The 144,179-nt window shown below is 47.5% G+C and overlaps 2 protein-coding genes across 2 annotated transcripts; one reads left to right on the forward strand and one right to left on the reverse strand.

The window, feature by feature from the left end:
* Positions 1-3,316: 3,316 nt before the first annotated feature.
* Positions 3,317-71,041, forward strand: LOC142791900 (uncharacterized). The gene is made up of 11 exons (XM_075885576.1): positions 3,317-3,329; positions 9,079-9,317; positions 29,659-29,815; positions 31,983-33,115; positions 34,097-34,504; positions 45,418-45,495; positions 60,604-60,684; positions 62,084-62,152; positions 63,204-63,350; positions 66,046-66,135; positions 70,176-71,041. The coding sequence occupies exons 1-11, from the start codon at positions 3,317-3,319 to the stop codon at positions 70,314-70,316; spliced, it is 2,556 nt and encodes an 851-aa protein (XP_075741691.1). The 3' UTR covers positions 70,317-71,041.
* Positions 71,042-71,944: 903 nt separating this feature from the next.
* LOC142791899 (uncharacterized) lies at positions 71,945-114,894 on the reverse strand. Its single transcript, XM_075885575.1, has 10 exons — positions 114,749-114,894; positions 104,870-104,916; positions 101,735-101,776; positions 101,584-101,622; positions 93,175-93,271; positions 86,566-86,699; positions 79,078-79,125; positions 77,116-77,151; positions 72,837-72,999; positions 71,945-72,098 (listed from the first exon to the last, which is right to left on the reverse strand). The coding sequence occupies exons 1-10, from the start codon at positions 114,816-114,818 to the stop codon at positions 72,046-72,048; spliced, it is 729 nt and encodes a 242-aa protein (XP_075741690.1). The 5' UTR covers positions 114,819-114,894; the 3' UTR covers positions 71,945-72,045.
* Positions 114,895-144,179: the final 29,285 nt, after the last annotated feature.

The raw sequence follows: 144,179 nt of genomic DNA on the forward strand, positions 1-144,179 counted from the left end.
TTTCCATACGCCGGGCACCGCTCGGGGGCATGTACCTTGTTACAATTTTGACACCGAGTTCCATTCGCAAACTTCGTGCGGTGTGTGCGGCGTGTAAAGTCAACGTGCTGGCTTTCATTTGACCATGCTGCGCTCTGAATGGCAGCAAGCTCAGCGGCTTTGCAAATTTCTTCTGCTTTCTGCAAGTTTAAGTCTTTGTCACTCAGCAACTTTTCTCGAAGTTTCGCATTATTTGTCCCAAACACCACTTGATCCCTGATCATGGACTCTTCAAGCATCGCGTAGGCATAGACCTATTTACATTCGCTGGAGAAGACTACGTAGTTGTGTTTGATGCCCATTCGAACTTTCCTGACGTCGAGAAACTCAGAGGTACCACGGCGGCGGAAGTAATCGACAAGATATCTGCTATCTTCTCGCGATACGGCATTCCCAACCAAGTTTGTACCGACAACGGGCCTCAATTTGCATCGCGAGAGTTCGCGTCCTTCGTGCGCCGATATGACTTCGAGCATATCACCTCGAGTCCAGAGTTCCCACGGTCGGTCGGGCGTTGGCTGTAGCAGGAGGGGTTCACTCGGTTGACTGTATGCGTACTTTCGACATACGCTGCACGTTCGCGCTCGTTGCTCAATGTCACTGCTCAAAAGGCGCCAGATTCAAGGGAAAACCTTGCCCAGTGATACGGGTTGAACGAGGCCTCTGGTCCTCGTAAGAGGGCGTGGGTTCGAATCCCACTTCTGACACCATGTAACGTTTAACTCAGAGACAAGACGACGATGAACACTTGGCTGGGCCTCGCCATGACGAAAAGACCCCTGGCCGTTTATTTGCTGGGCTTAAGTAGCCGCGCTCACAGCGGGGAAGGGGGAAAGAAAGCAAAGGAATGAAAGTAAAGCGCACGAAACGGTGGAGAGGAGGAGGAGACAATATCGCCTAGGGCGAATGCTGATAGCAGATAGTCTGGTCTGTTACACCTTCTTCCTCTTTTAACCACTACCATCACCACCAAGTTGGTGAAGGCGAATGTCTGACGGCAATGGTACCATCTGTCGGCGCAATAAATGCATTCGCATTTACTCACGATTTTTTTCGGGGATGGGAGGGCACTTTTTTGTGTACTGTGGCGTGAGTTATCAACGATGAAATGTCGCATGCACCAAGAAAACTGTTTTCATGCATATATCGTAACAGTGCTCTTTTAATTATTAACGATGCCAAACACAGAGGTTAACAGCCCAATATGGCGGCACCCGAACCCACTCGTAAAATAGCGGCGAAATGCGTGAACTTTTTTCCCACGCTGTCACATGGGCCAACCAAAAATAGTCTTTAAACCACCCAGAGCTTGGAATTTAGTTTGAGTTGTGCACGAGTCTACAACGAACACCTTGGCGCGGGAACTTTCAAAAGTGGTGCCGTAATAGCGAAGCTACGTGCGTTCGACGATTCGCTCGGAGGATTTCAAGCTGGACGGTTGTGCCCTCGCGATCTCCGACTTCAGCGTAGCTCCCGCCGACTGGTTCGCCCTCCGCGGTCTCCTGATGCCGTGCAGCTCTCGCATTGTGGCACCCCGCCCTTGGACTGCTTCGACCGGATCCCCACTTTCCTATCTCCTTCTTTTTTCCTCTCGTTGGCTGGCGGCTTCTTCTCCGTCTATTTTCCTTCTATTCTTTTTATCCCTCCTTCCTTCTCCCTATATCTTTTATTCCCCATATCCCATTCCTCTGCTGACCTGTTGAGGTGTCCTCGTAAGGAGAGACAGTTACGGGTCGGCACCTTCCTTTTCTTTTCTTCTGATATAACCACCTATATTTCTAGGCGCCCCCCCCCCCTTCCTTTGCTCGCTCTCTCCTTTCTCTTTCCTCTCTTCGCTCAAGTCTATTATCCCCCATTCCCCTTCCCATGTGAACCACTGCTGAGGTGTCGCACTTAGCTGCAGACAGTTGCGGGGTTCACTTTTCTTTTCTTTTCCAATTTTAAGAAGAACCACTTCCCCCCCCCCCCCCCCCGTGCGTTCGATGATAAAAAAGAGGCCATCGCTCGTTTCGTTCTTTCCTTCGCTATGCTCCATCCATCGGCTCGTTCCTTGCCGAGTGCCCGTTCTCACCATGCGAGGAGGAAGAGCAGCAAGCGTGCGTGTCTGCGAGCAGACAAGCAGGTTCTTTTTAGGAGCGAAGCTCCCTGCTCCCCGCCGTTGCCGTCTGAACTCCCTGCGCCGAACGAAACAACAGGTGCGCGCTTTCGGCGCAGCGGGAACGCGGCGGCAGATGGCGCACGCTGCGCCGCTCGCGCCGCAGGCTCGCTCCCTCAGTCGTTCCCGCCATCGAGCGCAGCACACGCTCTCCCCACCCGCTTGCCACTCTACCAACTTCATGAGAGCTAGCACCGTAGTCGCTCGCGTCCCACTTCTGAGTTCGCTCATCGGTTGTATTCGTACGCGAAACTGCTTGTTTTTCTTTATGAGACGAGCTGACGAGAACGTTGATGTCATGGCGAACGCAGGTGATTACCCAAAGGCTCCGAGGAGAAGAGATTGTTTATTGGAATTTGTAGGGCGACCACGGCTTGTCACGCTGTCACGTTTGGCACTATTGGTCGCTACTGCATTCTGAACTCGATGCGCGGAAATGCTAAAATATTGTAGGTGGCTGGGAAGCTCTTAAGTGCACTTTGAGGGAGTGCATTTCACCACTGGTGCTACGCTGTCGCACGGGAAAGCTTAATGACGCTCGCTGCAAGGAGCACTGGTTGGCGTGTGCGTTCGCCGTACTTCGGGAACGACGAGATGTCTAGCCCTGGTATCAGGCGCTAGAAATAAATACATTCTCACAAGAAGCTGGAATTTATAATACTTTTTTTTCCGGATTGAGGCATATATTCATGCATTAAGACGTAGTATACCACTAAAGCTACTTTGCTGTTCTCGCTCTCAGGCAGTTTACAGCAACGGCTTGCAGTATTCCTCTTTACTTTTGCTACACACGTCGTCGGAAGCAAAAGAAAAGAGCAATGCTGCAATAATGAAGCACATAGTGTTATGGGGATATGATGGGTAGAGAGCGCTTTGAGGTCTGTGGAAAGGTGAAGTGGTTCCAGGGCTTACATTTGGGAACTCAGCTGTGTGTATGAAGTCGCAGGTGCAATTAGGAATGGATGTAATTCAAAGTGCTGTGGGACTTCTCGCTCTGGGTGCTCACGGGGACACGACGAATGAGGCAGTAGAGGTGGATTTAGGATGGGCAGGCTTTGAAGCAAGGTAAGCTCAGAGCAAAATGAGGTTTGAAGAGAGGCTTAGGAAAATGAGGGGGACTACATGGGCAGGGAAGGTGTGCAGGTATAGGAATAGCGTGCGCACAAAGTGGAGGAAAAGAACAAGGGGGCTCACCAGTAAATATACGACTGGCAGTGTGGGCGGTAGGGCAACAAAAGGCATCAAGCGGAAAGTCGGAGTGGCGGAGGGGATTTATTGTATGACAGAGATGGAAAATAGGCCGGCTCCCAGTAACTACGAAAAGGGCAAGAACGAAATAAAGCGGGAGAGGTTTTGTGATAATTCGAGTAGAAGCGCTTTACTGTTAGAAGCGAGGTCGGGTTGCCTTAGAATGCGTAGTCATAAAGCGAGATTCGATAAAGAAGAGGAACAATGTGCATGCTGTGGGGGAGCTAAGAAAATGACGGAACACGTTCTGATCGAATGCGGCGATATCCACCCTTGTATAAGTGTGGGTACACGCCTACATGAGGCTTTGGGTTTCAGGGACAAACACGGAAAGCTGGAACACGTCCGCGGTGGAATCAAGTAAGAGACTGTTATACTCGTGTCACACGGGCGTTTCGAATGCCATTGAACCGATAGTCCATTGACGCAACTGACAAGAACGCGCTACCACACGGGTAATTTCGAAGGCCATCCAGTCAACGGAACCCCCCGCTCTTCCGTTGAAACGTCAAAAGCTATTGAGCGACGGAAGCGGAAACAACGCAAACGTACACTCTCGTTCCCAGCAACGGGCTGGCTCACCGTGCTCGTTATCGCCCCATGTTATCACCTGTCTGTTTCCACCGCCATATTGCGCGCAGCATTCTGAAGCTGTGCCCTGCTTTTTATGTGTGTGCGCCTATGTGAAACAGTGAGTTCTGGGACGTGTTTTTTTTCGGCCGATGTAGTTACTGCTTTTGTACGTTTTGGGCAAAATCAATGACGCGTCGCTGCCAAAAAAAAAAAAAAACACTCTAGCGCCATGCCAACTGTGGGGTGAGCAAAAAACAGCGTTTCTCATGTATACTTGTGGGAGGACCGCCTGTCTAAGTGATTCTTAAAAGAGAGAAAAGAAGATAAAAGTGAGCCCCGTAACTCTCTGCTTCATGTGCGACACCAAAATAGTAGCTCACAAGGGATGGGGGTAAGGAGGGATCAAAAGGATAGGATTAAAAGGTATAGAGATAGAGATAGAAGGAATGAGAGAGCGGGGTGCAGGGAGAGCGACACCCAGAAGCAAGGAGAAAATAGGAAAGATGGACATGGTCGCAGAAGTCCGAGGACGGGGCACCACTTAGCGAGAGCTGTTGTCGGCCTCAGGAGATGGCGTAGCGTGAGCCAGTCGGCCAGAGCTGTGCTGTCGTCGGAGATCGCGGGGCACAATCGGTTGGCACAAAATCCATCGAGCGAGTCTAAAGAACCGCCTGAGTACGCGGAACGCTCTTTTGAAAAATGGGCAGATCCCACGTACAGTGGGAATCAATGATATGCGAAGCACGAATGAGAAATGTTGACATGCCACTTTAAAATCAGCACAAGGTTACGAAGTGGAGGTAAACGATGCCGTAAATGACTTCCGTGCCATGATTATCATGTTTGGATGTGTTGTTTACCTTCCTCATCTATTCGCGTCATGTGATACCAAATGTAGTATATGCGGAGCTAGCGAAACTACCGTGAGCTTGCTATGAGCGTAGTATGTTGTCATGTTCTTACATGACTTGCGGGTCAGGATTATAGTGTTTGCACAAGTCATATATTTCGTCATCCATTGACGTCACGTAACAGCAAATTGGGTATACGTAAAGCTAGGAAAACAACGGCTACGAGCACATCATGATGAGCCCAATATACTCCAATGTAGCGTTGACGCACGCGCACGCTAGGCAAAGCGACGCTACGTTAGCAAAACGCGAGCACACTATAGTTTGACGCCAGGCGCGAGTAGCGTCCGTCGGCGCAGCCCAACGGTAACCGGCGCGAAACGCGACATGCTGCATTTCGCGCCGATGCGTTACCCAGACAACACTGCGTCTCTCTCTTTTCGTGACGGAGGGATGCCGGATGCGCTGAAACGCACATGCATCAAAGCAACGCAGCGCGGCGCACGCCTGCGAGTACATGGCAGGACCGGCGCCTGGCGTGGCGACGCCGGCGAGCACGCGCACCGCGTCACGTAGAAATGTATTGGCGCCTTGACTGTGGCATGTAGTGATGTTCTCACGTGATACGCATCTCATAATTATCATGTTTGCACCAGTCGCATACCTTCGCCATCCATTGGCGTCGCGTAATACCGAGTTTGTTACATGTGTGAAGCTAGCGAAACGGCCGCGAGTGCATCATCAGTGTGTTATGTAATCAAGTTGTTACATGACACGCATGTCGTGATTATTATGTTTTAATGTGTCATTTACCGATCTCGTCCGTTCGCGCCGCGTGATACCGAGTTTGGTACATGTGAAGCTAGCAAAACGTCTGCGAGTGCATCATGAGCGCAGCATGTAGTCATGTTGTTACATGACACGCATCTCATGTTTATTACGTTTGCACCAGTATCATACCTTCGTCATCCATTCACGTCTCGTAATACCAAATTTGGTATAAGTGAAGCTAGCGAAACGGCCGCCAGCGCATCATGAGCGTGGCATGTAGTCACGTTGTTACTTGACACGCATCTCATGATTATCGTGTTTGCACCATTGACATACCTTTGTCATCCATTCACGTACATTGATACCAAATTTGTTATATGTGACGCTAGTGAAACGGCTGCGAGCGCATCATGAGCGTGCCATGTAGTCATGTTGTTACATGACACGCATGCCATGATTTTCTTGTAAGGGTCTGTTGCTTGTGTTCGCCATGCAATCATGCTATACCATACCAGTTTTGCAGCATGCCATGTGAACGAAACCACCACAAGAGCTGCAGGAGCGTGAAATAAATTATGACATTCATGACATACATGCCATAATGTTCATGTTAAGACTAGTTAAATATGTTATTTATACAGTCATGTTATGCCATAGCGAGTTTGGTATTGATACCACTGCCGAAACGGTCAGGAGAGCTAAACGTCGTAAGCGGCTATACAGATAGATAGATAGATAGATGATGGATGATTGATATGTGGGGTTTAACGTCCCAAAACCACCATATGATTATGAGAGATGCCGTAGTGGAGGGCTCCAGAAATTTTGACCACCTGGGGTTCTTTAACATGCACCTAAATCTGAGCACACGGGCCTGCAACATTTCCGCCTCCATCGAAAATGCAGCTGCCGCAGCCGGGATTTGAACCCGCGACCTGCGGGTCAGCAGCTGAGTACCTTAGCCACTAGACCACTGCGGCGGGGCATAGATAGATAGATAGATAGATAGATAGATAGATAGATAGATAGATAGATAGATAGATAGATACGCTCAAAGTCACCGAAATTCACTAAAGAATGCTTCGCATTAAAAACTTCTTGCCAAACAGTGGCACGCTCTCCACGAACCAACTCGTCTAGCGAGAGAAAGACCACCTTTCTCCGTCTACGCAGCACTCGGTAACCACGTCCGTGGTCGCCATAAATTTGTTTAGGAGCAGCAGCTTTTCTTCAATGGCGTGGGCGTCCCTTCATCGCTTCAGTGCCTGCATCGAGTTGCGTGATAGCACCCATGTAAAAAAAAAAAAAACAGATCCAGCGTCCAGTGGGAATCGCTGATATGCAAACCACGAATGAGAAGGGTTGATAAGTCACTGTAAAATCAGCACAACGTTACGAGGCAGAGGTAAATTATGCGGTGCATGACTTCCATATCATGATTATCATGTTTGCACGTATTAGTTACCTTTGCGTCTATTCGCGTCACCTGATACCAAATTTACTATTAGTGGAGCCAGCGAAATGGCCTAGAGCGTGCTGTGAACGTAGCATGTAGTCCAGCTTTACATGACACGCATGCCATAATTATCATGCTTGGACGTGTCATTTACATTCTTCGTCCATTCAATTGATTGATTGATATGTGGGGTTTAACGTCCCAAACCCACAATATGATTATGAGAGACGCCGTAGTGGAGGGCTCCGGAAATTGAGACCACCTGGGGTTCTTTAACGTGCACCCAAATGTGAGCACACGGGCCTACAACATTTCCGCCTCCATCGGAAATGCAGTGGCCGCAGCCGGGATTTGAACCCGCGACCTGCGGGTCAGCAGGCGAGTACCTTAGCCACTAGGCCACCGCGGCGGGGCTCGTCGTCCATTCAAGTCACTTAGTACAATATTTGGTACATGTGAAGCTAGCGAAACGGCGCTGAGTGCATCATGAAGGGCCCAATATAGTCCTACGTAACGTTGGCGCGCGCAAGCTGGGCGCAGCGACGCCACGCAAGCAGAACGCGAGCACTCAAATAGTCTGACGCAAGGCGTGACCAGCGTTCGTCGGCGCGGCCCGGCGGCAACCGGCGCGAAATGCAACATGCTGCATTTCGCGCCGACGACGCTACTCAGGCAGCATAGCGTCTGCTTCTCTTCGTGACGGAGGGACGCGCGCTCTAACGCGCAGGCGTCAAAGCAACCCAGCGCGGCGCCTGGCTTGGCATCGCCTGGCTTGGCATCGTTGCGTGACGCAACAAAACGAACGCCGGCCTGCACACGCGCCGGGTCACGTCGAAGTGTGTTGTACCCTTGAGTGTGGCATGTTGTCATGTTCTTACGTGGCACACATCTCATGATTATCATGTTTGCACCGGTCACATAGCATCGTCATTCATTCGTCCCATAATACTGAATTTGGTACATGTCAAGATAGCAAAACGGCCACGAGCGCATCACGAGCGTGGCATGTAATCATGCTCTTACGTGACACGCATGTCATGGTTTTCATGTTAGAGTGTGTCGCTTGTGTTCACCATGCAGTCATGTCAGACCATACAAGTTTTGCAACATGCCATGTGAACGAAACAACCACAAGGGCAGGAAGACCATGAAATGTAAATCATGATATTCGTGACATATACTTCAACATTGTCATGTTATGACAAGTCATTTATGCTCGTCATACAGTCATGTTATGCCATAAAAATTTTGGTATCGATACTGTTATCGAAACGGCATAGATAGATAGATAGATAGATAGATAGATAGATAGATAGATAGATAGATAGATACGCTGAAAGTCACCGAAGTTCGCCAAGAAATGCTTCGCATTTAAAACCATTCCAACCTTCTCATTTCGAACTTCTGCTCCGTGATTGCTCATGACGGCAGAAGCTTACAAAGCAAGTCACTGCGGCCTCCGCAAAGTGTAAACACACACCGCACTGCACAAACACAACCACAAAACGGCAGCCCCACTTGCTTATTTGGTGACAGCAGTGCCGCGGTTTCACTGCTCAACAACCTAAACACCAAACATACATTAGGTATGTACAAACATTTTATTGAAATGCTTATACAAAAATAACAGACGCATGCACGCTTTCAGATGCATTTATATGATTTTATTCACGAAAAGATGAAAACGAAACCAAAGATTTGCATCGCTACCAACCAATTTCAGCAAAAACACCTTAACCACTCAACGGCCTTTGAAAACTGCCGTGTAACAGCTCGAAAACTCGATCGAGTTGATGGAGCTGGGGAATTTCGACGGCCGTCGACTCGATGGCCAGTCAAAAGTATTCGTGTGACACCAGTATTTACCTTCGTTGGTTTCTACGTTGACATGTCCCTTCCATACGTTGCTTCACCCGATTTCCTCCTTTCCATTACATCCATTCATTCAATCAATTTTTCTCTTTTTCTCCTTCTCACGCCGACAGCCAACCAGTGCAGCTGCTCCAGCAGTCGCACGGGCCTCTTCAGCCTACATACCGGCGGCTGGCTGCTCTCCGGCGCCGTTCTCTTCTTCCTGCTCACCTTCACTGTGCCCATGTTGGTCTCCTCCGCCTCCATGGTGCTGGGCATCGCCATCGAGCGCTTTGTGTGCCACCCGTTGGAGAGTCCCACGGCACCAGAGTGCCGCCATGTGCTTGCCTTCGCCCACGACACCCTGATACCGGTGAGGTTTGGCCCATAAGCCACCCAGAAGTCGAAATATAGTTGTCATTTTGCGGGGAAGATGTGCGAGAGTCTACAACGAACACGCAGTTACGAGGATATGTCTCCAAACGGCGCCGCAAGTAACAGCGGATTTGCGTGCGCTGGACGATCTAAAATTGGCCCTTGCTCGTTTCACTCTTGCCTTAGTTCGACTCCTTGACGAGGAGTGTCGAAAGACACAGAGGGATTGTTTCTTGGGACAGTGTGTAGGGATTGTTACTTACAAATTGCGGGGCGCCTGCGGCACGTAACACTGCCGTGTTTGGCATTGTTGATATTGACGACTTACAAAACTCAATGCGTTGGTTTACTTCAAATGTCGAAAATTATTGGATGTTGTTTTGGACTTATTTAGTGTTCTCATGAAACAGTTTCGACACATTCTGAAATTGCGCAAGAAAAAATGATACGCCGGCAACAGTGCAACATGACATAACCGTATTATTTGAACACGGTGACCAAAGAACTGAAGGTATGCGAAGCTTTTCTTTTTTTTTTTCACCGCAACGTTAAGAGATAACTGCATAAGCGACCCCTTAATTATGTTTTTCAATGCCAGTGCAAGCGCGCGCTCCTCAATGGGAGCCGCCGGTCCGTTTTAATTCAAGGAGTGACATGGGAGCGCTGCTTCCGTTACACGTGCGTCCAAGTGAAGTGAAGTGAAATGAACTTCATTTGGTCATGAAGAACTGGTCAGACACCCCCCCCATAAGAGAGGTCCGCCACAGTTGCTGGCCGTGTCCACGCCGGGTCTGGAAGACCGTGGCCCTCCGCTCGTTCGCAGGCCGCCTCTACTGCCGAGTATTGAACTGAGAGTTCGGGGCTTTTAAGAGCCCTCTACCAGTCTTCTTCTGTGCTGAATTTTGCGCCATGTATCACCGGGCACTGCCAGAGCATGTAAGCGAGTGTGCAGTTATGTGCCTCACAACTAGGGCATCCTGGAGTTATGGCATCAGCAAAGTGGCTGAAGGTGCTACGAGATGGGAATGAACCTGCCTGTAGCATCCGAAGAACCGACGACTGCGGCCGAGTGAGCTTAGAATGCGAAAGCAGGTACCTCCACCTAGACAACTGATAATGGGACGTTACTTCGTTAAAGGTGACAAGTGGATTTTTAAAGTCATCCGCGAACCCACCTCCGTACCCTCCCGGACAGCCGCGGCACGTGATTTCTCGCGCATGTTTATGGGCGATTTCGTCGGCGTTGGGAAGAGTCGGATGCACCTCTGAGCCCATGTGGGCCGGAAACCAGGTGATTGTGTGGTAGCCTACTACACCCCTGGAATTTAAAATAGCGGTAACCTTCCTAGAGATTACCCCCGAGGCAAAGGCCCGGGTGGCAGCCCTGGAGTCAGTAAATATCTCTGGACGCGAAGGGTCCGTCTTCGCCAAGACTATCGCTACCTGCTCTGCTACGGAGGCAGACGCTTTCCTCACGGGTGCTGAGTTGATGACGCGACCGCGGTGATCAACGACCACAGCTGCAAAACAATCTGAGCGGCCATACTGCGCCACATCGACGAAAGCTACACTGCGCGTGGACATAGCCACGAAATCAAGGAGAGATTTGGCCCCTGCCTTTCGCTGGCCAACATTGTACTGTGGATGAACGTTACGCGGGGAGGGTGCCACCTCGTACGTGCCCCTCATTGTTTGTGATAAGATCTTCTGTTCCTCCCCTGCCGTATGATGATATACCAGCGACTGTAGGAGACGCTGCCCAGCTTACGTGGAGGATAGTCGCGCAACCTAAAGTACTGTTTGTGCCTCGGTCACCTCCGTGATAGTGTTGTGCATGCCCAGACTCACGAGCCTGTCCGTGCTGGTGCTCATAGGGAGGCCTAGTACCCTTTTGATGCTTTTATGTAATAAAGTGTCGAGTTTATTCTCCTCGCGTTTAGACCAATTTAGTGAGGATGCCACGTAATTAATGTGGCTCATGAGGAATTCATGGAGGAGCCGAAGGAGATTGCTCTCTCCCAGCCCTCCCCTGCGGCTTGAAACCGTCAGTATTAGTCTGAGCATGTTCTCCGTTTTGGAGGTGATGTGAGCCAAAACCTGCGAACTTCTGCCGTCGGATTCAAGAAGGAACCCTAGCACCCGAATACAATTGGTTCTTGTAATCGACTGCCCAACCCGTGTGGATATAGTAATCTGCACCTGATCAAGCAGTGACTCGTTCCTTCCTGCGGGTCGAATTGGTCGATATAGAAGCAACTCCTGCTCATCCCGAAACCTGGAAAACCGCTGAGCATCGATAACTTAAGGCCCATATCACTCACATCTTGCGTTGAAAAGTAGCTGATCATGCAATACTCAAGCGTATCACGGACCACATTGAGAGCAATGGGCTCTTTCGACACAACATTATTGGCTTCCGCAGGGCACTGCCCACACAGGACGCCATGTTGATGTTAAGAGAACACATATGTTACGGCCTCCTCCACTGGCGCAAAGCCATATTAGCCCTGGACCTCACCAAGGCCTTTGACACCGTAAAACATGAACACATACTGGGTGAAATATCGCACATGAACCTAGGCGAGAAATTCTACAACTACATTAAAGGCTTTCTGGCGAACCTAACCGCCACCATACGCATAGGAGAGCAATGCGGCGAACCTGAACGACTCGGAAATATCGGCACCCCACAAGGGTCAGTGCTCTCGCCATTGATCTTTAATGTGGCGATGCACAGGTTGTCGGAGAAGCTCGCTCAAATCCCATCCGTGCACCATGCCATATACGCGGATGATATTACCATATGGGTCCCATGTGGCCACTCATATTGCCACGTTCCATTTCCCAAGTTTTTGTTATCGTCCGAAAACACCGCACGATTCTCAGCGCAAACTGCGCCTGCAGTTTTCTAGAAGGTTCCGGACTGTAGTAGATCATTTCGATAAGATCACGCCCACTGTGCGAACGGTACAGATTGTTCTGGAAACTACGCCACCGCCACCGATAACGCTAGAACATTCGACGGCAAGAGTATAAATGCCGACGCGCTTCGCCGCTTGTCAGTTGTTGATCGAAGGTCGACGCTCCGTTCGCCGCTATCAGTCCGAGACTGCTATCTGTGCGAGACTGCTGCTGTAATTGGACTTTCAGTTTACCGGGCACAGGTTCGCCCAAATAAACAGTTAAATCCTAACACGAAGTCTCCTGTCTTCGGCCACGTCACGACCCCGTGACATCTGGTGGAGGTGCTGGGTACACGGCTTGACGGGGGCGTCCGGTACATGAACGAAGCAGCACCTCCACCAGATGTCACGGGGTCGTGACGTGGCCGAAGACAGGAGACTTCGTGTTAGGATTTAACTGTTCAACAGATGCTGAAGGCAGTCAGCATCTGTTGGTCACCCGAAATATTTGCGTCGCAAGAGGAATTGCAGAGCTGCGGGGAGGCGAAGCAACGGTTTTGCTCACGAATTTCAGCAATGAGTACAAACATGTGAACAAAGGAACAACGGTCGCATACATCGAAGAAATTGTCGAAGCCACCAGTGCTTTCGCCCTCGCCGATTCTGCGGAACCTGCTCAGAGGAACCAAGCCCCTCCCATAGCTTTCGACGTCAATCCCAGACTTCCGAACGATAAGCAAGAACAGCTCAATGCCGTGCTCCTGCAATACGAAGATTGCTTTTCGTCGTCATCGAAAATTCGGCAGACCCCAATCACGAAACATCGCATCATAACCGAAGAAAATGCCAGACCACTTCGTCAGAGTCCGTACAGGGTTTCGACGCGAGAACGTGAGGCCATGAAGAGACAAGTTGATGAAATGCTGCGGGATGACATTATCCAGCCGTCCAAGAGTCCATGGGCATCCCCCGTGGTGTTAGTGAAGAAAAAGGATGGGACCCTACGTTTCTGCGTCGATTATCGCCGCCTGAACAAAATCACAAGAAAGGACGTGTATCCCCTCCCACGAATAGACGACGCACTTGATCGGCTCCATAACGCCAAGTACTTTTCGTCAATGGACCTTAAGACTGGCTATTGGCAAATCGAAGTCGACGAAAGAGACCGAGAGAAGACGGCGTTCATAACACCGGACGGCCTCTCCGAGTTTAAGGTGATGCCCTTCGGCCTTTGCTCAGCGCCTGCAACGTTTCAACGCGTTATGGATACAGTACTGGCAGGATTGAAGTGGCAGACTTGCCTTGTGTACTTGGACGACGTCGTCGTGTTTTCCTCGAGTTTCGACGAGCATCTTCGGCGCCTTGAAGCTGTACTTCAAGCCATCAAGACTTCCGGACTCACACTGAAGCCAGAAAAGTGCAGATTTGCGTATGAGGAGCTCTTGTTTCTGGGGCACGTTATCAGCAAGTCTGGAGTTCGTCCCGATCCACGGAAAACAGCCGCCATCGCCGACTTTCCGCCGCCCACTGACAAGAAAGCCGTGCGCCGATTTCTGGGCCTGTGTGCCTATTATAGGCGGTTCGTGAAAAACTTCGCCCGCATCGCCGATCCTCTCACTAACCTTACCAAGGCCGACGTGGAGTTTAAGTGGGAAACGCCGCAGGAACACGCTTTCCAGGAGCTTAAACATCGCCTCCAGACGCCTCCGTTACTTGCCCATTTCGACGAATTTGCCGAGACAGAAATACATACTGACGCAAGCAGCGTAGGTCTTGGCGCCGTTCTTGTGCAGAGGGCTGACGGACTTGAAAGGGTTATTAGTTACGCCAGCCGATCGCTATCCAAAGCAGAAGCAAATTATTCCACAACAGAAAAGGAGTGCCTCGCCATCATCTGGGCTACGTCGAAATTTCGCCCCTACCTCTACGGCAGGCCCTTCAAAGTTGTGAGCGACCACCACGCATTGTGTTGGCTAGCCACCTTGAAGGACCCCTCAGGTCGCCTCGCACGATGGAGCCTGAGACTTCAAGAATATGACATTACTGTCATTTACAAGTCCGGCAAAAAACACTCCGACGCCGACTGTCTCTCTCGTGCGCCTGTCGACCAACCGCTACCCGACGACCCGGATGACGACTACTTCTTAGGAACGATAACTACCGACGACTTCGCTGAACGACAGAGGGCCGACCCGGAACTTAAGGCCCTAATAGAATACCTCGAAGGCAGGACCGCCGAAGTCCCGAAGATATTCAAGCGCACACTCGCGTCGTTCTTTCTACGAAACGGTCTTCTACAAAAGAAAAACTTTTCACCGCTTCGAGCTAAGTACCTTCTTGTGGTGCCTTCAGCTCTGCGACCAGAACTCCTGCAGGCCCTTCACGACGATCCGACGGCAGGGCACCTCGGTGTTTCTCGCACGCTCGCGAGGGGACAAGAAAGGTACTACTGGCCACGTCTTACCACCGACGTCACTCGTTATGTGAGAACATGCCGGGACTGTCAGCGACGCAAGACACCGCCGACAAAGCCAGCGGGACTTCTGCAGCCAATTGATCCACCTTGCCGACCTTTCCAGCAGATTGGTATGGACCTACTTGGGCCGTTCCCGACGTCGGCTTTCGGAAACAAGTGGATCGTGGTAGCTACCGACTACCTCACCCGCTACGCCGAGACAAAAGCCCTGCCAAAAGGCAGTGCATCCGAAGTAGCTAAATTCTTCGTCGAAAATATCGTCCTACGTCATGGCGCCCCAGAGGTCCTTATCACCGACAGAGGAACGGCATTCACTGCCGACTTAACTCAAGCAATCTTGGCATACAGCCAAACAAACCACCGCCGGACGACAGCGTACCACCCACAGACCAACGGCCTCACCGAGCGGCTTAACAAGACGATCGCCGACATGCTGTCAATGTACGTCGATGTCGAACACAAGACGTGGGACGCCATTCTTCCGTATGTGACCTTCGCATACAACACGGCGGTGCAGGAGACGACGCAGATATCGCCATACAAATTGGTCTACGGAAGGAGCCCGGCAACGACGCTCGATGCCATGTTACCCAACGTCACCGACGAAGAAAACCTCGATGTGAGCGAGTACCTTCAACGCGCCGAAGAAGCCCGACAACTTGCGCGTCTCCGTATCAAGAATCAACAGACGACCGACAGCCACCGTTACAACCTTCGACGACGCTTCGTGGAATACCAGCCCGGTGAACGTGTTTGGGTGTGGACGCCGATACGCCGACGTGGACTAAGTGAAAAGCTTCTGCGACGGTACTTCGGACCGTACAGGGTGGTTCGACGGCTCGGCCCACTTGATTACGAGGTTGTCCCCGACGGCATCACGAACTCTCAACGACGCCGATCGCGACCTGAAGTCGTCCATGTCGCGCGCCTCAAGCCGTTTCATGCGCGTTAACAAACTGAACTAGTGTTTTTTTTTGTATTATTGTTGTATCGTAATTTATTCATTGTACTTTCTTGCATTATTATTGTACTTTCATCTTTAGTTAAAGCATCGGGACGATGCCTTTTTTTCAGAGGGGGGCAATGCCACGTTCCATTTCCCAAGTTTTTGTTATCGTCCGAAAACACCGCACGATTCTCAGCGCAAACTGCGCCTGCAGTTTTCTAGAAGGTTCCGTACTGTAGTAGATCATTTCGATAAGATCACGCCCACTGTGCGAACGGTACAGATTGTTCTGGAAGCTACGCCACCGCCACCGATAACGCTAGAACATTCGACGGCAAGAGTATAAATGCCGACGCGCTTCGCCGCTTGTCAGTTGTTGATCGAAGGTCGACGCTCCGTTCGCCGCTATCAGTCCGAGACTGCTATCTGTGCGAGACTGCTGCTGTAATTGGACTTTCAGTTTACCGGGCACAGGTTCGCCCAAATAAACAGTTAAATCCTAACACGAAGTCTCCTGTCTTCGGCCACGTCACGACCCCGTGACAATATGGTGCCTTAGAAGGAATCCTTCAACAAGTATTGACTACAACTGAAGAATTTCTTAAGCCAACTGGACTCGCACAGCCCCCCACTAAATCTACTCTAACGCTCTTTCATCCTCGACGAAATTCGGGTGAAGAGGAGCAGCAAGTAGTGCTCAAAGCTGAGAACAACCAAACGATACCGCAAGACGGTCAAAGTACTAGGGCTAACGTTAAGCGCCAAGGAGGGCCACAGCAAAGAAGCACTTAAGCACCTTGAAAAAAGCCCGAACAATTTTTCAAGAGGCATTGCTAGAATCGCCAACAAGAGAGCAGGCCTCCTAGAAGACAACATCATGAAGGCGTATGACTCCTTTCTCGTAAGTCACGTAGCATACGCGTTCCCGTTTCTGAAACTTACGAAGGCTGAAATCAAAAAGGTCGACTCCATGCTCCGCAAGGGACTGAAAACGGCACTCGGCTTGCCCAATAGCACGAGCAACGAGAAACTCGAGCAACTTCGTCTGCACAACACAGCCGAAGAAATTTTTGAGGCTCAGAGAGTGGCACAGATCACACGCCTGTCATTGACGCAGGCAGGCCATCTCATCCTACGAGACGCAGGCATTTGCCCAATTTTTCAACCAGAGAAAAGAACACAACTTGATAATGACGTGAGGAAATACATTAGGGTTGAGCCAATCCCCCGAAATGTTCACCCTACGTTCAACAAAGGGTGAAGGAAGGACAGAGTGAGGGCGCTCATAAACAAGGCAAAAAAAAAAAACACAACACGCACGCGCTATTCGTAGAAGCCGCCCGCTACTATGGCAGGGAGGCGTTTGCCATTAGCGGTCGCTGATATAGACGGAAACCTCATAAACGCGCGAACCGTCCAAACAAGCCATGTCCACGAAGCAGAGGAACTGGCGATCGCGCTAGCCTTGCAAAGCTGCCAAGCCTACTCCACAATATACACAGACTCTAAGACGGCGGCACGAACGTTCGTGGCTGACCTAGTAGCTAGAAGCACTGGAAAACTCACCGTCAACGCAATAAGAGAGTACGAGAGCAAAGAAACCCTTGCTAAAGAAGAGAAAGCTCAAATCTACGTATCCTGGTTCCCAGCCCACATGGGACAGTTACCGAGACTCGACCACTGCAATCCCAACGAAGAGGTCAACCGCCTGGCGCGTGAGCTCACACGCCGCGCCGCGGACAACGACCCCTCGATGAGTGAGCGGTACGAGAATCTCTGCAGCCAGGACAAAGCACTCACATACCACGAGATCACTTCACATTACCGGGGACAAAGACGTGCCTTCCCAGCACCGCACTCAAAACTTAACAAAGCATAAGCTCTAACTCTCAGAAGATTGCGAACACGTACGTACATAACACAATCCACCTTACACAGAATCGGCCCCGACACACCACCCACATGCGCCCTTTGCAACCATCCTTATTGCAATTTCGAATGCATGCTCTGGATGTGCCCTGCCCATAGCGCAGCACAACTGAATACCCAAGAGGCTTGGCAGGAAGCCCTCAAGAGCAATCAATACGAGCTGCAACTACAGGCGGTCCAAAGGGCCCGGGACATCGCTACAAGCCTTCGGCTGCCAGCGCCATCCTGGGCGGAGCCTCCAGGCTGAATTAAGGGTCGGAATGGCCCTTTCTCAGCCTCCTCAGGATATGTTCAAATAAAGTCAATCTCTCTCTCTAGAAGCAACTCCGATTTAGAGGCGAATAGCTGAAGCCCTGTGACCCCGCAGAAAACGTTCTGTGATTGACAAAGTAGATTGTAGCGCCTCCTCCACTTTAGCTTTCGAACCACCCATGCATCAGACTGTATTGTCATCGGCATAAAAGACACGGTTGGTATTGGCTACAGTGGAGAGGCGCTCCGAGAGGCCTTTCATGGCTATGTTGAAAAAAAGGGGGGAAATTACCACTTCCTCCGGCATCCCCCTTGCACCAGGGTGAAGGCCTCCGATTTTAACTCGCCAATCTTTATGGTGGCTTTGCGGTCCCTGAGGAAGGCATGAACATAGGCGTGGAACTTGGGACCTAATCCCATGCGCTCTACCTCTTCCAGTATAAACTGATGTGAAATCGTATCGAAGGCCTTGGCGAGATCAAGAGCCAATATTCCTCGAGCATCTCAGGCATTGAGCGCGTGAAGCAGCTCTTCGATCTCAAGGTTCGTAAAGGGCGAGTCGATTTCTTCGAGCAGCCTTCCCTGGTAGACCGGGTAATCCAAGTCCCCGGACGGGCCAAACGGAAGGTATCGCTCTGCCAATTCCTTGAGTAAAGTGGTGTCAGTGACTTGACTGCTCCTCTGTGCTTGAACTAAGTGGTCGATTGCCAGCCTCTGATTACTTTTGGAGTTCGTCTGATCGAGTAGTACCTTCAAGAGGTTCCATTTACCTCCGGTGCACATCTGCCAATCTACTTTTGAGCAAACCTCGTTCCACTGCTGCCTAGAAAGCTCCTGACATTATTCTTCTATATCTTTATTGAGGAGAGCTATGCGTTAGCGGAGCCTCCTATTTAGCTTTTTTGTGCGCCATCTCTCAACCAGCGATTTTTTAGCCTCCAATATATGCGCAAGACACGAGTCCATCGTATCCACCTTTAGGTCAAAATAGACAGTCTTGGCGGTGAGCAGCTCATCTTCAACGAGTCACGAAAAGAGTTCCTCTAACGTGGCATATTCGGTCTGATCAGCTTTGCGGCGCTTTCTGAACTCGTCGCAGTCCATCACCCTGTACTCTTTAGGTTGAGCCGCCCGGGTTTCCTGTGTGACTGCGAGGATGAACTGATCACTTCCCAGGCTTTCCTGCAAGTTAACCCACTGAACTTTTCCCGCATTTCTGATGAATGCGAGATCCGGAGCGATGTCTCTTGAAACGAAATTGCCCAACCAGGCTGGGAACTGAGGGTCTGTGACCAGCTCCAAGGAACAGTTCGTCATTGTTTTAACAAGTTCTTTCCCTTTCACAGTGGCCTTTGGATAATCCCAGGCTGGGTGGGGTGCGTTTAAGTCACCGATAGCTACGGGCGGTGACTTGCCTGCAAGGGTAGCCGCCTTCGTGACCACCGAGGAAAACGCCTGCTTGTAATTTCGAGGGCTGCTGTAAACATTCAGTAAGAATATGCGGCCTTCAAGCCAATTATTCGGAATAATTTCAACCAGCTGAGCCTCCAAAGTAGCGTTGTTGAGCGCAACCGTGTGCTCTAAAAAGGCACATTTGTTCGAAACCAAGACAGCAAGACCACGTTGACCCTCCCCCCTAAGCGATATAGATCAATTGCCGGGCAAGGCAACCGCCGCGTCAATAGTTTCTTGTAAAGCAATCACATGCGGTTGAACCACCAATGAAGCAATGTACTGCTAGAGGGAGGCCTTACGCTTCCTGAACCCCACGCAGTTCCACTGCCAAATGACGAACTCAGTTGCGTTGGGAGCCATGGCTGCTGCTACTGGTTTGCCGACTTAACGGCACGTCCGGCACGACGGGTGGCGGCGGCGGCGGTGAAAGGACGTTCGCCTAATCAGCTCTTTTTGCTTACCCAGACTACCTGAAAACGGTTGCCGTGGCTACGGAATCACATCTTGACGTCACTGAGCCTGCGGAAGTGTTTACGTGTTTCCGGCGTCGACATCGTACCTGGACACACGGGTGGCGGCGGCGGCGGTGAAAGGACGTTCGCCTAATCAGCTCTTTTTGCTTACCCAGGTTGGTGTCCTGCATTTCGGCGGCCGGTGCTTTAGGGTTCCTGCCTTGTTGGAATCGTTGCGCTGGAGCCATTTATCAAAGTGGCGCTCCTTTACAACGTTCAAATTTCCTCCATTTATTAGACTACCTGAAAACGGTTGCCGTGGCTACGGAATCACATCTTGACGTCACTGAGCCTGCGGAAGTGTTTACGTGTTTCCGGCGTCGACATCGTACCTGGACACACGGGTGGCGGCGGCGGCGGTGAAAGGACGTTCGCCTAATCAGCTCTTTTTGCTTACCCAGGTTGGTAAATTCGCTTATTTCTCAATACCGCCTTACCGCCACCGCCGTTACCACCGTGTTTCAGTGCTTTGCTGAGTTCTCTGTGCATAATGTGCCTTTTTCCTAATTGAATGCTCCCGAATTGAGTGCGAACTGAGTGCTACTGTGAATGCCTGGACAACGTACCATGACAAGCACGTGCCAGTCTTGTGATGAGCCCCTCCCCTGTGATGGGCGTGTCCTGAAGTGCAACGAATGTGAGTCCTCTTACCATGTTGGCAGTTGTTCTGGCTGGTCGGAGACGACATTTAAGACTAAAGGAGAGAGCGGTCGCAGGGCATGGCGATGTGCTGCTTGCCGTTCATCTAAAGCGAAAAGTGGGGAGAAAACTAGCATGGACTCTGAGTTAACCATTTGCCTGGCAGATATAACTAGGAGGCTTGATGCTTTAGCAGGGCTGCCGGCTCAGGTTGGTGAGATTAAGGTCTCAATCCAGCTGTTGTCACAAAAGTACGATGACATCTTGAACTGTCAAGCTAAGCAGGAAAAGGACATTAGTAGCTTAAACAGACGCGTTGGGAAATTAGAGGCGGACTGCACCTCAAGTGATATTCAACAACTGAAAGCTACGGTGAATGATCTCGAGTTTCGTAGTCGGAGACTAAACATAGAAGTTCACGGCATCCGGGTTACGCCAGACGAGAATTTGCTGTGTAAGTTGAATGATGTGGCCAAGATTGCTAACCTGCCAGAGCTGACTGGGAATGACATCGCCGCTATCCACAGACTTCCGGCAAAGCCAAACAAAACACCCGGAATTATAGTTCGATTTGCCCAGCAATCAATTCGTGATAAGTGGCTAGGAAGGCGGAAAGCCCTAAGAGATGCTTCGAATGTTTCGATCACTGAAAACATGACCCAGCAAAACAGAGAGCTGCTGCGCAACGCAAAAGACTGGGCACAGAACAATGGCTATCGTTTTTCATGGCACTGCAACGGCAAGATTCTCGTTAGGAAAAGAGAGGGTGATAGCGCGGTTGTCATTCGTCGTTTGGGTGACCTTGATAAGCTGTGATACTGTTACCCCGCATTGCATTGTTTACTTCCTGATATTCTTTTGATACTCGTCTTAACATGTTTCCCTTAACCGCACCTATAGACCTTATTAATCTTAAAAACTTGTATGACACTTGTTGTGAAAAAAGCCTCAGTTGCGTTCATTTCAACCTTAGATCGGGAAGGAATAAACAGGATGAGCTCGAATATTTTTTTAGTGAAGCACAAGTAAATTTTGACGTTGTGATGTTTTCGGAAACGTGGTTTGCTTCGGAAGATGATGTATTTACGTTTCCAACTTATAAATCATACTACATGAACCGCACAGGCAAAAGGGGTGGTGGCGTAGCTATGCTAATCTCAAGTAAAATAGACTGTGAATTGATGTCTGAATTCTCCTGCATTTCTCCTCTATATGAAATACTCACTGTTAGATGTGGTACATCAGTGTTTTGTGTATGTTACCGCCCTCCATCAAATAATGTCCGTTTGTTTTTTTCTTTTTTAGACTCACTGTTAGAATTTGTGAGTGAAAAAAAATATGCCTTGATTTTAGGTGGTGACCTCAACATCAACATGTTAGCTGAGAGCAGTGTTAAATTAGAACTTGAATCAATGTTAAGCTCGCATTATTGTCAAAATGTTATAACGGCTCCTACGCGAATCACTTCACAGTCATCAACACTCTTAGATCTTTTTATAACAAACTTTGATACTTCCCTTGTTACGGCTGGCACTTTGATTCACAATATTAGTGACCACATGCCTATATTTATGTTTGTTAACCAACTCAATAACGTACCCAAACAAGTGCGTGCAGAATTTTCCTATAGACTTATAAATCCTGAAACACTAACCCTCTTTAGAGAGCGCTTAGGCAGAACCGACTGGAGCAATGTGTTCGCAGCGAGTGCCGCCAATTTGGCATACGATTTATTTATGAACAAGTTCACCGAAATATACCTTCAATGTTTTCCCCTAAAGTCATTTAAAACATTTAAAAAAAGTCGGAAACCTTGGGTAAATAAAGAATGCCTTAAGCTTATAAGAAAGCGGGACCAATTGTTCAAGGCATTTATTGTGAGTAAGTCCCCTGAAGCCCTCAAAGCATTTAAAAAGCACCGAAACTTTGTCACCAAACGCCTTCGTGATGAAAAGAAACTATATTATTCGAACCTGTTTAACTCAACGCAAGGGCGTACAGAAAACGTTTGGAAGGCAATTAACAGTACGCTTAATAATCCACCGGAGGAATTAACCAAAATTGTGAAAGATGGTACAGAAATTCAAGGGCCTGATTTAGCTGATGCATTTAACGACTTCTTTTTGTCAGTTGGCGGCCCTACAACCAGTAGTACTTCTTTAAAATATATGAATATTCGAAATAACCAAACAATATTTCTAGAGCCAATTTCAGAGAGTGAATTAGTAGCGACATTTTTGACACTCAGTAATAGCAAAGCCACTGACGCGGACAATATTCAGATGAAACCTGTTAAGTATGTTATTGACATACTAGCACCCTGTCTTGCCTACATTTTTAACATATGTTTGTCCACAGGACATTTCCCGCGAAACATGCAGATAGCAAAAGTGACAGTTATCTATAAAAAGGGTCCCAGAAATGACATGTCCAACTACCGCCCTATATCGATTCTACCTGTATTCTCTAAGGGTCTGGAAAAAATAATTTTGAAACGTTTGAACTCTTTTACTGACAAGTTCAACTTGATTACTTCAGCGCAGTATGGCTTCCGGAAAAATAAATCTACTGAGCTCGCGCTACTGGCACAAAAAGAATACATTCTAGAGAATTTTGAATCCCGAAATATGGTACTCGGTCTTTTTCTTGATTTCTCAAAAGCCTTTGACCTCATTAATCATAAAATTCTCCTACAAAAGTTGGACCATTACGGTATAAGAGGCGTTGCACACAAATTAATCACTTCATACTTGCAATACCGAACTCAATTCGTCGTAATTCAAGGCAAACATTCCGCAACAATATCCATTAAAACAGGCGTCCCGCAGGGAAGCATTTTGGGACCGTTTCTCTTTATACTTTACGTTAATGAGATAGTTCGTATTGATGAATCTGCCCATTACATTATATATGCTGACGACACAAGTTTGTTTTTTTCAAGCAGATGTAGCAGCGATCTAGGTAGCCGAGCGAATAACGCACTGTCTAAAATTAACACATGGGCCCAAGAAAACTCTCTAAAACTAAACATAAAAAAAACAAAAGCTGTTTTATTTCACCCCCGCCACACACAAGTTCAGTTTCCCATCATTTCGTTAAATAATTTAGAAATTGAAGTCGTCAAAAGTTTTAAATCATTAGGCGTGTATTTTTCACAAAACATGACATGGGATGATCACGTGAACCATATTATTACTAAACTATCTCGTATAATCGGCGTCATGCGCCGTCATTGCTACTATTTTCCTGTTTCTGTAAACATGCTCATATATAACTCGTTGTTTTCTTCATTATTGAATTATGCCTTTCTTGTATGGTCCACAACGACAACTGTAAACGTTTGCAAACTTACCATCTTGCAAAAGAAAGCTTTGCGTCTTGCCTCTAAATTACCACATCGCAGCCACACAGCAGAATTGTTTAAAAAACACTACATCATTCAGGTTGCATCAATATATGATTATAAACTAAGCCGTTTATATAAGTTCGGTTTATTGAAAAATAATGATACGATTGCTAGAATAGCCAGGTTAGAGAAAAATTTTCCTGCTTATAATGTACGTCAACCTGAAGTGTGGCACATATCAAAATGTAGAACGAAATACGGAAATCAAATGTTAAAGTTTCAACTGCCTACACTTCTAAACCGCATAATTAGGGAACATAACATTGATATATCTAGCATATCACCAAAAAAATTGCGATTAGTGTTTATATAATAATGTGATCTAGCGACTACCTCGGTGATCTTTCATTGTAATCTTTCATTGTTTCTTTTTTTTAGTGCGCATTGTGAAACACTTTTATTTTGGTTGTCCTTAGCCGCACGTCTTTCTGTGCTACCCTGTGTACTAGGGGGTCAGGGCTTCTCAAGCTGTTCTCACAGCTTTTACCTGCCCTCCTCGTAACATGTATTTTGTTGTTGCGGAATAAATTTCAATTCAATTCAATTCAATTCAATTCATATCGACGGGAGCCTGATCCATTGGCGTACCGGGGCGCGCAAATGGAACAAGCGAAACGGGGACAAACGCCACCGGGACAAAAGAGTTCCCGCCTGGAGTGAGTCTGCTTTCGATCATGGCAACTTTACATGCTACAAGGTCAAAGCATTTCTCCTGCCATGCTACCGCCTTTTCTAAATCTTTGATTGCTCCCAAGACGTCCGAGTCGGAAGCCGCCGCTACCTCTCCTTCCGTACCTATCTTTCTCTTAGCCGGCCACGGCTCTACCGACGAAGATCGCACCGGGGCTTCTGCTGTATTTTTTAGAGCTTCAAACTCGACCCTCATCTGCTGAAGCTGCGCTTTTAAGCTAGCATTCTCTTGAAGTAAGAATGCAATCCTTGGGTCTTTTTTTTTGCTCTGGCAGTGCCGCCTGCGTTATCTATGCTGGCTGCTGCACCGAGCTTGGCTTGGCACGATCCGCCCAGGTCTTGGCAGCTTCTTGGAAGCGTAGCCTAGAATGGGAGCATCCCTGCGTCCGAGTGCTTTCCCGCGGAGATGAGCTGGACGTGTTTCCCTCGCTAATATTACATCTCCGTCAGATTGGTTCCTTCGTGCTCCTTTGTCGCTCGAAGCAATGCCGTCGCCCGCCTCACAGCGCTCTTATGCAGCGGCATCGCAGTGACGCTTCCCCATTGATTGCGTGCACAGTGTCAAGAAAAGTGACACGCTGTCTCAAAACACCACCTCTCTTACAGAGCCATCATGAGTGCCAAAATTGTGAACGCAAGGAAGGCAAGAGGCCGCCCCGCGGATCTGTACACAACTGAACAAATATTGGCAGATCCCACGCACAGTGGGAATGAATGATATGCGAAGCACGAATGACAAATGTTGATATGACACTTTAAAATTACCACAACGTTACGAGGTGGAGGTAAATTATGCCGTGCATGACTTCCGTGTCATCATTATGTTTGCATGTGTAACTGACCTATGTCGTCTATTCATGTCACGTGTACCAAATTTGGTACATGTGAAGCTAGCGAAACGGCCGCGAGCGCATGATGAGCGTAGCATGTAGTCATGTTGTTACATGACACGCATCTCATGTTTATCATGCTTGCACCAGTCTCATACCTTCGCATTCATGCTCGTCCCGTATTACCCAATGTTGTATAGGTGAAGCTAGCGAAACGGCCACCAACGCATCATGAGCGTGGCATGTAGTCATGCTGCGACATGACACGCATCTCATTATTAATATGTTTGCACCAGTTACATACCTTCGTCATCCGTTCACGTACCGTAATGCCAAATTTTGTATATGTGACGCTACCGAAATGGCCGCGAGGCATCATGAGCGTGGCATGTAGTCATGTTGTTACATGTCACGCATGTCATAATTTTCATGTTAGGGCCTGTCACTTGTGTTCGCCATGCAATCATGCCATACCATACCAGTTTTGCAACATGTCATGTGAACCAGACCACCGCAAGAGCAGCAGGATTATAACACGTAAATTATGACATTCATGTTATACATATCAGGATTTTCTTGTTATAACTAGTCAAACATGCTCGTCATGCACTCATGTTATGCCTTACAAAATTTGGTGTCGATACGATTATGCAAACGGCCGGTAGAGCTAAAGATTGTAGGTGGCTAGATAGATAGATAGATAGATAGATAGATAGATAGATAGATAGATAGATAGACAGATAGATAGATAGATAGACACGCTCAAAGTCACTGAAGTTCGCTAATAAATGCTTCGCATTTAAAAATTCCTAAGGTGATCCTCCGTGGCTCAGTGGTTAACGCCTCGCTCTCACTTCATATGATTTCCGTCGTGAGGCACCACATAATGGCTTTTCGCCTCCTCCCCCCCTCCCCCGACCGCAAAACACATGCAAAGGCTAAGTGATTGGAGCGAGCAGGAATGGGCTAGAGGAAAAAAGAGTTGAACAGTGGGATCAGGCACATCTGTCTATCATTGAAAAATTACAGAAGGCGCTGGCTCAAGCCACCCGTCTTTAACTCTGTCAGATGATCAGCTCGGTTCGCTTGCTTCAACAATGTGAGCGGGGAAGGTGATTTGTAGATTATTTTAAAGACGATATTCTTTATTGGGTACCATCGATGCAAAAATTTTGGTCTGTATTCCTGTACATTTGTATATTTGTCCATTCTTAACGGTACTCCAAACGACACCAAACGATACCCCAAACGGCGGAGCCTATCCGCAACGCCCAACAATATCGCTCAAGTTTTAGCGTTCATACTTGTGTGATTGTCAATTACAAAGCGAATATTGCGCATATCTGAGGCACTATAATGACACGTCAACATTCTGTATGTGTGCCTTTATACCAGAAAATGCATACATAAGTAATTGCAAGGACCATTGCGTTTATCACGCAGCGCTGATAATGCAACGCTTGCACGAAAAGGCAAGTGTTTCCAACGCTTTGCTGAGACGACACGGTGGCGGCATCTACCCGTCGCCTTGCGTTCTACACCCATGAGCTAGACGTGTTTCCCTCACTAATATTACACGTCTGTCAGATTGGTTCCTTCGTGCTCTTTTGTCGCTCGAAGCAATGCCGTCGCCTCCTCATAGCGCGGCATGCGCGCCCAAGACGGGCGTGCATGCTGCACGCTTCCTTTTACAAGATAAGGCTCATGTTTAGACAAGATAATGTTTTTACAGATAGCGCTCACGTCTCACGTGTGACGTGACTCGATGCACTCGTTCGCCTCCGCTGCATGCCCGAGGCACTCTGACGCAGCGCCTCCGAAATACCATTCACCGATTTTATAGCGCAGAACACAAAGAAACGTTTTGTTCACTCTCTCCAGACGCAAGAATATCGTCTTTCGACGACATTCACAGTGTAACATGCAGATACGGCGTCAATTTTTTTTCGCCGTTGGACGTTGTCATTGCATATGACCGCATGTATGCTCATATGGGGTCCTTCTGAATATAAACGTCACGTTAGAGTTACGGCGCGTTCACACTTGGACTTGAAGAAAGCGAAACCGGCGAAACTCTTCGGAAACTGACTAGTTTCGCCGCCGAAGCGGCCGGAAAACTACGCCGCGCGGCCGGCGCGCAAGAATCGCTCCGTGACCGATTTTCCCGCCACGCGAAAGCGGATTTGGTTTCCGCTTCACAGCCTTGGCTGCGCTAGATCAAACCATGTGATCTAACCAGCTGGTCACAGATTCAACATGGCTCGCATCGCCTCAAATCGCAAACTACACGTGCAGCACGACGAAGCTTGATGGCCTCAACGAGGACGCGTTCATCGAGAGCCTGGCTTGGATTACGATCGCCGAGAACTCTGGAAGTAGACGAATGCAGCGGAAGCGAGTCAACATGCCCCTATGTGTCTCGAGTTAGTGCACAGCCAGCCGAATGCGCCGCCGCTACTGCGTTCGCTCGTGTCGTTTCTGTTGGCTTATCTCCCGAAACAACCTTTGAAAAGGTGCGAGATGTTTCTTTTCACTACTTTTTGTGAATTATTAAAATTTGGTACAAATTTTAGTTCTCAGAAAGCAGGCAAAATCGAAATAATTGTCAAGGTATATCGACGGCATGCAGCGGCAGCGGGATGGGACAGAACGAATGCGCACATCTTCGACGCGCGCGACCGTGGTTTTCCGGCCGCTCTGGCGTTTTCGTTTCTCTTCACTTCTCAAGTGTTAATGCGCCATTAGCGCCCGCATCTTTTTTCCCGCCCGTGCACTTGTGTTTCTTGTGCGTTTCTACGATGCGTTCGAAGTAACTAGCTCGCCTTCTTTCACAACTGCAGTTCAGACAGTTCACCTACTCTGCCGAGATTTGTCGTAGTTTCGACACGATTGTTTAATATTAAAGGACCCCCCCCCCCAAACTATTCAGTAGTTAGTTTAGCTACGACGTTTCAGTTGTTCACGAGTCTACAACGAACGTGTAGCCAGACCCGCCACGGCTGCCTAGATACTGTGCGCTATGACGTGATAGCGCCAAATGTGAAGTGATGGCCAACTCATCCATTCTGTATGAAGCGGGTGCGTTCAGCGCTGCCTAGGGCCAGACGTAGACATGGGGAACAAGATGGGAAGTTGGGCTTGCAGTAACATGTAGCCGTAAAATTTTTTCGGAAGTGTGCCGTAATAGCGGAGTTACACGCCTCTGTTGACACAAGAGGACATCGCTCTTTCGTTCCTTCCCTGAGTATGCTGCACTTGCCGGGCCGTCTCTGGTCCTGCTTGAGCCCCGCTCGCCGGACTAGGAGGAACAGCCGTGCGCGCGCGTACCTGCCAGCGTACGAGCAGGAAGTGTTGATCACGAGCAGATGAAATTGTTCACGTCACGGCGAACACTGAGGACCAGAGCGCTGTTGAAAGGCCCGGAGAGATTTTTTGTATATTTTAGGGCGTCCGCGGCTCGCATAGCTTTGCCGCATTGGATATGGCTGAGCGTGAGGGCATTCCTTCTTGATTCATGTGTTTGCTTGAAATGTTGAAAAGAAAGCCATCAGATGTGGTTTAGGGGCACCTTAAAGGGTGCCAATATGTACGAGTATTTGGTCACGTGGTAGTGACGTGTACGAAGGCAGGAGTAGGCTTCTTGAAAGTAGACGACCCCCACCGTGGTGGTCTTGTGGCTAAGATACTCGGCTGCAGACCCGCAGGTTGCGGGATCGAATCCAGGCGACAGCAGCAGCATTTCCGATGGAGGCGGAAATGTTGTAGGCGCGTGTGCTCAGATTTTGGTGCACGTTAAAGAACCCCAGGTGGTCGAAATTTCCGGAGCCCTCCACTACAGCGTCTCTTATAATCATATGGTAATTTGGGGACGTTAAACCACACATGTCAATCAACCGAAAGTGAAGGACTTTATTTGGCCGAACTAGTGAGCGTGGAACTAAAAATCGGATTACACCGAAAAACACACGCTCTGTACTGTTATCGGCGTGCTGTGCGTCGGTCACCGATAACCTGACAAGCGGAGACGCGCGTTGGTATTTATACATGTGCCGTCGAGTATTCCAGCGTTATCGCGAGCGGCTACGTAAGTTCCAGGAGAATCTCTAATGTTTGCGTTGCGCGCATTATCACAGCGGAAGGTTCTAAGATCATCTCGATGGTCTTTAGTCAATTGGCGCGGTTTGCGAAAGGTAGCACTAACACGTGTAGTGGGGCGATAGCAAAACTTGAAAAATTAGTGTGGTTATAGGCCTAAATTCGATGTTGATTTCTATTGCTAACTGCTTTTCCGCCACCAGCAGCCTCGGAAGAAGAAGCAGAAGCAGTCGTCCGAAGCCTTGAAGGAGCCTGTTGGGGGCGATGGTCGTCAGCCAGAAGGGGACTCGGGCAAGCTAGAGGGCTCGGTGACCGACAGCGTTCAGCGGCGTGTTCCGGATATCTTGGAGGCCAATGCCGATGGTACGCAGGTCATACAGTTGTTTTCAAAGACGACAGTATTTCTTGGGGACCTTCGACGCGAAAATCTTGGTCTGTCTGTACAATAGTCTGTTTGTCCACCTTTAACGGTACTCTAAAAGACACCAGACGATACCCCAAAACAGCCGACCCCATCCGCAGCGCCCACCAATATTGCTCAAGATTCAGCGCTCATACTTGTGCGATTTTCAATTAAAAAGCAATTTTTGCGCATATCATAGGCACCACAGCAACATGTCAACATTTTGTATGTGCGTCTTTGTACTAGAAAAGGCATACATAAGTAATTCTAAGGACCGTAGCGTTTATCACGCTGCGCTTACAATGCAACGCTTGCACGAAAAGGCAACCGTTTCCAACGCTTTGCTAAGACGACACGGTGGTGGCATCTAACCGTCCCCTTGCGCACGCCCCGCGCTTAGTTATCCAAGATAACTGCCACATAGCACTCATGTCTCACGTCTGATAATGTGTGACGAGACTTGATGCGCTCGTTCACCTCCACTGCACACTCGAGGCACTAACGCAGCGCCTTCAGAATACCATTCACCGGTTTTCTTGCTTAGAACATCATAAACGCTTGGTTCACTCTCTCCAGACGCAAGATTATCGTCTTTCGACGACATTTGCAGTGTAACATGCAGATACGGGGCCAATTGTTTTTTAGATGCGTAGCATCTAATACTCGAGGCTTGTAGTGCGGCGCCGTCCGCAAGCTTCCTCCTCCTTCTTCCACCATCTGTGCATCCCTTCCTCCTCTACACACCGCGCGCGCTTCACTCCTCCACCATCTGTGCACCCTTCCTCCTCTACCCACCGCGTGCGCTTCTCCTCTTCACGAACATTCGCTAGCTGTATAATGTAGCGCGCATGCGCCGTCACGCTTCGAGAACATCGGCAGCTGACGCGCGCGCATGCGCCGTCGCGCTTCGAGAACATCGGCAGCTGACGCGCGCGCATGCGCCGTTGCGCTTCTCCCCCTTCTCGAACATTCGACAGCTGACAGTGCATGCGCCGTCGCGCTGTATATATACTCAAGGTCGGCGCTCGCTCGCTCAGTTGCCGCTCGTCGGTTGGTTTGTACGGCGCGTCGGCGTCCAAGGTCGCGGTGAAATGAATTCCAACGAATCCACAAACACAATGATCGACGTCCCTTCGACCAGCGCCGCCCTTTCGCATACGTGTGTACGTGTTCACTCATTTAACACCCCCTCCTACAACCACGTTAACCAATTTAGCCATCGACCCAAGTAAGTCGCAATTTAACACCCCATTTCACAACCACGTTAACCAATTTAGCCATCGACCTAAGTAAGTCGCACTTTAACACCCCGTTAACCAATTATATGCTCCGCATCCTCCTCAGTGTTCCCCCGAGGGAAGCTGCGGGCAATTTTTTTATGCTGACCTGAGCAACAAAATGATGTGGGCAGTAATGTGATGATTTATGTGTATACCTCATCAATGAAGATGTTTTAATGCTATTTGATATGTATTTATCACAGTTATGCGCCTAATTATCTGCAAAACGCATCGCTCTGGGATTTTGCTCTTTTATGATATGTTTGCTTCACCAGCTTGTCTAAGGAACACACGGAATCGTAGACTGATTGTCTATTATCTTTCGTGCTCAAGAGATTATTTGCATTATGTTTGCCTTTCTGGGTGTTCGGTAAATACATTCATGACCTTGTCCAATGTTGTCGTGAGGAATGAACTTTACATGAACCCAAATTTCAGTCTGCCTCATGCACTTTATTTCAGTGGTGGTCTGTTTTTCCCGTAATAAGCACACCAGCTTTCCCGTGTGGACGTTCACGTTCAAAAGTCTTGGAGTCGCGCTATTCCAAGACGCTAATAAAATAACGCATCGTAGCCGAAAAGACTGGTAGAAGACAGAGTGGTTATTACTCTATGTCGCGCTTCTAACGCAATGAAATCGGTCACGGGACCAGCCGCAGTCAGTGAGAACGTGACATGCGCATGCTCTTGAACTCGAGCTATACATTAAGTAGCGATACCATCATTAGAAAAAAGTTATCGCTCATGGCTCAAAGTTGATATGAGTCTGCCCTGTGTTTCTGTGAAGTGGTTGTTCGATGTAGCGCTTTACTGTCTGTTTTCTTGGATCTGGTTTCTTTCCTTCAAGGGCCACTCGGAGACTTGGATGCGTCTAACGTTGTTCACCCGGTAACGAGAATACCCGCACACCCACTCACAGAGAGCGAGGAAAGTTTACATGACATTCGAGAACGCTGGATTGCAAGGCGTTTCCAGTTGCGAAGGCTGCTAGCCGTGAGCGAAGAGACCGGCGACAATGTCGAAGACGAATCCGGCAGCTCCTACATCGTCAGGTCTTTTAATGCCCATAGCGTGGCGCACGTCTCCAACAGGTCGAGAAGGCCAAAGCGAGCGGTGGCCCTTCGTGAGGACTTGAGCATTGGTCGAAGAGGCACCCACGTCTTACTGCTATCGGACTTCAATGACGTCGAGCAGGTGAAAAGTAGGCACGGTGGTAGCGGTGGCCTTGAGGGGAGTGCGACTGAGTTCTTGCCACTCCTGAGAGACGCTGTTAGAGGGCGACCCCATGGGCTGCGCCTTCAGCGAGACCGAAGAATTCCTGACGGCGTCTTCTTCAGCGACGACGACGTGGACGTTCCCGTGGTGCACCGAGAAGCAGCGGAAAGCCCGGAGGCGTACGACGACTTCATCGATGAAGGAGATGTCCATGCGTTGAACGATACCGACTCCTTCCCGCTGCCAGTGGACGTCAAGAGCTACAGAAGGCGTCCCCGTGGTCACCCTCACCTAGGTGATGCCGCCTTCCACCGGAGGGCGGCAGCTTTGCCGCTATGGGAAGACGCCGATGCGTGGACGTCAAACACCGACTCGTCAGTCTATGTTCACCAGGAAGTTGATCGCGGAGTTGATGATGGGAACGCCCTGTTATCCTGGAAAAGAGGTGTTCCGTTCGCTAGACCTCAAAGCTACGACGACGACCTTGCTGATGTTCCGGGGTTTAGCGGAGCTTCGGACACAAGTTTCAGCTTTGGCGTCAACGAAGACTCGAGGGGAAGCGAGGCCAAACGCCGTCGTGGGAGGCGTCGTTGGGAGGTTGAGTCGAGTCGGTCGACGTTCCTTCGAAATGAAAGCTATGGTTGGGCAACCGTGTGGAATGGCAGTCGACGCCTTGCGAAGCTCGAGAGCAGCTACACGTCGTCCTCGCGTCGGAACATCCACCGCAAGCACCTTCACAGCAGGCGCGACTACTCGGATGCTCCGGTAAGTAGGCTCAGCTAGTTACAAATACATTAGATGTGCGGGAATTCTGATAAATTCCGCAAGGTGGTGGTAGGGCTATGATGGAAATGATGGACAACTAACTGATTGTAGTCGAAGCCACAGGTTTGTAGGGATTTCCTTTGACATCGGCTACGATCAGGTGGCTGTCCGTTATACCCTTTACGACCCTTCAGTCACCTTGCATGATTCCCCAGAACTCATTTGCGGTATTCTGAGACCGTGTGCTGTTGTCCGTTATGCCCTTTATGACCCATCAGTCACCGTGCATGATTCCCCAGAACTCATTTGCGGTATCCTGAGACCATGTGCTTCGAGTAGTGAAATAATTTATCTGCCTTCAAGCTGCAGCTAGCTAGGTTAGGTAGCTGCCCTCTTGGTTAGCTCAACTGGCTGAGCGACTACTTCGGAAAGACATTGGTACCGAGTTTCTTCCCCGAACCTAGACAAATATTTCTTCAACTAGAACCTTTTCTTTTTGAGAAATATAATATATGAATGGCTGCCGTTCACACTTGCTTCTTCGTACAAGTGGATTCGAACAAGTGGTTAGCTAATGTCGCGCCGTTTGAGAAAAGGCTTTTCATATATATCATATGTGGCTCATTTCGGAGGTGATGTTCCTGTTGGCTTTCAAGAGTCATTTCGATACTGATCTCTTCAAAGACTGCAGTCTGGATTCTGATCCTGAAACATATTGTTGCACGGTTATGTATATAAGCTGCACAAAAAAAGACGAAATGTGCCCGAAAAGTGGGAGATTAGTTAATTAAGAGAAAATATGGTATACTGGTGTGCTCAAACAAAGGCAGGAACACAGAAAGTGCGAACAAGGACCTGTTTAAGTCTTACTGTGTCCCTGTCTTGAAGTATGAACAAATTGAAAAATTACCTTGAAGTATGAACAAATTTGCCCAGCTACAAGTTTTATTGAATATACGGTACGTTACCCAATAAACACAGGATCATCATGATCGCGCGACTGGTGATGGTGCTGAACATGACAAGCCCGCTGACGACGACAAGGAGAAACAAGTGGACGAAGCTATCAACGCCACGCTGAAGCTGTTCACGCTGGACGCGCTGGTGGGCATACTGAACCGATTCCAGGACTGCCGCTTTAACAAGCACTCGGCTTTCCAGCTGGTGGGGCCGGACATGGCCATCGACGTAACCAGCGCCTTCGTGGGCAACAGCAGTCCCTGGCTGAGCGTGTTCGAGGAGCAGGGAGCCCCGCCTAAGTTCGACGCAGTGGAGAAGATGTCGGCTGACCTGTCGTCGCTACAGCTGCCCGCCGAGGTCGAGGGTCGACTCAAGGAACTCAACGACGACTCGCTGACGCCGCTGTACTTCGATGAAATTGGCCGAAAGGTACGTGGCGGTGTTTGATTATGAAGGCCGATGCACTAGATGGCTCAACGAACGTAATGTTACCGTCGGTGTCAACGAGAGGGGTGCAAAAAACATCTCGTCATAAGCCCACTCTACAACGTCTTAGCAACATGTTCTTCAGCAACCCTGGCGCTGACGGTCGCGTTTTGACGCCGCAGATCGCCAAAACTGTGACGTGAGTTGCATCTACATGACGTTGTCATGAAGTCAAGGAACGATCGTTAGAATCGTCTGAGGAGGTGACTTTTATGTGTGAGTCGTCTTCAGCAATTGCGTAAGGAAGCACAGGAGTGGCATATCTTAGCGGTGCTGGTTTACTATATGGTAAATGCCGATATACCGTACCATCGTGGTCGTCACGTCGGTTTTTAATTTCGAATCGCGTATTATCCACCGTATTCGACTGTACATATTACCATACGCATTGTGCAACCGGTGCAGCTAATACGTTTTAGGAGCGTGGTTGATTTGACACTGCGCTATAAGATAAGTTGGGGTTGCAATAGCTGAGTACACATCGAAAAATGCATTATATCACAAATGCTTTTGAAAACTCTTCACAGCTTAGTTAAAATAGATATTCTCACCATTTACCTCTCTACTTCTTATTTCACAAAACTGAGCACCCTTTCAAAACAAGATAAAGTTCTTGCAGAACAGACGCTTAAGAACACTTATTTTTGCGCCCACACAATTTAGCAGTGGAATCAGCGTCCACAGGATATAACTCATTGTGGCACTACAACATCGTTCAGATGCATACTGTTACTCACAGCTACATCTCTTTTTTTTCGTTTTTCTTGTTAATCTTGTTTTTATGGTTATCCTTTGCATGTAACAATATGTTACCTTGTGTATTCCTCTTTGTAATAATGTATTCGGGAACTGGAGGTGCATTGAATAAATAAATAAATAAAACGGCAACACCATAGCGTAAATGTTTGTTACCGACCCTGCTAAATCTTTTCAGAAGCGTGCAATACTTAAAGTCGGATGCAACTTAAAAAAATGCAGCATCTCCACAAAGTAAATTATGATGAGTGGGGTATAGCTCTGGAGATTATTGATGGAACCCTGAAATCCTGTGTGCATTCGTTCGATCAATATATAAAGACGTGACAAGATGTTGCGCTCGCTGCTTCTGGCGCCTCTCTGTGGTCTCACGAGCGTCCTGGTAGTGAGCCCGCACTGCAACTGTCTTGCGAAGTCTCACCGCCGCTGCCTTGGTATCGTTCATGCTGAATTGCGGTATCGACTGAGTGAGCTGCCGTCGAAGAGAAATGAAGCGCTCGAAGGGGTGGTTCACGCTAGCCGCAAGCCTGCCGCAACGGCGCAGTGCCGTAAACCGTCGGCCACCGCCGTCTGCGGGAGAGCTGTTCAAAGTGCACGGCAAGCTTCACCGACAAACATGGCTACTCTTTCGAATGCAATTGTCGACTGCCTCGAATTCATCAAGCGGCCGCCGTGCGCTCTGTAGCTCGCAAGCTCCGAACTGATACCTCCATTTGCTTTAGACTCATGTCCTTTGGCTTCGATAACATAGTGCTCGAATCGATTCGGCACCATTTCTGAGAGTCATGCTCGAACAATTGACGTGCTAGGCTTAAGCAAGCCTTCCCGAATCTCGGAGGGCAAGCATTACGCGTTTGTTAGCCGTTTCTAATGATAGATAGCTGGCGCCATTTGTGCGAACGCCTGCTTTGGGAGACCTTATAATTTTGAATTGTTGTGCGCTTTCTTGAATACCGGAAAGGCTGAAATGCTCTAATCACTGCTGGAACGTAGTCTAGGAACAACACGTTCCCGGACACTCCGTTGAATGCTTGATCGGGAACACTCTGCTTGCGGCGTGCACAAGCTTCAGCGAGAGCCGTTAACAGAGGACACACACTCCGCCGCGCCGAAGTTGTTCTGTACTTGCCGACGCGCCACAGATTACAGTGACACGTACTGTATCTACTGTAAGCGTGAGTTAAACCGTGCAAGCCGTATAAGTACACATCCTGAAGAAAGCAAGTGAATAGTAAAATAATACACCACTGTCAGCCTGCAGCAAACACGCACACGACATGTTACCACCCAATTCAAAGTCTGCCTGTTGACGATGGCGATGCGCATTTGCCCGGAGACTTCAAAACCGAAACTGAACTTTATAGCAATACCGTTTTATGATATAATTCCCAAGCTATGTCAAACCACCAAGATATCGTGTAATATTTTATGCTTAACAACATACTTATTTGCTAGCAGAGCATCAAAGTCTTTTTTTTTTTCCACTGACGTGTGCAAGCGGCAAATGCGTAGCCTTCGTAATGCACATTTTTTTTCTTTAAAGAACCCCAGGTGGTCAAAATTTCTGGAGTCCTCCACTACGGTGTCTCTCATAATCAAATGGTGGTTTTGGGACGTTGAACCCCACAGATAAATAAATAAATAAATAAATAAATAAATAAATGTATAAATAAATAAATAAATTTTTCTTTTCCCGAGTGAGGCCTTACTGCGGCGTTGTTTCAACATTTTGGAATCAAAATTTGTTACTTGTGCAACATGATATAAATAAAAAGTTAGGGAAGGACGGCGGGGAGGTTGTTCTACATTTGACACATCTCTTTCCCTTTTTTATGTTCGTTTGAGGAGCTTTTTTATTCAGAATGGGAAAAATTCAGAACCGAAACAAGCTCAACTAAAGCTGCCTTGGCATATACATGCTATCAACGTTCTTCTAGAACAATATAAATATAAATAATGTGTTATTATTACTGTTTTAGAGGAAAGGTGGAAGTATGTATGAGCCAATTGAGTGTCATTTGGGCTACTTTCGGGTAAGGAGTTGGCCAATTTCGCAAAAAAAAAGAGAAAGCTCCCGATTCGGATTCGGACGTATGCAACCAGAGGCAAAAATGTACATACAAATGGGTCAGGCCCCTTTTTTTCCTCTTTCTATCCCCCTTCATGCATAACTTCCTTGCAACACCCCTGCTATGCTGTCAGCTTCTTTTAAATAACACTCTGGCATTCAGAAAGAAACTGGTGACTATGCTTTTTTTACCGACAAAGTATGAATGACGCTTGCTCTGATTTCAAGTCTTACATTTTGTGTCAGCGATTATCAGTGCATTGTAACGCCACAGTAACAACTGTCAATTACAATGCTGCAATTCGTCAACTACTCTCCATTCTTGTGGCACGGGTACAGTGCGCTAGTGTTGTCTACGATCATTCACGTGTATGTTATACGACGCGCAAGCGTTCATATCAAGGAAATAAGCAGTAAGTTCAGCAGTAAGTGCCCACAGAGTGGCGCGTCCCATTGGACGAGTTCACCCGTGCTTAGCGGATGTACGCCAAGCTTGTCCTGCGGCGCAGCATGCGTGCACAGCAGCTGCATCAGAGTAAGCTTAGACTGTTAATTGTAAACATGCCTAGTTCCAGGGCAATGCGAATGCTACAAACATTCAATTTTAACTGATCCATGTTCATAGATCTAAATATAACTCACTGAATAAATCTAGGACTTTTGTATTGACGCGAAATACTTCAGTGTGAGGAAATATGTGGACCCCCATTGTAAGTAAACCAGGACCTCTGGTACGAAAGACTTGGTGTGATTTCAAACGAGAAAGCGTGCACGATAGCCTGTCGAAAACCGTGTGTATTCGTTTCAAGTTATGTTTAAGCGCAACATAATCTCTTTTACCGTTGTCTCTGTGAAAATTAGGGATGAATAGACATGAGTGAAAGCAAAATATTCTAGTAACAGTGCCAAAAAATTAACGCAAGAATTAAGTCGTTGAACATGTGAGGAATCTTCTGAATAATGCAAATAGGGGGTGTTATAACAAATATAATACGTAGAGCGATATATTTTGGCGAATGAAACGGGAAATGAAAACAAATGCCGAAACATCAATCTTTTCACCAGAACTTTGGCATTCGGTTTGATTGCATCCGTTGAGATGTGATATGTATTGATGCTCTAAACTATATACATATATGATAGGTGTTACATTCAAGGAAACACCGTTGGGTGTAATTTTCGAACATACACCTATGGTACACTTAAACATGACAAATGGGTAAACAAAAGGTGTAATTGCAGAAATTACACTCGTGCGGATAAGTTTGGCAGAAAGAATAGGTGTAAGATGGGTGATTTACTGAAAAATCCACCTTTAAGGGTGAGAAATGGTTTGCAGTGTTGAATTGAAAGTGTTCGGTATGTATGACTGCATACGTCACGGATCTGTAGCCATAGGAATTTATTACCTTTATTGGAACCAGGCTCACAAGGACGATTTACGAAGCGCCGAATGACAGCAACCATTTTGTTCGAACCTGGCATCGTTAAAAAAAACGCATGATGTGGTATCTCCTTCTCGCCCTTGTCGTAGTTTTTCTGCATACTCTAAAATATGAAGCAGAAGGATGCATGTTCGATAAAGCCGAGAACAGTAAAACAACTCAGCGTTGATTGTCGCGTGTCCGGAGAACTTTCGCGGAAATATTTTGTGCACTGCCTTGGGGTTGATTTATGGCGAGTACGAAGTGGTACTTTCGGGTAATGTATACATATGACTTTGACTGCGTTTATTCACGCCAGGCCGACAGGCCTTTTCCAGCTGTCTGCAGCTCAGAGCAGCGAGAATAGTTTTGTCCTGATGTTGCCATTTTGCGTTGCATATTCAGATGTTTTTTCTGTTAGCAACCGTGATGTGCTGAGCTGCTGGTAAAAAAGAAAGGTTGTAGCCAGGAGCCAGCAGTGTCACTGAAAACGGGCTACGGTAATCGTGACTAATAATAGTCGAGCAAACTATGCGAGCAGGTACTGTTGCCGCATTCACGCATCACATCAGTCAATATACCCCGCGCATCAGAGAAGCGCTTGTAGTGAAAGCGAAGGTTGGGGAGACAAAATGTATGCGGGTAAAGGTCCACTCATTAAAATACATGTCCTATAAATAATCGTCCACTAGTAATTCTGGTAAAATTAGCTGGTCGCACAAACCACGGTTGTTGTGAAGAGTAACGTTATTGCGGCAAACGAGCTACCCTTATGGAAGGTCACGGGAACCTAACCAATGCGAAAGCACCTCACCCATATCGCTCTGGAAATTATAGGGCGATGTGTTGCCGTGATTCCTGCACGGCAGTTCACACTGGTCGAAACGTTACCTCTCGGCAGCGCACTTTCCGCGCAAAAGAAAGACAGGTGCACGCCATCGCGCTTGCCTCAGTAAACATATGTTGTGCAACGTGAGAATTCTTCCATTTACTGATTGTACAAGATGATTTTTATAACAACACACCTTTTAGCAGAGCACCTCCTCGCTTTGAGCGTTCATGGCGCCATGCGTACGCGCTCCGTCGAAAGTGCACGACGTCATGATGACCGTACGTTGGCTCGCTAGAAATATTTGTTGGCAAGCACTTTATAGCTTGTTTCGCAGCTAATACAAACACAACCGACGCTTGCTCAAAGAGAACAGCCCGACTCACAGGAGCTGTCGAACACTTCGCACAGCCGGTACCACGTGATGTCGTTCTATGGGTCACAGAAAGTTTCCGGCAGATGGCGCCATGGTGTTTTTTCGCCCCCTATACTCTAATGAAGGTTTTGTGTGATAAGAACAAATGTTCGACGATATAGAGTGCAACATGTTTAAAAAACGTTGTTAATGATTTAGAGTACGAGGTAGTCTTCTGTGGGTAGCACATAGCCGTGCCGTGCGGCTCAGACGAGTAAACGAAAGCTCTGCTGTGTGTTTAGAAAAAAGTAGTTAACGATTTAGAGTACGAAGTACTCTACTATGCGAGAGCGTAAAGCCGTCCCTAGCCAGCGCATAGAGAAATAAAAAAAAGGTTAAGAGTGGACACTCCCGTAGACCCCAGCGGCCCAATCGACCCTAGCACACCTGGTGGTTGGTGAGAGCAAGTGGCGTGCGCTTCCTGTTTCGGTTTCACTGGCGCAATTTTTGAATTAGTTTGCGTAACCGACGTTTGGCTATGACGAAAGATCATGATTTCACACCACTTTTCATCGCCCAAATGGATAGTTTTTGTAGGTCGTTTTGATTTAGCGATTCCCTGTTTTGTTTTGTTCAGTGGTTCGTGCGAATTATTCGTGACGTAATTTTTATTTCGATTAAGTTATAATAAAAAGAGATGCATGTAATGATAATTCACTACGGTTGTATTCATCGCGCTTGTGTTTTTTCTTTTGGAACAAGTGATCAATGTATATATCAGTCAAAGAGACAGAGTATCCGCAATGTTTTATTCAAAGGCAAGGTAAGGTGGTATGCGGAAGCAACTCATCCCAGGCTTCTTGTGGGTTCTGCCATTGTTGAAGCACCCCGATAGACAGCAGTAGCTACCGTAGCTTGGACCGCCGGACGGCATGGCATCAGCGCGGTCTGAAAATGTTAGTAAGTGGATGCTTCGCTGTCAAATTACGAAAAAGATATGTGCACGTCATAAGTGTACCAGCAAACCCCTTTGAATGATTAGCTAATCGATGCACAATACAAAACCAGTGATACATCTCTGACTCATAAAACTCTGACTTACAAAGATAGACGTCAAGACCACGTACAAAGATCTCCAGAAGTTTCCAGGCCGCTATCCCTTGTAATGCAATGGTATCGCGGCCTGGGAACTTTAGAACACCTTCGTACGTACGCAGTATCAGCAGTACCTTGGGAAGAAAAATCGTAGTTGAAATTTATGCGGTAAAATTATATTGGAAATGTCAAAAAAATTGTGAGCAGCTTGCACTAGTGGCACAAGGCTAGCGAAAAAACGAAGATGATGGGCACTTGGCTAGTCCAGATTGGCCTCCGGCACACCAAGAATTATTCGTGTTCCGAGCCTTTGGGAAACGCGTCGTGAAGCATGCGAGGCCCAGCGAATGCTTCTCAATATTTTGCACCGAGCCTATGACATAGCTGCCCAGCTACGCTCAGCGCACAGACGCTCGCGTCCGTGGCAGACGCAGCACGCGTCGCCTCGGCTTGACGCCGTGCCGCCTTTGCTATACTGCATACGTTGCACAATGTTCCCGTCTAGCCGCCGCATAGAGCCACAAACTTTCTTTTTAGCGAACCTCCCAGTCCTTACAAGCTTCAGAAAAAGGTTACAACTGCGTGAATGAGACAACACGTAAGAAACAAACTCGCACATTCGAAGCGCAACGTGTGTGTGTGCATCTTTCTATGTTTGTTGCATGGTGTCTTATTCGCGCAAGTGTAACCGTTTTCTGAAAAAATGACCCAACAAGACCAACAACATGTCATTCAACAAGCTTCGCTTGAAAACATGCCTCACCTGTTATCTCACGCACGAAAACGCCGACGCAGCCGACGTTGACGAAAGCGACGAAAGCTTCTCGCTGTCAGTCATGCATGGGCTTGTCGCTGGGTAGATGGTGTTTACGACAGTACGGCTGAAAAAAAATAATCGCGTAAGGTGTGTTGAATAAATTGTTTTTATGTATAAAGAACATACCAAATTTGGGCGTATAATTATTATTTTGTAAAAAAAATTCTGTTACATTGATTATAACAGTTTTTTTTTTTTGCGCTTGCGCCCTCTGATGTTTGGTGAGAGCACTAGTTAGTTACGTAGTCGTGACGCACTTCCTGAGGCCAGGTTTCGCGGAGTGTCCGCTCTTGTCTTCTTCTTTCTCTATGGCCAGCGTCCATGGGAGGCTTCAAAGAAAGCTTATACTGCTTAAAAAGGCGTTGAAGGCGAGAGCCTGTTTCAGCCAGTTAATATAACATTAAAGTTTTTCATTGTGACACTGCTTTGAGGCAAGGGAATGGGACGTGCCGACAAATTTTATGGCAGCCTGGTGTTAGTGCATAGATGCAGATAAGACTGTTTTATAAAGGAACAGCTGACTTTTTTGTTATGACATAGCTAATAGTTACTTCAGCTAAAAGAAAATGACTTTTGACAGACGTTAATTAGCAGGGTGCTCAAAAATGTGAGGGGCAAGCGACTATGACACAGCGGGCGTAGTTATGTAACCGACTATGCATGGGAGAAACAACGTTGGCAGATGCTACAAAAAAAAAAAAGAAAACAAGTGAGTAATCAATATTAAAGAAGCCTAAATAAGCGGAAATCCAGGTATGGCACCTTCGTAAAGAGATTTTTCTTGTTTTAGCTGTATATCTGAAAAACTGCGCTATATTTTGCTGCGAAACTTTGCGTGAGAAATGAGGACGCTTGTGGCTTCAGCTTGTACAAATTCAACTCTAGATATCTTTCCTCACTTCCTTCCGATAGAGTGCCATATTTCATACTGAGACACAAAATGAAATTTACCTTTTCTTAAAGAACCAAAAATATTGTGATTATAAAATTCCGCACACTTATGCAGCACCATAGTGGTATTAATCTGAACTTGGTTCCTACATTCATTTCGCACAAAAAAATTGTTCTCAGTAGTCACGTGATGTGAGAAACTTTGCAATTATTCTTTTTTCCCTTAATGGTAACTTCAACAAACTTTCAAAGTTATCTGGGAAAATATACGCGCCGAACGTGCTCATAACGGACAGCATTTCTTACGACAGAAAAGCGTTTTGGTGGTAAAATCTGCGCTCAAGGATTTCGAAGATAGTATGAAGTGAATAGATGCAACCGATCTATCCATAAATATTATAAATATGAATACACGCAGGAACAACGACGGAAAAGAGCCCACGCATCCGTGAATAAGCGTGGTCATAGGCGCCATTTTGAAAGAGGTTGGTGCACTCCTACCCGCTCCCCGATCCGTGGATTTGCTCCATAGACGGTGTAATATTTGGATGTGAAGCAGCTCTTTGACTAACCTGTGCAACGCTGTCCGCCCGTGTCTCCGTGCCAACGCGTCGCACCGCGTTCCCCCCGCTGCAGATGTTGCAACGATGCCAAGTAGATCAAATCGCAGCTGCACGTTGACGTCACACACTACCTCACCCGCAGCAGCTGCCGTCTCCTGCTAACACACCTATGTGGTGTTGCTCCTCCGCCCGCTCGCAACACACTTCACTCCCGCTTCACCCTCTCCACCGCCCGCAAAGCTCGACCGCACATCGAGTGGAAACACCTTTTCGGCTCATTTATCTGCGATAGAACTTACACGAAACCCAACCCACCTTCCGTGTCCTTGCGTTTCAAAGAAACTTTTACTCCACGCGCTACCCGCACAGCCACAATGCACGTTCTGGAACCACTGCTGCACACAAGTGAAATTCTCGATTACTATGGAAACTCGCGCCATCTTTACCCAAAATCTCCACGAGACGCTTACAGACGAACACCTTCTTGTATCGTGCAGCCACCCAGCATTTCATGCCGTGTATATACGGCTACTGTGCGTTTTGTGGGGTGCTGGCCGACACGTACCACTTAATAGCAGTATGCCCAGCCATACCTTTTTCTTTTTCAACCCCCTTCTACGTATCCACAGAAGATGCTTGGAAGGAGTTCCTGATCGGCTGCTCCACCCGCGATGTTCAGCGCTCCCTGCGGCCCGTGCCCGAGCATCCATGAGCTCCGGTAGACTTCTGCAATAAGAGGACCACCCAAGTGAATTTGTAGTGCAACTCTCAGTGGTTTTCTGCATAAATGTTTTTTCCACCACCACCGCCGCCGCCCCCCCCCCCCCCAGGCTCTCTATGAAAGTGTCCTCGTTGAGGTCATGGAGCTTTGTCGTGCCCAACGAATAGTTTGCAATTTGAAGTGATGTGAGCCACCACCGACGCCTTTGCCACCGTGTTGAATCTGTGGCCAGCTGTTTAGACGACGTGTTTGAGCTAGTGCAGCCAAAGCCGTGAAGCGGAAAAAGAATCCGCTTTCGCGTGACGAAAAAATCGGTCTCGGAACGATTTTTTTTTCAATCCGCTATCGCGGCATGGTTTTCCGGCTGCCTAGGTGGCTAAGCGAGTGAAACTGCGGCGAGTTTTGCCGTTGTCGTTCCCTTCGAGGCCAAGTGTGATCGTGAACGTGGCTCAGCAGGCTCAGCATGATTGATTGATTGATATGTGGGGTTTAACGTCCCAAAACCACCATATGATTATGGGAGACGCCGTAGCGGAGGGCTCCGGAAATTTCGACCACCTGGGGTTCTTTAACGTGCACCCAAATCTGAGCACACGGGCCTACAACATTTCCGCTTCCATCGGAAATGCAGCCGCCGCAGCCGGGATTCGAACCCGCGACCTGCGGGTTAGCAGCCGAGTACCTTAGCCACTAGACCACCGCGGCGGGGCCAGGCTCAGAATGGCCGCGCCCCGCGCAGCGCCAGTGCACCTGGAACGGCTGCTCATGGAATCAGTGGCGTAGGTGCGTACGAGCGTGCCGCTATTTCTGTACTAAAAAAAGCCAAGTAAGAGTGCTGCCGCGGCCATGGCGCCTAACACAGAGCAGCGCTAGTACACTCTACTGTAGCAGTACGGTCACCCGCATGGCTGATGACGCGTCAGCACTTAGCAGATGACTTGTACGTCGCTGCGCGCATGCGTCTCGAGGGGGCGCGCGAATCGAGGCACCCTAGCGCCACTAAGAATGACTAAGCTTTGATGCGTGGCCGTGCCTCCTGCAACTTCGCTCCGCGGAGCGCAGCCAAGTTGAGCCGTGTTCCCAAGAGTGTACGGCACTATACCAACAAGCCCACAAACACATTATATCAGTGCAATCGCACCCTCACGCCACACTCGCAACATGTCAGAGCCGTTCCGTTTCCACTGGGAAGTGAAAGGGCTTCTAAAAGTGAGAAATGAAGAAAGAAAGAAATACTGTAGTGTGTCATGCATGCACACGTCAAGATTCACTTGTCTCCATTTTGCTAGATAAGGGAACAATTTCTGTATATTTTATTTTGTTTCTTATTTCATCAGGCGAAGAAGGTGCAAACGACACTGGAGGATGTCATCAAGTCCAGACAAGAGCTACAATCGCAGGAACAACAACCGCACGTGAGTATACAGTTCGTGTACTTGTCCGTTAAAAAAATGTTAAAATAATTATAATCACTATCGTTGCTGAGTTGCAAATGAGCACTCGTTTGCGGCAATTCTGGCAATTTCTCGACATCAACTCATTCTGAGAAAATTCACAGCTTATGCTCAGTTTGGTACCTCGATGATCTCTGCCAAGTTACATCATAACCGCAGCCTCAATTTAAAAAAAATATTTAGTAGTTTTCTCTCCATGCGTTTTAATACATGGCACCAAGGAGATAGCTATGTAGCATAGGTTACTCAATATCTGCCCGAGTGGCAGCTGAAAACAGATGTACGCTCAAATGGCTGGAAAAGCTAGCGCACTTCGTGGTGTCGTTGAATGACTTCGCAACTTCTCATAGGCATGCGCAGAAGGGGCTTTTTACATAATTGGAAGGGGATGTGTACTCAGGGTTGAACCTCCCTTGTCAATACTTAGACTATAGGGTTTGGCCATTGAGCGTTCCCTCTTTTCTTGAAGTAGAACGCTAGAAACGAGGGAGTAAGTGGTATGCTCTTCGCAGAAACACACGATTGTTCCTTTTTCATGCTTGTATGCATTGCGCAGCTTCTTTTTATTAGGACTTGATCAACGGAAAAGGGGGGGGGGGAGGTAGTTGCTGCGATAATATTTGCACCCCCGGCCTTATTAAATAGATGGAGATTTCTACACACTCCTATGACCTATCCATACGCACTCCTATGACCTATCGAACACCCATGACCTATCTGAGTTGTTCTTCCTTATTGCCAGCACCTTAGAAGGAAAACAGAGCACGCAATAAGGAGTTGGTTTTTCCTACTAGAACATGCCAATCGTTGCTAATGTGCACCGAGAAACAGAAGACTCCGATCGGACACAGAGACCGACAGTTAGCTTTTAGTTAACGCGGACATAACGAATGTTTATTGTTCAACAACGCACTGGAGAAATCCCTCATCGGCACTACCTTGGAGGTCAAGATACAGTGTCTATATATAAGGGTTGGCCCGCGAACGGTTTCTCAGCACGATCTATCAATTTTATTGAATCATGAAACTCGCTAGCAGACGCTGCCTGCGTTGCGGGGTGATAGATGGGGGGGGGGGGGGGGCGTAGGAGAGGAGAGAGAGAGAGGAGGAAGGCACGTGCATGCGCAATGGGGGTGTAAACGGAGCACGGAGGATAGCCTTGAAAAGAGGGGGGAGGGCAACCGCATGTTGGCGACGAAGTGTCATTAATGTTTGAATGAGAATGATCGCATGAATACTCATGAATTGCGACTAGAAGTTTAAATTTCAGTCGATTACAACATACCAAGTTTATTACGGTTTTGCCAGGCACACACTTTTAAAGGCACACTAAAGCCAACTATTAGGTCGACGTTGATCGTTGAAATAGCGGTGCAGAAACCTTGTAGTGTTACATTTGTGTCAATGAAGGGCCTATTTTAAAATAAAATCATGTTTTAGTGGTCTGCATTAGGTTGATGATTGATTTGTGGGGTTTAACGTCCCAAAACTACCATATGGTTATGAGAGACGCCGTAGTGGAGGGCTCCGGAAATTTTGACCACCTGGGGTTCTTTAACGTGCACCCAAATCTGAGCACGCGGGCCTACAACATTTCCGCCTCCATCGGAAATGCAGCCGCCACAGTCGGGATTCGAACCTGCGTCCTGCGGGTCAGCAGCCGAGGTCTGCATTAGGTTAGCGCACTTCAAACTACCCGCTTCAAGAAGCGGACCACCCGCTTCAAGAAGCGGACCGACCAGACCGACTCACGTCACTATTGCCCTGCACAACGTTGCCTGGCTTTACTGCGCCAGTAGCAGCAGACCGAAAGCAACGGGAGCCACAGCAGCAACAACGGCCATTGATCAATTTCCCTCCATTGGCTTCGAGATTCCAGACGTTTTTTGGTTCAGCTGCGGCCCACTAGATGGCACCACCTGTCCCATAATGGCTAGGTGGCATGAGTCATCACTCGATCTAGAGGGCACAGCCGTATACGTCCGTCCGTCCGTCCGTCCATCCATCCATCCGTCCATCCACGTGAAAACTGAATTTTTGACCACTCGTGCCATTCCCCGTAGTATAACGCCTGGAGGTCCTTTTTTTTCATGAATCAAATAGGAACAAACAACAAGCATTTTTTTTTGCGTCTCTTGATGCACGCAAGGTTCTTTATTTAGTGCAGCTTGATTGATTATCAAAGATTAATTGTAGGCGGTCCGTGTGATGTCATCGGGATCATTTTGAAAATGTCCTACTGCTGCGCATGTGTTCTCGTGCATTTCACTTAATTTCCCGCTAAGTAAGGCACTGTTCTTGATAAAATATTCGTTTTTGATGTCATACACTAAACTTTCAATCTGACGTAAATTGTTATTGGGTTTTAGTGTCCCTTTAAATGCGAAGCATTTCTTTGCAAACTTCAGAGACGTAGAGCGTATCTATCTATCTATCTATCTATCTATCTATCTATCTATCTATCTATCTATCTATCTATCTATCTATCTATCTATCTATCTATCTATCTATCTATCTATCTATCTATCTATCTATCTATCTATCTATCTATCTATCTATCTATCTATCTATCTATCTATCTATCTATCTATCTATCTATCTATCTATCTATCTATCTATCTATCTATCTATCTATCTATCTATCTATCTATCTATCTATCTATCTATCTATCTATCTATCTATCTATCTATCTATCTATCTATCTATCTATCTATCTATCTATCTATCTATCTATCTATCTATCTATCTATCTATCTATCTATCTATCTATCTATCTATCTATCTATCTATCTATCTATCTATCTATCTATCTATCTATCTATCTATCTATCTATCTATCTATCTATCTATCTATCTATCTATCTATCTATCTATCTATCTATCTATCTATCTATCTATCTATCTATCTATCTATCTATCTATCTATCTATCTATCTATCTATCTATCTATCTATCTATCTATCTATCTATCTATCTATCTATCTATCTATCTATCTATCTATCTATCTATCTATCTATCTATCTATCTATCTATCTATCTATCTATCTATCTATCTATCTATCTATCTATCTATCTATCTATCTATCTATCTATCTATCTATCTATCTATCTATCTATCTATCTATCTATCTATCTATCTATCTATCTATCTATCTATCTATCTATCTATCTATCTATCTATCTATCTATCTATCTATCTATCTATCTATCTATCTATCTATCTATCTATCTATCTATCTATCTATCTATCTATCTATCTATCTATCTATCTATCTATCTATCTATCTATCTATCTATCTATCTATCTATCTATCTATCTATCTATCTATCTATCTATCTATCTATCTATCTATCTATCTATCTATCTATCTATCTATCTATCTATCTATCTATCTATCTATCTATCTATCTATCTATCTATCTATCTATCTATCTATCTATCTATCTATCTATCTATCTATCTATCTATCTATCTATCTATCTATCTATCTATCTATCTATCTATCTATCTATCTATCTATCTATCTATCTATCTATCTATCTATCTATCTATCTATCTATCTATCTATCTATCTATCTATCTATCTATCTATCTATCTATCTATCTATCTATCTATCTATCTATCTATCTATCTATCTATCTATCTATCTATCTATCTATCTATCTATCTATCTATCTATCTATCTATCTATCTATCTATCTATCTATCTATCTATCTATCTATCTATCTATCTATCTATCTATCTATCTATCTATCTATCTATCTATCTATCTATCTATCTATCTATCTATCTATCTATCTATCTATCTATCTATCTATCTATCTATCTATCTATCTATCTATCTATCTATCTATCTATCTATCTATCTATCTATCTATCTATCTATCTATCTATCTATCTATGACTTTTAGCTCTCCTGGCCGTTTCGTTAATGGTATCAATACCAAATTTGGTATGAGATAACATGACTGTATGACGAGTCTGATTCACAAGTCATAAGCTGAATATCACGACATGAATGTAATGAATGTCATAATTTAAATATTATGGTCTTGCTGCCCTTGCGGAGGTTCCGTTCACACGAAATGTTGTAAATTTGGCATGGCATGACATGACTGCATGGCAAACACAAGTGACAGACCTGAAGGTAGAAATCATGAAACGCATGTCGTGTGAGTCTCGAGTCATCACTACACGCCACGCTCAAGGTATGCTCGAAGTCGTTTCACTAGCTTCACACATACTGATGTTACGTGACGTGAATGCATGACAAAGGTATGTGAGTGGTGCAACATGATAATCATGACATGGGTGTCACTTAACAACATGACTACATGCCACACTCATGATGCGCTCCCGGCCGTTTCGCTAGCTTCACATGTGCCAAACTTGGTATTACGTCACGTGAATGAATGAAGAAGGTATGTGACCGATGCAAACACGATAATCATGAGATGCGTATCATGTAACAATATGACTACGTGACGCACTCACGATGCGCTCGGAGCTGTTTCGCTAGCTTCACATGTGCCAAACTTGGTATTACGTCACGTGAATGAAGGAAGAACGTATGTGACCGATGCAAACACGACAATCATGAGATGCGTATCATGTAAGAACATGACAACATGCCACGTTGCTTTGACTCATGCGCGTTTGAGCGCGCCCGGCCTCTCTCCGTCACGAAGCTAGGCAGACGCGGTACTTCCTGGGTAACGTCGTAGGCACGAAATGCAGCATGTTACATTTCGCGCCGGTTGCCGCCGGGCCGCGCCGGCAGACGCGATCGCGCCTGGCGTCAGACTATAGAGTGCTCGTGTTTTGCTAGCGTAGCATCGCTGCGCCCAGCGTGCGCGCACGTCAGCGTTACGTCGGAGTACATTGGGCCCTTCATGATGCACTCGCCGCCATTTTGCTAGCTTCACATATACCAAATTTGGTGCTACGTGACTTGAATGGACGACGAGTGTAAATGACACGTCCAAACATGATAATCATGGCGTCCGGGTCATGTAAAACTGGACTACATGCTACGTTCATAGCACGTTCTAGGCCATTTCGCTGACTCCACTAATAGTAAATTTGGTATCAGGTGACGCGAATAGACGACAAAGGTAACTAATACGCCCAAACATGATAATCATGTTATGGAAGTCATGTAAGGCATAATTTACTGTTACGGTAGCTTCACATATACCAAGTTCGGTATTACGGGACGTGAATAGATAACGAAGGTATGCGACAGGTGCAAGCATGATAAATAGATCCGCCTCATGTAACAACATGAATACGTGCCACGCTCATGATGCGCTCGTGGCCGTTCGCTAGCTTCACATATACCAAATTCGGTATTGCATGACGTATATAGACGACAAGGTAAATGACACGTCCAAACATGTTAATCATGATATGCGTGTAATGTGAAACATGACTTCATGGAACGCTCATAGCGTGCTCGCGGCCGTTTGTATAGTTCCCTATATACTAAATTTGGTATTACATGACGGGAATGGACAACAAATGAGGAAACGTTCAAGCATGATAATTATGGCATGCGTGTCATGTAAAACTCGACTAGATGCTACGCTCATAGCACGCTCGTACCCATTTCGCTAGCTCCACAAACACCAAATTTGGTATTGGCTGACGTGAATAGATGACGAAGGTAAGTTACGCGTCCAAACATGATAGTCATTACATGCAAATCATGCATGGCATAATTCATCTCCGCTTAGTAACGTTGTGCTGATTTTAAAGTGGCATATCAACCTCCCTCATTCGTGCTTCGCATATCGTCGATTCCCACTGTACGTGGGATCTGTAATTTTTTTCGTAATCTTTTGTTTAACCGCGACAAGCTGCCCAGACGCGTACACTATGACGGCTACGACACGCTTCACATGATGATTTCACATCGTAGCAAGCGACCCGATTGCCACTTGCTACAATGTGCAGACATAAAAACAGACTGAATAACGAGATTTAAAACAAAATACGACCGCTTTCTCACTCTTCGCGTGAGATGAGAATGTAAAAGATGTAGCCGATACCTTGGATTCCTTGAAGTGCGCGCTGATAAAAAGCATCGAGAGCAAATTGCAACCGAAGCGAGGACAAGGGCGCACCTATGTTGCCGGGAATCGCCCCACTGGCTTTCGGACGACGAGCGATCTTTTCTAGTATTCCAGAAACACGCGACGCGACAAGCGGCGGCAACGGATGAGCCCCCGCGACAGCAAATCTTGTCGCTCGTCGCTGCTTGTCGCTGTCGCGAGGAAATGACGTGCATGTTAAGCCCTTAATGTGATCCGTAGCGGTGCCGGCAAGGGTTGCAACAGGGGCTTTTGCCCCTCCCTTCCCGGCAACGCCAGCAGCTGCCCCTCAATGTCCCCATATTCCTCCGGCACTCCGCGTCCTAACCCGAAAACGACATCTTGCCGACGCCCATGGTACTGTTGCGTAGCGTATGTTTATCAGCTCGCGACTGCTTCTGCGCAGAGCTGATAAGACGAGCGGACGAGACGACGGTGAGTTAAACAAGGTTTATGTACAGCATATATACAGAGGCGTTACAATTTCGGCACTGGGGCCGACAGAGACTCGAAGAGCCGAGCTCTCCTCTCTAATACATAGGTCAACTTTTCGCCTAAGACCACCGATCGCGACACGCCGCAGGGCTTCTTTTATTTGCACCGGGTCCAACCAAAATGTCCAATCAGAAGCGCCGCTGGTCGTCAGGGCAGATTCCTCCAATGGGGTAGCCGCGCCATGCGTCCGACCACCAGACACGAGGACGCCGGCTCGCTGTCACATGCGCAGCTGACTCAATGCACGTGGGCCAGAGAGGCGCCGCGCGTGTTCACGCCGTTGAGGTGTTCGCGTTAGGCGGACTGCGGGCTGGCCTTGACCCAGATTGCCTTTTTCAGAGGCACGGACGTTTGACGAGGACTCGCTGGCATAACAGCACCCCCGCCGCCAGACAATGCACCGGAAAGACGAGCTGCTTCCACGGGGCTCGGATGTCAGGTGCGCTCGTTCGCCAGGTCCCTCCAGGTTCGCCTCCAGGGCCATGGGGAGAGTACAGCTCCAGACGGTTCCGGGAACACGTCCCATTTTTGACGACGGATCCCAGCTCCACTGGCTTGTCGCCACAACTTGTCGACCAGCTTCACTCGTCTCTTCTGACCATCTTCGGTTTCAGCACTTGTCGATGGTTCTGCAACTTGCCAAGAACGGATCGACAACAGACAACACACGACACACGCAAGTGCCTTCGGTCACCCGACAGAACACCAGACAAAGTATAATACAACATATACCTATCTACGTGTTTATCGGAATTTTGTTCCCTCTACATCAAGAGGCACATGTGGGACAAAAGACTCTTAAAATGACAACTCAAATTTTTTTCCCACGTACAACAACGTAACAAATTAGAATACCACAAAGTTGGCCCCTTGAGATCACTCTAAACGAGAGTGCTCAGCCCAGGTCGTGATGAGGTCAAAATTTTGCCCCGAATCGCCAGCGAGAAACCGAAAGGTTGAGAAGGTACTAACTAAACGCACGGCTCAATGCGTCTGCATTAGCGTTTAGCCTTCCTTTTTTGTAGCGATCGTCAAAGTTGTGCTGTTGGAGTATCATGATCCACCTCAGTAACCGGCCACTTTTATGCGACATGTTATTTAACCAGGTTAGAGGACAGTGGTCCGTTTCAACCACAAACCTCGAACCGGAGACATAACAAGCTAGCTTTTGAACGGCCCACACGAGGCAAGCGCATTCCTTTTCAGAGGTACTGTACGCCTCTTCCCTGCCGCTGAGTTTTCGACTTAAATACAAAACTGGCCTTTCGTTACCAGCCCCGTCCTCCTGGCACAATACAGCTCCCATGCCGCGATCACTCGCGTCGCATCGAATCACAAATCTCTTAGAGAAATCGGGTGCCATGAGAACAGGCTTTTCGCTTAGGGCCTGTTTTAGCTGGCGAAACGCAGTCTCCTTTTCTGAGTCCCATACTACTTTAACCGGCTCGGACTTTCGAAGCGCGTCAGTGAGAGGGCTGGCAATGCTAGAGTAATTTTGCACGTAATGCTGATAGTATCCAGCCAGGCCCAAGAATGCCCTTATCTCTGATTTTGTGGTTGGTCGTGGATAGTTCACGACAGCGGCTACCTTAATTTCTGAAGGTCTACGCCGGCCACGCCCCACAACGTGCCCCAGGTAAGACACCTCGCCACACCCTAGGTGACATTTAGTAGGTTTCACGGTAAGGCCAGCCTTTCTCAACCTGTTCAGCACGACGCGTAGATGCTCGACATGTTCTTCCCAGTTGTTGGAGAAGATGGCGACATCGTCAATATACGGCAGAGCGAACTCGGAGAGGCCTTTAAGAACGCGGTCCATTAAGCCTGAAAAACAAAAGGGTGCATTTTTCAATTCAAAGCTCAGCTTAAGTGGGCGATACGTTCAAAATGAAGAAACAAATGTGGCATAGCGGCTGGCACGCTCTGTAAGGGGGACTTGCCAATACCCTCGCACGAGGTCTAACGTGGAAATATAGCTGGACTGTGACACAGTTTCCACCCTCTCCTCTAGGTTTGGTATCGGGTAAGTTTGGTCTCGAGTTATTGCGTTAAGACGCCGGTAATCGATGCATGGCCTCGGATCTTTTTTGGCACCTGAACCAATATTAGAGGGGATGTATAGTCACTCTCGCCCGGTACTATGACTCCCAACTCCAGCATTTTATCGATCTCCTCTTTCATGATTTGCTTTTGCACGGGGGAACAACGATACGGCTTGCTACGGATTGGCTCCTCACAAGTTAGCTCGATATCGTGCTCGATCACCGTCGTGTTTCCGGGACGGTCCGAAAACACGTCTTGAAACTCGGAAACAATCCTTCTCAGGTCCTCCTTCTGGACTTCACTTAGCCTAGGCTCTAGGTTCAACTGCTCCAAGATTACCTCCGATCCCCTTTCGATTACATCACTAGAATTCAAAATTTCTTCTCCCTCTTCCTCTGCAGCATTCAACAGCAGATTTACGACCGCTTGACGTTGAACGTATGGTTTCATCAAGTTACTGTGGTAAATTTTGTTCGGCCGCCTTCCTAATTTCACTTCATAATTGGTATCAGAAAGCTTCGATATTACTTTGGCAGGCCCTTCCCAACGAACCTCAAGCTTGTTCTTTTTGGACGGCCGCAGCAGCATTACTTGACTACCAACTTCAAATGTGCGCTTCTTCGCCGATTTGTCGTAGTACTCCTTCGACAATACTTGTGCAGCCTTCATGTGGCTTTCCACAAGATCTTTCGTTTTTCCAAGCCTCTGAAGGAGGTCTAGAACATACGCAACTACATTAGGGTCCTCATCGAATCCCTCCCAGGACACGCGTAGCATTTGCAATGGTGTTCTCAAACTCCTGCCATACACAAGTTCTGCAGGGCTAAAACCAGTGCTCTCATGAGGAGCTGATCTTAAAGCGAACATAGCGGGAGGAATACACGCTTCCCAGTCGCATTTGTGCTCGTAGCAGAGAGCTCTCAGTATCCGTTTCAGAACGGAATGCATACGCTCTACCGGATTAGATTGCGGGTGATGGATCGAGCTGTGCACTACTTTTATTCCACATTTATCCATAAAGGTAGAGGTAAGGCAGCTGGTGAAGACACTACCATTGTCGCATTGGATTTCAGAAGGAAATCCGACGCGTGCAAAAATGGATAGCAGCGCATCCACGACATGAGGGGAATTGAGCTCCTTAAGGGGTATCGCTTCCGGAAATTTTGTGGCTACACAGAGAGCCGTCAGGATGTACCGACAACCTTGCCTTGACTCTGGCAATGGCCCGACTATATCAATTACTAGGCGCCGAAAAGGTTCTGTGATAATCGGCACAAGCTTCATGGGTGCCTTCTACTTGTCCGTGGATTTCCCCGCTCTCTGACAAGTGTCGCATGAGCGCACAAAGTCTTCGATATCCTTCCAGCATTTCGGCCAACAAAACTGAAGGGAAACTCTAGCCTTGCTTTTTTTTATGCCGAGATGCCCTTCCCATGCGTTTTCATGCGCCAGTTCCAATAGTTGGCGACGATACTTTTGTGGCACTAAGAGCTTCTCATACTTGCGACCTTGCGCATTTGTGTAGCTCCGATACAAAAGCCCCGCTTTCTCAAAAAAAGAAACATTCTTTTTCTTTTTTTCTAAGTTTACGCTTTCCATTAGCGCTTTAATCGAGAGGTCCTCACGCTGCTCTCGAATGAGCGTTTCTCGATCAACCCTCGACAGCTCACTCCAACTTTCCGCTACAGGCGAGAGCGTTGCAGCCCTCTCCCTCTGATCCAATGGCGCCATGTCGTCTCCCCTTTCTACGGAAACCGCGCTGGTCGGTCCGGCGACGGGCCGCTCGCGCGACTGCTCACATGACTCACGCGGAAAGTTTCCTCTCTGAGGTTCCGTCGACCCACCGACAAGGTCACTTGAGAGTTCACCGCTTTGAACAAGGTCAAGCTCTTGCGAGAGCTTCTGCGCTTGCGATCGCGTGAGGGCCATGTACGCTAAGTTGGGGAAGAACGATTTAGCCTGCTCTTTGAGAAGCTGCTCTGAGTTGTTGGAGAAGAGATAAGGAAAACGATCGGGAAGCGCGGCAGACACAGCCGCTTCGGTGCGAAGCTTACCGAACGGGCCTTCAATGACAACCGTGGCGATTGGTAAGCAAGCACTCTGCTCCTCGGCGACTTGCCTGATCCACGCGCATTCTCCTGTAAAGTCGTCCGGAGACACCAATGAAGGATGGACAACATCCATGGTTGCCGCGGAGTCTCTAAGTGCTCGACACGCTTTCCCATTTACACTAATTTCTTGGATATACGGCTCCAACAACCGCATGTTCTTTTCCGATTCTCTAATTGTTGCAAAAGCAAACTTTTGCTTACAGTTTATCGCGATGTGCCCTTCCTTTTTGCAGTTGTAGCAGATTAGTGGCTTCCGTGATTCAAACGCCCGTGTGGTATCAGTGCGTTGTTTAGAAACCTCACTCGATTTTTCCGCTTCTGTTTTCCCTTCCTCCACAGTGTCCTTCGTAAGAGACGGGTCCTTTTTGAAATTACGGTGCGGAGCGGGTTTCCGTTGATCAGGTTTCTTTGAAAAGCCCTCTTTTCTTTCATCCTTTTCAACGCGCACTGCCCTGCTATGCAACTTTCGGCGAGTATAATACTCCTCAGCTAACTCTGCTGCCTTGTTTAGCTGTACTTCACCAAGTTTGTCCTGCAGCCAAAGTTTGACATCCTCCTCGATGCAGCGGTAGAATTGCTCCAATGCAACGCATTCCACCACTTTATCGCGGTCGTCATAAACCCCTTCGCCCTTGAGCCATTCAATCAAATCGGCTTTAAGACGAAACGCGAAGTCAACGTGTGACTCATTCCCCTTTTTAGCATACCGGAACCTTTGCCTGAAAGCCTCGGGTGACAACTTATAACGTCTCAAGAGCACTTCCTTAACCTCGTCATAGCTCTCAAACGCTTCCCTCGACAAGCAAGTTATCGCGTCGGACACTTCGCCGGGAAGAAGAGCTAGCAGGTTCCGCGCCCAAAGAGACTGCTCCAAAGCATTTCGCTCACAGACGTGTTCAAACTTGACGAGATACTTCGCCATGTCCTCGCCTACTACGAACGGTGGCAGTTGATCCCGAATTCTAATACCGCTGACCTGAATCGTCGGAGAAGCTGCGCTAGGCGCCTGCGAACACTGTAGGATTGCCAATTCTATTCGTTTCATCTCGAGGCGCTCCTGTCTCTCGGCCTCCTCGCGACGTTCGCGCCTTTCAGCTTCTTCACGTTCGCGAGCTTCGCGCCTTTCAGCTTCTTCGCGAGCTTCGCGCCTTTCAGCTTCTTCACGTTCGCGAGCTTCTCGCCTTTCAGCCTCTTCACGTTCGCGAGCTCCTCGCCTTTCTTCACGTTCGCGAGCTTCTCGCCTTTCAGTTTCTTCACGTTCGCGAGCTTCTCGCTTTTCAGCCTCCTCGCGGCGTGCTTTGATATCCACCCAGACCTCATCGACTTCCTCAGCCGACACTCCCTCATCCTTCATGATCTCAAGGATCGCTTGCTTTCGTTTCGCACGGCCCAAAGTAATGCCGAGTTCCTCACAAATTTCGATGAGTTCCTTCACTTTAAGGTTCTCCATCGTTCACACTAGCCTCTTGCTGTTTGCCCCTGTTAAGAATCTACTTGCCGTACCAACTATAAGCCTACTACCAAGACGCGCAAGCAATTTTGCACACTCCCGTGTTTACCCCCTCCGCATTAACTTTGGTTTCAAAGCGCTTCGACTTGGCTTGAAACGATCAAAGCTCCCTTCAATGCTTCACACAGCCCTTCTCTAAACTACTACAACCTGAGCTAGAGTAGTCTGGTGAACTGAGGGGAAAACATCAGGCACTCACCACATCGATGTCGCTGACGCCGGTCGATCCCGCAGCTGCCAACCACTGTTGCGTAGCGTATGTTTATCAGCTCGCGACTGCTTCTGCGCAGAGCTGATAAGACGAGCGGACGAGACGACGGTGAGTTAAACAAGGTTTATGTACAGCATCTATACAGAGGCGTTACAATTTCGGCACTGGGGCCGACAGAGACTCGAAGAGCCGAGCTCTCCTCTCTAATACATAGGTCAACTTTTCGCCTAAGACCGCCGATCGCGACACGCCGCAGGGCTTCTTTTATTTGCACCGGGTCCAACCAAAATGTCCAATCAGAAGCGCCGCTGGTCGTCAGGGCAGATTCCTCCAATGGGGTTGCCGCGCCATGCGTCAGACCACCAGACATGAGGACGCCGGCTCGCTGTCACGTGCGCAGCTGACTCAATGCACGTGGGCCAGAGAGGCGCCGCCCGTGTTCACGCCGTTGAGATGTTCGCGTTAGGCGGACTGCGGGCTGGCCTTGACCCAGATTGCCTTTTTCAGAGGCACGGACGTTTGACGAGGACTCGCTGGCATAACAGTACCCAGCTGCAGAAGCAACTTCAGAAAAGACCGAAGGAGGCGTAACCATGTTGGTTCTTTTGTAAACCCAGCTATCCACGTGACTGCAAGAAATAGTGACGCGTGCCGCTCGTGGTAGTGAGTGGGCGTGTTTGCGCCACGTCAGCAGCTGCTCCAGAGAGCACACGCCAAAAGCACGGCAGCCAACGCTATCTCGTGAGACGGTTGGTTGTTGGCTGTTAACATTGAAACCACGGTTCAATGTAAACAGCTGACAACCAACCGAGGTCGCGAGGTGCTCCGTAAAGCACACAGGTGCACGTTAAAGGTTCTGGCGTCTGTCATAATCATACTGTGGTTTTTAGGGGCAAAGCTCCTCTTAGTTTAACCTTGTCACGCGTAACCGTGAGAAGAAGAGATGAGAAAGAAGGCAAAAGAGATGTACGATAATGTCTTGTTTGATTTCCTAGATGTCGTTACTCTGCCGCTACCCTCCGATTGGCTGCTGCACGCGCTTTGCCTGAGTGCGCGGAGAAGGAGTTCTTCTCCCAGTCTGCTGGGTAGTCGCCATACGTGGCGGTTAGTTGGTGGGGCATGGACGAAGCAGAGCGGCGGGCGCGTTGAAGACGTTCGCGCTCGGATTTTCTGGCTCGCGTCTCGTCGGTGTTACCCGCGTGCCACCTGCATTCTCGAACGTGATCGGTCAGATGAACGCTTGCACGGACGGACACATGGACAGATGAATGGACGGACGCTTCGCCCCACTCATCATCATTCACTCAGTTGATATGCTGTGAATTTTTTTGGCATTAAACCCCAACAATAAGTCATTAGTAACCACTACTATGGGGGCTCAGTTGCGCGGCACGCCTATAAATATCGCCCCGCCGCGGTGGTATAGTGGCTAAAGTACTCGGCTGCTTACTCGCAAGTTGCGGGATCAAATCGCGCCTGCGGCGGCTGCATTTCCTATGGAGGCGGCAATGTTGTAGGCCTGTGTGCTCAGATTTGGGTGCACGTAAAAGAACCCCAGATGGACGAAATTTCCAGAGCCCTCCACGACGGTGTCTCTCATAATCATATGTAAAGCATAAGAAACAGCAAAGTCGGTCCCTCCTGGGGACCTAATGTCGCATTCTGCGCTGATGCCGGTGATGCTAGGCATTTGCTAGGCGTTGAGAGAGTAGACTCGTACGTCAGCCTGTCCCAAACCATTCACAAATTCGCAAACTCCGACGCCAGAAACTAACGGGCAAAAGCGGCTGCAGCACCCTCGGAAGAAGTGCGGGAGTTAGTTTTGGGACGTGGTGGTGGATATTGTGGTTTCGAGACGTTAAACCCCACAAATCAATCAATCAATCACCTATAAATATCGCTTTCACACAGAGTTTAAGGCGATATGTACCGTTGGCATTTTGTAGGTGACGTGTGTATACGCATGTGTCCATGCAAGTCTCGCTTGTGTCTCACAAGTTGCTTTATCTTAAACATTTTTAAAGTGAAACCCTTGAAGCTCGAGGTCGAATGTCCACCGTCTGCAACGCCCGCCGCGCCATTGTTTATGAATAAACAAGCCACAGCTGCGCACCAGTCGAATTTAACCTCGCCTAGCCACGCATGCGCCAAGAAGCAGTGGCCTCCAAGCCACGCCCACTGACGGAAGCAGTCAGTGCAGCATTTGCACCGAATTTTCCCGGCGTGGCGCGGGCCGAGTTGAAGCGACGGAACACCCGTGCTTCTTCCGAGGGTGCTACAGCCGCTTTCGCCCCTTAGTTCCTGGCGTCGGAGTTTGCAAATTCGTGCTTGTTCTGGGACAGGCTGTGGTCCGATTCTAGCTCTTTCCACGCCTAGAAAATACCTAGCATCACCGGCATCAGCGAAAAATGCGACATTAGGTCCCCAGGAGGGACCGACTTTGCTGTTTCTTATGCTTTACATAGTTAGTGTAAACTTCGTCACTCTTTGTTAATATATTCCAATGAAATCACATTGACAGCCGGGGGCGAAGCAATGGTGCTGTTTTGGGCTCTTATAAGCAACAGGAGGTGATACCTGTTAAATTTTCTGAACTTTTCAGGCTAAACAGTACGTTGATGATGCCGTGGCCGCCCTGAATGGTATCACCACCAACATGGAGAAGAGTCTCAACGAAAGCGTTGTAAGTACAGGTAGCGATTGAATTTCCCTGCCTCGGCTGCTGCAGTTCAAACGTTGGCTTGAATGCAAGAGAAAAAAAAAAGCTCCGTTGTACCTATGGATTTGGGCGCACGTAAAAAAGAAGACCACGCGGTTAAAATTACTTCGGAGTTCACGGGCATTGTCGTACGCCTCACACTGACATCGTTGTTTTCGCACGCCCAAAAATGTAGCTTGTTGTTTGTGAGGAAGATTACTGTGTCACGGTCAACAACAACAACAACAAAAACAACAACAAAAAAGGATTGCACCTTTTTTATGTCAGCTACTTCTTCCTTTTATAATGAGGTAACATTATTAAGTAGCGCAGTATACGTGCCACGCACCTACTGTATCTTTATGATATCCGCTAAATATAGTCAGTAGTGACAATATCCCATTCAGTTATGCACTGAAATATTCACCATACGCAACGCAACATCGACGCAGCTTCACTAGGTTCCATCTTCACAGTAGTGGAATGATTGATTTAGAAAAAGTCGTCACGTACGCAGCATGAACGCTATCGTAACTCCATTTATTAGTAGTTCCACTTGCAAACTGTGCCTCCATAGCTTTCCCTCCACTGTCAGTAGAAGTTGTCCGTGTGCGTAGCAACGGCTATACGAGAACAAAAGCAAGCTTTTATTGCTGTGTCAGTTGTATATGGACACTGTCGGTGGGTCTTTGCCGCCGGTGTCGCCGTCATGTTACGGGTAAAGTCCAAATTCACAACATAACTGTGCGCATCGTATGTTCTACGCGAGTGATTCTCAGCAAAGGATATTTAGAGGACCCCTTGGGTATCAAAGGAAGTGATGAGGGACGCCTTGCAGCGAGACAGAACACGGGGTGGGGCAGTGGGGTCATAACACAAAATGCAGCGTGAAATGGGTGGCGTTTGCTTGTACTTGACAAGGAATGGTCTAATTTAGGTGCTCCATTTCAATATTGTTACCTAGTTGTGTGGTCTGTAGTCAAATTCAACCTCTTTCTAGCCATGTTTTCTAGAAGAAAGCATTACGCGCCTAGAAAAAAAAGCACGCCTAGAAAAAAGCATCCCTGCTTGGATGTGTCGCAACAGTGCAACAGAAACATTACAGCCACACTATGAATAAGGTAAGTATAGGTAAGCTCCACTAGTCTCTTCGGGTGCGTGGGATCGAATCCCACCGCTGCCACCACGTGGGCGAGCCGGGGTCAAGCGATGAACAACTTTATAGCAAAAACAAGAGTGATTATAAATACGATTGCGGCTGCAGTAGCTCATGTGCATTAACGACTTAAACAGTGACGTCGTGCTTTACGAGGTCTACTATAGTGGAGATGCTAGAATAAAACTTTCGTGAAATTTCTAACCGGCGGTACACTTCCTCCTACAGCGAAAGGTCGTTGACGTCTGTGATGAAATGCAGAAAGCCCTTACGATCAACCAGCAGACAACTTTCAAGGTGAGTGCCGCTTCGTCTGCCCTTTCCAGAATGTTTGATTTAGTTTGTGAGGGATCAAATCACTGACTGTGCAGTGTTTTGAATGGCACAAAAGTGCAAATATGAATAGAAAGCTCCCTGAGAGTGTCTCGAAACTGTCAAAATGGCATGGACGTTAACGTTGAGAGAGAAATGTGTACTTGCATGGACGATGTTAGGTTTAACACATGGGCTACCATCTTAAGCTGTTAACTTTTTCTGCCATGCCGTGGTGGTCTAGTGGTTAGGCACTAGACTGATAACCCCTACAAGGAAATTGGACGATGCTAACCACCGGAGAAGAACAGGCGAAAGAGCGTCGACTCGCAACTATATACCTGCGAAACCACCCCAATACATCTACCGCGCTTCACATGCGCAATAACGCACCATACGTCACATCTCACAGCGTGATCGAGAACATAGACACTCACTCATTCACTCACTCACTCACTCACTCACTCACTCATTCACTCACTCACTGCAGGCATTCGTTCTTCGCTTGAAGGCCACGCGGAGATACACTGCGTAACTCTCTCGACTGGGCCTGACGATAGTTATAGCGCGAGACCAAAACGACGACACAGAGACAAGAAGGATCGTGTCTTTCGTGTCCTTCTTGTCTCTGTGTCGTCGTTTTGGTCTTGCGCTATAACTATCGTCATGCAATACCAACTAGCCTAAGCTGCCACACTTCTAAGTTACATTTCTAGTTATTCGGGTTCTTTTTCGTGTGTCTTTCGTGTCCTTCTTGTCTCTGTGTCGTCGTTTTGGTCTCGCCCTATAACTATCGTCATGCCATACCAACTAGCTCAAGCTGCCACACGACTGGGCCAGTGAAGCTTCCTCTTTAATTGCTACGTTATTGCGCACTGCTTAAACGACGAACAATTGGGAGATAAAGGACCAGACGCACCAGGCACACCCGCCAAAGCATGTACCTTCTAGTCGTTCGGCGGCATAAGAGACCTTGCGGTTTTTCTCGTTGTCCATCACCTCGGTGGCATGTAGCGATTTCCGATGTTACGTGCAGGAAATGCTGTCGTCGAGCCTGGATCAGTGGCGTTATCTGAAGCGGAACTTCACTGCGGGACTGGACGGCGTCAAGGACATGCTGCCGAACGTACGCAAGATGGTCTACTCGGACATCGGAGCATACTTCGATCATGCCAGAGTTGAGGTCGGTGCCTACAGCGTTATTTCCTTTTCGCCTCTTTACTGCACCGAGCACGGGTCTAGTGTTTATGGGGCCCGAGTGCTCACGCGAAGGTTGCGAGATTGAATCTTAGTCGCGGCGACCGTATTTTGTAGCGTAAGCTACGCTGGTGGACCTTGAGCAGTTCCACGTGGCTTATTGAGAGCTATGCTGCGCATTTCCGATAAGCCATGACGTCACATGGCCCATAGCTGGAGTGCCGAACAGGGCCTGAAAGCTCGCGGAGTGTGTGCTGGCGCTGCTCTCTAGCCCATATGTCTATCCGTATAGTTGATACTTCGTTTATCCTGGCATAGCCGAGCTAAGCCAGTGCTACGTTTTCAGGGGCAAAGCTCCGCATGGTCGATGCTTGCTCGCTGGCGGCGGCGTTGTTGTACAGCGTAGCCAAGCCCTTGCAAGTTACGCACCATACGCCATGACGATGATGATTATCACAGAAGCATTGTGTGCTGACGTGCCACGGACCTTGCAGATGGTCGATAGCCTGTTGACCTTGGACACCGATCTATTAAGGCATGTGGTCCGTGAGCGCACATCCACGCACACATCCACACGTGCTGCAAGCGCTGAACGACAAAGTACAGGTTCAGAGCAAGGTGCACAAACGTCGTCTTTGCTAACTTCCGACTAGATTCGATACCACAATGAAGTAACAACAGAAGCGAAACTAAATTCACAACTTGACGCTACATACCATTTATGACCAACAAACATTGTATATAACTAAACCTCTTTGTCTCACATTTGCATGCATGAGTGGTCGATGTCATGGTTGATTCACGGTAACACCAAATGATCCCACTGCTTTCCCCACTCATCTTCATTCATGAAAAGAAACGAACCACCCCTTTGTAGCACGAAGCCACAAGGAAATCTGTACGGATTTTTCAGAAAGATTAGCTGCTTAGTTGCCAAAATATATTTCCTGGTCCGAAGTTCGAACCCTGGACCAGCGTCTTTCCGGCGCGGTCGCTCTGCCAAATGAGCTAACCATGTAGGAAGCTAGATATTGACAGCGCGAGGATGAATTCATCGACAACTCGAAGCACTACACCGCCACCCTGCAGGTTTCCGCGGAACTCATTTGCAATACTTGTGTTCATCCTCCTTCACTTCAGGAATATACCGTTTTTTTTTCAGGGTTAAAATGGTTGAGGCCTGTGTGCTTAATTCAGATTTACGTTAACCAAGACCAAATGGTCAAATATTTCCGGAGCCATTCATTAATGCGTAACTCGATTGCTGTGGCTTTGTTATCTTAAACTCTAGAAATAAGAATTCCTTTCGCAGAAATTCTGGTGTTGGTGTCATTGATTGTGAACGATAGATCAGTATGGTTCGTGATTGGAAATTCCAGGTAGATGTAAATCGAAAAAAAAAAACCGCTTCAAATGGAGGCATTCGAACACATGTGACCCACTTGCTACGTAGCGGGTTGCTTTTGGCCGATTGGCTACCACGCACGAATTCTCTATCGTAGTAACGATGAGTTAGTTGCACACATGTTTTGCTGATGGTACGCACCTCTAGGGGATGCTTCAGCATAGTAGAGGCTTGATTATCACCTGTGAGATGATGCTTGGGAAACAGACAGACAGAAGTCGATGCTGTGAGACCCCAAACTCTACATTTCGCCTCAAGCCACTTAGTGAGACGCGAATCAAAACAGGCGCAACCATCTCATGCTTGGTGCGTTGTTGTCGTTTTCTTCTAGTCTGGTTTTTATGGTCCGCATAAGAGCGCTATAGCACAAAGGAGCCAAAAGGCGCGCTTTAAATAATGCTGCAACTGTGGTTTCGTTGCCTTGCCTTTCCTTGTGGCACGGTTAAGTTGTGCACCGAAAAGAGAAATCAGGCTAGCCAGTGGAAGGGCGAAACGAACACGAAGCAATCGGTTTGTGTTATCTTGCATGCTTTACTTTTGAAAGGGAAGCTCGTGCTCAATCACACTTTAAGTTAGATCTCAACTCTCTGAGCGATATTGTTTGCACACTAAAATGCGCAGTTTGTAAGAATACGTAAAAAAAAACACAAAAATACATAAAAACAGCTACAAAAATCTACGCATGCTTTCCTGTAACATAAAAGCACAAATTGATCAAACATCACTACTCATACTAATATCAAAACAGTATTGAACGGGCAAGCAGCAGTCTTCAAGCTGATAAAGACTGAGGCTGTTAAGGCGAAAGGTTTTGATGCGGCCGTATTCCGTTTCAACAGCGTTGTAGAGGTCCACAAGATCGGAACCACAAAAGTTTCCTATACTAGCCTTGCTCCGTGTAGAATTCCACTTTGTTGCTATCGCAGTAAGGCTAGCTTTCTTTTCTAAATGCGATTCAATGTGGTTCACATATTTCATATGAGTTTTTAGAATTAAATATTGTGATGTATAATACTGTGAAGTAGGTGACATATATTGTAAGCGATACAAATGAACGAAAAATTGTGATTTAAAATATTTCTTTTTTTACACCTGTGCTTGACAAGATAGTTATTATGTCAGATTTTGTTCAGTATATATGTGTATTTACAGAAGGCTACCTCATGTAAATAATGATTGAATTGCGTCGTAATTGTAATCGGCCAAGAGCACCTGGAAAGAAATGAAACATTCAAGCCTTGCTGAGCAAATCACTTTCTTTGTTCAATGTGCGCAGGTCAGAGAGAATATTGGCGACTGCCGGCCGTTTTACATCCTCTACAGCAAGACCGTGGATGCTGTGTGCACTCAAGGCTTTCGACGATTTGTGAGCAACTTTTATAGAGCATTGGCTTTAGAGAATATTAAGCTGCACTTAACTCTGTTGTTGTTGTTGTTGTTGTTGTTGTTGTTGTTGTTGTTGTTATGTGGGGTTTAACGTCCCAAAACCACCATATGATTATGAGAGACGCCGTAGTGGAGGGCTCCGGAAATTTCGACCACCTGGGGTTCTTTACCGTGCACTCAAATCTGAGCACACGGGCCTACAACATTTCTGCCTCCATCGGAAATGCAGCCGCCGCAACCGGGATTCATCCCGCGAACTGCGGGTCAGCAGCCAAGTACCTAGCCACTAGACCACCACGGCGGGGCTGCACTTAACTCTGCGCGTTCGGATATACGAGGTCTTCATCATGCATTTCTACTGGCGTATCTCCAGCATTTTAACTTCATCTGGAACGGATGAATTTTTCGCGTAAAGTAACGTTCGGGCAGTTTTTTCTGTACCTCCATTAATATATTTCAAATTAATTTAGGTCAAATATACTTGGTGGCCCGGGTTACCTTTCTATTTTTTAGCTGTTTTTGCTTCCAAAAAGAGATGAAAATATGGGTGCGCGCGCACACACACACGCACATACATAAATGGCGCACACGCAGGCACCCATGGGTGCACTCCGTAAACCATTACGTTACACTTGTATCGAGCTGTACTGTTGCTGTCGGGCTGATTACAGATAACTGCAGCTGGATAACGGTGACGCTGGGTTGTCGTGCTCGTGATTCTGGGTGTAATTCTGGGCACTAATGCTTGCGATTCCTTTCAATGATATGGGCACTCGGCTGGATTTCACCGTCGGCGTCGATGTCATGCACCTTATATGTATGTGTACTTTGGCCCGCGTAGAGAATAAGGGGGTGTACGCTCGATCGCACGCCCATTATCTTGCAGTGGGGAGAATCGTGCATCTTGGCTAGCCTTTGGGTTTCTTTGGAACGATTCTGTTGTAGTCAGCGGGCGCACAAATGTCACTGTGTATTTGCGTTAATCTGTACCTGTGAGTACATTTCGTGCGTCCTTTGTGTGTGAGAAACGCGGGGCACGTTTGGATCTGCTTGCCATTCTGCGCGTGACCTTCCAATTTGTTGCTATCGCGTTCTTTGCCTCGCCTTAGCGGCAAAGCTGTGACTTTTTTATGATAACAACTTACAACTCGTACTATCTTCGTTTATCAGGGTGAGTTCTGGTTTTGCGTGTGGCTGTGGTTCGTCCTTGGAATTCCCTGCTCTATCGCGGCCTTGGCACTGGCCACGTTGTACTCCAGAACGACACCGCAAGCGAACAGCGGAGGGTAAGCCCACGCTAGTACCCAGGGCACCACTTTTTGTCTCAGAAGAGACCCCTTTTATATGTTTTTTGGTTGATCTATCTATCTATCTATCTATCTATCTATCTATCTATCTATCTATCTATCTATCTATCTATCTATCTATCTATCTATCTATCTATCTATCTATCTATCTATCTATCTATCTATCTATCTATCTATCTATCTATCTATCTATCTATCTATCTATCTATCTATCTATCTATCTATCTATCTATCTATCTATCTATCTATCTATCTATCTATCTATCTATCTATCTATCTATCTATCTATCTATCTATCTATCTATCTATCTATCTATCTATCTATCTATCTATCTATCTATCTATCTATCTATCTATCTATCTATCTATCTATCTATCTATCTATCTATCTATCTATCTATCTATCTATCTATCTATCTATCTATCTATCTATCTATCTATCTATCTATCTATCTATCTATCTATCTATCTATCTATCTATCTATCTATCTATCTATCTATCTATCTATCTATCTATCTATCTATCTATCTATCTATCTATCTATCTATCTATCTATCTATCTATCTATCTATCTATCTATCTATCTATCTATCTATCTATCTATCTATCTATCTATCTATCTATCTATCTATCTATCTATCTATCTATCTATCTATCTATCTATCTATCTATCTATCTATCTATCTATCTATCTATCTATCTATCTATCTATCTATCTATCTATCTATCTATCTATCTATCTATCTATCTATCTATCTATCTATCTATCTATCTATCTATCTATCTATCTATCTATCTATCTATCTATCTATCTATCTATCTATCTATCTATCTATCTATCTATCTATCTATCTATCTATCTATCTATCTATCTATCTATCTATCTATCTATCTATCTATCTATCTATCTATCTATCTATCTATCTATCTATCTATCTATCTATCTATCTATCTATCTATCTATCTATCTATCTATCTATCTATCTATCTATCTATCTATCTATCTATCTATCTATCTATCTATCTATCTATCTATCTATCTATCTATCTATCTATCTATCTATCTATCGTTATCGCTAATAATATTTTGGAACATCCCAACCAGTTCGGACTGCTCATCCGACCTTTTTTTAACTGCAACATTTACTAAACAGGGGAGATGTATTGTGCTCACGAAAAGAGTCTTCCTAGCCATAAAAGCTCTAAATGGACGTATATTTGAAGGGAGTCGTTGCTACGTGAGTGGCACCGCTCGAAAATGTCCTTGATCCCTGAACTAAATTGTAATCACTGAAGAACAGCTAGAGTTGCTCATATTTATAAGTCGGTTTCATTGCTGGCTGGGAGTGCGACAATCTGTTACGGCTGTGTTTGACCGATGCCGCATTCGGGTTCTAATTCATGCCTTGATGAAGGCCCTGGTGTATGCTTCTGATTTATGTATTGATGTATTCTGCTGTATACCTTGTGACGGGGGACCGAATTCCCATCTTGTCGTCCGTCTCATGTCGCATGGCTATGCAGTGGTTGATACGAACCTAAAATAAGGACATGCCAAAGCTCGAAATCAATATAATATAAACGAACAAGGCCTAAATATTAGTAATATTATTTACAATAAAGAAATTATTGCAAAAACTTGCCTAACGTTGCGAAAAATACCTTTTATATCATGCAGCTGGTTAACGCAAGACACTTGCCACTTCCTCGCCAACTGATTTGGGTGCACGTTAAAGAACCCCAGGTGGTCGAAATTTCCGGAGCCCTCCACTACGGCGTCTCTCATAATCATATGGTGGTTTTGGGACGTTAAACCCCACAAATCAATCAACTTCCTCACCAACCGCACGTTTGCTTAGGGAATCACTTGGTTGCCCGTTCTGCACTACTTACCCTGGTGTCGCGATAGTTGAGCCGCATTAAGCACAGGATTTAGAACGGTGCCGAGACCTGGACAGGGACAGCATTTTTATCGTGGGGATTATACCCGCATTGAGATCTACGAAAGAATATTATCAATGGATTCAGTGCGGGTTTGAGAACAACACCAAGAACACGCGCTAAAAAAAAAAAGAGAATTTTAAGAGCGAAGTTCCTTAGACCCGCGCCCCGCCGTCGAAGCTCCCCGCCGCATCACCGCTTGCACCCCACTCCCACCTTTCGTTCTCTCTTTCTTCGTCTCTGCCCTCCCCCTCAAACCGGAGAACGCGCGAAACCGTGGCTTTAACGCGTTGTTTTCAACCCCGTGGCATTTTCGGGGTTCCATTCCGTCCAATGATTGGTCAGCGGGTTGGTCCTTGCGTGACCTGGCTCGCGCCGCTCCGCACGCTCCGCACGCTCACTCACTCGGTCGTTCTCGCTACCCAGCACAACAAACGCTCTCCCCACCCGCTCTCTACCCTACCGCCTTCACGCAAGCCAGCAGCGAAATCAGGCGCATGGTCCTTAGCGTCCCATTTCTAAGCAGACTCCCTCATTGGTCGGGTTTATTCGTACACGAAACTGCCAGTTTTTTGTTTGGGGGTTTCTTTTTTTGCGTATGCCAAGAAACATGGAATGACTATTGAATACTTGGAGCCTATGGTTAGTTATACCGCTCGTATGAATGATAAACAATGGTCTACATTTCGCTTTTTTTCGATGCGCGTTGACACACAAACACCGACCGGTACAAATGTGCCTCTCCATAGCGTTGTTTCTCTTCCTCTTCAGGGGCGATGGCGACGCCTAAAGAGCGTGTCGACTCCGTTCCTTACACGCCCTGATGACGTCAGCAGCGTGGATAATACTGATCAATGGTGCTCTAGGCAATCCACGGGAAAGGAGGCCATGGAAAACTATTCGGACTTGTGATTAATTGATCTGTCGTGCTTTTCATTGAGAAGACCGACAGCACTGTTTGGGCTCGACCGATAAGGGCCCACTGATCTACCAGTCTTTAGTCATTGTCTCCGTTATTACGGAACATTTAGAAGGGCCCGTCGCATATTTATTCGTGTTTATTACCCAAACTCTTTACCGCAAGGTCTTTTTAGTTCGCTGATATTTAGGTGACCTCTCCTTATGTTTGGCGTCTTAGTTACCGTTATTTACGGTGATATTTTTTACATTCGGTGTTTTAGTTACCGTATATGTATGCTGATTCTTCCTTATGTGTATGGTGTGTTTGTTCTATGTGCTGACTCTGCCGAGAAGCTGGAACTGGCCAAGCTGCTTGCAGTGCACGCAATGATGACGTGTGATGTGCGCGCTCATTGGACGATTTTGCAACGCGTGGCTGGTCACGTTACATCTTGATTTACGAAGTTTTGATTGCGTACAGAAATGCACGAAGTAGCTTCGTTCAGTAACAAAGTATGTCTTGAAATCGCACATTTCATAGAAAAACTATTTTGATTTCTAGGACAGCCGTGCATGCGAACGTAATTATTAATGAGCTCCCTATGAACGCCGGCGTTCGGAGGCGTAGTGTAGCGTGGTGCTATTAACATCATGCTTAGGTCTAAACGTGAACGACTGAGTGCATCACGTGTATGCTAACGCATGAGAAGAGCAAATAAACAAACTTCAACAATTTATGCAACTTCAGTTGCACACAGCTGTCTTCACAGTTCAGCCCGCGTACGGAGCCAAATTGTGCAAGTTCTACGGCGAATATAGCCGCGCCTGAGAGGTAAGAGAGATGGGGACTCTCTTTTCTGGATGAGAATAAAAAAATAAGTTGAACCTCATTTTCTGCAGTAAGCTCTTTGCGACGGGACGCAAGGTACACCAGTGAGTTATTTATATTTGCTTAAACTTATGCGTGGTCATTTCGCATTATTGCACGCGTGAATTTCGAGGTATATGCCTTTTAGACATATACCTGTATTTTAACGGGGTACAAATCTTCGGGGGATAAAGGCGGCGCCTATAGCGACGTCAACTCGTGGGGAGAATTCCCCACAAATGTCTCCCGCTCAAACGAAAGAGGAGTAGGAAGGGGGTGACCAGTATAATAATGGAAGCTTTAGCGAGTTGGTACGCGTTCATCTTAATTGAACAGCGCACACGAGATGACGACGACGAAGTAAAATAACGCAGACAGGCGCCGACTCGTACCTAACATTTATTTGGGAAAGAACAGCTGATATATAGGTGAAGTGCTACTTAAAACAATAAAGCACAAAAACCAAAAGCAATACATCCAAACACTGCGCAAGCAAGGGGGAAAAAACGTAACATTGGTATCAACTTCTGCAGGTGCTAGAAAGATAGCCAAATTCTGCGTCGCTCAGCGCAATCGATGGCATGCTGAGCGACGGGGGTTCGTCAACGTGCATCTCAATCTAAATGAACAGGCCTTTTGGTTTTCACTTTCATCGAAATATGGTAACCACGGCTTTATTCTCTGTGATGACATAACAATGCCGTATAAGCAATACTTGCATGCTCCTTGTGGTGTATAGATAATTGGCGTAATTAAATGAAAAAAAGAAAAGTGGTGCTTAAATTTTATTATCAAGAAAGAAATGGCGATTCACTTCACTAGATGGCAGCGGGCATCTTCCGTTCTGTTGATCGTTGTTTCTGAAGCGAGCTTTTAACCGAAGGTAGGGAGGCCTGGAAGAGTAGGCAGGCCCGGAATAGTAGGACCTGGAAAAACGAAACAGAGCGTGAAAATACGCCGTTTTTAATTTTATCCTATGTTGATAAGAGTGAAAAACATTGATTTTTGAAAACTCTGCGAAACGTTGGCCAGAAACAAAGCATTTATTTGTTTTTGCGATTTGTGTTCTTGCTTTCATGGCGACCATGGCGACACACCAGCCGCGATAAAAGGAGCGCGGAAAATCTGTGCACCGTGTGTTAATCACAGACCTTTATGTGATCACCGGATACCAGAATCGTCAGTTCTGCTTTTACTAAGCTTACTTGGGCTTCTTTTTTTTTTGCCGAGTTACTCGTAGAATATTTTATAGTCTCTTGCCGAGTTCTTTACGGCTTGTATGCACGTTTGCAGCAAAAAACAAACAAACGGTTAGCCTTCATCACGTTCATCAATAGCGCGTTCGTCCTCGTTCAATGTAAACTGAATGATTCAATCATTAAAAATTTCTGCGGCTGTTACGTGCCAAGACCACGATATAATTAGGAGGCACGACGTATTGAAGTGCTTTGCGAATTTCGACCATGTGGGATTCCTTTCCCCAAACTGACGTCACAAAGCACACAGGCCTTTAGCGTTTCGGCTCCATCGAAACGCGATCGCAGCACCCGGGATCAACAGTGCGACCTTTGGCTCATCGGCTTATAGCAGCGGAAGCACGGCACAACTACGGTGGACAGTCCAGTGATTGAGTTTGCTGCCTGTATTCAACACGGTCCACTTACATTGGATGCCCAGTCCTGTCTGTAGTGACGACGTAATGCCGACCAGGGCCAGTTGAAGCAGTATGTTGCCTTGCGCGGCCGAGTTGACGGCTTGCACGAGGGGGCAGGCGAAGCTCTGAAACGCTGTGGACAGCTGGTTTGCCGGAAGTTGACGAAGGAGGCACTGCAGTGTACAAAAGCGAAGAAATATGTAGTGCCTCAAGAGGTACTCTTACAAATTCTGATTGCTCATTAAAAGTTGTAATGCACCGTGCGCGCATGGTTATGATGAAAGTTTTAAAGTGTTCTCGAAAACTATCACCATCTCGCCAGCGCACGGTATCTTCATCTTCTGCTCCACAGCGTGAACACGTGTGGCCAGCGAGCGCTCTCCCGCAGCGGCTATTTGCGGTGTTGGTTGGAAGGAAAAGGGTAAAAAAAAAATGTTCATTGCATTGCCGCAAAGGCGAAAAATTGAATGCGACATCAACAATATGAAAGGTCACGCGCAGAATGGAAAACAGATCGAAACGTGCCGCACGTTTCTCACGCACAAATTACGCACGAAGCATACTCACAGGTATGGATGCACACGAATAAGCGTCTCATTTGTTACTTCGCCGAGGCTGAAAAGCGTGGGCTTTTCGCGAACAGAGACTGCAATGATTGCAGTGACCTTTGTGCGCCCGGTAACTACAGCAGAATTGTTCCACGCAAAGCCAGAGGCCAGCCAAGGCGTACGATTCTCCCCTCCTCGCCACCACGAGATAAGGGCGCGCAAGGGAGCGTCGCTCCCCTTCTCTAAGCCGGGCAAAGTACGGCGTAGGAGATTAGAGTGGGCGCCACTGCGCGATGTGGCAACGTGTGCTCACTGCGCCATCTTTCTGGTAATGCAGAAAACACGACAGTGGTAAGTGGTAGATATAAATGGCTTGCCGTTTGAACGATGAAGAACGTTCTCCGGGGTGGCTCAGGGGTTAACGCCTCGCTTTCACGACGCAGAGGTCCCACGTTCGATTAGGCACACCCCAGTGCTTTCTTCTGAATTTTTTCTTCTTGCGTTTTCTTATATATAGATACGTATACATACACGGGGCATGACATCGACGCCGACGATGGCAGCAAAATCCAGCCGAGAGTGTCCATATGATTGATATTGCAATAAAAGCACTTCTTGGTGCAGCCCTTTAGGGAGCACGGTGCAGATCCATCAGGGGCGGTGGAGGAGAAAAAAGAAAAGCAGAAAGATAAAGGAGTGGGAGCACTCGGAGCACAGCAGACGCACGACAAGAAAAGGTAGAAAAAATTTAGGGAGGAAATCTGGGGCGACGGTCTTAGGAGTCCGAGGACAGGGCTCTGATCGGCGAGTGCGCGGACGGAGATCACAGACTGAGGGCCGATCGGCGAGAGCTGCATCACAGCAGGCGACTGCGGATGATACAACCATTCAGTACGAGTTCCTCAATGCGAATTCCGCCTGGGGCTTGATGGGTGAGAACTAGGGACAGAGAAAGAAAAACAAAAGTAAAATGAAAGAGAAAGAACACATCTCGATGATGAAATAGAACAACGAGGAAAAGAAACACAACGACATACAGCGAGAGACATAGAAGAAAACAGAGACCAAGACAGAAAAAGAATGACAAACTGAGAAGCAGAGAAACAATCATATGAATGGAACGAAGTAGAGAAAGAAATTGAGAAAGGGGAAGCAAATAACAGAGAGATAGAGATAAAAGAAGAAACAGAAGACCATGGAAAGAGTGAAAAAAAGGTACAGAGAAAAACAATATAAAGGAAGAAAGAGGAATAGAAAAACAGAAAGAAAAAAAGAAAGATAAAGAGAAGAATATAGAGAAACAACGAGGGTCACCCTGTTCTGCTGTTGGTTCCAAGCTGCGCCACCAGTGCAAACAGAAATAATTTTTACAGGGGAACTGTAAATCATGCACCTGCTTGATTTTGAGGTGTAAATCCGGGCCCATCCTCGAAGTGAGAGAAAAAAAAACGCTCGAGTTTCTCCGAGCAAGCTATTACGTCACATTTTGGCGTCATTACATCCCGACGTCATGTTGCCGCAGATTCATATTTATGAAGTCGTAACGCCAGTCCCTGATGGCACCATAGCGTTTCCTAATATTAACTACACTCTGGCGCTGCAATCGTTCAGCGAGCATCAGAATTAAGCATAGTACACAAATTTCCCAAGTTTTCCTGCTTGCGGGCTTCGGATGTATTTGTGCCTTTGTTTATTGTTGTGTTTTGATTTCGTTTTGAATAAAATAATGAAGAGTGATAAACTTCGTGAGCCGATTAGAGCTTATGAGCCTAAGAGGTTAACGGGAGGAAGTGTATCTGATGAACATTTGCTTATTGCCGCTTCGTGACAAAGCAGCTCCAAGCCAAGTGAAGCCATGTGGGCCTGAAAGTACGAAGATTAGACAAAACATTTGTGTACTATTCATCATTGCCATGCTGGCAGAAGCGCCTGTTTGTTGCAGTTTGCATAGACACTAGCGCCAGAGTTCTCTCTAGTGTGTTTATAGGAAACTCTATGGACAGCACAACGTGACGTCACAAGGCGAAACATAACGACGATCGGTGAAAGATGGGCCGATCTCGAAATTGACATGAGATTTAGAAAATATAGTGCGCAAGAACTTGTTGGACCATGTGTATAAATAAACAGGGTTAGCTCTTGTTTCTTCGCCTGCTTCGTCGTATTTTCGCGCTATTTATTTCTCCCAAAGCTGCCCACACCATTCAGCTCATCTATTTGACCCCATTTATCTGAAAGGCTGTTTGGCCGGTGGGCCGATCCTGGATGCCGTGTAGGAAATTAATGAGACTACGTCTTTCGTACGTGTTTTCACCGGGTCAACCGAGTATAGACTTTGCGTCGGCGCAGTCTTGCGGAGGGTGGTGGGCCGATCCCGGAGGCCGTGTGGGAAGCTCATGGGGCTACGTCTTTCGTTCGTGTTTTCACCGGGTCAATCGAGTGTAGGCTCTGCGTTGGCGTGGTCTTGCGGAGCCATACGGGTCGACCACTCGTAGTGACACCATCCGAGCAGCGCCCTTACTAAGAACGCCGAAAAAAGCAGAGGCGGGAGCGCACCCTTAAACTCCTTTACGCCGTTCACCTTACAAAAGTCAATTGATCCAATGTGTTCTTTTTCAAATGGTGAATTTCCATGGCAGATTTGTAGTGGCTGGTGAACTCTGTGCCGGAGCACTCCACTGCGATGACCTCCGAGATGAAGGGCCACGCTTGTCATCTCGGAGGTTGCGGCAACACAGATGATTTGGCCATAAAAAGATCAATGGGGGGGGGGGGGGGGGGGTTAGCATGCATCTACATCCGGAAGCGCTCAGAATTCGTCGCGTTAACGCAAGTTGGCGCTGCGATGCGCTACTTATTGTTTCCGAGCCGCGACTCAGCCTTCACGAGCAAGCACGGATAGAAAAGCGCTCGGGTAGTGCTTGCGTCGGTCACGCGGTACACCTTGCTCTGCGCATGCGCGAAGAGCTTGTGACTTCTGGTCGAATCTGCCGCTTCTCGTGGAGTAGAGAAAGCTACTCTGTGGAGTAGATTTGTTGGTGGAACTGCTTCAGACCCGCCAAATAAACATAGGCAATGCACTCTCAATCTGCCCATGAAACATGGTTGCTCCGCGTGAAGCCGGAGAACTGCTACCCGAAGTGCTCCGAATGTGATGTCGGAATTCACCACAAGATCTGCGTATTATTTCACTAGCTGGGAGGAATTAAATCGCGCTGTTACCTAAGACTCCTAAGGCCAGCTTTAGTCTCGGCTGGCCAATTGCTGTTGGCGAGGAAGCGCCTGATGACAATGTGATGAGCCCCGAAGAACTGTCGTTGTTCAATGCCAATCTAATAACGCTGTCTTTCAATGCCCACCGGCAACAAGCTCGGTTCGTGTAGTGGGGTATTTGCTGTCTCTAATGCTTTGAAGTGGCACTATTTACTAATAGGAAACTTCAATTTCTCGGATATAAATGACAAGAAAGCCTCCTATACAACTTTCTTTTCATGAGGAAGTATACAGCCAGTCCAGAAGTCGGACTTGACATTAGCGTAGGGTTGTGAAGGGTTCAACGCCAGGGTAGCCAAGGTACTTCTGGCTGCGACAGTTAATAATAATAATATTATTATTACGAATCGTAGTGGCCAGAAATATGTGGACCAGATTTGAATGCGAGCAGTTTGATAGTTAGGCAAAGTGTGGCAGGTCTTTGAAACGATCCAGAAATAAAGAAAAAATAAAGAAAACTTCACTTACCATAATGGCTTGGAAGTCAGCCGTTACCATGCTTGTCTGCAAGATAAACATAATTTCACCGAATTGAAGTGACATATATCTACCAGTTGTGGTCACAGCAAAAAACACAAAATGAGGGCGGGGGATCAACAATATTGCCGTGTCATACAAACAAGGAGAGCGACGGATAAAGAAGAGGCAGGCAGGCTCACTAGGTTGGCAGGCAGGCTCCCTAGGTTGCACCCGGTTCGCCACCATACACGTAGGTGGAGGAAAGAGGAAACAAACTGGAGAAAGGGACGCTAAAACTGAAAACGACCAGTGCACTTGCTCACAGAAGCTTTCACCACACGTTACGAGAAGCTCACCCACTGCCAACTGTTGCAGAGCACGATTCAAGTCGGCTAAAGTCAGTAGTATCCTTGAAGACTGGCAAGGTCTGACTCGAAGGTATCGAGGGCTTTCAGTACAGGTTCCATCTGATGGAATGGCGGAATGGCAACCCGTCGGCATGGCATACAATGTTCCTTATGCGCGTGAGTATCTCATAAACGGTTGGTCATAAAGTTTTCACCTGCGGCCTGCTGTTAGCTTTACTTATATCTTTTCCTTGCTCGTTAAGGTATTGAAAATGACAGCGATTGGTGGGTAACAAACTATGCGATGGCAACATGACCGACGAATTTCATACGCTGCTGGTGCTGCTACTATCTTGAAAAACAGGACGTGCTGCCCATGCTGACAATAAGAAGTAATTCAGCTAACTGCTTCACGAAAGCACCGCTTAGTGTAGATTCCGATATGTGTGTCGGATCTTCGTAATTCTAGACACAAAAGTGTTAAAACACTGTGTTTGCACTTCCTTATGTCGAACTTCGTCGAGAACTGAGGGAATATTTTTCTTTTCTAAGTTAAGTCATTTACTTCACAAAACTGTGTTAATAAGCTGATTTTCTGACGTAACTTCCGTCATGAAAATAGCACAAATAAAAGCTTACGCCATTTTTTTTACAGCACGGCGCGAAACTTTTTCTTAATGGTCTTGAGCTTTGAACTTCTAGAGAGAAGGTTGCTTGGCCAGGTTCGTACGACATATTGGAGGCAAATAGGGCTGGAGAGAAAAGATCAGGCCAAGAAGGAAGAAATGCAAGAGCACTGCTTTCCCTCCAATGTGTTGCACTTCTGATTTACTGGGTTACCTCTGGATTACGTGATCGTTCTATGAAATCGCATCATGGTCGCATTTTACTTCCAGTTGTCTAGCGTATACATCCAATGAGCACGTTTTCGACGAGTTTGGTCGCTAATGTCATGGGCATCATACCTATTGACAGAACGGGCGTGGCGTTCACCTCGGTGGTGAACAACTTACGGTGCTTAGCTGTTTATTTGAAGGTCACGGGTTTCATCCTGGCCACGGCGGTCGTATTTCGATGGATGCGAAACACTCGCGGCTCATGCAGTGTGTGATGTCAGTGCGCTTTAAGGAACACCAGATGGTCAAAGTTGCCGGAATTCTTCACTATGTCGTGACTCGTAATGATTTCGTTGGTTTAGCTCGTATAGCCACAGATATTAGAGTACAGCGTAGGGTAGCCAACAAGACGCCTTCCTGGATAGCCCCCTCCCCCCTCCCTCCTTCCTCTGCCCTTTGCTTTTCTGCTTCCTTGCCTCCCTTCTTAGATAGACGTTATTATTAGTGATGCGTAGCTGTCAAACTGTTCAATATACCCAGTGTTCAAAACATTTGGGCTTTTATGTTGATTGCGCTCGCACGTCGAGCTGGAAAGGTTAACGCTCTCAGGAAGTTCTACCTTTGCTTTCCCCCTTTCTCACACCAATTTAGTGCATTATTTAATCTTAATGCTCTTCAAGACGTAAAAACCATGTCAAGATAATTATCTGATGTGACTTTGCCAGCGGCAAGTTTCAGCGAGTCTACTTGCATTGAGTTGCCTTGCTGACGCGGTAGGAGCAGCTTACCGTAGTCGGTTGTCCAGCCGTGCACATCTGCAGGATGTCACCGGTGCACTGCACACGCCAAAGTCAACAAATGGAAATCAGTGGGAACATCATCTTGCTGACTTCTCTGGCATCGTAATGAAAGAGCCAAATAATGCTAAGTTCTGTGCAATATTGAAAAGGAATAAGGAAAGTACACAGACTGCATGGGCATTCATCGAATGAAGACTTTAAAATGGTTGTTAAGACTCCGTTCTAAAACGTTCTGTTAATTTGCTTATAAGATTGTAAGTTGGCGTTAGTTCTCATTTTTCTTAGTGGAATACGTCAGTGACAATGGTCTGCGAACGCATTAGGTGCCAGAAAAAAAATGGCTTCAGGTTTCGTTTGCTGTAATAATCAACCACAGTACCCCACAAAAATAAAACGCGCAATATATTGGAATGAGCTTGGTCTCAAGCAGGTGGAATCTATACCTCTCTTTAGGGCATCTAATGTGGGTTGAGGCTTCATTTGGTGCCCCGCCGCGGTAGTCTAGTGGCTAAGGTACTCGGCTGCTGACCCGCACGTCGCGTGTTTGAATCCCGGCTGCGGCGGCTGCATTTCCAACGGAGGCGGAAATGTTGTAGGCCCATGTGCTCAGATTTGGGTGCACGTTAAAGAACCCCAGGTGGTCGAAATTTCCGGAGCCCTCCACTACGGCGTCTCTCATAATCATATGGTGGTTTTGGGACGTTAAACACCACAAATGAATCATCAAGGCTTCCTTTGGTAGAAAAGTTCAATTTTAGAATTTTGCAATCACCTGAAATAAATTTCTTTATATTGTTGCGAGTGACTGTGTTTATTTACAGATGAGGTGAAAAGACGTTGTGAAATAGCAGCGTACTTCTGGGACAGGCCAAGAACGCTTCCACCCAACCACACAGTCCAGGCGCAACCACACAGTCCAGGCGCAGCTCCACTACTCTTCTTCTTCTTCCGCGTCCCGTAGGCTCGCGCATCTTCGTTTCATTTCCCCCGGCGGCAGACGAAGCTCGCCGAGCGCGATAAATAGGCCTATGATGGTACTGTTTGAGGCGGGCTACGTGAACAACTTGCGTAGTGCGCGAACGCCGGTTATTGGCTGTGACTCGGGCGACAACGTAATTCACGTCACTGAGACGAGTGACTATCACGAATGGGCCGGAATAGTTCGCTAGAAACTTCCGGTACAATCCTTTTCTACGAACAGGAGTCCACAGCCACACGTAGTCACCAGGAGAAAACTCTACGGGGATATGCTTGGCATCGTAGCGACTCTTGCTGTGTTCTTGCGAAGACAATGTTCGAAGGCGCGCTAGTTGACGTGCTTCTTCAGCGCGACACAACGTCTGAGCGATGGACAGATCTTCCTGATGCGAGAAAGGTAATAGAGTGTCCAGAAAACTTTGTGGATTTCGTGCGTAAAGCAGAAAGAAGGGTGAATGTCCAGTAACTTCATGCTTGGCGGTGTTATACGCGTAAGTAACAAACGGTAAGACGGTGTCCCAGTTCCTGTGGTCAGCATCAACGTACATCGATAACATATTCGTGAGAGTTCGATTTGTTCTCTCAGTGAGACCGTTAGTTTGCGGATGGTAAGGGGTGGAGTGGCGATAAAAGGAGCCACAGAGGCGCAAAATTTCTTCAACCACATCGGCCATAAATTGTCGTCCACGGTCACTGATGACAACCCGTGGAGCACCATGACGCAGTATGACCCGTTGTAACAGAAAAGAAGAAACAGCGGCTGCTGTGGCCGATGTCAGTGCGTCCGTTTCCGTATAACGCGTTAAATAATCCACGCACACTATAACGTATCGGTGGCCCGATGGAGTCTTAGGAAGGGGTCCGAGCAAGTCAATGCCGACTTTTTCAAAAGGGGATGTCGGTGGAGGGATGGGCTGCAAATAACCCGCCGGGGCAGTGGTGGATGGCTTGTGGCGCTGACATATAGCGCAGCTGGTGACGTACTGTTTTGTGGTCTTCCACATTTTTGGCCAGTAGAACCTCTCACGTAGTCGATGCAGCGTACGTGTGAAACCGAGATGACCAGATGTTATGTCATCGTGCGCAGAACGAAGGACGACCTGGCGCAGGCTTTCCGGCACCACTAGAAGCAACGGGAGGCCATCGGCTGAATAGTTTCTTTTATACAGCAAGCCATTTGAAATTTTAAAGCGCTTGTCGACGGAGTTATGTGCAGCTTCGAGCAAAGGTTTCAGAGTAGGGTCGCGCTGCTGCTCACGTTTGAAGCTGCTGGTATCTGGGAAGTCGGACGAGACAGAAACTAAATAGTCATCAATGTCATTGTCGTCAGCATTGGTGTGCACTGAAGGAAGGCGGGATAAGCAGTCGGCATCTGTGTGACATCGTCCGCTCTTATAGGTAACAGAAAAGCTGTACTCTTGGAGGCGCAACGCCCAACGAGCCAGCCGGCCAGACGGGTCACGAAGCCCCACAAGCCAGCATAGTGAGTGGTGATCGGTCACTATTGTGAACTCGCGGCCATGTAGATACGGTCGGAACTTCTGAATGGCGAAGACGACTGCTAAGCACTCGAGCTCGGTGACGGTGTAGTTTGTCTCTGCTCTGGTCAGTGTCCGACTGGCATATGCTACGACGTGCTGGCGACTGTTGCAGAGTTGGACCAGCACAGCACCAACACCTAGCCGCATCAGTATGAAGTTCAGTCAAAGCATCAGGATCAAAATGCTTTAGGATGGGTCCTGAAGTCAATAAAAACTTCAGCTGTTGAAATGCAGCCTCACATTTATCATCCCACAAGTACGGTGTGTCTTTATGAAGAAGGGACGTCAGTGGGGAGGCAAGTTGTGCGAAGTTCTTAATAAATCGGCGGAAATATGAGCACAGACCCAGAAAACTTCGCAGGTCCTTCACTGTTCGTGGTGGTTCAAAGTTGCGAACCACTGTGGTCTTCTGTGGGTCTGGTCGCACGCCTTCTTTATCCACGAGAAAGCCTAATACGAGGGCTTGACGTTCTCCGAAATGACACTTCTTTGAGTTTAAAACAAGGCCAGCTTCGCGTAAGCATTCAAACACAAGCGACAAGCGCTGGTTATGCTCTTGAAAAGTCTTGCCGTAGATAATCACGTCATCTAAATAGCACATGCAAATTTCCCATTTTAGTCCACGGAGTACTGTATCCATAAATCTCTCGAATGTCGCTGGAGCATTGCACAAACCAAAAGGCATAACGTTGAACTCAAAGAGACCATCTGGTGTTACGAAGGCCGTCTTCTCTTTATCTGAGGGATGCATAGGAATTTGCCAATACCCAGAACGCAAGTCCACAGAAGAAAAATAGGAGGCAGAATGCAGGCAGTCCACGGCGTCATCTATACGTGGCAAAGGGTAGACGTCTTTTTTTGTGATGGCATTTAGGCGACGATAGTCTACGCAGAATCTCCATGAATTATCCTTTTTCCTCACTAGAATGACAGGAGCTGCCCATGGACTACACGATTCTTGTATGACGCCCTTCTTTAGCATGTCTTCAACTTGCTCAGCGATGAATTTCCTTTCGGAAGGCGAGACACGATAGGGCTTCTGGCGTATTGGTGGTGCTTGGCCTGTATAGATGCGGTGTTGCGTACGTGAAGACGGTGGCGTAACGGTAGACGTCTCGTCTTGGGCAAAGTCAAAGACTGAGGCGTAGCGTGTGATCACCTCCTGCAGCAGCGACCGTTCAGTTGATGGAAGTGACTTGTTAATCATACGGTCAATGCTGGCAGAATAGTCGCGGTACGAGTTGGCGTGGGGTTTCTTTACATCCACCGACAGTTGGAGTGACCGTATGGTAAGAGTACTTTGCTCTTGAAAGCTTGCCAATTTAAGTCCTGCAGGCAGATATATGGGCTGCGCGGAAACGTTCACAGTCCACAAATCGGCACAACCATCGACGATGAGCACGAGGCAACGAGGCACGATAACGTTTTTCTTAAGGGCGTTACTGAAGTTCGGCTCGGCTAAACCATAGTAAGAACCCGCACAAGAACGCGAAGAGTTTACACGCACAAACATTGCGGTATGTGGGGCCAAGCAGACGTCTTCAGACACGGAAAACACTTCCAAGCAGTCATCAATGGTATCTTTTGTCAATGGAGGCGGCAACACGGGACGAAAAATAATCCCACCACTACCACAATCTAGAGTTGCACCACATTCCCGCAAAAAATCTATACCAAGAATGACGTCATGGGTCGCTCGTGCAAGCACCGTTAGTTCCGCTCGAAACGTTTGATTTCCTATAGAAAGTAAAACATAACAAACTCCAACCCGGCTCAACGTTTCTCCCCCTACGCCGCGGAACGTAGCACTCCGATTCCAAGCAAACATTACTTTCGTCCCTAGGCGATTTTTAAAAGACATGCTCATTATGGAAACGGCAGCACCGGTATCAACTAGTGCAACAGTACTCACATTGTCTACAAAAACACTCACTTTGTTCTCAACCATTACAACACAAGGGGGTCTTGCGGAAGATGATTTTGCGGCCTCGCCCCCATTGGTCGCACCAGTTAGTTTCCCAGTGGTGGTGGCGTCCCCGAGCGGCGACGCGGAGACGGGGATCGCTGTTGGCGTGCTGGTGGTGGGGTAACGCTGCGGTCGGAGCAAGGCGAGTCAGCACGTGCTGCGTGTTGCTGTTGGAAAGAGCCCTGAAATGGTCGAGACTCGCCAGCAGGTACATAGGGCGTGTACACGTTGAAACGTGGAGCTCGCTGCTGGCGACGGTAGCAGTACCTAGCGATGTGTCCAGGTAGCCCGCAGTTGTAGCAAGTACGGGTGTCGCGTCTGGTCGTCCCCGGTGAAGTAAACCTCGTCGGTTGATAAAAGCCGGGCGATGGTGGTCGAGGAGTGAATCGCTGTGACGCAGCTTGCCTGCGTTCCTGGTTTCCGAGTGGTCGTTCACTCCTCCGTTCGAACCGATCGGTGTAATTCGGGCGAGGCTCAAAGTAGCTCTGTCGCATCCTAGGTACCAGTGGTTCACGGGGCCGTTGGTCGAATGCACACTGATGGCAGACACTAGCGGTGTCCACAGCTTGCAATTGAGCAAGTTCTTCCTTGACCACTCGTCTTATAAGAGAAGAGATCTCGTCCTGCGATGGAAGGTTGACACTTGCAATTGTGGGCACGTTGTCAAGACGTCCAAATTTTGGTAGGACTCTCCTCCTCTTTAGGGTTTCAAACGCTCGGCAGTGTCTCCTTAGGTCAGAAGGTGTGTGTAAGTCTTCCTTAGTGATAAGGAAATTGTACACGTCTTCCGCGATTCCCTTGAGGAGATGACCTACCTTATCTTCGTCACACATGGTCGCACTCACGATTCCGCAAAGCTTCAAGACGGCCTCGATGTAGGTGGTGCATGTTTCGCCAGGTAACTGAGCTCTGCGTGAAAGCGTTTGCTCCGCCTGCTTGACCTTAGCTGTTGAGTCACCAAAACATCTCTTCAGCTCGTCCACGAAAATGTCCCATGTGGTCAATGCACTCTCATGGTTGTCGAACCAAAGAGACGCGGTGCCAACGAGAAAAAACACCACGTTCTCGAGCTGCTTAGCAGTGCTCCAGCGGTTGCTGCGACTCACTCTTTGGTAGTGCTTGAGCCAGTCGTCAACATCGTCATCCGGCTGCCCCGAAAAGGTCCTCGGCTGACGTTCCGGCATGCCGCAGCGATCTTGTCCTGGCGGGTGAGCGTGTTGCTCATCAGCAACGAGGTTGTTATGGCCTGCTCCCGCGTCCTCCATGTCTGGTAGCTGTGGTGGCAAGCCTGCCAAGCGTCTGCTCCGTCGCAAAATCGGTAGAACTGGGTCGTCCAGATCGATGTACCCGGCACCTTCCACCAAACTGTTGCGAGTGACTGTGTTTATTTACAGATGAGGTGAAAAGACGTTGTGAAATAGCAGCGTACTTCTGGGACAGGCCAAGAACGCTTCCACCCAACCACACAGTCCAGGCGCAACCACACAGTCCAGGCGCAGCTCCACTACTCTTCTTCTTCTTCCGCGTCCCGTAGGCTCGCGCATCTTCGTTTCAATATTTTAGAAAAGTATGTCACTCTTGTGCATTTGCGGCTTCAAAAAAAAAATTGGCCTTTTTCTTCTGACACGCTGATAGGAAATGCATGCACCATTATGTTATTTCTGAGTTTTTCCTTGAAACAATTTTTTGGAATTTTGTACCTTTTTCTCCGTTACTATCAAGTCTGAGCAAACAAGATTTTCACGAGTTAATTAGGGACATATACATAACTGGTTAAAGAATGAATGTCCTGAGGTACAATTAGATGTTTAGATTAAAATACATTCATAGGTGACAGTTTTTAAACATTGGCAAACATAAAAACACAAAAATTTATTTCTATTACACGAGCACAATTTCAGTTTAAACTCTCTAAAACGTTAGTAGCCGCCTTTTCCAAAACTCAAATGATCCGAAAATAGCACAGCTTGTTAAAAAGATACATACACCTTGAAAAACCGAAAAACCGAATTAAAATATAATAACTACATCCTGAAAGTGAGTTGCGGCTGTATTAAAACCTGCGCATACCTTTTGACTATCTTGCAAATTTTACAGCCACAGCTTTTATACCACTGCCTTACAACCAAACTTAAAAACTCGCTTTCAAAATCTGCACTCCACCTAATAAAGGGACAGACAACTGACTTTTCTCGACCCAGCTTTTTACAGCGCTACAATTAGCTCCACCTTGGTAGTGGATAAACGTACAGTGGTTTATTTGTAAAGCACATGAATATTTTGAAAGCAGAACTTTTCCATAGGAGTAGCCACGTCGAGAAGCAATAGCGACGCTGATAGCACTCCTAACAAACGGTTAATTACGCTCGTTTTGTTTTCACAGGAGCGAGTGAAGGTGTAGTTCAACACCTGAATTTAGATATTATTACCCATTTTTTATGCTGAAAGGCTGGTCAAGTACATGTCTAAACGTTTACTACCACGTGAATTTTTTTACCGCCTATCGAGCCATGCTCTGTTGATATTTTTCCAACCCGTCGGCTGATGCTGCTAGTCCCCTGGCAAAGAACTTTTATGTTGCCGCTCACCAGCACCAGATCATTTGTCAAGCGAAGGCAGCGCTAGTTTCACTCGATAAAAAGGAATGTATATCTGCGCATTTTATGTTGGAAATTGTTAATAATAAAAGTGTACTGAATTTCTGCAATAATATATGTACCCTCAACCACGTGCACCACTTAAAGATTACGTGACCGGAATCACATGCATGTTCGCTTTTGTGCCATGTGATTCAAGGAATATCTTTTTTCGAGACCTTGTGAAATGGACAAAATATGAATTCTTGTTTAACTAGAAAGGCATGGTTTGTTTAAGCCAATGGGATAGGCGATATCCCAATTCGAGGGGTAATTTCAGTTCGTGTTGTGAGTGGTGGTCTGTCTCGTAAACGCTTAATTATAAACCTAAGGTAGGAGCCTTGCAGAGACGTACGCTGGTGAGGTTTCCGGCCATGGAAGGCAGGGTTATGGTGATCGAGCCATTGCAGGAGTCGTTTCTGACGAGGGAACCCGTGCCGAGTCCTCCCGATCCTGCCATGTTGAGGAGACCACCGAGGTCGGCTCCGCCTAAAAATGCAAAGGTTTGTTTATTAGACAGATCCGCCATAAAATTTAAATAAAGAGAAAAAAAGAGTAATGCAACACCTATAACGTTTGCGCCACCGGCTAAAAAGTTCTCGATTTGGAGCGATTTGCTATAGAATTATGCTATTTTTACTGCGAAGCTGCATATAAGTAAGCCAGCCATGGCTCTTTTACCCTGTGGCATGAATCAGAATGGCACCCACTGTGCCCGCTAGATGGCACCAACTGTCCCGTGTAACCAAGTGAAAACTGAATTTTTGAACCACTCCAGCCATTCCCCGTAGTAACGTCCAGTGGATCTTTTTTTCCATGAATCAAACAAGAACGAATAAGCAGCATTTTATTGCGTCTCTTGATGCTCGGATGGTTCTTTATTTAGTCAAGTTAGATCAATTACTGGGATTAATTTTAGGCGGTCCGTCTGTTGTCGTCGGGATCATTTTGAAATTGCCCTACTGTGGTACTTGCGTTCTTGTGCATTTACCTTAATTTCTCGGTAAGTAGGGCACTGTTGTTGATAATATTGTTACGTGGAAAATAACAGTTGTCAGTTCGCAGCCACAACGCAGCTCACCGACAACGTCCACTTCTTCACTCTCAGTCTGAGGCACCTTACTTGGGTATGCCCCACTATGCCCTCTTTCAGTCTGACGAAATCACGTAACACGACCCCCGGCGGCAAAAGCGCCGACCCGGCGAGTTTACGGGGCCACAGCAGGAGCAGTGCGGTAACGCTTGAGCCTTGATACGTGGACGATGTCCCTTGACAACAGAGCGGAAGAGGTTGATAGCTTATTAGGAACAATTTCATATGTAGTGTCGGTCACTCGTCTAAGCACGCGGTATGGGCCCGTGAAACGAGAGAGAAGTTTTTCTGAAAGGCCTGCATGTCGCGTAGGGGACAAAAAAAGAACGAGGGAACCTGTTGGAAAGTGTTCGTCGCGATGCCGCTCGTCGTAACGATGCTTCTGTGAGTCTTGGGACGCCATTAATCTGCTGCGGGCAAGCTGACGAGCGTGGTCAGCTCGGGTAATAGCGTCGCGTGCATATTCAGAGGTAGACTGCGCAGCGGCTGGCAGGAAGGTATCCAACGGCAGTGTTGGTTCGCGTCCAAACAGAAGGTGAAATGGTGAGTACCCGGCAGTGTCATGCCGGGAGGAATTGTATGCGAACGTCACGTAGGGTAGTGCAAGGTCCCAATCACGATGGTCGGCCGTGACGTATTTCGATAGCATGTCTGTCAGGGTGCGGTTTAAACGTTCTGTAAGCCCGTTTGTCTGGGGGTGGTACGATGTCGTGAGCTTATGTTGGGTAGAGCAGGAACGCAGGATATCGTCAACCACTTTCGAAAGAAACGTACGGCCTCGGTCTGTCAGCAGTTGACGAGGGGCTCCATGCATTAAAATGAGATCGCGTAGTAGAAAATCAGCGACGTCTGTAGCGCAGCTTGTTGGCATGGCTCGCGTAACTGCATAACGTAACGTCACGTAATCCATAGCCACAGCGACCCACTTGTTTCCGGAGGCGGATGTTGGGAAGGGACCAAGAAGGTCCAAAACAACACGGAAGAATGGCTCCGATGGGATGTCGATGGGCTGAAGATAACCGGAAGGGGGTCCCGACGGCTTTTTGCGACGCTGGCAAATTTCACAAGCGTTGACATAGCGACGTACAGAGCGTGAAAGGCGAGGCCAGTAGAAGCGGCGGTGGACACGGTCATATGTGCGAGAGACACCAAGGTGACCCGCGGTTGGCGCGTCATGGAGCTCGCGTAGGACTGTGGAACGCAGGTGCTTTGGTATGACCAGAAGTAGGTCGTGACCATTGGGCGATAAACTACGCCGATATAAGGTGTGGTCCTTTAAGGTAAACATGCGAACAGAAGCGTCTTGCGGTGAAGATTCGAGCAGTTGTATTATGCGGCTGATATCCGGATCGCGACGCTGCTCGTCCGCGAGATGAAGCAGCTGGGAGATGGAAAGGACGCAGCCCACAGAGTCAGTGCTCGTAGGATCGCAGTCGGCCACAGGGTAGCGTGACAGACAATCCACATCTTTGTGCAGTTTTCCGGATTTGTATACTACGGTGTAAGAATACTCCTGGAGGCGGAGTGCCCAGCGGGCGAGACGACCTGTGGGATCTTTGAGAGAGGCGAGCCAGCAGAGAGCGTGGTGGTCGGTGAGAACTATAAATGGTCGGCCGTATAAGTAAGGGCGAAATTTCGCGACTGCCCACACCAGCGCTAGGCATTCGCGCTATGTAATGGAATAATTACGCTCCGAGGTGGACAGCAGCCTGCTGGCATAAGCTATCACGCGATGCTGCCCACGTTGTCGCTGAGCCAACACAGCGCCTATTCCGTAACCGCTGGCATCGGTGCGCACTTCGGTCGGTGCCGTAGGGTCGAAGTGAGCCAGCACAGGAGAAGAAGTGAGCAAAGTGGTCAGGTCGGAAAATGCTGCTGCTTGCGAGGGACCCCAGGTAAACGTCTCGTCTGGTTTGAGTAAATCTGTTAGGGCCGAGCGATTTCCGCGAAGTTCTTGATGAACCGCCGAAAATAGCAGCAGAGCCCCACAAAGCTGCGGACATCTTTGGCGGTTTTTGGCACAGGAAAGTCCTTCACAGCTCGAACTTTTTCTGGGTCAGGCTGTACGCCATAAGCGTCAACAATATGTCCAAATATTGTAATGCGACGGCGACCGTACCGGCACTTGGATGAATTCAGCTAAAGGCCGGCGAGACGGAATACATCAAGAATTTTCGACAGTCTCTCAAGGTGCGCTTCAAAAGTGGGAGCAAACACAATCATGTCATCCAGATAACAAAGACACGTAGACCACTTGAATCCATGGAGCAGGGAGTCCATCATTCGTTCAAAGGGGGCGGGGGCATTACATAAGCCGAAAGGCATGACTTTGAATTGGTAGAGGCCATCGGGTGTTACAAAAGCCGTCTTCTCTCGGTCCATGGGGTCCACGGCAATCTGCCAATAACCAGAACGAAGATCGATGGAAGAAAAGTAGGCGGCACCATGGAGGCAATCAAGGGCGTCGTCAATGCGTGCCAGAGGGTATGCGTCTTTCTTGGTGATGGGTTTAAGGTGGCGATAGTCCACACAAAATCGCCACGATCCGTCCTTCTTTTTAACTAATACCACCGGGGATGCCCAGGGACTGGAGGATGGTTCAATAATGTCCTTCGCTGGCATCTTGTTCACCTCCTTCTGAATTATGCTCCGCTCAAAAACAGACACTCTGTAGGGACGGCGGTGAACAGGGTTGGCATCACCTGTGTGTATGCGATGCTGGACAAAGGACGTCTGCCCAAGAGGTCGGTCACCAAAATCGAAAATATCCTGGTAGGCCTCGAGAAAATCTTGTAGGGCTTCAACTTGCGGACGCGGAAGATGAGTGGCGATCATGTCTACAATTTGACGGCTGCCCGAATGTGTTGCGAGCTATGTGCGCTGCGGTGAAACAAGTGTGTCTAAGGCAAGCACTTCAATTTGTGAATCGAGCAACGGACACAGGTGGGCCACAGAAATGCCTTGTGGAAGCACATGATTCATGTAGCTGAAATTGACAAGAGGTAGACAAGTTTTGTTAACTGTGATGCTGAGCACCGTATAGGGCACTGCAACATTGTGCGCAAGGAGTACGTCGGTGAGAGGCGTAGCGTAATAGTCACCGTCGGGCACAGCTGGTGAGCACAGAAAATCGACGTACGTCAGTTTTGGAGGGCAGGCGAACAAAGTCGCTGCATTGTAATCGGCATGTAGGTTGGTACGGGGCGGCACTGATTTGTGGCAGTTCAAGGCGGAGCACACCAGTGGAGCAATCAATCAGAGCAGAATTGGCGGCAAGAAAATCGAGGCCTAGTATGAGGTCGTGCGGACATGTTGCAAGCACGGTAAAAAGGACGACCACTTGATGACCGGCTACGGTAAGTTGAGCTGTGCACATACCGACGACAGGGACTGCTGCGCCATCTGCAACTTGGACGACACTGGTCAAGGGGGGCGTGAGGACCTTCTTCATGCGACGACGAAAACGCGAACTCATGATACAGACGTGAGCGCCCGTATGAATCAAAGCTTCAACAGGTGTGCCATCAACGTATACTTCTAGGGTGTTCCAGTTGAAACGTAAGGGCAACAGAGGATTTTTGGGTAAGGTCGACAGGGCAGCTTCACCTTTAGAAGCTGCGCAGCCTAGTTTTCCGGGGACATGCGGCGGTTGAACGATGGCGAGGGAGAGCGGCGACGCGTATTTGAACGAGAAGGGCGGCTTTGAGGCGGTGGCGACGACGGGACAGGGTGGCCGTAGTCCTCAGGGGCAGTAAATGCTGTAGACTCAGTGCGGGTCGGATAACGGTGGTTTGGTGGACGGAATGAGTTACTGTAAGCGGGGTACGAGCCAGAAGACATAGATGGCCATTGGCTGCGGCAGTAACGAGCGATGTGTCCTGCGCGACCACAGCGGAAGCAGATCGGCTTATCATCAGCTGTTCGCCATTCAGACGGGTTCCTGGTTCGAATAGAGTACGGACGGCGACGTCTCATGTCCACAGAAGCTATCGAGGGACCATTATTATCCAGTGTGGGTGCAGTGGACAGGACACCAAGGTTAGCGAATTCCTGGCGGACAACAGCCTGGATCAAGGCGACAGCTGGCGTTGAGGCGTCGGGCAACGTCGGTTTGTTGGCAGCCGGGTAAGCGGCCTCGAGTTCCCGTCGGACGATGCGCGTCACGTCTTCGGTTGCAGACGGATGACAAGGAGTGGCTTCGCAAGACGACGTTACCACGGTGTTGGGTAGGCGCTGAAATTGCTGCAAAATGCGTCGCCTCTTCGCCTGCTCGAGACGGTGGCACTCTTTGATCACGGCGTCGATGGTCGTTACGTTGGTAAATACAAGCAGGCTGAACGCATCGTCAGCGATTCCTTTTAAAACGTGCGAAATCTTGTCGGCCTCAGTCATGTTGGGATCGGCCCTTTGACACAGAGCTAAGACGTCTTGAATATAAGTCAAGTAGGGCTCAGTGGACGTCTGTGTACGTACAGCCAATTGCTTTCGGGCATCAAGCTGTTGAGCAAACGGGTTGCCAAAAAGGTCGCGGAGCTGTTGTTTAAACATTTCCCAGCTGGTGATTTCGTGCTCGTGGGTCTCAAACCAGATGCGAGGGGTCTTGTCAAGATAGAAAATGACATTCGTAAGCATAACGGTTGGGTCCCAGCCATATTGCTTGCTGACGCGCTCGTACATGCTAAGCCACTTGTCCACATTCGCGTTGTCCTCTCCAGTAAAGGTACTGGGATCACGGGGTTGCGTTAGGGCGACGTACCGGGTTGCTGTCGTTGCTGAGGTAGGTGGCGAAGCCGTATCCTCACCCGGAGCCATGGTAGCAGACTTAAGGAGGCGTCCACTGCGTAGCTCCGTTGTCAGAAGAGCACCCAGCACTTCCACCAAAATGTTACGTGGAAAATAACAGTTGTCAGTCCGCAGCCACAACGCAGCTCACCGACAACGTCCACTTCTTCACTCTCAGTCTGAGGCACCTTACTTGGGTATGCCCCACTATGCCCTCTTTCACTCAGACGAAATCACGTAACAATATTGTTGTTTTAGACGTTGTCATAAATTGAGCTTTCACTATGACGTAAATTGTTATTTTACTTGTGTTCCTTTAAGGGACTCTTGACTAGCCCTTGCGTTCAGGCTAGAGCTAGGGTGCTGACACTTTGAAGGTTTCCACCTCCATCACTCAGATTCATTTTCAAAGCATCATATGGCATGATAGTTACACTAGTAAAATGCATATTTTGATCTCCTAGGTGGTCAGCACTCGTTGTGAACAAAAAAATCGAATTCAACATTTTAAGCTTACCTTTATTTTGTTGTCGCAATTGTTATTACGCACCCGGAGTCTGAATGACTCCAGGTGAGTAATATTTTGGCGAGTCTAAACCGAGTGAGCCCCATTATAAAGACGAGGAGCGTTTCATGAGTGAATCTGAGTCAGCTCTAAATTTTTTGTCGACCTAAGTATATACGTAAGCCTGTTCAAAGTTCTCCATTAGAAGAGAAGGGGAGCAAATGTTACCTCAGCACCCCCCCCCCCTACCAATTCAACTAGCTCGAAAAGAATCGAGCTCCATGATGCATGCGAAACTGATAAGGAAGCGATGACGTGCATCCCACAAACGCCTGTCAGTGGTCTGCGGCTTTCCCGGGAATAAAGATGGGGAATGCACTGTTCTTTGATCAAGAAATCTAAGGGCCGTCGGTTGCCATTGGCGTCAAGAAACACGAGTAACAGTAATTCTACCTTATGCCTCAGCTGAGGCACGAGGAAGGATTGCGCTTCGTTTTGTATGTCTAAGGAAAAGGAGTCGACCGGGCGCCCTGGTCCCCTTGGAAGCACGCGCTGTGGGCGTATGTGTTGTCGCTCTATCTTACCTGGAATGTAGCGGCCGACAGGTATCAGAAGCAAAGGCAGCAGGGTTTGGAGAATTCCTTGAGGCGAACCACCCGCAACAATTCCCTGGATGGCGCACTGCGGAGAAAACATGGTTGTGCGTTAGAATGCAGACCCGGATTGACCTATTCCCAAGCGGCTCCCTGGGTGCCACCATAGTCCTTTCTGGGTGGTGCCAAACGGCGTGCCCCCCCCTCCCCCCCCAAAAGAACTGCCGTCGCTGTGACGTCAACCTTTGTACTCCCGCGCACTGCCCAGTTGGTTGGTTGGTTGCGAAACTTTATTGAGGTCCTGCAAGGCGCGTGTCAGCGCGCAGCGGGCGACTCCCACGTCAGGACCGTTAGGCCAAGCCTATCGGCCGCTCCGCGGGCCTGCTGGACGGCCCAAAGTTAGTCGGCCAGGAGGGAGCTGCGTAGGGCCGCCTCCCACCTGACCGATGTAGTGTTGGGGTTAGTGTACATTGCCTTGCACTCCCAGAGCATGTGCGCCAGCGTGGATACATCCCCACATGCGGGGCAAGCGTCATTGGGAAACACGTCCGGATAAATAGCGTGAAGGGATCTCAGGTTAGGGTACGTGTCGGTCTGCAGTAGTCTGAGCGTAAGGGCCTGTGGCCTATTAAGATTTGGATGAGGGAGTGGATATAGTCTCCGCACGAGGTAAAAATATTTTGTTATTTCGTTGTACGTGGCAGGCGCGTCCCTGTTTTTCGCAACCCCGTTGGCCCCGAATCGTTGCCCGGAACCCGTGCCGTCGGTTAGTGCGCGCGCGGCCTCGTGGGCAGACTCGTTGAGGTTGGCGGGAGCGCCTTGGACCTGTCCAACATGTGAAGGAAACCAAATCAGTACGTAGTGCTTGATGCCGTCGCGGCCACCACTTTGGAGCACGCGCAGGGCTTTTTTTGGAGATTACACCGCGCTCGAAAGCGCGAATAGCTGACCTAGAGTCACTATAGATGACCTCCCTTTCACCTTCCAGGATGGCCAGGGCGATGGCCACTTGCTCGGCAATCGTCGGATCGTCAGTGTGAACCAATGCGCAGTTGGTGATTTGTTGTTTGGAGTCGACGACGACTGCGGAGAAGGCGCGGCTCCCACGGTACGCTGCCGCGTCGACAAAGCTGACGCCGTGCTCCTCACTGTGAATCTGCTTGAGAAGAGTGGCAGCTCTAGCCCGTCGCCTACCACGATTGTGCTCGGGATGGACATTCCTCGGTATCGGTGCCACGGTGATGAGGTCACGAATCTCACGGGGCACCTGCCTCATCTTCTCGTCGACTTCAGCCGGAGAGTGACCGAGCTCTCGGAGTATATGTCTGCCGGTCTGGGAGCTCGAAAGGCGCGCGAGCTGGGCCCGCTCTTGCGCTTCGGCAATCTCCTCCAACGTATTGTGTACTCCGAGCTGGAGCAGGCGCTCAGTGCGCGTCCTGATCGGGATACCGAGGGCCCGCTTGGTAATCTTTCTGAGCAAGACGTTGATCTTGTCACGCTCGGCACGCTGCCAATTGTGCATGGCTGCGACATATGAAAAGTGGCAGAGCACAAATGCATTGACCAGGTGGATTAGGTTGTCTTCCTTGAGGCCTTGGTAGCGGTTGGCCACCCGCCGAACCAGCCGAACCGCGTTATCCGTCTTGGCGGCGAGCTTGAGTATAGTCTTGCCGTTGGAACCATTGGACTCGATGGTCATGCCGAGGACCCGAATGGAGTCGACTCTCTTCGAGATCGGCTGCCAGTTTTTGGGCTTGGGCCCTCGCCTAGTGGGTTGGTAAAGGAGGAGCTCGGACTTGCTTGGGGAACACCTCAGGCCTGTGGGACGGAGGTAATCTTCCGTGGTGTCTATGGCCTCCTGCAGGGAGCGCTCGACTTGCCCGTCGCTGCCACCTGTGCACCAAATGGTAATATCGTCCGCGTCAATTGTGTGGTTAATGCCTTCGATACATGAGAGCCTCTTGGACAACCCGACCATGACAAGATTGAACAGGGTGGGCGATATCACTGACCCTTGTGGCGTGCCGCGCGATCCCAGCTCTATCTCCTCGGAGACAAGGTCTCCCACACTGAGGGTGGCTCTCCTACGGGTCAAGAACGATTTGATATATTTGTAGAATCTGACTCCAAGGCCGAGCTCAGCAATCGACCGCAACACGAAAGAGTAAGTAACATTGTCGAAGGCTTTCTCCAAGTCGAGGCCGAGAATGGCCCGCATGTCTCGAGTGTTGCAGTCGATGACTTGATGCTTGAGCAGCTCCATAGCGTCTTGCGTCGAAAGCTTGGCCCGAAAACCAATCATAGCGTACGGGTAGATCCCATTGTCTTCCAGGTACCGAGTCAACCTATTGAGGACCACATGCTCGGCTACCTTTCCCACGCAGGATGTGAGCGAAATGGGGCGCATGTTGTCCAAGTTGGGTGGCCTCCCCGGCTTAGGAATGAGCATGGTGCGTGCGACCTTCCACGGGTCGGGGACCTCGCCGCTCTTCCATGCCTCGTTGATGACCTCGGTGAGGTAGTCGATTGACCGGTCGTCCAGGTTGCGCAGGGTCTTATTAGTTATGCCGTCGGGGCCCGCGGCAGACCTTCCATTGAGCCCGTAAAGCGCCTGCCGAACCTCTTCGTGGCATATCTCGGCGTCCAGTTCAGTGTTGGCTGGTCCTGAGTACTCAGGGTACGTTGTTGTTGCGGGGTTCGAGTCGACAGGGAGGTACTTTTGCACCAGCTGCTTCAAAACCTCCTCTTCTGAAGAGGATTGCTTGGCTTCGTGCATGGCTCGCACTAGTACGTTCCGCTGGTTAGTTTTGGTGTTAGTCTCGCTGAGCAGGTGCTTGAGCAGGTTCCATGTCTTGCCATTACGCATCTGGCCATCTACCGAGTTGCACACCTCGTCCCACTGCTGCTTGGAGAGGACGTGACAGTGCTCCTCGATGGTCTTGTTTAGGTCGGAGATTTTCTTGCGCAACCTGCGATTGAGGCGCTGGCCTTTCCAGCGGGCGAGAAGTGACTGCTTGGCCTCGAGCAGGTGGGCAAGGCGGCTATCCATTTTTTCAACCGGAAGGTCACTACTAATATTCTTCGTGGTACTTATGACGTCCTCTCTGAGCTGGCTAATCCACTCCTGTAGGCTTGGCCTGGTTGCAGGTAGGGGTCGGTCGTTGCGGACTTTGCGAAACTGGTCCCAGTTTGTCCAAGAAAACTCTCGTGCCCTCTTTCGAACCACTAAGAACTGCGTCACCAGGACGTAATGGTCGCTACCTAAGTCAATGTTTGAGTTGGCCCACTGTACATCGGGGAGATTCTTGACGAAGGTCAAGTCGGGAGTGGAGTCTCTGCAGGATGAGGTGCCCAACCGAGTCGGAAAGGCCTTGTCGGTGATTAGAGTCAGGTCCATGTCCGTCGCGTTCTGCCACAATTCCGCGCCCTTGCTGGTATTGTACGGGTAGCCCCAAGTGTGGTGCGGAGCATTAAAATCGCCCGCCACAACCAGGGGGTTGGGACCTGCCAAGTTGACGGCCTTCTTTATGAGGGCCCTGAAGCGCTGCCGTCGGTCCTTAGGGCTACTCTACACGTTGAGAAAAAAGATGCTGCTTCGGTCTGAGCTGCACGGCAGAATCTCGGTCATGACATATTCGGCACTGCTGGTGGCCATTTTGAGGTCGTGAGAGATGTGTGTGAGCTTGTTACTGACCAAGGTGCAGACGCCCCGGCCATCCGAATAACGCGAGACGGGCTTGTAACCAGTCAGTGTGACGTTTGGAGTTAATGTTTCCTGAAGCAGAATGACGAGGGGTTTTTCGCTAGAGCATCGAATGTACTGCTGCAAGGACGCCTTTTTACTAGGGAAGCCCCTGCAGTTCCATTGCCAAATGAGAAACGTCTCACTTGGCTTGGCCATCTTGGTGCTTTTGTGGGCTGGTGGTGCCCTCAGATTGGCTAAGAATAGCGTGGACGATGGGGCCCGTAGCGCCGGGCTGGGGTTGTACGACGGCGGTTGAGTTCAGAGCTGGTTTCACTACGCTTTCGAGAAACGACTCTACCCTGGATACTCGGTCGTTTTGCGCGGCCAGGGTGATCTGCAGTTGGGCGAAATTCTCCCCGAGCTTATTGATGCTTTCACTGAGCGCGGATAGCGTGTCTCGAAGCTCAGACCTGACTCGAATCGCTACACCTTCCTGTTCGTAGGCGACGGCCCTCTTCTTGGGAGCACTTTGACCCTCACTGCTGCTGTCGCCGGCTTTAGTGCTGTGCACCTCCATGGGTAGGGGCATTGTATCGGCGACGCATGCGGCGGCGGGTTGCGGTGGTGGGTTTCTCGCGTTCTTAATCTCAGCAATTTCGGACATAAGCCTGTTTATAGTTTCCTTCATCGCGGCGTTCTCGCGTTTCAGCTGGAAAATCTCGCGCGTGCTCTCCGCATGCTCTGGGAGTGACCCCGACAGTACTTCAACTGGCCCTCCTCGGACCGTGTCGGCCCAGGTTATAGAGCCCGACTTCTTGCTTCTCGCTGACACCCCGCTAGGCTGCTGTTGACGCCCGGTAGACCTGAATCGAGACCTGGAGCGGCTCCCAGACTTGTAGCGCCGGGCTCCTCCTCGGGACCGGGAGCGGCTCCTGGACCGGGAACGGCCCCTGAAATGGGACCGAGAACGTCGCCTGGAACGGCCCCCGGAACCACGTGACTGCTGGAAGTCCTGCCCATCCGTGAAGGGTGATGGTGGTGCCGTGGCTTGGCCTTGATCGGTGGCGCGAGACTTTTCCCAGCGCCTTCGTCGCACGACATACGGGATCTGGAATCTTTGCCTACAGTCCTTGTCAGCCGTGAGGTGTTGCCCACCACACAGCCTGCACTTGGGGGTACACTTGTGTTGTGCGTCAGGATTTGAAGCCCCACAGCCCCGACATACCATACGATGTCGCCTGGGCTGGGACACACATCAGCACGGTGACCGAGCCGACCACAAGCGTAGCAAATGTCTATTTTCTTGCGATAAAGCGAACATTGCACAAGGGTGGGGCCGTAGCGTACAAAGTTTGGGACTCTATGACCGTCGAAGGCGACGATTACCGTACCGGTGCTGCCTATGCGCTTGGCTGCCAGGGCTAGCGGATTTCTTTCATTTACAATCTTGTTGTCAATATCATTCGGGCCGTCTACGAGTGGAATACCTCGGATCACGCCCTTGCACGTGGAATGAGGGGCGGCCTCGTAGGCACTGACCTCGTATGTTCGGCCCATGACGACGATCTGCCGAACTTTGACGTAGTGGTTGGCATTTTCCCTTCTAGGTGTGCTGACAACCATAATATTCTGCTGCACGTTGGGGCATAGCGTGTCGCCCCGCAAATCTTCGGCGCAGATGCTTGTGGCTGCCAGGATTGCATCATCCACCACGGTGCAGCCGGTCTTGACAATATTGAGGCCTCCGCGGGGCCGAATCACGATCTTCGTATCCTCCCTGGGGAGCTGGGGCATCCGGCCAGCGCGAATGATTCTAGCCTTGATGTTATTGCCACTGTTGCGGCCTCGTGGGGCCTCGGCCGTTTTCGACTTCGTCTCGTTGAGAGTAGCACCATTAGGATTAGCGCCTGCCGAGCGCGCGCCAGCTCTTCTGGCGCCTGCAGACTGCCAACCTCGGTCTTCTGTCACCTCTTCGGGGGTTATGTCCTCCCCCACCACCTGATATTCCATTCTTTTCTGAAAATAAGCCCTGCGAAGAGCGAAAAGAGCACCCGGGAACGGCGACGCGGCTGGCGTCGCGCCGGCGTGGGCTTACCTCGTTAGGCTTAGCCCAGGCGGTGGCCGGCTCCGGAGAAAAACGTTCCAAAACGTGAAAATAGTCCACTCACGCAGCAGGTTTTGGCATCAAAATAGTCCTGGCACTTTCACTGATGCGACACAAACAAAGCTGAACGCTCACTTGAAAAATTCACTTGAAGATCATTGTAGGAAGCAGGAGCCACTCGAAGGTCGTATGAGCAACACAGACGCCCGCACAGCCCAGTGTGGCGGCGTTTTTTTCTCCCCAGTGAAAAGGTCGATAGAGTTCAGCACAAGGCTGCGCCCACAACATAGCAGAATCGGAGATGTGCCCCATGTATCTAACTGCACTCAAAAGTGTTTCGGGACGCCGACGTCAATGAGAGTAGTCCACTGCTATGGCCCCACAAAATGAGAAACTACTGCGGTCGTTGTGGTTCGCGAATAAGAAATGATTATTCAACGCATCAAGTATTTTGAAAACAAATATACTCTATGTCAAAACGAGTGCAATGGCGCCGTGTTGAAAAATACTGATTGAATAAGCGAAAGTGTGCGATTGAATGAAACATGTCGTCAGATATTATATTATCGGACAAGAATACTAATTGACTGGAGAGAGTGGGTCATTGGCTGGACCGCTTCGACTGAATAAGATATGGCGACAGAAGTTTACGGCGCCTGATATTATTGACACGATTTATGACTCACATGGTTCAGCTAATGCAAGTGGCACCTGGCTATGAGGAATGCTGTGCAGGTTGAGGCTGTTGAAGTTTGCGAAAGAGTTGTCAGCCCTTTTATGTAAAGCGCGCTTTTAGTTGAAACATCTAGCGGATCTGATGTCACACACAGAGTAGTTGTTTGTGTAATATAGTATAAATATTACCACGTGTGTGCTACGAAGAGGATGCACATGAGCATGAGCACGAAGAGGATGCACAGACGCACATGAGCATGATTTTATACAGATGGTGGAAACGGGAAAGAAGAGGAACGCTCTGGCACGTGGTATTAAAAAGACTGACCTGCTGCTCTCAGCTGCAATGATTAAAGATAAACGTAAGATATTACGAAAAATAAAAAATGTCTTCATCCTATGCTAATGCAACGACTTCCCCCTTAGTAGGTGAGGGCCACACACACACACAAATTACCAATCAAGCAAGAAAACCTGCTGCTGCTCTATTTGTCAGTGCTCTATGGTCTCTGCCTTCATGTCGCGACTCTACATGCGATACAAGGGCGGAGATGATAGTGTCACGCCACGTGATATGTAGCTGCTCTATTCGCCTTTTCGATCGGTTTCAACATAGCAAGAACAGCAACACGTGTTGCTGCCCGAGGAACTTCCGGTCACTTCAAATATCACTCCTCAACGCTGAAGAAGAAACCTTTTGTTTTAAGTGGTGCCAGAGAGATAAAAATCTATTTTTTCCGCTTACAGGTAAAATAAAGGCACTTGAAGATAAAGAGTAACTCTTGCCATGTTGTGAGTAGCTTAAAAGAAGGTATGTTTTAAATATTTGATCAGGAAGAGAATTGAACTGCTCTAAACAAGTGGGCTACTCGCTAAGAGCTTTGTTCCCCGCCAAAGCTAACATTGCTACGCCAGCGCACAAAACCAAAAGCCGTCCAGAAGCATTGTTTGTAAACATCGAGGAGGTCTATTACGTCGGCCACGGCCCGCACGTGTACGATTAAGAAGATTATCATGCTCATCGGCCTTGCTACGGTCACCGCAGAGAAAACGCCTCCACCATGTTCCGTCAATCAACCAGGTTCTGTGCTTGCTGTGGCCACTTTTTAGCTGAAAACTTCTCAATCTCATCTGCCGACGTAACTTTCTGCCTCTCGGTCTACGCGGCGTTGTTCTGGTCACGGAACTCGGCTGCTGGTCGGAAAGTCGCGGGATCTAATTTCGGGCGTGGCGATCGCAAATGGGAGGGGCCCGTCCGCTGTGAGATAACAGTGCACGCCGCTCAGAAACACCAGATGGCCGAAATTTCTGGAGCCCTCGACTACGACGTCTCTCACAATCACGTCGTGCTTTTGTGACGTTAAACCCCAGATATTCCTCTTTCTGCCTTTCGGTCACGTGATTACGTTCTCTCGCTATCTAGTATGCCACCCTTGAAGGCCAGTGGTTGGCTTCTTGATTTGATGCTACATGCGTGCGCCCACTTCTTGATTATCTCTAGGATGTCCTCAGCATTTCTCTGTTTCCTGATTCGCTAGCTATTTTCGTGTCGCCGAAAGGTCTCGCTAAACAACTTCGAGTGAAAAAAACAAGGGAGTAGTTTATTTCTCGCCTTCAGCACTCTTCCTGCAGGGTCTCCTTCTCGCATTTTATTTTTCGCAAATATCAGCACTTAGCTTTGAGTTTATAAGTGATAATAATAATTATTGGTATTTAACCTCTTCGAAAGCACGAAATTATTTTGTTGGGTGCCGTAGTGGAGGGCTCCGGAAAAGAGTAAAAAACAAGCAATGCATCAGTACCCCCTTAACCAGATTTCGCCCGAAGTGCTAGGTATTGCCAGAAAACCAGGCACTTTCCATCTGGTCTCCTGGATATAGATTGCATTTAACCAGGATCAGACATAAGAATTAAGGAATGGCATTGTCCAGCTTACCCTCGTTATTGTGGCGACAGCTTGGGTCGAGGCACTTGCCTGAAGGGAAGAATAAAATAATGCGATGAAGTTGAGGGACAACTGTGTCACCAAAATCATCTGTTGTGGGGCTCTCCACTCAGCTTTCGGTATAAAAAAAGACAATACTTACATTGCTGCCGCTGCTACAGAAGTTTGTGGAATCGCCGATGCACTGCAAGAAAAAGAAAGAGGAAAATAAATACGACGGATCTTCACTTCAAAAGGGGAATGAATCATTAGGATCATTCATGGGTCATCGTTATAATAACTAGCATATTTTATGTCTTCATAAAGTATTTTGACCGACGAATCGCGTCCCCAATGCAGAGCGAAAGCTTTTCCTGCTCATATACAATTTACCCTACCTTCCGTTATCCCTTCAAATTTCTTAATATTATCACTCTATGTAATTATTTGCTGAGATCGGCTACGTTTCCCAACACTCTGTTTGAATTCCGTTGCGCTGCATGCCACTCCTCTGAAATTGGCATTTTGAAAAGTCTTCAATCTTCTACATATTTACATCTTTGTAGTCAAAAACAAAGTACAGGCAGTTCAACGCGTGGTGGATCTGAGTAAAGAGTGGACCTGGCAGGCAAGCGCCACCACCTCGTCAAGGAAGGTCGAGTTCTTTCTTCCTTTGTTTCGTGTTTACCTCTTTCTATGCTGCCTTTTCTCCTCCTTTGCCATCTCTTAACCCTCACATCGCTCCTGTTCGACGCCATTTTTCTTTCCGCCCTCTCGTCCTATCTATCTATCTATCTATCTATCTATCTATCTATCTATCTATCTATCTATCTATCTATCTATCTATCTATCTATCTATCTATCTATCTATCTATCTATCTATCTATCTATCTATCTATCTATCTATCTATCTATCTATCTATCTATCTATCTATCTATCTATCTATCTATCTATCTATCTATCTATCTATCTATCTGTCTGTCTGTCTGTCTGTCTGTCTGTCTGTCTGTCTGTCTGTCTGTCTGTCTGTCTGTCTGTCTGTCTGTCTGTCTGTCTGTCTATCTATCTATCTATCTATCTATCTATCTATCTATCTATCTATCTATCTATCTATCTATCTATCTATCTATCTATCTATCTATCTATCTATCTGTCCATCTATCTGTCTGTCTGTCTGTCTGTCTGTCTGTCTGTCTGTCTGTCTGTCTGTCTGTCTGTCTGTCTGTCTGTCTGTCTGTCTGTCTGTCTGTCTGTCTGTCTGTCTGTCTGTCTGTCTGTCTGTCTCATGATTTAGTCACCCGATGGAAGTTGGAGGCCTTGCTCAACGCCCAGCCATCTTTAACTGGAGGCTCCATTCATACTCGTGAACATTGTCGACCAAAAAGCAAAGATAAGGTATTTTTGAGGTGCAAGACGAATACGTAAGTATTAATTGATGTCTCTTGATTTAGAAAATTCATAGATATGCAATTCCAAATCCCATAGTGTTTCTTACACGGCGCTGACAATGCGACGACATGCCAGAAAAAGCGGCTGTTTCCTACGCTTCGCTAAGACGATACGGTGCTGCTACCTACCATATGATCTGCGTTCTACCCGAGCTTTCGTTTCCCGACATTACTGTCAGATGGCGTCCACATATGACGCAGCGCCTCCGTATACAAGACTAGTCTTTCGACGACACTTCCAGTGAAGCATGCGGATACGTGGTCAATTTATTTACCCTCTCACCTCCTCGCTTTCGCATGCCGCTCGCCACCCGCACCTCCAGTTTTTTTCCCTGGGGCTATACATTATACTATGCATTACTATGCTATGCTTGGAGCTGTACGCACGTTCACGCTATTTGTGGCGCTTAAACAGTCTATAAAATAATCTGTCATGCTTTACCTTCTCCGCGGCTCCTTTCCCATTTCCTCACTTTGACATTTTTCTCCTCACCCACGCTTCCCTTTTTCACGCCTTGCTATATACACTATACATGATTCTGCTGTGATATGCTAGGTGCTGCGAGCCACATACCCGCTTTCTATGGCACATAATAAGCGGAGTCCTCAGCTCACGACAGCTGCCTCACTGCTCTATCCCGTGTGAAGGGCAATCTGTGCAAAGAAACTAGGCACGAAGAAGGAAGAAAGAACGCGAGACAACAGCAGACACCGACTGGAATATATTTTATGAAAGCCAAAGATTCTCCGGGATAGTTTGGTTGTTCAATATGGACGAGTTGATAAGACAAACGTTACATTGTTCGATTCGGACAAGCTTTACGCAAAGGGAAAACCAGACAAGGCGTGGTAATCCTATCTTTCCCCAGCTTGAAGTTATCAGGTCGAAAATCCGGAATGGGCCTCACTTACCCCGGAAAATACACCATATTCCCCTGTATATGCGCAGTGTTAAATCGGTCAAATTGGGTGTTTTAAATGATGGACCAGCGAACCTCGTTTAAGGTACAGTCATCTACTGATATCTGCCTACATTGAAATGATTGTAAGTGCCATCCTTCACTAAATGAACACAAAGTGTTGTCAGGGCTCAGAGATGGCACCACGCGAGAGACTGTCGCGAAACACTTTCTTTATTCTTAAGTACTGTGACACGTGTCCTTTAAAACCGTTCATGAGGTTGGATAAAGTTTAGGCTGATTATCTATTCGGGTCTCGGCAACATGTAATCCCAATTACGTGTATTTGCATCATAATTTGCATCATGCTGTATATGCTTACGTGTTCGTTTGCGGCAATATTTCCAGTTGGTGCACTCTTGTATCGTTCTTTTTCTTCCTTCCTTGTCTTTGCTTCCTTTCCTTTTACACTGAATGCCCTTCGCTCCAAGTACAAATAGCTACGCCCCTAAAAATACCTTTATGCGGTATTTTATTAATGGCAAAGAGCACGTGTTCTGTACCGATTAGTGTGCCCTCGTTAAACAACCCCTCTTCATCAAAGTACGCGCTGCTGACATTAACTGCTGGAATCGGTGCAACAGTTTATGCGCCTACGTAAATAGATGGTGTTCTAGAATTCAAAGGCGAGAAATTTAGAACCCACGCATTCTTTTATAGCGCGGAATACAAACGAGACATGCGAGTGAAAACATGACAGGCCCATGTAACCAGTTTATACGGCAGTGTCCTACAAGAGGCCACCATCTTTCCTTACAAGGCGTATATCTTTTAAATGCCGTGGGTAAACTATCGCTGTAAATAAAAAAAAAGTCAATACGTTGCGCTTCTTTTTCAGAAGATGCTTTACTGTTCAACAGGTGTGTCTAAGTGGCTTTCTAATCACTTACGCTGCCGATGCCCAAAATGTTGGTCAGTGTTGTATTGACGCACGATTCTGAAAAAAGAAATTAGAGAGAAAAATACAATTAGACATGCTATCAACAATTACTGTGGTTTCAATTTAACGCATCATTCACATTTTGACGGAGCAGTGGATGAAAAGCTGCAACCGAGCACACATAAAATGACGCACACACACACATGCTGTGTTTGCGCCATTTTATCCATACGTGATTTTTGCGTGGCTCCCTCACAAATAATGGCTCACCAGCTAACTCATCAGTAATTGTTAAGTACTTGATGTGATCACCGCAGAAGCAGATATACTGCGGACAAAGAAGAACAAACCAGAGGTGAATCACGTGCATGCTCGGTTGCTGTTCGGTTTTCGAACTTTCGGTGGCGGCCCACGTGATTGGCCAGAATTCAGCTTTAGGCGCCTACGATCGCTACCTTTTTTTATTAATATGATATATAAAGAGATGTTGGCGCACCATTATGGCACCGGCTACTCCTTAGCCGTTGATTGAAACTTGAACACGTATCTTGAAGCAAAACATACAAAGCAGTGCATGGAAAATAGAAAACTCAGGCACAGATATGCAAAGACACACTTATACGTACATATCACAATGGTAAGTAAATGTTTGAAAGTCATTGTAAGAAGTATCTGGAAACAACAAAACACAAACAACAAACACAAAACACAACAACAAAACAACAAAACACACGTCTGGTTCTTATAAAGATGCATTCGCTCGTATGTACATAATAGTCGACACGTCATTCATTTCACAACACACACGTGATGGGTGTCACATGATACTGTATATAATAAGTACATGTGTTACAAATGAAAGCTTGTTCTTTGTTAATACTTGTCAGCAATCCCGCTGTCTTGTAAAAAACGTGTTAATGCTTTTAAAGCGTGGGACTGTAAAACTCCAGTTGGCCACGGGCCCAGAAGTTTTTTCATGCTAAATGGTCTGTGGTCCAATGCGAACAGTTCGCTTTTAAGACGGCGTCTTGGCGTGTCATGATGTGGACAGTCTATGAGGAGGTGACATACGTCTTCATCTATAAATCCACAATCGCATTCGGGAGTTTCAGCTCTGCTGATTCTGTGCAAAAAATGTTTTGTGTATGTGGTGCCTAGCCTCAATCGGTGAATTAGAGTTTCCATCCTTCTATCTAATGCCAGCGTAATTTTGAATTAAATAAATGGATCGATGTGATATAAATCGCAGTTCTTTGTGCTTTGGTCAAACCAAGCAGTTTTGCTCATTTTGAAAGTTGTATTCTTTATAATACTACGCAATTCATTTTTCGAAATCGGTAAAGAAACAGTAACGTCTTTACGATGTGCTTGTCGTGCTGCTTTATCGGCAGCAGCGTTTCCAGGAATGTTGCAGTGGCCAGGTATCCACTGGAATTTGATCTCATGTTGCGCCTTCTTTGCTTTAGTGAGCTCCTTCAGCGTTTCGTATGTAATACTATCACTTATTACTGTCCTGTTTGTACTGGAGAGTGATCTTAATGCGGCCTGTGAGTCACTGAAAAGTACCCATTTTCTAGCGTCTGCTACCGAGTTTATAAACTTTAGAGCATACAGAATAGCGAAGAGCTCAGATGTAGATGACGTCGTGCGGCATAGTTTAAACGATTCCTGAATATTGAGCTGTGGTATGATAAATGCCGATGTTGAAGACGTTGTAGTACTTGAGCCATCTGTGTAAAGTATGTACCCTGGATACCGCATGTGTATCTGATAAAGCGCTAGTTGTTGAGCAGCTTGGATGAACATGTCTCTCTTTCTAATAATGCCATCCACTGAGAATTCAATGCTTGGTATAACAAGCACCCATGGAGGATAGTCCATTTCAGAGTTCCAAAATTCATGTCTGGGTAATATATGTACATTACTCTGTACTTCGTTATGAGCATTGCTTTTATCTCTTAGTAAAATCTCCAGCGCCAATGGGTGGTCCCTGTGTTGCGTCTGTAAGCGAAAAAAATGGCGGCATGTTTCAATTGTTCTCATGACTGGAAAGGGTGGTTGTCGAGTCTCTGCTATGACAAGGCTGCTGGAAGTCGCTCGTGGAACACCTATGCAGACGCGCAGTCCCCTAGCTAATAGTCTTTGAAGTCGCTCCTCTGAAGTGCGGGAAAGACCGTGTAACACTGCTGCAGAATATGCAACTTTTTGTCGTATTAAAGCATTGTGAACAGCGAGCATGGATGATACAGATCTGCCCCATGATGTCCCAGCAATTCTGCGGAGTATATTCACTAGCGTATTCACCTCGTTTTCGAGTTTCTTTATGTGAGGTGCCCATGATAGCTGCCTATCAAGTATTACTCCGAAAAATCGATGCTGTGTCACAATCATTAGTGGTTCTTCTTCTAAATTGAGATTGAAGTTCTTTAACTTCTTACGGGTGAAGGGCAATACAGCTGTCTTTGCGTGCGATAGAATCATTCCTCTTTCTTTTAAAAAGTTGTTGATAATATTTATTCCGTCTTGCAATGCAATCTGAATTAACCGTATGTCCGTGCCAGATGCCCAAATGCACACATCATCTGCATATAAGGAGTATTTCAACTTGGAAGGCAGTCTTTTAGCTAAATCAGCCATAACACAGTTGAAAAGAAAAGGGCTGAGTACGCTTCCTTGTGGCACTACCTGTCTGACGTCGTGTTCTGCACTTTTTCCTTCGCTCGTCTGAATGAATATTTTACGACCTGATAAAAATTTAGATACCCACCGCAAAGACATGCCGGACAGTCCAAGTTCCAGCATACTCAGCAGAACATGAGTGTGACTGACTGTGTCAAACGCCCTTTTGATATCCAAGAACACTGCGACCGTCAAACTACCACAGGCGCGTTCATGCTCCACATACGTTACTAAGTCCAGTATTGCATCCATTGTGCATCTCTGTTTCCTAAAACCTGTCAAGTAGTTGGAGAATACACCAGTTCTGTTGCACCACCATTGAAGTCGCGCATCAATCATTTTTTCCATTACCTTACATAAACAGCTTGTCAGACTGATTGGACGGAAGGATTCAAGGTTCAAGGGTGTCTTAGCCAGTTTTAGGATCGGAATGATGCGAGCAGACTTCCAAGACTCGGGTACAATTTCTTGCGTCCATAGATTATTGTAAATATCTAAAAGAATAGTTGTGCCTGTGGGCCCAAGGTTCATTAGGATATTATACGTAATGCCGTCCGGTCCAGAGGCCGATTTTTGACGACATGATGCTATAGCACAATGCAGCTCCCTTAACGTAAATACAGGGTCTAGCTGAGGATGCTGGGCCCAAAAGCAAGCATTAATTTTCTGGCTGGCTAATGCGACAGAATTATCAAATAAGGCACATTGTGATGCGGCGGGCCTACTGATAAGTTGACAAAATTCATCTGCTACCACAGCTTCCGGTTTGTCTAAAGCTACAGCAAGAGCACGAAATGGGAAGCTCTGTGATACAGGGCCACTAAGTGCTCGAATTACAAGCCAAATTCTTGGAACAGGTGTGTGGGGAGAGAGCGTGCCACAGAAATCACGCCAGCGTCGTTTACCTAAATTTTCTAGTCGTCTGCGCATTACACTGTGGATTTTCTGTGAATTTTCGTATGCTTCTAAACTTCCGCTGCGTCGATATGCCCTTTCTGAACGTCGTCTGATGGCTCTTAGATGTTCATACTCTCCATCGACTGCAGCATAGTCTTTTGGAATCGGGACTTTCTTTGTACATTTATTCGCATTATCTTGCAGAAATTCAGTAAACCTTTCAACTGTCGTCAGTTCACTATTTTGGTTTGTTAGGTGGTGCCAAAAAGCTTTCCAGTTCGTCAGTTTGCTGTAGCGTCTGGTGTCGTCTTTTCGCAAGTAGGGGTGACTTATTAGAATGGGAAAATGGTCACTCCCACGTGTTTCTACATCCGTTGTCCATACCACACCATTCACTAGATCTTGGGAACACAAGGTTACATCGCTGCAACTAGAGTAATTATGCCCTCGGAGAATAGTTGGGGAGCCGTCCTTTAAAATTGTCAAATTGCATTTGTCTGCGGCACACTCAACAATGTTCCCACGTGCATCACATGGATCACTACCCCAGATTATGTTGTGCGCATTAAAGTCTCCGCATATAAACGTATATGAATTAGAAATGTTGAAGATATTTGTTAGCTCTTCCACCGAAATGCGGCTTGAAGGTTGTAGCTAAAAAATGATCACTGTAAAGCACTGCTCACCAAAGGATACTTTGCAAGCGACGAATTCCGGGAAGTCCGAATCACTTGAGTTAACTTGATGAGAAGGTAGGTCTTTTCTGACGCACAAATGTACTCTGCTAGGACCACTTCGACGAGATGACTTATATATCACGTAGTTGGAGAGGCGGAAATCATCATTAATTCCTGCCTCTTGGATGCAAAGTATTGGAAATTTATACTGCAGGAGTTTACGGAAGTCAGCACACTTCCTTCAAAGACCATTGGCATTCCACTGGTATATGGAGACATCTTTGTAGCGCTTATTCATATGTTACTTGTCGCAGGTTTGACCCGGACTGTTGACACAGTAGTGCTTCCAGAGGCAGCAGGGCTTTTACTTCTGGCAGGTTGTTTGCTTCCGGTAGAGCAGACAGGATTGCCTTAAGTGCTGCGAAAAGCATTGGCAGAATCAATTGCATGACTGATGCAGAGGCACGGTCTCCATTGAATGGTTGATTTTCTGAGGCCTGTTGAGAATGACGTGGCGTTTCGATGTTGTAGTTGGGGCGAACACTGGCACTGTCGGTTTTGCTACTTTCCGGCAGAGGTCCCGTGGGCGTTCGTAGCTTTGACGCGTAGGTTGGTTTACTTGAAGGTACTTCTCGTGAGTGGTCTCTCGAGTGTGCTCTTGGCGGCTCTCTTGGCGGTTCTTTTGGCGTGCTTGCCGGCTGTTGTTGCGGTGGCCACTGAGGTGGATCACGTACAGGATGAACAATCTCAAGGTTTGGAGATGGTTCATTGGGGCGCAGTTTTCTTCCATGGATGAGCTCATGCCGACGCATTTTTGCAGCAGCTTTACTTTGCGAGCAGCCTGAATATGAGGCAGCGTGATTACCTGCACAGTTTGCACACTTAGGCTGAAGAACAGACTTGCACTCCTTATGATGGTGTTCTTCTGAGCAGATCTTACACCGGTGTGTGTTACGGCAACTTTTCGCCATGTGTCCGAATCGCTGGCAGTTATAGCACTGAAGTGCTGGACCAAGATATTCTTCCACTGGGTGACTGGTGAATCCTAAGTAGATTCTTCCTGGAATCGGGCGGTCATCTCGAAAAGTCAGGATCACTGAGTGAAGTGGACGCGTCGTTACTCCTCCATCTTCCTGGCGGTAGTATTTTATTTGCCGTCGCGCCGATATAACCCCTGCATCTGTCATGTACTCTAGGAGTTGTTCGTCTGAATACTGCAGAGGAACATGTTTTACTTTCCCAACGTTCCGAGTGTATGACTCTGGGATGAAAGGCTTAACTTCCAGGCCACCTACATTTGAAAGCATCAGAAGTCGCTTAGCTGAACTTAAGGAAGCAACGCTGACACTAAAGCTTCCATTTCTGGTCGTTCTGAATGACTGCACTTTTTCTTTAGCAGCGGAAACTACTTCAGCTGACACTCGATTGCGGTTCACTTTCCAGAAGCTAGCACCTTCAGCTGTTGGACGAAAGACGACTGGGATACCCTCTGCTCGTTTCTTTTTATAAGTAACCAACGTAAATGGTTCATCTTCGCCCATGTCTTCTTCATCACTTAGGTAATAAGTTGACGTTTTATCGTCGAGAGGATTCTCTTCTAAGCGAAGCTTCTTGCTCTCAACTTCATCGTCCTCCAATGCTGCTGTGCTCGCTGGAGCCATTTCACGGTTGTGAATTTGCAAACGTGCCGGTTTTATGATGCTTGGGCGCACCTGTGAGCCCCCAGGCTTTTCATTGTGGCCTGCAGTATCACTCATGCGGTTTAACGCACTTGGACGAGCATAAGGCTCGTGGCGATGGCTACCAACCACCGTAGTGGTCGCGTACTAGCCAAGTCTTTGATAGAGGAACCTCGTACCTGTAGGGCGCCGAGCCCTCGAAGTCTTTACCCGGCGTCTTGTTGGCACACCGCGAAGAAAAAACGGTGCCACGTTCTTCGTGGTTCCTCGCGACGCTATAGCTGCGTCGCAGTGGCGACGGCGGTGTCCTGTACAGCAACTCGATCGCTACCTTGTGGCAAATCAAGAGATCTCTTATGGTACGAAAGCCACACAGTCACGAACTTTTGAAATTTATTAAAATTTCTTTTCTTACTCAGAATCAGCCAATTGCTTTGATTTGTGGAGTTTACCGTCCCAAAACGACCATATGATTATGAGAGACGCCGTAGTGGAGGGCTCCGGAAATTTCGACCACCTGGGGTTCTTTAACGTGCACCCAAATCTGAGCACACGGGCCTACGACAATTACGCCTCCATCGAAAATGCAGCCGCCACAGCCGGGATTCGATCCCACGACCTGCGGGTTAGCAGCCAAGTATATACCTTAGCCATTAGACCACCGCGCCGGGGCCAGCTGATGGCCTTACAGAGAAGAATCGGTAAAGAACAAATTTGTGCTTAGACAATTAGGTTGATTGTTTCTGTTGTTTTTCACCCTTCAATGGACCCGTGGTGCCGGAAAGTTGCTTGCAGTGATTGAATGCTCTCGGTATAAACAAATTTCATAAACAAAATATGAATTGGACGAGTTATCAACGGCTGTTCCTGCGCGTACCAAGTTCAATTTAATCTATCGGTGTCTGCGACGGTCGTTATGTGAGCGTAGGTGCGTATTGCTAAAGTAGAAAAAGAAAATAATCTTCCACGAAATGGTAATGTCCACGTACGAATGTGTACATTTCTGTGACTGTTCAATTTGTAAATTTTCATATACGTACGTAATGAAGCTTTTAAAGGACAATGGTAGTGTGAGGATGCGGCGTAATGATGATGAAAACATAGTTCTCATCAAGCCCATATATGTAGGTATAATTTAGACGGCGCTACTTACGCACAGATGCGATTGTTACGTGTATTAGCTAATGTTTTCTTGTATGGAGAACCGACAACTTGGAGGCATGGGTAAATTCCACGTAGGATTTAAAATTATGTGTAGACGATGATTTTAGAAGAATATAGCATGTTTCCCCTTGACATGATTGCTAAATACCCAACAAAATAGTGCATATCGAGCTGATTTTATGACGCACACAAAACTTGCATTCCCACTTTTGGTTTCGTTGGTTATGGGTGGTACAACATTTTTGCTTGTAGCGTTTGAAAGAAACTGCATAGACGACTGATTCATGCAGCAAAATTATGGCAATTAATTGGAAATTTAACGAAATAAAAAAGTGACATTTTCTGAAAAATTGGTTTTCTCCACTTGGCCTCATACTTTAAAGGAACCTTGAAATACTTTTTCAAGTAACCATGGAATGAAATCATGGGAATAGATTATTGCCTCACGAATTCAACGCCACAAAAATTTCAAGAATCTGTCCAGTGGGAGTGGAGTCACAAAGGTTTGTTACATGCTGCAATTGCACTCTCTCTTCTCCCGTCCTGATGAAAGCGCTGTAAGCTAAACGGGGGGGCGGGGGGGGGGATATTGTCACAAAAAACGTCGCGCGCGCCTCGTGACATTAAGTACTTTTTTCTTTTTTTTTTCGTTTCAAATGCGCGGCTTTCTCAGTGTGATCGCGCGCGCACGCGCAGACAAGTAGCGGCCTCCCATGGCGATCTCTGTAACGAGCGAGCCCGCCATGATCAAATCAGCCAATGGCTGATATAAGGGCTTGCTGCGTGCGATTTTTGGGCATACTCCATCATTTGTCGAGAGAAGAGAAATCAACTTGCAGCTCACTTTGATAATTTATTGTGAATTTCATGACGCGTGCTGCGCAATAATATTTGGCTTGCGTGTTCTCGAGGCCTCTACTATCGATAGGCAGCGTTTCCTGACCATGCTTCAAAAGTGTCGCAGGGCCCCCTTAAGCAGATTTTCTAATTCAGTGTGCGATGTGCGCGCTACTTTTCTTCTGCGCTTTATCGATGGCAGTTGAGGCACGTGTCGTTCGCATCGTGTTCCGTCGGGTTGTTTCCCGCTTGAGGTGTAGCGCCGTAGAAGAGCCGGTGGCAGGACCAATCGTTCGCTTAGCCTGGCGGTAGCACCCCTCTCTTGCGCTTCGTCGTTCGCAGTGGCATGCTTTCGAGACGATTTGTAGCGATGTTAGGTTAATTATCTCTATTACGTCTGCCGCGGTGGTTCAGTGGCTACGTTGCCCTGTTGCTGAACTGAAGGTCGCGGGTTGGATCACGGCCGTGGCGGTCGCATTTCGGTGGAGGCCAAGTGGTTGAGGCCCGCGTATGCTGCGCGATGGCAGTGCAATTTAAAGAACACCAGATGGTCGAAATTTCCGGAGTTCTCCACTAGGGTGTGTCTGATATACGTATTGTAGTTTTGGGACGTAAAACACCAGGTAAAGTAATTATTATTATTATTATTATTATTATTAAAATCAATGGCTATTACTTTTTGCTTATTTTTATTTATAATATTTATTATACTTCATTCATTTTCACCTGGTTTTAAGCATTGCTAGCCGTTCTTTAGGATATTATTGACCACTTGCTTCTGAGCGCGATCATCACACGAAATGTATGCATGGGTGACAAGGTTCTTGAAGTGCTACGCACTTCAAGGACCTTCAAGGACCTTCAAACACATTTCAAGGACTAAGGACCAAACTCAAGGACAAGGGCCAAACTGTCAAACCTGGTGAGTGGCCCTTGAAGTGCGTAGCACTTCAAGGGCCACTCACCAGGTTTGACAGTTTCAATCTGACAAGCGCCATGCGTAGACGAGGCATTCACAATCACGTCCGCCTAAATTTGCAACGCGACGTGCCGTGAAAGCGGGTCAAACTTCAAGGAGAACCCTGCTCCCCCTTCCTTCAGCGGGCGCGCGCCCAGAGAATGAGGGCATGACGTGCACTTGTAAGTTGCCCTACGTACACGGCAGTGCAGTGACGTTCGTCGTCTACGTAGACGGCTGCGCTACGATGTTGCCAGCAGTAGCACGTGACATGAAAACTATTTCACTCGACACGCGTAGTTTATGTAGTATGTTGATTGTGGAAATTATTAAAACTTGAGATAAGTAATGAGACGCAATAAGGGAATGTGTGCGTCTTTTTCTCATTTTTCCTCGTGAATTGCAACGAGATACGGGGCTAATGTGCCGGCGTTTCGCATGCGTTCGTGCCTTCGCGGTCAGCACATCCAGCGGACGACAGCCGTAAAATTAACGCTCCTACGCAATCGCGCACTCATTGTGCTCATCTATTCTACCACGTCTAAGCCAGCCTTTCCAAACCATTCCGCGGAAACAGGCCAAAAAATAACGCTGGTCAACACATCAACGCCGCCCGCGTGCTCGGGGGTTTGGCATTGGGCTTGTTTACATTCCAGTACACTGTGGGCTTGTTCGAGCACGTCATGCGCACTTGACCTCTTCATCTGATGTAGGAGAGGGTAGAGAAAATATTTGGCTTGTGAAGGCTAGGCAGCGGAGCGGCAAGGGTTTCGATCTTGCCTCCTCTAATAATCGTTTCGCGGCGCTCCAAAAGAAAAAAAAAGATTTCCCAGCTCGCAATGAACCGATTGAGAAAAACAAAAAGTTTTGTGGCATAATGCTCCTAATTTGACACACAACAACTTCCATGGTCTAACTAAAATTGGTTATGGGGCCTGGTGAGTGGCCCTTCAAGAATGAAAACGAAGTGCGTAAGGCAACATGTATACTATACTCACGCGCTGAGGCTGTGGCGGATACTGCGAAGGTCACAACCAGAAAGGCCGCCGCAACTTTGGCGCAGGTCATGATTGTCTCTTTTTGTTCCGAGACTGGTGACTCAAGACGGTATCTGGGCGGTGTGTGAACCGAAATAGCGGGGTGCCTGTCTATTTAACCAGATCATCCAATGTCCACCCGGATACGGTGACGTGAGCAAAAAGGTCTTTCCGAGTCCGGGAGTAGATGTTTGTATACGTTCATTGTTTAAGCTATTTATCAAGGTGGTGCTTTCACGTGGGAACACCACACACAATGCGAGGAGTCGTTACTTGTTGATTTTTTTAAAGTTTGCTGCAGCACCCTTCGTAAACAGGCTTACATGGGCGAAACACTGCTCACAATCCGGGAACGTGTGGCAAAAATATAGCTAGGACACACGAAAGCTGTGACGTGGCGATAAACAAAGGAAGTAAGTGATTGAGCTGCTGTTTAATAATTCTTTTTTTTCAAGCGCATGTGTTCCCAATGTGTAAAACAGTGTAGCATGGTGTTTTATCGCTGCGAGAACCTTCGTTCAAACTGCTCTGTCTTTGGCCATCTTTGCTATAGTGATACCGGAAATGAGTGTGTGTGTGCTGTGGCCGCCGAAGGGAAAAGTAAAACCGTTGCAATACCGGATCTACAGAGAAGCGGCACGTAGAAAACACGGATGATAAATAATTAATGAACTACATACATGCCGAGTGCTTTGGCAACAATGTAATACCGGTAATGAACGACCGAGCTGGGAAATATTGCCAGGACAGTTGCTGATAGTGTGCACTCTACGTGTGGGATGCGTTTCAGTAACAAGCCCTAAAAAACAGTTAACTTTTGAGCCCCGAGAAGTCAACGAAGCGCGCACATCTCATTGCGCCTAAATTTTCGCATAGGTTATTTAAAAAATACCAGAATCCCTTGCTCTATCTGCGAGACCCTCAAGGGCCAGCATAGCTTGAAGGGCGCGTTACTGGCGTGCTACTGCTTCAAATGTGAAGCATTTCTTAGCGAAGTTCGGCGAATTTAAGCGTGTCTATCTATCTATCTATCTATCTATCTATCTATCTATCTATCTATCTATCTATCTATCTATCTATCTATCTATCTATCTATCTATCTATCTATCTATCTATCTATCTATCTATCTATCTATCTATCTATCTATCTATCTATCTATCTATCTATCTATCTATCTATCTATCTATCTATCTATCTATCTATCTATCTATCTATCTATCTATCTATCTATCTATCTATCTATCTATCTATCTATCTATCTATCTATCTATCTATCTATCTATCTATCTATCTATCTATCTATCTATCTATCTATCTATCTATCTATCTATCTATGACATTTAGCTCTCCTGGCCGTTTTGATAATGGTATCGATACCAAACTTGGTATAACATAACATAACTGTATGAAGAAGACGTTTGACTAGTCATATTATGAAAATCATGACATGAATGTCATTATTTACATTTCATAGTCCTGCAGCTCTTGAGGTGGTTGTGTTCACATGGCACGTTGCAAAACTGGTATGGTATGGCATGATTGTATGCCGAACACAAGCGAAAGATTCTAGCATCAAAATCATGACATCCGGGTCATGTAACAACATGACTACATGCCACGCTCATGATGCGCTGGCGGCCGTTTCACTAGCTTCACTCATACCAAATTTGGTATTACGGGACGTGAATGGATTACAAAGGTATGATACTGGTGCAAACATGGTAAACGTTAGATGCGTGTCATGTAACAACATGACTACATGCTACGCTCATGATGCGCTCGCGGCCGTTTCACTAGCTTCACATGTACCAAACTCGGGATTACGCGACGCCAACGGACGACATAGGTATATGACACATCCAAACACGATAGTCACGTCATGCGTGTCATGTAATAACTTGACTACATGCCACACTGATGATGCGCTTGTGGCCGTTTCGCTAGCTTCAAATGTGCCAAATTCCGTATTACGTGACGCCAATGGATGACGAAGGTATGTGATTGGTGCAAACATGATAATCATGAGATGCGTGTCATGTTGAAACATGACTACATGCCACAGTCAAGGCGCCAAAACATTTGGACGTTACGCGGTGCGCGTGCTCGCCGGCGTTCATTTCGTCGCGTCACGCAGGCGTTCGTTGCCACGCCAGGCACCAGTCCTGCCAAATACATGCAGACGCGCGCAGCGGTTTGACGCATGCGCGTTTCAGCGCGTCCGGCGTCCCTCCGTCACGAAAAGAGGGAGACGCAGTGTTGTCTGTGTAGCGCATCGGCATGGAGTAGTGTTACTCTATGGCATCGGCACGAAATGAAGGATGTTGCATTTCGTGCCAGGGGCGACCAGCGTCCGTCTGAGCGGCGCGGACGCTGGTCGCGCCTGGCGTCAGACCATAGAGAAAGAAGAAGACAAGAGCGGACACTCCGCAAAACCTGGCCTCAGGAAGTGCGTCACGACTACGTAACGAACTAGTGCTCTCACCAAACGTCAGAGGGCGCAAGCGCAAAAAAAACAGTTATAATCAATGCAACAGAATTGTTTTTACAAAATAATAATTATACGCCCAAATTGGGTATGTTCTTTATACATAAAAACAATTTATTCAACACACCTTACGCGATTATTTTTCTTCAGTCGTACTGTCATAAACACCATCTACCCAGCGACAAGCCCATGCATGACTGACAGCGAGAAGCTTTCGTCGCTTTCGTCAACGTCGGCTGCGTCGGCGTTTTCGTGCGTGAAATAACAGGTGAGGCACGTTTTCAAGCGAAGCTTGTTGAATGACATGTTGTTGGTCTTGGGTCATTTTTTCAGAAAACGGTCACACTTGCGCGAATAAGACACCATGCAACAAACATAGAAAGATGCACACACACACGTTGCGCTTCGAGTGTGCGAGTTCGTTTCTTACGTGGCGTCTCATTCACGCAGTTGTAACCTTTTTCTGAAGCTTGTAAGGACGGGGAGGTTCGCTAAAAAGAAAGTTTGCGGCTCTATGCGGCGGCTAGATGGGAACATTGTGCAACGTATGTAGTTTAGCAAAGGCGGCACGGCGTCAAGCCGAGGCGACGCGTGCTGCGTCTGCCACGGACGCGAGCGTCTGTGCGCTGAGCATAGCTGGGCAGCTAGGTCATAGGCTCGGTGGCTCAGTGCAAAATATTGAGAAGCGTTCGCTGTGCCTCGCATGCTTGACGACGCGTTTCCCGAAGGCTCGGAACACGAATAATTCTTGGTGTGCCGGAGGCAAATCTGGACTAGCCAAGTGGCCATCGTCTTCGTTTCTTCGCTAGCCATGTGCCACTAGTGCAAGATGCCCACAAATTTTTTTGACGTTTCCAATATAATTTTACCGCACAAATTTCAAGTACGATTTTTCTTCCCAATTTACTGCTGATACTGCGTACGTACGAAGGTGTTCTAAAGTTCCCAGGCCGCGATACCATTGCATTACAAGGGATAGCGGCCTCGAAACTTCTGAAGATCTTTGTACGTGGTCTTGACGTCTATCTTTGTAAGTGAGAGTTTTATGGGTTAGAGATGTACCACTGGTTTTGTATTGTGCATCGATTAGCTAATCATTCAACGGGGTTTGCTGGTACACTTATGACGTGCACATATCTTTTTCGTAATTTGACAGTGAAGCATCCACTTGCTAACAGTTTCAGACCGCGCTGATGCCATGCCGTCCGGCGGTCCAAGCTACGGCAGCTACTGCTGTGTATCGTGGTGCTTCAACAATGGCAGAACCCACAAAAAGCCTGGGACGAGTTTCTTCCGCATACCACAGGACGGCAGGTGTGTTAAAGCTTTTGTATGGTTTGCATGTCTTTAGGCTTACTGTTCGTACTTGCTCAGTGAGGGTAACAATAAAAAATCGCGATTCCAGCACTTCCCCTTTCAGCTGATAGTTCATTCCCAATGCAGGATGAAAGCATGGATGCAGTATGCTGGACGCGATGATCACCTTAGTAAGCCGGCCAGCTTATTGTACGCAACGTACAGGGTTTGTAGCGACCATTTTACTGCTCAAAGTTTCATGGACCCTGGGCACACAAGGCTTACAAGAATGGCTGTTCCCAGTGTGCAACCAGCTGCACCATGTAAGTGATTGACTGAAACTCAAATATGTGCAATAGCCGCCACTTGTATTGAATCAGTGGCGACAGTTAACCGCGAAGATCTTTGTAGCCGATGGAGAAACCTCACTATAGAAGTAACACTTGAAAAGTCTTAAATTTTGTGAATTGTGGGCAATTAGCTTCCCAACAGCAGCTTTACATTTCTGTCGTTTTTTGATGCTCTTGACCTGCGCAACTTCTTTTAAAAGACTTTAAAGGGCTATTTCACGTTATCTTCAAGCCTGAGTGCACATGTACGTATACCTTTCATCAGTGAAAGCTGCCACTGTTGATAATTCCAAAAATAACAAATTACTTGTTTCCTAGTTGGCGCCTTCTCTTTTCTTCCACGTTCGACCAATTTATGCGTTTGAAAGAGCTGTTTAAGTTTCCCCATGCTACAAGCTTTGTAACTTGTACAACTGCACATATATGCAGGTTTTCTGAGCGTCGCTTCAAGTAGTGACTGTGACATGGCTGCATAAGCTGCACTGCAAGGTGCGGATGAGCTTCAGTTTGTGTTATTTTAAGCCTCTTACTGATACATTGTCGTAATTTCATTTCTTCAGGACCTGCGGTAGAGGCTTCAAAAAGCGGCTCCCACACATTGAGGTGCCCCGACTAACAGGGTGCGTTCAGTGTCGCGATTTCTTTTTTTTACCGAAACTGACTGTTGACCAAACCTCTGCAGGGGGCAGCTCCCTTGTAGCTGGTGAAAGAATTTCCGCTGACTTCGTCTTGCCGGAGAAAACCTTAACCAGTCATTCAGCTGTCACAAAAGGACCTTGTGTGACCAGTAAGTTGTATGTTCACTTCCAACACCAGAGTGGATTTATATAGAGACTTCCGCAGGCCGCTCGCAAGATTGTTCCGACAGCACTGTCCGAGGCACTGAACAAGCTTCACAAAACCTTTCAGAAGACGTCTCCGCCAACAGCTCCACGCCTGAGTGCCCTAGAGAAAATGGTGACTATGCTTTTATTGCAGCTGTTTTTAATGTGCTATTTTATGTTTAGGACATTCTGAGGAAACTATCCCCAAAAGGACACTACGTGTGCACTTACAAAATGTAAGGGTGGGCTCTCAGTGATTTTTATTTTTTTTGTGCATTGACAACATTGTGAATGGTTTGTTTTTAGGTAGTGGAATCGAAAACTTTGCACCACTGAAAGTTGTGCACCTTGGGTCTGAAAGAGCGAGGAAAGTGCTCGTGTGGGATTAGTTGTTCTTCGCTTTTACATCCAATTTTTTGTTTATTGCAGTGCGTTCCTGTGTGCCAGCGACAATGTCTCCATCAATGAAGTACAAGCAAACCATTAAACATCTGCAAGCCAAAGTAGCAGCACAGCGGAAAACTATCAAAAGACTGCGGAGACAGCCTCACCAAGCACCGTCATCGACTTCAAAGGCCCTTGAAGTTATCCGACCGCACGTCACCGAGGAGGTTTTTAAACTTCTTTCTGCACATGTTCGCTTGAGGCCCAAACGCAAGGGCAAGCGGTTTCCCGTGTGGTTCAAGAAATTTGCTCTTCACTTAAACTTCCGAGGTCCGCGAGCATACCGATTTCTGGCTCCATATTTTTCTTTGCCCTCCCGGCGTTCATTAAGGAGGTGGCTAGCTAATGTAAAGATGACTCCAGGCAGAATTCCAGGAATGCTTTCTTCCATTGCAACAAATACTCAAGGTTGGAATGAACGGGACCGAGTGTGCGCTTTAGTTTTCGACGAAATAGCACTCAAAAAAAATTTGTACTATGATGCTGCAAGAGACGTTGTCCAGGGTTTTAAAGATGATGGCACTCATCGCACTTCAACCATCGCTGATCGAGCACTGGTTTTTGTTCTTGTTGGCGTTTCGAGAAAGTGGGTTCAACCGGTTGCTTTTACTATAGGGCACACATCAACACCATCATCTGTTATGCATAACTTGCTGGTCTCACTCATTTTGGAGCTTAGGAGCATTATTATTGCAGTGAAAGCAGTCATTTGTGACCAGGGCAGTTCAAATGTAAGTCTCGCTAACCAACTAAGAGTGACTGTAGCAAAGCCTTTTTTTGAAGTTAATGGTGAGCGGGTATATTACATTTTTGATGTTCCGCATCTAATTAAAACAACGCGCAATAATGTCCAAGCACACAAGTTATACATTGTGGATGACATAGTTAACTGGTCGCACATTGTAAGCCTTTACCAATCCTCACATGAGTTGCGGTTGCGATTGGCTCCAAAGTTGACTGAACGGCACGTTCATCAGAAACCTTTTTCTAATATGAAGGTCAGCAGAGCAACTCAGGTCCTCAATGCATCAGTTTCGATTGCTATCACGGCATTGGTGTATGCGAAGGTGCTGCCTGCCTCGGCCTTCACTACAGCTCAATTTTGTGATCGTATGGACAGGATTTTCGATTCCTTGAACAGCTCGAGTAAAAAAAGAACTTCGCAAAAGCTGCGGCATGCAATCATGAAAAATGATTCAGAGCTGATTGACTTCCTCCGAGGCCAGCTTCCCTGGATTGCATCATGGCAGTTTGTTGGCAGACGTCAACCACAAACCATCGTAGGTTGGCAAATTACAATTCAGGCAATTTATCAACTATGGGACGACCTCTCCAAAAATTACTATTTTGAATACCTGTTAACACGCAGGCTTCAACAGGATCCTCTGGAGAACATATTTAGCCACATTAGGCAAAAACAGGGTTGCAACACCAACCCCAATGTAGCACAATTTATTTGTGGCCTGAAGCACATCTCCATAAGAAAACTCTTCAAGCTGTCAGAATACGGAAATGTCGAGGATGATGAATGTGACCTCCTCCAGGAGCAGCTCTCGCCATTCTCCCTCACCAGTGCGTCTCTTGTGGATAATGAGGAGTGTGCACAGCCACAGCCTGACGACTTTCCCGCTCTAGACGATCTCTCTGAACTTGCGACCAACATTCACTCCCATATTATTGATGACTCCGCTGCATATTATGTAGCTGGTTTTCTCATCAAACACTTCCTTCGGAATGCATGTGACGGTTGCAGTTGCCCACAGTTACTTAAAGACGACAGTGAGACGCTTAAGGGTACCCACCAGTATTTCACAATGCTCAAAGCATACCACGTCCCCAGCAAACTTTTTGGGAATCTCACTGTGCCATCAGAAGCAGCTTTTGCATACGTACAACAACTTGAATCTCACTTTCTTGCCATGATTGAGGCCACTGCACATCACCTGAAAGTGTGCGATGTTTTGTATCACCATCTGTCAAGTGTTGGCGATTTTCATTTCTGCTCTGCTGGGTGTCGCGCGAAGTTTCTGAGAATGTTTTGCCGGGTTCGAAAAAGTTGGCATGTGCGTTTTGTGAACCGAAACTTAGATAGGGTTAGGTTCCAGTCTTCAATCTCAGGCATACAGCTTGACAAGTTCAAAGGTTAGCAATTAGCGGCGGGTTTACACTAAAGTATTCGAGTTGAGCCGAATCCTGCAATAGCTTTGTTATGTTATTACTTCGTTACAGCAGACTTCATTATGGTCTTATATGCTTATATTTAGCTCAAATGGACTAGCCACTCCTTCGTTGCATACATTGTTTAGGTTACCCGCTATGAGGAGTATGGACACTGTGTATTCGCTCGAAGTGATTTGCATAACCTTAAAAAGAATGTTGGGTATCCTGTCTGTATTTTTGTAGCAAATGCGGGCGAACTGTACACTTTACTGTGGGTCGCTTGGTCACTGTGTATGCTTTATCTCTCCAGCACCAGTAATATATCGATAACAAAACCGCTTGTTGAAATGTCTTCGAGCGGGTAAGGAACACAGTATGAAGTGGGCACGGTTCACGTTATCACGCTTTTCGTATTTTAGCTTCTCATCAACCTCCTCATCTCGCCCATCAAAATTTTCAAAAGAATACTCAAACTTGTAGCGTTTGATGGGGCTGTGGACGCTGCCATTTTATTTTTATATAGCTTTTGAGTGATAACGTACGATGTAGAGCCTTTGTGAAAAATAATGAGCCAAAGTGGTTTCCTTCTGCTATTTATTAGCCCTGTAATACCGCTCTCGTAGCACCAATTAAGGTCCACAATTCTGGATAAGTGATGACTACAATCTATTTTAGCTCGCAAGCGTCACAGCAAGACCCAGACGCAAATCACTTGGGATCTTAAGTTTTTGACGAAGGCGACGCATAACAAAAGCCACAAAACCTGCCAGTGTTGTAGCATAAAGTTTGTCTTTCACGTAGTGAGCAAGCTGCAAATCCCTACCTTTCTGAGGACAAGCAGGCATCAAGTCTGCTTTTTTTCATTTTGGACTAGCTGTTCTTAAGCACTGCCAGCACACTGCACCTTTACCTTTCTGCTATATTGTGTCATGTGGTTTCTGTGTGCTCTTTTTTTATATGCATTATTTCGGTTAACCCCAGGCGTGATTCGGGACTTCATTGCTGTGTATATGTCACTTCTTCCTTCTTCTTCAGCATTGTGCGCTGTGTTTTTGCCATAGATCCTTACTTACCCACTGGCCCGGTGTGTCATACTTCACCAGCTTCTCGGCTTCTGCCAACTCGAGCGATGTGCGCCTGTCCTGTGTTTTCTCTGTATTTGTTACAATATTTGTTACAATTTATTTGTAAGGCGAGATGCATTTGTTGTCTACCTCTGTCATATTGTGCTTTTTTATATTCTCAGACTCTGCCTTGCCTTCGAATTAAACATTACGGATACTCTGTCTCTTTGACTGATATATACATTGATCACTCGTTCCAAAAGAAAAACACAAGCGCGATGAATAAAACCGTAGTGAATTATCATTACCTGCATCTCTTTTTATTATAACTTAATCCAAATAAAAATTACGTCACGACCGATTCGCACAAACCACTGAACAAAACAAAACAGGGAATCGCTAACTCAAAACGACCTACAAAAACTATCCATTTGGGCGATGAATAGTGGTCTGAAATCATGAACTTTCGTCATAGCCAAACGAAAGTAATTCAAAATTTGCGCCAGTGAAACCGAAACAGGAAGCGCACGCCACTTGCTCTCACCAACCACTAGGTGTGCTAGGGTCGATTGGGCCACTGGGGTCTACGGGAGTGTCCAATCTTAATCTTTATTTCTCTATGGTCCGACAATAGAGTGCTCCAGTTTTACTAACGTAGCGTCGCTGTGCCCAGTGTGCACGCGCGTCAACGCTACATTTGAGTATATTGGGCCCTTCATGATGCGCTCGCTGCCGTTTTGCTAGCTCCGCATATGCCGAATTCGGTGTTTCGTGACGTGAATGGATGACGAAATATATGAGTAGTGCAAACGTGATACTAGTGACACGCGTGTCATGTGAGCACATGACAACGAACCACGCTCATAGCGTGCTCGCGGCCGTTTCGCTAGCTCGACATGTCCTAAATTTGGTATCACGTGACGTGAATAGATGACGAACGTAAACGACACATCCGAGCATGATAACCATGAAACGGGAGTCATTTACGGCCTCATTTACTTCCATCTCGTAACGTTGTGCTGATTTTAAGGCGACATGTCAACATTCCTCATTCATGCTTCGCATATCTTCGATTCCCACTGTACGTGAGTTCTGCCAAGTTTTTTCTTTCTTTCTGTCTGTTTCTGTCATTCTTTTATGTTTTACTCCAATCTTTCATTCTTTCTTTCTCTCGTTCGTCCTTTCTGTTATGTCTTCACAACTTGGGAGCCGACTAGCCAACACACACATGTTTATTTCAACGAGCAATACAACGGAATCCCCACCGCACACCCGCGCGGTCTTATATCTAACAAGAACTTAACAGTGACGTCAGAGAGCCAGACACTTCCATGTGCATCTTATCTTATATACGACACGCGCTCTATCTTGGGTAGTATTACACAACACTCCTTCCCCCCCCCCAAGTGTTTTTAGTACCGATCCGGCGGTCGTCTTTGCCGGGTGCTGCGTCGAAGTTCCGGAAGTTCCGGTGGGGAAGATTGAGTCTCGCCCCCGCCGCAGTCCCCACCAGCAGATGAAGGGCCCGGTAGGTTGACCGGTTCTTTGTTTGTATCTTCTGCCTGCTCCTCGACTTGATCGGGGTCGGCCGTCTCTCGTGCGCCCTCGATGGGTACAGGGGCACCTAAAGACCTGCGAGGCACAACGTCTTGGGTGCATGCGGGAAGTTCGTAGTTTGCAGACGGCACCTGAACCGAAGGCGGGAAACACTCCTGGAATGTTCGTGGTCTCATATGATCAACATGCACGTACCTCTCCTCGTTCCCTATCCCTATCACATAAGTGCTTAAACTCTCGCGTTTTTTTACCTTACCGCTCAACCACTCTCCTTCCCCGGGGCGCAGTCCTTGTACGAGGACGTCTTCCCCTTCCTCGAAGTCTCTCCAAGCTCCACGTCGCCGATTGGCTGCCTGCCTTGTTCGCTCTAGCTTTTCTTTCATCCTTTGCTCGATATCTGGATGGAGAAAGCTCAACCTGGTTCTAGGTTTCCACGATAAGAACAGCTGGGCCGGCGTCTCTTCAGTAACACCTGTTGGCGTGTTCCTATAATTGAATAGGAATTGGTCGATCCGCTGCTGGAGAGACTTCATCCGCCCATTCTTCTGCTCGTCCATGACCTGCTTAAGAAGATTTTTCTTTAACGTCTGTACACAACGCTCTGCGCTGCCATTCGATGCCGGGTGATAAGGCGGCGATTTAGTGTGCCGGATGCCATTACGACTCATGAACGTCTCGAAAAGTTCCGAAGTAAATTGGGGCCCATTGTCTGTTACCACTTCTTCCGGTAATCCGTACGCGGCAAATACGGTGCGCAATTTCTCTATTGTCTTTTCGCTATTAGTTGACCTCATCAGAAACACTTCAACCCACTTGGAGTACGAATCAATAAGTACTAGGAACCAATGCTGGTCTCGATGCGCAAAATCTAAGTGCACACGCTCCCACCGGCGCCCCGCCACCCCCCCATGACATCACCGGAACCTTGGGCGCCGCATTTTGCGTCAACTGGCATGTTACACATTCTTTAACTTTTTGCTCAACATCCGGCGTAAGGCGAGGCCACCATACGTGGCTTCTAGACAGCATTTTCATACGTGCCATTCCAGGATGGCCCTCGTGCAACAGTGATAGCACTTTGTCGCGGAGAGACAATGGTACTATCACCCGGTTTCCCCACGTCACACATTCTCTGTCAACAGAAAGCTCGTGGCGTCGCACAAAATAGGGCGCCAGTGCATCGTCAGACACTTTTGAAGGCCAACCGCTCTGCGTGTAAAACAACACTTTTGACAACAGGCTGTCTGTTCTCGTTTCCCTTCTGATGTGTTCTGCGGAGAGTGGGAGCTCGTCTAGCATCGAAAAGCCGATGTACTCCGACACGTCATCAGAGTTCCTAAGCGGCAGGCGCGATAGTGCGTCTGCATTGCCTATATCGCGTGATTTGCGATAAACCCATTTGTACTCATACGCAGCAATCTGCAGAGCCCATCGCTGCACGCGTGCCGCTGACATCGCAGGAATCGGCCTATCCTCTCCCAATAATCCCGCCAAGGGCTGATGGTCTGAGTATATTACAAATTTTCGCCCAAAAAGGTACTTGTGAAACTTCTTTAACCCGTACACGACAGCCAGTGCTTCTTTTTCGATATGGGCGTACGCCTGCTCTGTTTTAGTGAGCGTTCTAGAGGCAAAAGCGATTGGCCTTTCTTCTGATCCTACCTTGTGAAAAAGGACTGCGCCTAAACCATACGCAGATGCGTCACAAACGAGCCCTAGCTCCCTTGAAGGGTTATAGTAGGTGAGTACGGACGTGCTCAGCAACCAGCTCTTGGATGCTTTGAAGGCTTTTTCGGCGACCTCCGTCCATTCCCACTTGGCATTCGCAGCTAGCAAGTCATGCAATGGCTTAAGTTGTGCTGACATGTTCGGTACGAACTTCCCATAGAAATTTAACAAGCCTAGGTAAGCCCTCAACTCATTCTTGTTCTTTGGAGTCGGTGCTTCTTTTATAGCACGCACCTTGTCCTCTGAAGGGCGGATTCCGCTTTCCCCAATCACGTGCCCCAAATAAGTCACAGACTTCTCAAAAAACTTGCATTTTTCTTTCCGCAATTTCACCCCTCGTTCCTGGAACCTTGTCAGCACAGCTTCCACCCTATCATAACACTCTTCCATCGTTTCCCCCGCTATTAACACATCATCAAGATAACATGACACTCTGTCCAACCCCTTCAGCATATCATCCATTACCGCTTGGAAAATGGATGGAGCACTTGTTATCCCGTACGGCATACGTGTGTATTGAAAAAGGCCTAGGTGGGTGTTGACAGTGACCAAGGGTTGCGACTCGGGGTGCAGCTGCAACTGTTGGTACGCTGTCGACAGGTCAAGGACAGTAAACCACTTGCATCCATGCAGCGCTACAAACGTATCTTCCATTGTTGGCAGAGGGTAATAATCAGTTCTCAGACAACGGTTTAGGGTCACTTTGTAGTCTCCGCATATTCGCACTTTGTTGTTTGCCTTGGGGACAACTACTAGAGGCGTTGCCCATTCACTGTGTTTTACTGGAACCAGTACTCCAGATTCCACTAGCGACTGCAACTCCGACGCTACCGCGTTCCGGAGTGCGAATGGCACAGGCCGATGCTTGCAGAAAACAGGCGTACAGCTGTCTTTTAGCACCAGTTTGACCGACGTGTCAGCTATCAGTCCTAGTGATTGATTAAACACTTCCGAAAATTTTTCGATGAGTGCGGCTGATCTATCATGTGTGTTTGCTTTATCAAAGTTGATATTACACACGCTTGCCCAATTCAGCTTCAAAGCCTCTAGCCAGTTGCGGCCCAACAACAAAGTGTCACAATTTTTTTCCGTCCGGACTACAATCAACGGCAAGGTCTCGGTTTGCCCGTCGTGCTCTACATGCACCGTCAACTTTCCGGCAACTGCTAGTGTGGAACCGCCATACGTTTTTAACCGTAAACTACATCTTTCTAGGGGTACATTCGGCCAATACTGTCTGTACATCTTTTCTGGCACAATAGACACAGAGGCTCCGGTATCAACCTGCATCGTGACATTCCTGCCTGCGATCTTAACTTTCACAGCGTAGCCACCGTGACTACTCCGACATGAAAAAATATGACTAAGCAAGACCTCGTTCTCACCACTTTTATCGTCCCAGTCACCAGAGTCTTCTAAGCCAGTACCATCGATGAGAGAATGCACCGAACGTGGCGTTGTTCTGCAGACCCTTGCCAGGTGTCCCACCTTTTTGCAGGCACGACATCGATATTTGCGAAAAGGGCAGGTGGTGGCGTCATGCGCTGCTCCGCACCGCGAACAGTCCGTCGCCTCGGCATGCCGCTCCGCGTTACCGCTCACGCCCCTTTTCGTACCTGTGGACCGTTGGGGGTGGTGTGGCCGCACCAAGTTCACGTCACCGAGTTCTTTGGGGTGAATTTTTCTGGTTTCTGTGCGAGCGAGTTCCCCACTTTTCGCCAGGTCATAGGCAGCTTGAAACGTCAGGGTACTCTTCTTAAGCAGCTCTGCTTGTGCCGTTTCATCTCTCAGTCCGGCCACGAACCGATCCCGCAGGGCGTCATCCAAGAATTGCCCGAACTCGCACGATCCAGCCAGCCTTTTTAATTCTAACGCAAATGCGGCAACTGACTCATTTTCCCGCTGCGACCGACGGTTGAACCGGAATCTTTCCGCTATCACCAAAGGCTTCGGGGAATAGTGCCCTTTCAGTATTTGGAGCAGTTCGTCGTACGTTTTCTCTTCCGGCTTGGTCGGGGCCAATAAATTCTTCAACGTGCGGTAGGCCTGTTTTCCAATGGCGGTGACAAAGACTGACACCTTCAAGTCTTCACTGACCTGGGTCGCCCGGACGTAATGTTCAAAGCGTTCCGCATATGAGTCGAAGTCTTCGTCTCCCTCTTCCGTGAACGGCTCAAACCGGCCAAAGGAAGCCATGTCGTGGTAATCCACCAGGACGCTTTCCGCTCCTGAATACTGGTGCCGTGACGTGAGCTACAGCCGAGGCCCGGCTAACGTGCCCGAGTAAAATCCCATCCTCGTCGCCACTGTTATGTCTTCACAACTTGGGAGCCGACTAGCCAACACACACATGTTTATTTCAACGAGCAATACAACGGAATCCCCACCGCACACCCGCGCGGTCTTATATCTAACAAGAACTTAACAGTGACGTCAGAGAGCCAGACACTTCCATGTGCATCTTATCTTATATACGACACGCGCTCTATCTTGGGTAGTATTACACAACACTTTCTTTCTTTCTCTCTTCATCTCTTTTGTTCAAACTTTGTTTTATTCTGCCCTTCCTTGTTTATTTCGTCATTTCTTTATTTTCCTACATTGTTTCGTTTTTTCTTCACTTCTTTCTTTCCATTCGTTCTTTCTTTGTTTCACATTGCACAATGCTCCTTGGTTGCTTTCTTTTTCTTTTTTCGTGTTCTACTCAAGGTCCCACATCGAGCCTTCATTTACGTGCTTCCAGCGTGGTCCTCCTGTTTCTACAGGAAACAACGGCGGCTGCGTGTTCGCATGCAGGTGACAACTAAATGTGGCAACTCTGAATGACAGCTCACCTGTACAAAAGATCAGATTGCCGTATTATAAAAAGCTGATAGCCTACAAGCCAATCATGCAGAAAGCATCGGTTATTGGAGGGTGGTGCATACAAATATGCGTGTGACTGGCGCAGCTTAGAGGGTCGCATCTGTATAGGATCGGTGGCGCTCCCTGTTTCCCACGTCGACGCCCAGGGCAACAGCAATCTCTGGAACTTTACACCTTTTCGTGGGTTGGTTAGCGGGACGGCTTTGAGCTCTCCCATAGTAGAGTACCTTGTACCATAGAGAAATAAAAAAAAGGTTAAGAGTGGACACTCCCGTAGACCCCAGCGGCCCAATCGACCCTAGCACACCTGGTGGTTGGTGAGAGCAAGTGGCTTGCGCTTCCTGTTTCGGTTTCACTGGCGCAAATTTTGAATTACTTTGCGTAACCGACGTTCGGCTATGACGAAAGTTCATGATTTTAGACCACTTTTCATCGCCCAAATGGATAGTTTTTGTAGGTCGTTTTGATTTACCGATTCCCTGTTTTGTTTTGCTCAGTGGTTCGTGCGAATTTGTCGTGACTTAATTTTTATTTCGATTAAGTTATAATAAAAACAGATGCAGGTAATGATAATTCACTACGGTTTTATTCATCGTGCTTGTGTTTTTCTTTTGGAACAAGTGATCAATGTATATATCAGTCAAAGAGACAGAGTATCCGTAATGTTTTATTCAAAGGCAAGGTAGAGTCTGAGAATATAAAAAGCACAAGATGACAAAGGTAGACAACAAATGCATCTCGCCTTACAAATAAATTGTAACAAATACAGAGAGAACACAGACAACGCACACATCGCTAGAGTTGGCAGAAGCCGAGAAGCTGGTGAAGTATGACACACCGGGCCAGTGGGTAAGTAAGGATCTATGGCAAAAACACAGCGCACAATGCTGATGAAGAAGGAAGAAGTGACATATACACAGCAATGAAGTCGCGAATCACGCCTGGGGTTAACCGAAATAATGCACAGAAAAAAAGAGCGCACAGAAGCCACACGACACAATATAGCACAAAGGCAAAGGTGCAGTGTGCTGGTTGTGCTTAAGAACAGCTTGCCCAAATATAAAAAAAGCAGACTTGATGCCTGCTTGTCCTCAGAAAGGTAGGGCTTTGCAGCTTGCTCACTACGTGAAAGACAAACTTTATGCTACAACACTGGCAGGTTTTGTGGCTTTTGTTATGCGTCGCCTTCGTCAAAAACTTAAGATCCCAAGTGATTTGCGTCTGGGTCTTGCTGTGACGCTTGCGAGCTAAAATAGATTGTAGTCATCACTTATCCAGAATTGTGGACCTTAATTGGTGCTACGAGAGCGGTATTACAGGGCTAATAAATAGCAGAAGGAAACCACTTTGGCTCATTATTTTTCACAAAGGCTCTACATCGTACGTTATCACTCAAAAGCTACATAAAAATAAAATGGCAGCGTCCACAGCCCCATCAAACGCTACAAGTTTGAGTATTCTTTTGAAAATTTTGATGGGCGAGATGAGGAGGTTGATGAGAAGCTAAAATACGAAAAGCGTGATAACGTGAACCGTGCCCACTTCATACTGTGTTCCTTACCCGCTCGAAGTTATTTCAACAAGCGGTTTTGTTATCGATATATTACTTGAGCTGGAGAGATAAAGCATACACAGTGACCAAGCGAGCCACAGTAAAGTATACAGTTCACCCGCATTTGCTACAAAAATACAGACAGGATACCCAACATTCTTTTTAAGGTTATGCAAAGCACTTCGAGGAATACACAGTGTCCCTACTCCTCATAGCGGGTAACCAAAACAATGTATGCAACGAAGGAGTGGTTAGTCCAGTTGAACTGAATATAATCATATAAGACCATAATGAAGTCTGCTGTAACGATGTAATAACATAACAAAACTATTGCAGGATTCGGCTCAACTCGAATACTTTAGTGTAAACCCGCCGCTAATTGCTAACCTTTGAACTTGTCAAGCTGTATACCTGAGATTGAAGACTGGAACCTAACCCTATCTAAGTTTCGGTTCACAAAACGCACATGCCAACAAAAACGAACCCGGCAAAGCATTTTCAGAAACTTCGCGCGACACCCAGCAGAGCAGAAATGAAAATCGCCAACACTTGACAGATGGTGATACAAAACATCGCACACTTTCAGGTGATGTGCAGTGGCCTCAATTATGGCAAGAAAGTGAGATTCAAGTTGTTGTACATATGCAAAAGCTGCTTCTGATGGGCACAGTGAGATTCCCAAAAAGTTTGCTGGGGACGTGGTATGCTTTGAGCATTGTGAAATACTGGTGGGTACCCTTAAGCGTCTCACTGTCGTCTTTCAGTAACTGCGGGAAGCTGCAACCGTCACATGCATTCCGAAGGAAGTGTTTGATGAGAAAACCAGCTACATAATATGCAGCGGAGTCATCGATAATATGGGAGTGAATGTTGGTCGCAAGTTCAGAGAGATCGTCTAGAGCGGGAAAGTCGTCAGGCGTTGGCTGTGCACACTCCTCATTATCCACAAGAGACGCACTGGTGAGGGAGAATGGCGAGAGCTGCTCCTGGAGGAGGTCACATTCATCATCCCCGACATTTCCGTATTCTGACAGCTTGAAGAGTTTTCTTATGCAGATGTGCTTCAGGCCACAAATAAATTGTGCTACATTGGAGTTGGTGTTGCAACCCTGTTTTTGCCTAATGTGGCCAAGTATGTTCTCCAGAGGATCCTGTTGAAGCCTGCGTGTTAACAGGTATTCAAAATTGTAATTTTTGGAGAGGTCATCCCATAGTTGACAAATTGACTGAATTGTAATTTGCCAACCTACGATGGTTTGTGGTTGACGTCTGCCAACAAACTGCCATGATGCAATCCAGGGAAGCTGGCCTCGGAGGAAGTCAATCAGCTCTGAATCATTTTTCATGATTGCATGCCGCAGCTTTTGCGAAGTTCTTATTTTACTCGAGCTGTTCAAGGCATCGAAAATCCTGTCCACATGATCACAAAATTGAGCAGCGATGGCCGAGGCAGGCAGCACCTTCGCATTCACCATTGCCTTGATAGCAATCGAAATTGATGCGCTGAGGACCTGAGTTGCTCTGCTGACCTTCATATTAGAAAAAGATTTCTGATGAACGTGCCGTTCATTCAATTTTGGAGCCAATCGCAACCGCAACTCAAGTGAGAATTGGTAAAGGCTTACAATGTGCGACCAGTTAACGATGTGATCCCCAATGTATAACTTGTGGGCTTGGACATTATTGCGCGTTGTTTTAATTAAATGCGGAACATCAAAAATGGAGTACACCCACTCACCATTAACTTCAAAAAAAAGGCTTTGCTACAGTCACTCTTAGTTGACTAGCGAGACTTAAATTTGAACTGCCCTGGTCACAAATGACTGCTTTCACTGCGATATTAATGCTCCTAAGCCCCAAAATGAGTGACACCAGCAAGTTATGCATAACAGATGATGGTGTTGATGTGTGCCCTATAGTAAAAGCAACCGGTGGAACCCACTTTCTCGAAACACCAACAAGAAGAAAAACCAGTGCTCGATCAGCGATGGTTGAAGTGCGATGAGTGCCATCATCTGTAAAACCCTGGACAACGTCTCTTGCAGCATCATAGTACAAATTATTTTTGAGTGCTATTTCGTCGAAAACTAGAGCGCACACTCGGTCCCGTTCATTCCAAGCTTGATTATTTGTTGCAATGGAAGAAAGGATTCCTGGAATTACGCCTGGAGTCATCTTTACATTAGCTAGCCACCTCCTTAATGAACGCCGCGAGGGCAAAGAAAAATATGGAGCCAGAAATCGGTATGCTCGCAGACCTCGGAAGTTCAAGTGAAGAGCGAATTTCTGGAACCACACGGGAAACCGCTTGCCCTTGCGTTTGGGCCTCAAGCGAACATGTGCAGAAAGAAGTTTAAAAACCTCCTTGGTGACGTGCGGTCGGATAACTCCAAGGGCCTTTGAAGTCGATGACGGTGCTTGGTGAGGCTGTCTCCGCAGTCTTTTGATAGTTTTCCGCTGTGCTGCTACTTTGGCTTGCAGATGTGTAATGATTTGCTTGTACTTCATTGATGGAGACATTGTCGCTGGCACACAGGAACGCACTGCAATCAACAAAAAAATGGATGTAAAAGCGAAGAACAACTAATCCCATACGAGCACTTTCCTCGCTCTTTCAGACCCAAGGTGCACAACTTTCTGCGGTGCAAAGTTTTCGATTCCACTACCTAAAAACAAACCATTCACAATGTTGACAATGCACAAAAAATGAAAATCACTGAGAGCCCACCCTTACATTTTGTAAGTGCCCACGTAGTGTCCTTTTGAGGATAGTTTCCTCAGAATGTCCTAAACATAAAATAGCACATTAAAAACAGCTGCAAAAAAGCATAGTCGACATTTTCTCTAGGGCACTCAGGCGTAGAGCTGTTGGCGGAGACGTCTTCTGGAGGGTCTTGTGAAGCTTGTTCAGTGCCTCGGACAGGGCTGTCGGAACAATCTTGCGAGCCGCCTGTGGAAGTCTCTATATCAATCCACTCTGGTGTTGAAGTGAACATACAACTTACCGGTCACACAAGTTCCTTTTGTGACAGCTGAACGACTGGTTAAGGTTTTCTCCGGCAGACGAAGCCAGCAGAAGTTCTTTCACCAGCTACAAGGGAGCTGCCACCTGCAGAGGTTTGGTCAACAGTCAATTTGGGTAAAAAAAAAGAAATCGCGACACGGAACGCACCCTGCTCATCGGGGCACCTCAATGTGTAGGAGCCGCTTTTTGAAGCCTCTACCGCAGGTCCTGAAGAAATGAAATTACGACAATGTGTCAGTAAGAGGCTTAAAATAACACAAACTGAAGCTCATTCGCACCTTGCAGTGCAGCTTCTGCAGCCATGTCACAGTCACTACTTGAAGCGATGCTCAGAGAACCTGCATATATGTGCAGTTGGTACAAGTTACAAAGCTCGTAGCATGGGGAAACTTAAACAGCTCTTTCAAACGCATAAATTGGTCGAACGTGGAAGAAAAGAGAAGGCACCAACTTAGGAAACAAGTAATTTGTGATTTTTGGAATTATCAACAGTGCCAGCTTTCACTGATGAAAGGTATACGTACATGTGCACTCAGGCTAGAAGATAACGTGAAATAGCCCTTTAAAGTCTTTTAAAAGAAGTTGCGCAGGTCAAGAGCATCAAAAAACGACAGAAATGTAAAGATGCTGTTAGGAAGCTAATAGCCCACAATTCACAAAATTTAAGACTTTTCAAGTGTTACTTCTATAGTGAGGTTTCTCCATCGGCTACAAAGATCTTCGCGGTTAACTGTCGCCACTGATTCAATACAAGTGGCGGCTATTGCACATATTTGAGTTTCAGTCAATCACTTACATGGTGCAGCTGGTTGCACACTGGGAACAGCCATTCTTGTAAGCCTTGTGTGCCCAGGGTCCATGAAACTTTGAGCAGTAAAATGGTCGCTACAAACCCTGTACGTTGCGTAGATAGGCTGGCCAGCTTACTAAGGAGATCATCGCGTCCAGCATACTGCATCCATGCTTTCATCCTGCATTGGCAATGAACTATCAGCTGAAAGGGGAAGTGCTTGAATAGTGATTTTTTATTGTTACCCTCACTGAGCAAGTACGAACAATAAGCCTAAAGACATGCAAACCATACAAAAGCTTTAACACACCTGCCGTCCCGTGGTATGCAGAAGAAACTCGTCCCAGGCTTCTTGTGGGTTCTACCATTGTTGAAGCACCACGATACACACAGGGAGCAGTGTTATCACCACTCTTTTTCAACATTGCTATGATGCGCCTTCCAAGCGAATTGGCCAGGGTGGAAGGCACACAACACGCAGTATATGCCGACGATATTACAATCTGGACCACTGAAGGGAGCCTTGGTGAAATGCAGGAACGCCTTCAGCAGGCCGCATCCATAGTCGAGGCGTATGCCAACGATTGTGGATTCCAATGTGCTCCAAACAAATCAGAGCTTCTGCACGTTAGAGCGAAGCCAAGAGATAAATCAGCCATACACATCTCCCTGTCTGGGGTTCCCATCAGAGAGGTGGAGGAGCTCCGGATTCTGGGCCTGTTCATTCACCACAGACTCAGACGGGACTCCACTATAGCGAAACTCAAGGCAATAGGCGAACAGGTAGGGCGCAATATCCACCGCGTTTCCAACAAGCGGGGTGGTCTGCGGGGCAGGGACGCGCTTCGGCTCGCGCATGCCTTCGTGACTAGCCGGATCCTCTACGCCGTCCCATACCTTCGCACTAACAAGCAAGAAGACGAAAGAATAGATGCCATCATTCGTAAGGCTACTAAACGAGCTCTGAATCTCCCGGTGGCCACTTCCAACGCCAAACTGAGGGCGTTAGGTGTGCTCAACTCCTACCAGGAGTTGCGGGAGGCCCACCTTATGAATCGATATACGCGGCTCGTGCAGACGGCTTCCGGGCGCCGCCTGCTGAACCACTTACATATACAGCACACTTGCACTGCAGAGGAGGTGGAGCGTATTTCGGAATTGTGGCGGCATATGCTCTCGGTCGCTCCACTCCCCAGTAACATGGATAAGCACACGCATGAAAGCAGAAGACAGGCGCGGGCTCGGACGCTTGAGAGGCAACACGGCTCCCGACCTGGTGTACTCTACGTAGATATAGCAGGGCCTTCGCCCACGGAATTTTACACGGCCTCTGTAGTTCACCGAGAAAAGCATGTCAATGGGCTCTCGTTCCGAGCACAAAATCCAGAGCGCGCTGAGGAAGTCGCGATAGCGCTTGCTGCTGCGGACCCCAACTCGAAAGTTATCATCACGGACTCCCGGAAAGCATGCACTCATTACTTGGTAGGAGAGATATCCCCCCTAGCCAGCCAAATTCTAAAATGGGCTCTCGCTGATGCAAGCCCGAAACGCATCGTATGGGCTCCTGGCCATCAGGGCTTACGAGGTAATGAGGCCGCTGACGCGGCCGCCCGAGCGCTTACCCACCGGGCTCCACACCTTGGCTCTTATGACTCGGAGGCCAATACACCGCTGCTGCGGTTCAAAGAAATTCTGACCTATTATCGTGACACTCACCGCCTTTACCCGGCTCCTGCAAAGGGGCTGAGTAAGGCGGAAGAGCGAACTCTAAGGCGCCTGCAGACAGGTACTCTACTCTGTCCTGCAATCCTAAAGCATTTCGATGCGAACACAGATGGGTGGTGCCCACACTGTGGGGAGACGTGTGATATCTTCCACATGGTGTGCGCATGTCCAAAAAATCCCCACCTACCCCCTTCCCCTACCCTTTCCCGAGAGGCATGGAAGACTGTCCTCCTCAACTGCTCATCACTAGAGTCTCAACGGGCTCTGGTGACACGGGCGCGAGTAGGGGCCTCGTCATGCGGTGTCCTGGACTAAGGACGCCGACCATGTAGCAGGGTCATGCTTTGGCCCCGTACCTCTCTCTTTTATAATAAATGTTTTTCATCATCATCATCATCACAGCAGTAGCTGCCATAGCTTGGACCGCCGGACGGCATGGCATCAGCGCGGTCTGAAAATGTTAGTAAGTGGATGCTTCACTGTCAAATTACGAAAAAGATATGTGCACGTCATAAGTGTACCAGCAAACCCCTTTGAATGATTAGTTAATCGATGCACAATACAAAACCAGTGGTACATCTCTGACCCATAAAACTCTCACTTAAAAGATAGACGTCAAGACTACGTACAAAGATCTTCAGAAGTTTCGAGGCCGCTATCCCTTGTAATGCAATGGTATCGCGGCCTGGGAACTTTAGAACACCTTCGTACGTACGCAGTATCAGCAGTAAATTGGGAAGAAAAATCGTACTTGAAATTTGTGTGGTAAAATTATATTGGAAACGTCAAAAAAATTTGCGGGCATCTTGCACTAGTGGCACAAGGCTAGCGAAGAAACGAAGACGATGGCCACTTGGCTAGTCCAGATTTGCCTCCGGCACACCAAGAATTATTCGTGTTCCGAGCCTTCGGGAAACGCGTCGTCAAGCATGCGAGGCCCAGCGAATGCTTCTCAGTATTTTGCACCGAGCCTATGACCTAGCTGCCCAGCTATGCTCAGCGCACAGACGCTCGCGTCCGTGGCAGACGCAGCCCGCGTCGCCTCGGCTTGACGCCGTTACGCCTTTGCTATACTGCATACGTTGCACAATGTTCCCGTCTAGCCGCCGCATAGAGCCGCCAACGTTCTTTTTAGCGAACCTCCACGTCCTTACAAGCTTCAGAAAAAGGTTACAACTGCGTGAATGAGACGCCACGTAAGAAACAAACTCGCACACACGAAGCGCAACGTGTGTGTGTGCATCTTTCTATGATTGTTGCATGGTGTCTTATTCTCTTATTCGCGCAGGTGTAACCATTTTCTGAAAAAATGACCCAACAAGCCCAACAACATGTCATTCAACAAGCTTCGCTTGAAAACGTACCTCACCTGTTATCTCACGCATGAAAATGCCGACGCAGCCGACGTTGACGAAAGCGACGAAAGCTTGCTGCTGTCAGTCATGCATGGGCTTGTCGCTGGGTGGATGGTGTTTATGACAGTACGGCTGAAGAAAAATAATCGCGTAAGGTGTGTTGAATAAATTCTTTTTATGTATAAAAACATACCAAATTTAGGCGTATAATTATTATTTTGTAAAAACAATTTTGTCGCCTTGATTATAACTTTTTTTTGCGCTTGCGGCCTCTGACGTTTGGTGAGAGCACTAGTTCGTTACGTAGTCGTGACGCACTTCCTGAGGCCAGGTTTCGCGGAGTGTCCTCTCTTGTCTTTTCCTTTCTCTATGCCTGTACTCTAAATCGTTACTCCCTTTTTCTAATCCCCCCCCCCCCCCCGTCCTCACTTACTAAACGGGACGGCTTTAAGCTCTCCCATAGTAGAGTACTTGTAGCAATCTAAATCGTTACCCGCTTTTAGGAGCGAAGCTCCTTATGGCGTGGCTTATGCGTCCATCGTAGTACGTAACCACCAGTGGTACATACCCGAAATAGCGGTCCTTACGATTTTGACCTCCAAGGTGGTTCCGGTGAGAGGTTTCTTCCGTGCGTTGTTGAACAATAAAAGATAGTGCTCAATGCACATGTTAATGGCTGCTAAGGGGGAATGAGAAACAGGAGCATTCGGCCTTTAGGTAACGCGCACGCTGCGATCCCCATTAGCAGCTATTGGCATGTACATTGAGCACGATCTGACAAGAAAGGGTTGCTACGTTATACTCGCTGGGTGTAACCTCCTTGGTTTTAGAAAGGTTTAGCGAGCGTTGGGCCGCATAGCCATAAATACAGTGAACTAGTATATACCATGAATTCGAGGTGGTTAAAGGTGGGAAGTAAACCCGAAGCGCAAGCCGTAGGAAAGTGTGCGTGTGCGTAAGAAGGTGTGCGTGTTTAGTCCTTGGAATGTCCGCTGGATGGCGGTGCTTCTATATGGGGAATATACGATGAAAAGATGCGAGATGGTGGTACTTGGAGTGCTGAATAGATGGACGAACGGACACACAGACAGATGCATGGATGGACGCATGAACGGACACAGGCGCGGATGCATGGACGAACGCAGGGACGGACGCACGAACAGACGCACGCACGGACGGTGGATGGACGCATGGACGGTTACACAGACGTACGCAGGAACGGACGGAAGCAAGAACGAATGGACGGACGAATGCTTCGCCCCACTCCCCATCATTCACTCCGTGGATATGCTGCCATTTTTTTTTCTAATCACTTACTAAGTGACGGGACGGCATTATGCTCTCCCATACCGTGTACTCTAAATCGTTAACCACTTTTTCTAAACACACATTCCTCACTTGTTTCCTTTTGTTGCTCATTAGGTGTGAGGCCCATGGAACTTTCTAGTGGTTTCCCCTAGTAGAGTACCAAGTACTCGAAGTCGTTCACCACTTTTTTCGAAGCGGCCTTGTCTGTTATATGGTGTCCCATAGTATACGAAGTATTCTGAATCGTTTAACACTTTCTAACCCCCCTTCTTTTTTATCTGTGTGAAGACCACGGGACGGCTTTGTGCACTCCCATGTAGTAGTACCTAGTACTCTACATCGTTACTCACGTTTTTAAAAAAGAACAAGGTTTTTCGAAAAATTTTACGGGGCTTAAACTTGCGTCTGAACCTTTTTGAGTCATACGACTCCGCCGTAAAGGGGCCCAGCCACACGTTTTCAAGTAGTTTTAAAATGGATTTAATAAAAGAGTTTATTTCCTCACAAATTCAATGAAAAAAAGAAAATTTTAGAATCCATCAAGTACGAGCGGAGTTACAAAAATTTGACGCAACGTTGCGAATGCATTCTCTTTAAAGGAAGCTGGCCAGCACGATCCTTATTCCTAAGCCAGGAAAGCCCCTAACTTGGACAACATGAGGCCAATATCCTTGACATCATGTATCGGCAAGGTCGCAGAACATGCCATACTGCACAGGATAAACAAGTACTTGGAAGATAACGACATATATACACACAATATGGTTGGATTCAGGGCAGGGCTATCCACACAAGATGCATTGAAGCTTATCAAACACCAGGTCATTGACAATGAAACCAGAGACGTGAGAGCCATTCTGTGCCTGGATCTAGAAAAAGCGTTTGACAACATCCACCACTCATTCATACTCGAAGCAATTTCCAAGCTTGGTCTAGGGAAAGCCTTCTATGACTACGTATGGTCCTTTCTTACAGATCGGAAAGACGTGATGAAGATTGCAGATATCGAGACCGCAGCAATCGAACTAGAAGCAAGGAGCACGCCACAAGGGGCAGTGATTTCACCAATGCTGTTCAACATTGCCATGATTGGACTGTAAAAAAAAATGTCGAGCATTGAAGGATTGAAGCACAGCATCTACGCAGATGACATTACCATCTGGTGCACAGGTGGAAGTGAGGGGCAGATTGAGAGCACTCTGCAAGAGGCGATTGATACCGTAGAAGACTACCTTCGCCCTTCCGGGCTCAAGTGCTCCTCGAGTAAGTCCGAACTTTTGCTTTATCGGACTGCACGCCGGGGACCGAAGCCCAGGGGGTGGAAGCCGTTAAACCAGACAGACATCCATATCCGTACAAATCAAGGGGATGCCATCCAGAGGGTCGACTCCATCAAAGTCTTGGGAATGCTGATAGAGTCTACCGGCGCCAACAGCAAATCTATAGCCAAGTTAACTCGGAAAACAGACAGTGTGGTGCACCTCATACGCAGCGTGGCCAACAAAAGAAATGGGATCAAGGAAAACAACCTCATCAGGTTGATGCATGCGTTTGTTCTAAGTCACTTCACATACGAGGCAGCAATGCACAACTGGTCAAGAGCAGAGTCCGAGACACTGAATGTGCTCCTCAGGAAAGTTATCAAGAAGGTCCTGGGCCTACCCATACATACCAGCACCGAGCGTCTGCTTGAGCTTGGCATACACATTACGCTCGAAGAAATAGCAGAAGCCCAAGAGAGAGCACAGTTTGCAAGGTTATCTACTACAAGGTCGGGGAGAATGATCCTGCAGGAGCTGGGCCAACACCCAATAGCAATCAGACGCAATTACAATGATATCCCTGACAAGATCAGGGAGACTATCACGGTATCTCCTATACCGAGAAACATGCATCCAGAACACAACGTCAGAAGAAGAGTAGTGAGGGCCAGGACTATACTTCGTCAAGTCTGAAACGAGGAACGAGGGGTCGTATTTGTTGACGCGGCTTCCTACGCCAATGGGAAAGCGTTTGTGGCAGTGGTAGTCGATGGGGCTGGCCATGTCGTCAACTCAGCGACGGTCAGGACGAAAGACCCAATCATTGCGGAACAAGTGGCCATCGCCTTACCACTCAAGATGGATAACATTGAAGTCGTCTACAGTGATTCCATGGCAGCACTACGGGCGTTCGCCAAGGGGACGGTCTGTGAACAAACGCTGAAAATACTGCAAGGCAAGAACATAACACATCATCTTCTGAGTTGGTTCCCAGCTCACCTTGGACAAATCAACGATTCCCCTCCCAATCTCAACGAAGCAGCACACGAGGCGGCGCGAGAACTCTCGAACCGCGCCTCCCCGGGGATGCGTTCTACCGGTGAAGGGGATAACCGGGAAATTCTTACAACATATAACGAGCTCACTAAACATTTCTACCTGTCTAGAAGGATTTTCCCTCCACCTCACAAAAATCTAACCCGGCACCAAGCACTTACATTAAGGCTTTTGCAAACGCGGATGTACCCTACTTTGAAAATGTTACACATCATGTACCCTGACCTATACCCAAGTAATCTTTGTCCACATTGTGGGAAAATAGCTTCATTAGAACACATGCTCGGGCAGTGCACCAAATTCGGTCATTTATCGCACATCACCTCTGCCAGATGGGAGGCGGCAATCCGCAGCTCGTCCTTGGCAGATCAGCTCTGGGCTGTCCACCAAGAGAGAATAAACTCTATTGGGTTCCAGCATGCGGGATTCCCTCCGGCCGCGCAGGGCGTGGGGTTCACCCTATCTCACGTTACACTAGAAGTCCTAATGTCACGCGGGCCTAGACCTCAAGGCCTTCGTGCCCCGCGAGGCGGCTGAGGAGCTTGGCATCTCAGTCTCCCCGTGGGAGCTGCCCGCAACACAGTGATCTGTGTTTTGGAGGACAAAATAAAAGTTTATCCCATCCAATTTCTCGTTCCGATGAAAACACTGGAAGCTAAGCAGAGATGGATGGCACGGGGAAAGAAAATACGTCACATGCTTCTCGTAACCAACGTTACTCCAATCTAGCAACGCTGCTCGTAACCTTGAGCAGTTTTTCTCTTTTTTTTGTTTTCTTCAAATACGCGGTTTTTCAGTGCTACCGCGCGCGTAGACAAGTCGCGACCTCTCGCGGCGGCGTGAGTAACTACCAATGGCTCACACAATGGCTCTGACGAGTGATTTTTGAGCGCGTGTCGTCATTTGTCGAAAGAAAGGAAAGAAATTTCGAGCGGACTTTCAAAATTGGTTTTGCTTTCCAGGACTCACGCTGTGCGAAAACATTTGGCTTGTGTTTTTTTGGGAGCCTTGACTACCGATCGGTCGCGTTTTCTGACCACTCTGAGAAGGTGCTGCAGGGCCTCTTTAAAAGAGTCTCGAATTTTGTTGCCTGCTTAAGCAAGGAGGAGAAGGAAAGAAATAAACAGAAGGACATGGAGGTTAGCCAGTTCTTGGACTGGCTGGCTAACTTGTGCTGGGAAAGGGGGTAAGGGGACTACAAAAAGAGAAAAGAGATCAATTACGAAAAAAAAAGCAAGATGAAAAAGAAAATGAGCAGAATAATGCGTTAGACGACACTGCCTAAAGCCGGTCTACGAGGCTAGTTGTCCGTAGGAAACGCAACAACGCCTCTCGGAGCTTTCATTGCCGAGGACGGCTTCAGCCAATGTCCAAAGATATTTTCCTCCGACAATGGAAGATTTTCACGTCTGCCGAATACTTTTCACAGTTTTCTGCTCGGTGCCCCGAAGTGAGGGCACCCACACAGAAATTGGACGATTGTATCCCCCTCGTACATACGGTTATTATATGATGTGCTACTGGCCATTACTATTCGAAACGAGAAAGCATTTGTGAAGACGACCCCGAGACACAAGTGACACAGAAGCGTCTGCTCAGTTCTAGACGTCTCGGAAGAAAGACGGAGCTGTAGATTCAGGCGCAACTTGTGAATATGTACGTTAGTGATTTCCATCGCAGAGTTCCACTCTGAAAATGACATTTAGAACCCGGCGAATGGTGAAAGTCGGGTTTATTGCATGCAGCAGCAAATACTGAAAGGCAGAACATATCATAGGTGGTCATTTTTGAAATGGTTTGGTCAGATGAAGAAAAAAAACTGCAGTCCTATACGCAACACACATCACAGTCGTGGCGTTAGGCTGGAAGAGCAGTGTTTTAAAACCCGATCAAAAGATTTTACGATACCTACTGAAAGTGCGTAGCAAGCATAAATTATGGTGTGCATCTTGACGCATATCGAAATACTGTTAGGTGTACGTTGTGATCAGTAAAGTACCTTGCAGTTTGATGGCATGAACACATGGTTTGTAAGCACAAGACCTAACATGACAACAGAAAAGGTACGACGTAGAGAGACGTGGACGATGGAAGAAGCCACAAGGTGTAGCTTGGAACTGATACAACTGGTGCTTTATTTTTGAAGCTGCAATCTTATGTGGGCCTAACAAACCAATGGTACCACTCTAATGCAAAGCACAACAAACCAAAAAATGATGTTACAATATACCACTCCTCATTTCACACTCTGCTTATGGCTTGTAGCGTTAAAAAGTTCTCTTCCTTTCCGCAGCGCCACAAAAGAAGAGCTTGCTCACGCAATTGCCTCTCGGATGATTATTTCGTGAGCTTCTATAACTTATTGGGTCAGGTTATCCTTCTCCTTCCTGATCGCCGCTCACTGCGGAAAACGCGGTACAAAGGCACAGCTTGTACAGTGTAGCGAGTTGTTTCTTCGTTTCGTCTATGTGAGCTGTAACCTTTCTTGATGCTATACCAACAAGTCTACCAGGCCATCTGCGTCAAAGCATAATCAAGGCCGTCG

This window comes from Rhipicephalus microplus, unplaced genomic scaffold (genome assembly GCF_043290135.1).
Source record: "Rhipicephalus microplus isolate Deutch F79 unplaced genomic scaffold, USDA_Rmic scaffold_198, whole genome shotgun sequence".
Taxonomy (NCBI): Eukaryota; Metazoa; Arthropoda; class Arachnida; order Ixodida; family Ixodidae; genus Rhipicephalus; species Rhipicephalus microplus.

What these genes read in the sequence shown, in the direction of transcription:
- LOC142791900 (XM_075885576.1), top strand. An exon ending in TCGATGAAATTGGCCGAAAG is followed by an intron (nt 34,505 to 45,417) that starts GTACGTGGCGGT and finishes TTATTTCATCAG; the next exon opens with GCGAAGAAGGTGCAAACGAC. An exon ending in CTCAAGGCTTTCGACGATTT is followed by an intron (nt 66,136 to 70,175) that starts GTGAGCAACTTT and finishes CTTCCTCTTCAG; the next exon opens with GGGCGATGGCGACGCCTAAA.
- LOC142791899 (XM_075885575.1), bottom strand. Translation starts at nt 114,818, where the DNA reads ATGACCTGCGCCAAAGTTGCGGCGGCCTTTCTGGTTGTGACCTTCGCA. An exon ending in ATCCGCCACAGCCTCAGCGC is followed by an intron (nt 104,917 to 114,748) that starts GTGAGTATAGTA and finishes TTCTTTTTTCAG; the next exon opens with AATCGTGCGTCAATACAACA. An exon ending in GACAGGACTGGGCATCCAAT is followed by an intron (nt 72,099 to 72,836) that starts GTAAGTGGACCG and finishes TCGTTTTTCCAG; the next exon opens with GTCCTACTATTCCGGGCCTG.